Source organism: Coregonus clupeaformis, unplaced genomic scaffold (assembly GCF_020615455.1).
Source record: "Coregonus clupeaformis isolate EN_2021a unplaced genomic scaffold, ASM2061545v1 scaf0604, whole genome shotgun sequence".
NCBI lineage: Eukaryota > Metazoa > Chordata > Actinopteri > Salmoniformes > Salmonidae > Coregonus > Coregonus clupeaformis.
Window position 1 is genome coordinate 115,180 of NW_025534059.1, and position 144,179 is coordinate 259,358.

The 144,179-nt window shown below is 43.3% G+C and overlaps 2 protein-coding genes and 1 pseudogene across 3 annotated transcripts; all 3 read right to left on the reverse strand.

Annotated features, from left to right (window-relative positions):
- Nucleotides 1–24,671: 24,671 nt before the first annotated feature.
- Nucleotides 24,672–33,181, reverse strand: LOC121561232 (zinc finger protein 3-like). 2 transcript variants are annotated; one of them, XR_006658917.1, is made up of 3 exons: nucleotides 33,166–33,181; nucleotides 32,784–32,960; nucleotides 24,672–27,020 (listed from the first exon to the last, which is right to left on the reverse strand). XR_006658917.1 is itself a non-coding variant. In XM_045216088.1 (2 exons), exons 1-2 carry the CDS (start codon nucleotides 33,172–33,174, stop codon nucleotides 31,845–31,847), a joined length of 1,125 nt encoding a protein of 374 aa, XP_045072023.1. In that variant the 5' UTR covers nucleotide 33,175; the 3' UTR covers nucleotides 31,454–31,844. The 2 variants fall into 2 exon arrangements, 1 of the variants encoding a protein (XP_045072023.1); XM_045216088.1 differs by lacking the exon at nucleotides 24,672–27,020 and having other exon boundaries at nucleotides 31,454–32,960; nucleotides 33,166–33,175.
- A 13,236-nt stretch (nucleotides 33,182–46,417) lies between these two features.
- On the reverse strand, nucleotides 46,418–49,194 carry LOC123481125 (annotated as a pseudogene).
- A 15,672-nt stretch (nucleotides 49,195–64,866) lies between these two features.
- Nucleotides 64,867–70,672, reverse strand: LOC123485182 (zinc finger protein 583-like). Its single transcript, XM_045216090.1, has 2 exons — nucleotides 69,975–70,672; nucleotides 64,867–65,555 (listed from the first exon to the last, which is right to left on the reverse strand). Exons 1-2 carry the CDS (start codon nucleotides 70,589–70,591, stop codon nucleotides 65,318–65,320), a joined length of 855 nt encoding a protein of 284 aa, XP_045072025.1. The 5' UTR covers nucleotides 70,592–70,672; the 3' UTR covers nucleotides 64,867–65,317.
- Between the last annotated feature and the right edge of the window lie 73,507 nt (nucleotides 70,673–144,179).

Below are 144,179 nucleotides of genomic sequence, written 5' to 3' on the forward strand. Positions count from 1 at the left end.
TGATTCGTAGAGTCCAGTCCTGGTCTTCCCATGGCTACTGGGGTCGCCTACGACGATTCATCGGCTGGTACATCTTCGTCTGGGTTGTAGGGCACCTTCCTGCAGTGGCTGGTGTGAACCCGCGTAGACCTTTCTGCAACCTTCACCGCTGTCTGGGTTGTCAGGAGCACCTGGAATGGACCAGTACAGTGCTGTTGGTGCCAAGTCTTTCTGCGGAGGTCCTTGATGACCATCCAATCGCCTGGTTGAAGTTGGTGGAGTGGTCCTCCCTTTAGTTCAGGTAAAGCCGCTTTTACCCTGGGAAAATAGACTTCAGAGCATTGTTAAGTGCAGCACAGAGCATAGTAACTTACCATTCCAGCGGTGTACTTCACGGGTATTCGACCTGTCCTTAAGAAAAATGTGTTAAACAGTTCATAATTATGCAATCATTCATTCACAATCATTCTGCTATTGTGTGCATCCACTCATTAATTCACGGGGGTACACCTCCTTATTTGTTTAGTTCTTTAAACGGTATCTACATTTCTTAACAGCAGTCAACTCTTAGATCAATCAGTTAACTAATTCCAGGCCTATTTTAAATTAAATTTGGTTAACTTAAATTCAATTCCAAAGCCAAAATGTATGCTCTAGTGAGAGCAAACAATTCTGCAATTTGGGCTTACAGATGTGGTGGTAATTTAGCACTCTCTAGGGTAGTGGCAGCCGTAGTTACTGCATAAGCCACTAATGGTTCTCCTTGAGTCCCCTGGGCTCCACTGTATCTTGTCATTCATCGCCATCTTGTGGTCAGAGAGTGGCTGTACAACCTCAGCATAGTCTGGCAGCCAGGCTCAACAATAGCCTGCCATTCCTGTGAGTGTCAACATTGTTTTATAACCGGATGTGGTACAGATAGAATTACAGCCACACGCTCTAGACCAGGGGTGTCAAACGTCCGGCCCGCGGGAGGGATCAGGCCCGCAAACGGGTTTAATCCGGCCCGCGAGATGATTTTGTAAAGTATAAAAATGAGCTGCAATTTTTCAATAAAATAAACTGCTGTTCCAATTGTGTCCACTGGATGGCGCAATAGCAATTGTGTTAAGCAAGCAAACTGTTTATACCGGGGCAGAGCAAATAGGTCAAGCAAGTGCAGCCAGTCCGGATGAGCTACTTTGTTTTGCCCGCGATATTTATTACGGCTTCTACTTTTAACATTATGTGCTTTGGCACCCTCATTGCCCCAATATGTCTCTGTCAAAAAAGAGAAAAGTGGACGCAGAGTGCAGAGTGTTCCAAGAAAAATTGTCATCCTTCTATTTATTCACGGAATTGAATAGGAAAGCTGTATGTTTGGTGTGTTCACAGCATGTTGCAGTGCTGAAAGAATATAACCTTCGTCGCCACTATGTGAGTCTTCATGCCGACAAATATGACAACTTTCAAGGACAGCGGAGAAGAGAGAAGGTGAATGAACTGTTGGTGGGTCTGAAGAAACAGCAGTCTGTGTTTACTCACAGCCGAGACATCAGTGACGCTGCAGTGAAAGCTAGCTACCTCATTGCTAATGAAATCGCAGTGGCTTCAAAACCATTTAGTGAGGGTGAATTTGTAAAAACATGCATGATGAAGGCAGCAGAGATTGTGTGCCCTGAAAAGCACCAGGCTTTTGCAAATATCAGCCTGACAAGAAACACAGTTGCAGACAGGATTTCCGATCTTTCAGTGGATTTGGACAGCCAGTTGAAGCAAAAAGTAAAGTCATTTATTGCGTTTTCGGTTGCAATTGATGAAAGCACGGACATTACAGATGTTGCACAATTGGCCATTTTCATCCGCGGAGTTGATGACACATTGACCGTCACCGAGGAGTTCGTGGAGTTGGTGCCGATGACAGATACAGCGATAGCAGCTGATATTTTCACTGCACTCGTCGGCGCGCTGGACAGGGTCGGAGTGGACTGGTCCCGCGCTGTCAGCCTGGCTACAGATGGTGCGCCCTCAATTATCGGGAAAAAAGCAGGCGTTGTGACAAAGTTCAGAGAGAAAGTGCAATCTGCAAATGGAGGACGTGATTTTTGGACTTTTCACTGTATTTTGCACCAGGAGGCTTTGTGTTGCAAGTCATTAAAGATGGATAACGTCATGAAGGTGGTCATCCAAACTGTTAATTTCATCCGATCCAGAAGCCTGAATCACCGTCAGTTTGACAGCCTTCTCAGAGAGAAAGACCACATCTATGGCCTGCCATACCACACTGAGGTAAGATGGTTAAGCCGAGGTGCTGTGCTGAGGCGTTTCTTTGATTTACGAGAAGAAATTGAACAGTTCATGGAAGAAAAGGGCAAACCAGTGTTAGAATTTAATTCCGCAGAATGGATGCAGGACCTTGCATTTATGGTGGATGTTACAGAGCACCTGAATAACTTGAACAAACAGCTGCAAGGGCGCAACAAAGTTGCCACGCAGTATTATGACAGCATACGTTCTTTCAAGTTGAAGCTGTCATTGTGGGAGACGCAACTTCGCCGGTGGTGATGCAGCTCACTTCCCCTGTCTGAAAAATGTGTGCGCGACCCAACATGTGGCAGACATGAAGCGGTTCAAAGATAAAATAACGGGACTGTTAAGGGAGTTTGAGCAACGCTTTCAGATTTTTGGTGAACTGGAGAAAGACTTCAACGTTTTTTGTTCGCCATTCACCGTGAATCCCTCTGATCTGCCCGTCAGCATCCAACTTGAAATAATAGACTTGCAGTGTGACTCGGATTTGAAGGGCAAATTTGCCGCAGCTGGCTTGGACACATTTTATCAGAATCTCTTGCCAGGTTACCCCAACTTGACAGCCCTCGCTGCAAAACTGTTGTGCATGTTTGGAACCACATATCTTTGTGAGCAAGTTCTCTGTAATGAGCATAAATAAAACAAAGCTGCGCTCAAGGCTCACGCACAAGCACTTGAATCACATCCTGAAGTTGGCTGCCACTCAGGATGTGACGCCTGATATTGATGCGCTGGTGAAAGCTAAAGATGCCAGGTATCAGGAGTCAAATAAACTATGCAACCCCACTTAAAGTGCTGCATGAGACACCCTGATATAGTTCTGTGATCTGTGATATACTTCTGTGAATCACTGAGGCATTGTGTGTTTGTGTGTTGTTTGTCCTCAGAATTTCAAATAACTTGAGGTGTTTTATGATTAATAGTGATGTTGTGCTTTTGGACACACTGTCCTCAGGCTCCAGCTTTATGTTTATATGTTTTTATGTTGATGTGCTATTGTTTTTAATAGATTTTATTTTATTTGTATATTTAACCTATTCTTGACTCTGTGGTTCTTGCACTTGTTTGGGGAACAGGATTTCATTATTTGTATCTACATTTCTGCCTGAGAAATGACACCCTGATATAGTTCTGTGATCTGTGAAACAGTTATGTGAATCACTGAGGCATTGTGTGTTCTTTTTCTTTAGAATTTTCAAATAAACTTCAGGTGTTTTATGATTAATAGTGATGTTGTGCTTGTACTATTTTGGACACACTGTCCTTAGGCTCCAGCTTTATGTTTTATGTTGATAGTATTAAAACAAAAAAAACAATCTGAAGTTGTTGTTTTTAAGTTATATATACCATGATTTTACCGGTCCGGCCCACTTGGGAATAGATTTTCCTCCATGTGGCCCCTGAGCTAAAATGAGTTTGACACCCCTGACGTAGAGAGACAGGAAAAGAGATTTCCACTCTTAAATTTAGAGCAACTGGCTCGCAACAGATACTAGTTTTAGTGGTGAATCAATTGCCGTTACGTGGAGATAATGCTGGTTTTGCCAGTGTGCTAGATGATAATAGCTCAATGGGGCTGTTTTTGTCTCTCTTTGAGTACACCATGCGCAAAGATCCTGAACTGACACGGATTACAAAAACAATCCCACAGAATGCACGCTATACCAGCCCACAGATACAAAACGAGATTCTCGACATGATGAGCAAACTCGTGACAGAGGAGATAGTGAGACATGTCGGCGATAGCTGGTATTTAATTAAAGTGGATGCCACACGGGATCCTTTAAGCCAAGAAAACATATCTGTAGTTGTGCGTTTTGTTGACAAAAACTATGGTCTGTGTGAGCGCCTCTTGGTAATACCACATCTGAGAAAAGTGATGCAGAGGCTCTGACAGGTGTCATCATTGATGAGCTCACCAGCGCCGGACTCAGCACGGACAAAATCCTGAGTCAAGTTTATGATGGCGCATCACTCATGTCTGGCAGGCATGGTGGTGTGCAGAAATTGCTCCAAAACAAGCTGGATCGTAACATACCATATATTCACTGCTTTAATCACCAACTTCATCTGGTTGTGATTCATGCCATGTCCAGTGAAGCAGCTGTCGATGATTATTTTGGAGTATGCAACATGCTGTACAACTTCATCAGGGAAGCCAACCGTGGCTATTCTGTACAAAGGCGATACCCTGAAACGTCTCTTGAACCAGAGATGGACTGGCCACTTGGCAACGGTCAAAGTTGTGGTGAAGAGTTTTCACGACATGTCCACATTACTGACCGAGGTGGAAAACACACGAGGCCTTGGAGCGGAGGTGCGCGTCGAGGCTACGGGGCTGCTTCGTGCCATTACGCAGCGCAGTTTTCTTTTCATTGCGCACCTTGTTATGAAACTGTTGTCACTTTTCGAGCCGCCTAACAGACTACTACAGGCCGAAGATATGGACTTGTTCACTGCGGTGACACTTGTGAACAGCGCTTCTGACTGCGTGAAGACAATGCGCGCAGAAAACGAGTTTTCTGCACTGTGGGATCTCTGCGCTCCTCCAGCATCGGCCACCGAGGCTGTGCCGGTGACCGACCCTGGTCCAAGCAAGAGAAGACGCACAATTAATAAGAACCTCCGCGGATTTGCAGTTGAAGAAACAGTTGGTCAGCCACAAAGTGACGTAGATGAAAAGACTGAGTTCATGAGATTGTTTTACAGTGTTGTCGATGCTGTGCAAGGAGAGATGAATGCGCGTTTTGGAGAGCGCAGTAGCGAGCTCATTGGCGCACTGGCTGCTTTGAACCCAGAGGCCGAGGATAATTTCCTGGACCCATCAAAGGTAACCCCTCTCCTGGTATTAGCTGGAACTGATGTGGTTGAATCTGAATATACTGTGGCTCATTAGTGCCTGGTGAAGAAAATAACTGACACCCCGGTTCCCCCCGAAGATGGAAAATGGACAATAGCCAACATCCTCAGCACATTCAACTGTTGACTCCAGGCTATGTCGACTGTTTTCACAGCCTACACACTTGCCCTAACCTTAGGAGCTTCCACAGCAATGTGTGAAAACTCATTTTCCACGCTCAAAAGCGTCTTCTCAGCGCATCCGCGCAGTATGCTGCACAGACGCAAGGCCCAGCTGATTCAGCTTGCTTTTGAAAAGGACCTCACTCACAAGTTTAAGTCCGAGTGGAAGGATACTTTGATGAGGAGGTTCTGCTCGGAGAAACGCCGCCTCCCGCTGTACTGACAGGAGGGACTGGAGAGAGGACAGCGCTGCCTCCACTCAAAAACGAGTTTTCTGCACTGTGGGATCTCTGCGCTCCTCCAGCATCGGCCACCGAGGCTGTGCCGGTGACCGACCCTGGTCCAAGCAAGAGAAGACGCACAATTAATAAGAACCTCCGCGGATTTGCAGTTGAAGAAACAGTTGGTCAGCCACAAAGTGACGTAGATGAAAAGACTGAGTTCATGAGATTGTTTTACAGTGTTGTCGATGCTGTGCAAGGAGAGATGAATGCGCGTTTTGGAGAGCGCAGTAGCGAGCTCATTGGCGCACTGGCTGCTTTGAACCCAGAGGCCGAGGATAATTTCCTGGACCCATCAAAGGTAACCCCTCTCCTGGTATTAGCTGGAACTGATGTGGTTGAATCTGAATATACTGTGGCTCATTAGTGCCTGGTGAAGAAAATAACTGACACCCCGGTTCCCCCCGAAGATGGAAAATGGACAATAGCCAACATCCTCAGCACATTCAACTGTTGACTCCAGGCTATGTCGACTGTTTTCACAGCCTACACACTTGCCCTAACCTTAGGAGCTTCCACAGCAATGTGTGAAAACTCATTTTCCACGCTCAAAAGCGTCTTCTCAGCGCATCCGCGCAGTATGCTGCACAGACGCAAGGCCCAGCTGATTCAGCTTGCTTTTGAAAAGGACCTCACTCACAAGTTTAAGTCCGAGTGGAAGGATACTTTGATGAGGAGGTTCTGCTCGGAGAAACGCCGCCTCCCGCTGTACTGACAGGAGGGACTGGAGAGAGGACAGCGCTGCCTCCACTCAAAGTACCGGTAGGTTCAAAGTCTCTGTGTGTGTGTGTGTATATGTGTGTGTGTGTGTGTGTGTCTCATGGCAATGCATATCCCTCTGTTGACTGCTTTAAAATGCAATGTTTGAGAGATGCTTCTGGTGTTACATCTAATATGTTGTATAGTCAAGTGTTTTATGGATATTCATAACATTGCTTCTATGTAATGTGGTGTAGGCTATAGGCTACCTGGTCATATTGCTTTTGGTTATGTTTAATGTGATGATTAGGTGTTGCGCAAATAGAGTATACGATTATTATAAATATATGTACTGTAGGCTAATAATAATTGTGCCCTGCCCTCTCATGCATTTCATATGCCCCCCTTAAAACTGAGGTCTGGCGACGGGTCTGAAGAGGAGCCCTGACACGCACAACAAGATAACACAACAACCACATTTTCAATTGACAATCATTGATTTAAATGGATGTGGTCAATAGATTTGTATAGGCATATATACTCATTTAATTTAACTTGTAAGCCAAGGTTGGATTAGTAGGTCTATGTAACATGCACCTGGATAACCGCGTCATGAATCGGAACGGGCTCCAACGTCCTCATATACACATTATGACAAAATAAAGAGCTTAATCTTTCACGAAATAAAGACATAGAAGAAAACAGGTTCTAGAAACTCAATTTCTCCATGGCAATAGAATGTAAACATGTATGTTGCGCCAAACATAACCAAATATCGCCTACAACTCAATTCTCAGTGCAGCATATTGGACGACTCCACAGGCATTGATCATTCGCGACTTTAAGTAATTCCTGTTATCTCTAGAGCATCCCGTATATTTATAGCGCTGCATTTCGTCCCCCTCTGACCATGGATAGGGTTGGGAGCATTCCTGAGTTCACTTATGGTCCCACTAAGGTAATCTTAGGAGATATTCCTTTTGGCATACTGTAAATGCCTGTGCATAATGGTCATAGTGGTCCTCTGTAGCTCAGCTGGTAGAGCACGGCGCTTGTAACGCCAAGGTAGTGGGTTCGATCCCCGGGACCACCCATATACAAAAATGTATGCACGCATGACTGTAAGTCGCTTTGGATAAAAGCGTCTGCTAAATGGCATATTATTATTATTATTATAATGTACCTAATAAAGCATAATTATTTTAATTATCTTCAAAGGAATTCTGTAGAAGCAGCCTTTATTTTCAGACTCTGCAGGCCTGCTGGGAGGAAGCATATTACAATAAACAGGTAAGATTCATCCCACAAAAACAGTAACCACAGAAAAAAAAGAGATAGATTTAATCCCAAAACAAGAGTTTTATTTCAAGACAGTTTAGAGAAGATGGTCATAAGAGTTCTTAATATGACTTGCAAATTGTGAGACATGAGCAGTTGTGAAATGTTGCGAGAGGCCCTTATGAAAGCACATTATATGGTCTTTAGTGGCACGGTCTCACACCTTACCTCATCTTGCAGAAGAAGCTCATGGTCCACTATCTGCTGCTCCAGAGTCGAGGCCAGGTCTCGCCCCATGTCATCATGGAGCACATGAGCGACTGGCTGGTGTCTCAGGGCAAAAAATCCCTTAGGGAGAGGTGAGTACCACATCAGCTCTCACCTTCACTGCCATTCTCTGTCACCAGCAGCACTCCAGGAGGTGTGGGTAAAATAAACAACAGATAAATAGGAAGCCAGGAAAGTTGAAATGCTTTGTGTTTTATTTGAAGGGTGTGGAAGGAAACCCTGGAGGAGGGCAACGAACTCGCTCGGCTGGTAAGAGAATGAGAGTTAGAGACTTAGACTATCAGTCAGTGAGCTCCTTTCTAGCCTTTCAACAACTATTTAGTACAGCAGAATATATCTGTTGTGAAATTACACTAATGGGACTTCCTGTTTCCTACGGCAGACCTGGGAAGTAAACACCTGCCTAAAAATGATTGACATGGAGCACAAGGCTGTCTGCAAGCTCCGCCGCTCTATGCACACCACCTCTCCAGCTGGCGCTGACATGTGAGTTCCATGTACTGCCCCGCATACGGCTTGCTCCATTCATCTACACATCTGGAGCTGTGCAGAAAAAAACTAGGGCAGTGTTCTCTGTGTGAACATTGCACATCGTTTATCTTTCTCTGCTGCTTTTTGTTGATTTCAGCGACCCCAAGGTCCACATCATCGTGGAGAGAGCTGTGAAGAGCATTTTGGACAAGCTGTCCAATAAGCCCTGTAGCAACCTGCTCAGCCCATCCCAGGTGGTGGTGGAGCTGGTGCCCAGGATCCTCCTGGCCCTGTGGCTTCAGCCAGAGGAAGGCCATTCAGATCACCCCATCCTCCTAAGCGGGATGGCTGTGAGTATGGTGGTGGCCGTAGGGGAGAAGCTCTCCAGCATGTTGAAGGCCTCTTCTCCTCACACCCCTTTCTCCCGGGCTGCTGCTTTTGACTCTGTGAGGTCGATCCTCGGGAGAATCAGCCAGTCCTTCTCCCTGGATGACCTCAAGACTCCTTTTTTTATGAGCTCTGTCTGTGCCTTTGTGGCGGACGAGGTGAAAAGCTACTTCCAGCCTACTGCAGACACCCTGCCAGTTCCCCCTGTCCTAGTGGTGGCCTTCTCCGCCATACTACCAGCTGATATCCAAGCAGGTGAGTAGCACTCATAGAAAGCACTCTGACAGATGCCTTTTGTCATGACATCCTGGTGCCTTGTTGTAGTAGAGCCAATCAGGATTTTAATTGTCAACCCTAACACAGATGCAGACCAGGCTTCTTCCCACCTGGAGGTTGTGGAAATCCCCCATAACACAGAGGCAGACCCAGCTTCTTCCCACCCGGAGGTTGTGGACATCACCCCTAACACAGAGAAAGACCCGGCTTCTGCCCACCTGGAGGTTGAGGGATTCACCCCTAACACAGAGATTGACCAAGCTTCTCCCCACCTAGAGGTTGTTGTTATCACCCGTAGCAGAGAGGCAGACCCGGCTTCTTCCCACATAGTGGTTTTGGACATCACCCCTAACACAGAGGCAGACCTGGCTTCTTCCCACCTGGAGGTTGCTGACAAAACCCGTAGCACAGAGGCAGACCCGGTATCTTCCCTCCTGGAGGATGAGGACATCACCCCTAACACAGAGGCAGACCCGGCTTCTTCTCACCTGGAGGTTGTCGACATCACCCCTAACAAAGAGGCACACCTTGCTTCTTCCCACCTGGAGGTTGTGGACATCACCCCTAACAAAGAGGCACACCTGGCTTCTTCCCACCAGGGGCTTGTGGACATCACCCCTAACACAGAGTCTGAGACGGCTTATTCCCACCTGGAGGTTGTGGACATCATCACTAACACAGAGAAAGACCTGGCTTCTTCCCAGCTGGAGCTTGAGGACATGTCCCCTATCACAGAGTCAGACCTTGCTTCTTCCCACCGTATGGTTGTTGACATCACCCATAACTCAGAGGCAGACCCAGCATCTTCCCACCTGGAGGTTTTGGACATCACCCCTAACACAGAGGCAGACCCGGCTTCTTCTCACCTGGAGGTTGTGGACATCACCCCTAACAAAGAGGCACACCTTGCTTCTTCCCACCTGGAGGTTGTGGACATCACCCCTAACAAAGAGGCACACCTGGCTTCTTCCCACCAGGAGCTTGTGGACATCACCCCTAACACAGAGGCTGAGACGGCTTCTACCCACCTGAAGTTTGTGGTCATCACCCCTAACACAGAGTTAGACCCGGCTTCTTCCTATCAGGAGGTTGTGGAAACCACCCCAAACACAGAGGCAGACCCGGCTTCTTCCCACCTAGAGATTGCGGACATCAATTCTAACAAAGAGGCACACCTGGCTTCTTCCTACCTGGAGGTTGTGGACATTATCCCTAACACAGAGGCAGACCCATCTTCTTCCCACCAGGAGGTTATGGAAATCATCCCTAACACAGAGGCAGACCTGGCTTCTTTCCACTTGGAGCTTGTGGACATCACCCCTAACACAGAGGCTGAGAAGGCTTCTACCCACCTGAAGTTTGTGGTCATCACCCCTAACACAGAGTTAGACACGGCTTCTTCCTATCAGGAGGTTGTGGAAACCACCCCTAACACAGAGGCAGACCCGGCTTCTTCCAACCTAGAGGTTGTGGACATCACCCCAAACACAGAAGCAGATCCTTCTTCTTCCCACCTGGAGCTTGTGGACATCACCCCTAACACAGAGGCAGACCCGGCTTATTCCCAGCTGGAGGTTGTGGACATCACCCCAAACACAGAAGCAGATCCTTCTTCTTCCCACCTGGAGCTTGTGGACATCACCCCTAACAAAGAGGCAGAACCCGTCTCTTCCCACTTGGAGATTGTGTTCGTCACACCTAACACAGAGGCAGAACCCGTCTCTTCCCACTTGGAAGTTGTGGACATCACCCCTAACACAGAGGCAGATCCGGCTTGTTCTCAGCTGGAGGTTTTGGACCTCACCCCTAACACAGATGCATACCCTGCTTCTTCACTCTTGGAGGTTGTGGACGTCACACCTGAAGAAAAGCCTCTCATGGTGGCCGTCTACGCCACTCTGCCATATGACATCCAAGCAGGTGAGTAAGACTTATAGAAAGCACACTGACAGGTGCCGTTCATCATGATAACATGTAAAGTGTTGGTCCCATGTTTCATGAGCTGAAATAAAAGATCCCATTCAACTGGCCAGTGTTTAGAACCTACGGTTTGCATTTATTTACATTCTGTCCCGCTTTTGTCCCTTTCCAGAGGATGTTGCTGTGGTCACCCTGGACGTCACCCCCACACGTCACCAAGGACGTGACCCTGGATGTTCCATGCAGGGGCGAGGAAAAGGGGCAGTCCAGCGTTTTTTTGCAGGCTTTGGAGGGCAGTGTGCTGCTGCGCTTGCCACAAGGAAGAGGAGGAACAATATTAATTATTCATTAGACCAGAAACAGGATTGAACCATAGACCATTAAATTCTTTGCATTATAGTTGCCTTCAATTCTGATTTTCTTCTGTTTAATTCTTAATTAATTTCAGAACATTTCTCTAAACTTTGTGGAGTAGGTTGTATAAATAAGTGGGAAACATCCCAATCCCAATTTTAATGCTTTTAATAATTAACTTATTACATTTTTTTTAGATGTATTATTTGACAAAAAAGTGGAGGGCGCAACAAAAAAACTTTAATCATCATAGAAAACTCTTGCTCACTATTAAAAATGCATTGTTTTATTTAAGCAAGGTTAAAAGATTAACGTTTCGGCCTAGTCTATGACGATATGCAAGTTGTGTTTGCCCAGTTAAAGGGGGGACCCAGACTCACCCTGGTTCTTGAGGGTTGCAGACACTGAATAATTATCATTTGAAATAAATGGCACTTTTCAAGTCTTGACTAAAAATCTTTAATGAATATGAATTTAAATACAATTGACTTGAGGATCAGAGCAGGCAGGCTGACTGGCTTGCCCTGAAGGCCCTCTGCCTCTACCTCTGTGTGGTTAATCTCAGCCAAGAGGTTGTATGGGTTGTCTGTCTCTCTCTGGGTGTGAATCACTATCACTATGACCTCTCGCTCCGCCTGCCCGTTGGCCTGATTAGAAGGCTTCCCCTCTCATTCCTTGTTCACAGGAGCAGGGGTGATGGCATCCGGGGTAACCTCCTCCTCTCCTGTATCTAACCCATCTTTCTGGCTGTGAGTTCGACTGAGGTCACTCGTTCTCTCTCCCAGGGTGTTGGATAGTTTCTCCTCCTCTGTGTCTTGTGTATTTTCTACATTGTAGAATAATAGTGAAGACATCAAAACTATTAAATAACACATATGGCATCATGTAGTAACCAAAAACGTGTTACACATATCAAAATATATTTCAGATTTGAGATTCTTCAAAGTAGCCACCCTTTGCCTTGATCACAGCTTTGTACATACAGAATAATACGAAATGTTCTGAGACCAGGTTGCGCTTTCACCTCCCCGGTAAGAGGGGAATAAGGCAACCTCAGAGTTACATTCAAGGATACTTTATTGACACACACGGATGAAATGGACATGGAAAGGTAGTGGAATGATAGTGGTCCTGTAATGGACAGATAACAGGGGTAATGAATATGCACAATAACTGATAGCACAAGTAGAGCAACAACGCTATTAACAAAGGAAGGGCTGTATTAATGGCATAATGCTACCTGCGGAGTATTACACAACACAGTAAAACACAGAGAGGCAACTTACAATAGGCAATGGTAGTAAATATAAAGAACAACAAGTAAGAATGATATACATGTTACAAACTCACTTTGTGCACGTACACTATCCCACGGTATCTCTGTGCATTCAAATTGTCATCGATAAAATGCAATTGTGTTCATTGTCCGTAGCTTATGCCTGCCCATACCATAACCCCACTGCCACCATGGAGCATTCACAACATTGACATCAGCCAACAGCTCGCCCATACACTGCTTTACAAGTGGTCTGAAGTCGTGAGGCCAGTTAGAAGTACTGCCAAATTCTCTAAAGCCGCCATGGCTTATGGTTGAGAAATTAACATAAACGTATCTGTTAACAGCTCTGGTGGACATTCCTGCAGTCCGTAAGCCAATTGCACGCTGCCTCAAAACTTGAAACATCTGTGCATTGTGTTGTGTGACAAAACTGCACATTTTAGAGTGGCATTTTATTGTCCTCAGCACAAGGTGCACCTGTGTAATTATCATGCTGTTTAATCAGCTTCTTGATATGCCATATTTGTCAGGTGGATGGATTATCTTGGCAAAGGAGAAATGCTCGCTTACAGGGATGTAAACAAATTTGTGTACACAATTTGAGAGAAATAAGCTTTTTGTGCGAATGGAACATTTCTGGGATTTTTATTTCAGCTCATGAAACATGGGACCAACACTTTACATGTTGCGTTTATATTTTTGTTCAGTGTAGTTATTAGGTTGGGAGATTGGGATCCTATCTGGGCTAGCTAAAGCCATCTTCATGGTTAGTAGTATGACAGAGAAAATATAACAAGACAAATTTAAACATCACAAATCTGAGGGGGCAAGTGACCCTGTGCCCCCTTTGGGCATGACGTCTCTGCTATCAACCACATCATTCTGTCTCCGTGAATATTCAAAACAGACACATTCATTCAGGTCTGGTACTGGTCCTACCATATAGATCAGGGATGGACAATTCCAGTCCTTGGGGGTCGGAGGGGTGTCACACTTTTTCCCCATCCCTAGCAAACACAGATGATTCAACTAATTGCATTCTAAACTGAAACCCATGAGTACTTGATTATTAGAGTCAAACGTGTTAGCTGGGGCTGGGGAAAAAGTGTAACACCAATCAGGTCCCGAGGACTGGAGTTGCCCATCCCTAATATAGATGCTCTGTTTGCACGCATCGAGGGATGTGGTGAGTGACAGTGGAGACAAGGGAGCACACAGAAACAGCTTTGTCCTTTTAGAAAGTCATCATAATCATTAAATAAATATGATATGTATGCAAGAAATGCAGAGCCACTTCCAAAAACATATTGACAGAGTCTAGTATCTAGTAATCTAATCAATTAGTTTTCAACCCCTTTGTTATGGCAAGCCTAAATAAGCTCAGGAGTAAAAATGTGCTTAACAAGTCACATAATCAGTTAGATGGACTCACTATGTGTGCAATAATAGTGATTTTTGAACGACTACATAATCTCTGTACCCCACACATGCAATTATCTATCAGGTCCCTCAGTCGAGCAGTGAATTTCAAACATAGATTCAACCATAGAGACCAGGGAGGTTTTCCAATGCCTCGCAAAGAAGGGCACCTTTTGGTAGATGGGTACAAAAAAAGCAGACATTGAATATTCCTTTGAGCATGGTGAAGGTATTAATTACGCTTTGGATGGTGTATCAATACACCCAGTCACCACAAAAATACAGGTGTCCATCCTAACTCAGCTGCCAGAGAGGAAGGAAAACGCTCAGGGATTTCACCATGAGGCCAATGGTGACTTTAAAACAGCTGCTTTGATATATTATTATTATTATAGGAGAAAACTGAGGATGAATCATCAACATTGTAGTTACTCCACAATACTAACCTAATTGACAGAGTATGCACTCACTAACTGTAAGTCGCTCTGGATAAGAGCGTCTGCTAAATGACTAAAATGTAAATGTAAAAGAAGGAAACCTGTACATGCATTGTGTTTGCAATCAGGCACTAAAGTAAAACTGCAAATAATGTGGCAAAGAAATGAACTTTATGCCCTGAATACAAAGCGTCATGTTTGGGGCAAATCCAACACAACACATCACTGAGTACCACTCTTCATATTTCCAAGCATGGTGGTGGCTGCATCATGTTATGGGTATGCATGTCATTGGCAAGGACTAGATACATTTTTAGGATAAAAATAAACGGCATAGAGCTAAGTACAGGCAGATTCCTAGAGGAAAACCTGGTTCAGTCTGCTTTCCAACAGACACTGGGAGACAAATTCCCTCTTCAGCAGGACAATAACCTAAAACACAAGGCCAAATATTCACTGGAGTTGCTTACCAAGACGACATTGAATGTTTCTGAGTGGCTTAGTTACAGTTTTGACTTAATTCGGCTTGAAAACTTATGGCAAAAAAAAAAAAATGGCTGTCTATATAATGTATATTGCATATATTTTACAATCCAGTTGTGCAAAGCTCTTGGAGATTTACCCAGAAAGACACAGCTTTAATCGACTCAGGGGTGGGAATACTTATGTAAATGAGATATTTCTGTATGTAATTTCCAATACATTTGCAAAAATTTCAAAAGCGTGTTTTCACTTTGTCATTATGGGGTATTGTGTGTAGCTGCGTGAGAGAAAATATTATAATTGAATCCATTTTGAATTCAGGCTGTAAGAAAACAACATGTGGAATAAGTTAAGGGGTATGAATACTTTCTGAATGCACTGTATATCTGCAAGAAAGTGATAAATAAGTGACTGTTTGAAAGGGGGTCATATAAACATTGCCTTATTTATATTTTTACATATAACATAAAGTTAATTCTGTCTGAAATAGTCATGCTATAATGGGCGTCGTTTCTCAGACCAAATTTCCATTCTGGCTCAAACAAAGCAATCTGATCATGCTCCAGTCAAAAACAGCTATAGGGAATGCCTATACATTGTCCAATCTCCTTCCACACATTGATTTATTCTTTATTCAGAAAGAAACAAACTTGAAATTAAGTGTTGTTTCAGTGTCTTGTTGCAGGTTGTGCAATGTTCAAAAGTGTGTGAGAGAAAAAGCATTAACTTGTGTGTGTGGTGTCAAGTGTGGATGGTCCTATGTATGCAAATAGCCGAGATTGGATATTTCAGCACCATGGACAGCAGCGACATTGGGATAGCGAGATCTGTAATTCAGCAACACATGACACTGGATAGTGGCTGTCTCAGGTGAAGTTGGCATTGGGAAAATCCCATCTAATGGGAAACGAGGCATAGGAGGCAAAAAGACTGAAGGAGAAGACTCCCACAGGAACTCTTGGCTTAACTGTTCTGCCACATTCATTTCAAATGTTACATTTTTCGATTTGTAAATAAAAGGGAACACATCTGCAAATAATGTAAACTGACTTTTCTAACTACACTGTACAGCTTTAGTGTGTCTGTGCGTCATAGGTACAACTGCAAGCAATTCGCTTCTCAAATCCTTCTCAAATGTCTGTTTAATGTGAGAAATAAAATGAAAAACAACTGTTAGACTATTACAATGCGTACTGTCATGAATTATTACTATTCCCAACAAGACAACGAAGTGATGGTCTTTACCCGCCATGGAGACTTATAAAGGCTACTTCCCCCCCACCAAAAGTTCCCACGCTGAGCGATATTGTTTCTACATCATTATGCATATAATTCAAGTCATACCTTTATTGTCATTCATGCTCTTATTTTTAACCGAGTAGCTTTGCAAAAGTGTAACCTGCGTCAATTCAGAGCTAGGAAATATTGAAATAACGTGCTTAAGAGGACCACACCCGTCGCACCCCCCACTTGAGGCACAGATCTCTTAAAAAGTGAGGTGGAACTTTCTGAGGTGGAAGTTGGGAGAGTTATATTTCAGTGAAACGTAAGTGAAGGAGGCCCCGCTCTCTCGCTTTCCCAGATGTTTAGTTCATTTCATTCCGATCTCCTTTGCATTATTGTAGCCATTTTCTGTAGCCTGTCAACTATGTGTCTGTCTATCCCTGTTCTCTCCTCTCTGCACAGGCTATACAAACGCCTCACACCGCGTGGCTGCTGCCACTCTAACCTGGTGGTCCCTGCGCGCACGACCCACGTAGAGTTCCAGGTCTCCGGCAGCATCTGGAACTGCCGTTCTGCGGCCAACAAGGCAGAGTTCATCTCAGCCTATGCTACCCTCCAGTCCCTCGACTTCTTGGCGCTGACGGAAACATGGATTACCACTGAAAACACTGCTACTCCTACTGCTCTCTCCTCGTCTGACCATGTGTTCTTGCATACCCCGAGAGCATCTGGTCAGCGGGGTGGTGGCACAGGAATCCTCATCTCTGCCAAGTGGACATTCTCTCTTTTTCCCCTGACCCCTCTGTCTATCTCCTCATTTGAATTCCATGCTGTCATAGTCACTAGCCCATTCAAGCTTAACATCCTTATCATTTATCGCCTTCCAGGTTCCCTTGGAGAGTTCATCAATGAGCTTGACGCCTTGATAAGTTCCTTTCCTGAGGATGGCTCACCCCTCACAGTTCTGGGTGACTTTAACCTCCCTGCGTCAACCTTTGACGCATTTCTCTCTGCCTCCTTCTTTCCACTCCTCTCCTCTTTTGACCTCACCCTCTCACCGTCCCCCCCTACTCACAAGGCAGGCAATACGCTTGACCTCATCTTTACTAGATGCTGTTATTCTACTAATCTCACTGCAACTCCCCTCCATGTCTCCGACCACTACTTTGTATCCTTTTTTCTCTCGCTCTCCTCCAACACTACTCACTCTGCCCCTACTCAGATGGTAATGCGCCGTCGCAACCTTCGCTCTCTCTCTTCCGCTACTCTCTCCTCCTCCATCCTATCATCTCTTCCCTCTGCTCAATCCTTCTCCCTCCAATCTCCTGATTCTGCCTCCTCAACCCTCCTCTCCTCCCTTTCTGCATCCTTTGACTCTCTATGTCCCCTATCCTCCCGGCCGGCTCGGTCCTCCCCTCCAGCTCCGTGGCTTGATGACTCATTGCGAGCTCACAGAACAGAGCTCCGGGCAGCTGAGCGGAAATGGAGGAAAACTAGACTCCCTGCGGACCTGGCATCTTTTCACTCCCTCCTCTCTACATTTTCTTCATCTGTTTCTGCTGCTAAGGCCACTTTCTACCACTCTAAATTCCAAGCATCTGCCTCTAACCCTAGGAAGCTCTTTGCCACATTCTCCTCCCTGCTGAATCCCCCCCTCCTCCCTCTCTGTGGATGACTTCGTCAACCATTTCGAAAAGAAGGTTGACGACATCCGATCCTCGTTTGTTAAGTCAAATGACACTGCTGGTCCTGCTCACACTGCCCTACCCTATGCTTTGACTTCTTTCTCCCCTCTCTCTCCAGATGAAATCTTGCGACTTGTGACGTCCAGCCGCCCAACAACCTGCCCGCTTGACCCTATCCCCTCCTCTCTTCTCCACACCATTTCCGGAGACGTTCTCCCTTACCTCACCTCGCTCATCAACTCATCCTTGACCGCTGGCTATGTCCCTTCCGTCTTCAAGAGAGCGAGAGTTGCACCCCTTCTCAAAAAACCAACACTCGATCCCTCCGATGTCAACAACTACAGACCAGTATCCCTTCTTTCTTTTCTCTCCAAAACTCTTGAGCGTGCCGTCTTTAGCCAACTCTCGTGCTATCTCTCTCAGAATGACCTTCTTGATCCAAACCAGTCAGGTTTCAAGACTGGTCATTCAACTGAGACTGCTCTTCTCTGTGTCACGGAGGCTCTCCGCACTGCCAAAGCTAACTCTCTCTCCTCTGCTCTTGTCCTTCTAGACCTGTCTGCTGCCTTTGATACTGTGAACCATCAGATCCTCCTCTCCACCCTCTCCGAGTTGGAAATCTCCGGCGCGGCTCACTCTTGGATTGCGTCCTACCTGACAGGTCGCTCCTACCAAGTGGCGTGGCGAGAATCTGTCTCCGCACCACGTGCTCTCACCACTGGTGTCCCCCATGGCTCAGTTCTAGGCCCTCTTCTATTCTCGCTATGCACCAAGTCACTTGGCTCTGTCATATCCTCACATGGCCTCTCCTATCATTGCTACGCAGACGACACAAAACCAATCTTCTCCTTTCCCCCTTCTGATAACCAGGTTGCGAATCGCATCTCTGCATGTCTGGCAGACATATCAGTGTGGATGACGGATCACCACCTCAAGCTGAACCTCCCGGGGAAGGACTGCCTGTTCCATGATCTCGCCATCACGGTTGACAACTCCGTTGTGTCCTCCTCCCAGAGTGCAAAAAGCCTTGGCGTGACCCTGGACAACACCCTGTCGTTCTCCGCTAACATCAAGGCGGTGACCAGATCCTGTAGGTTCATGCTCTACTACATTCGGAGAGTACGACCCTGCCTTACACAGGAAGCGGCACAGGTCCTAATCCAGGCACTTGTCATCTCTCGTCTGGATTACTGCAACTCGCTGTTGGCTGGGCTCCCTGCCTGTGCCATTAAACCCCTACAACTCATCCAGAATGCCGCAGCCCATCTGGTGTTCAACCTTCCCAAGTTCTCTCACGTCACCCCGCTCCTCCGCACACTCCACTGGCTTCCAGTTGAAGCTCGCATCTGCTACAAGACCATGGTGCTTGCCTACGGAGCTGTGAGGGGAACGGCAACTCTGTCCCTTCAGGCTCTGATCAGTCCCTACACCCAAACGAGGGCATTGCGTTCATCCACCTCTGGCCTGCTGGCTCCCCTACCTCTGCGGAAGCATAGTTCCCGCTCAGCCCAGTCAAAACTGTCCGCTGCTCTGGCACCCCAATGGTGGAACAAGCTCCCTCACGACGCCAGGACGGCGGAGTCACTCACCACCTTCCGGAGATACTTGAAACCCCACCTCTTTAAGGAATACCTGGGATAGGATAAAGTAATCCTTCTACCCCCCCTTACCTCACCCCACAAAAAAAATAAAAAATGTGTTGTAAAGTGGTTATCCCACTGGCTGTAAGGTGAATGCACCAATTTTGTAAGTCGCTCTGGATAAGAGCGTCTGCTAAATGACGTAAATGTAAATGTAAAAAAAAAAATATATATATATATATACACTGCTCAAAAAAATAAAGGGAACACTTAAACAACACATCCTAGATCTGAATGAATGAAATAATCTTATTAAATACTTTTTTCATTACATAGTTGAATGTGCTGACAACAAAATCACACAAATATTATCAATGGAAATCAAATTTATCAACCCATGGAGGTCTGGATTTGGAGTCACCCTCAAAATGAAAGTGGAAAACCACACTACAGGCTGATCCAACTTTGATGTAATGTCCTTAAAACAAGTCAAAATGAGGCTCAGTAGTGTGTGTGGCCTCCACGTGCCTCTATGACCTCCCTACAACGCCTGGGCATGCTCCTGATGAGGTGGCGGATGGTCTCCTGAGGGATCTCCTCCCAGATCTGGACTAAAGCATCCGCCAACTCCTGGACAGTCTGTGGTGCAACGTGGCGTTGGTGGATGGAGCGAGACATGTTGTCCCAGATGTGCTCAATTGGATTCAGGTCTGGGGAACGGGCGGGTCAGTCCATAGCATCAATGCCTTTCTCTTGCAGGAACTGCTGACACACTCCAGCCACATGAGGTCTAGCATTGTCTTGCATTAGGAGGAACCCAGGGCCAACCGCACCAGCATATGGTCTCACAAGGGGTCTGAGGATCTCATCTCGGTACCTAATGGCAGTCAGGCTACCTCTGGCGAGCACATGGAGGGCTGTGCGGCCCCCCAAAGAAATGCCACCCCACATCATGACTGACCCACCGCCAAACCGGTCATGCTGGAGGATGTTGCAGGCAGCAGAACGTTCTCCACGGCGTCTCCAGACTCTGTCACGTCTGTCACATGTGCTCAGTGTGAACCTGCTTTCATCTGTGAAGAGCACAGGGCGCCAGTGGCGAATTTGCCAATCTTGGTGTTCTCTGGCAAATGCCAAACGTCCTGCACGGTGTTGGGCTGTAAGCACAACACCCACCTGTGGACGTCGGGCCCTCATACCACCCTCATGGAGTCTGTTTCTGACTGTTTGAGCAGACACATGCACATTTGTGGCCTGCTGGAGGTCATTTTGCAGGGCTCTGGCAGTGCTCCTCCTGCTCCTCCTTGCACAAAGGCGGAGGTAGCGGTCCTGCTGCTGGGTTGTTGCCCTCCTACGGCCTCCTCCACATCTCCTGATGTACTGGCCTGTCTCCTGGTAGCGCCTCCATGCTCTGGACACTATGCTGACAGACACAGCAAACCTTCTTGCCACAGCTCGCATTGATGTGCCATCCTGGATGAGCTGCACTACCTGAGCCACTTGTGTGGGTTGTAGACTCCGTCTCATGCTACCACTAGAGTGAAAGCACCGCCAGCATTCAAAAGTGACCAAAACATCAACCAGGAAGCATGGGAACTGAGAAGTGGTCTGTGGTCACAACCTGCAGAACCACTTCTTTATTGGGGGTGTCTTGCTAATTGCCTATAATTTCCACCTGTTGTCTATTCCATTTGCACAACAGCATGTGAAATGTATTGTCAATCAGTGTTGCTTCCTAAGTGGACAGTTTGATTTCACAGAAGTGTGACTTGGAGTTACATTGTGTGACTTGGAGTTACATTGTGTTGTTTAAGTGTTCCCTTTATTTTTTTGAGCAGTGTATATTATAATAGTTGCTAATTTTGTGTTGCATTAATGTTGCATTCTTTATCATTAAAACATTAAAAATATAAAGAAACAATGGTGTGATTTTGTTTGATTGATGGGAATTTACACTGCAACAGCCTATCACGGCCTTAATAAAAAGAAAGTTAGGCTACGTACGTGACGTATCCTACGTCAGTGTAGCCGCTCAACAGTTACCTCGCATTTTTTAAAGCTGGATGAGTTTTCGCCGGCTTACTCGCTTCAGTTCGTCATATATATCCGTAAGTGGTTGAAAAGCCCACCAACAGTCTCCTCTGCCAAATTGGATACGACACCGACGCCTCCTGATGTTGTAGTTGGAGAAGGAGACCCTGGATGACAGTCTGAGCCTGATGCTAGTAGCTCCGTGGAGTCCGGGGCAGCATTTGGGCCACAACTGCCTGTTGAATCAGTGGGTATGAGTGACCTCGGCATATACAAACCCAAACAGGTTGTGTTGAGGAAATATTCAGTCAAAATGTTTGGTTAAAAAAAACGATCATTTTCCTCTAGCTGGTATTTGAACAGGGACTGGCTTGAGTACTCGGTGGAAAAGGACTCCGCATTTTGTTATGCGTGCAGGAAATTCAAATCTGTATCATCGGACGCGAACTTCTCCATTAAGGGATTTAATGATTGGAAGCATGCAATTGGAACAGGCAAGGGCTTAAATAAGCATGCAGCTTCAAAAGAACATTTAGCCTGTGAAGCAATGTGGAGAGATTCAGAAAAACGTAGAGCAGGGGTGTCAAACGTCCGGCCCGCGGGCCGGATCAGGCCCGCAAACGGGTTTAATCCGGCCCGCGAGATGATTTTGTAAAGTATAAAAATGAGCTGCAATTTTCAATAAAATAAACTGCTGTTCCAATTGTGTCCACTGGATGGCGCAATAGCAATTGTGTTAAGCAAGCAAACTGTTTATACCGGGGCAGAGCAAATAGGTCAAGCAAGTGCAGCCAGTCCGGATGAGCTACTTTGTTTTTCCCGCGATATTTATTACGGCTTCTACTTTTAACATTATGTGCTTTGGCACCCTCATTGCCCCAATATGTCTCTGTCAAAAAAGAGAAAAGTGGACGCAGAGTGCAGAGTGTTCCAAGAAAAATTGTCATCCTTCTATTTATTCACGGAATTGAATGGGAAAGCTGTATGTTTGGTGTGTTCACAGCATGTTGCAGTGCTGAAAGAATATAACCTTCGTCGCCACTATGTGAGTCTTCATGCCGACAAATATGACAACTTTCAAGGACAGCGGAGAAGAGAGAAGGTGAATGAACTGTTGGTGGGTCTGAAGAAACAGCAGTCTGTGTTTACTCACAGCCGAGAAATCAGTGACGCTGCAGTGAAAGCTAGCTACCTCATTGCTAATGAAATCGCAGTGGCTTCAAAACCATTTGGTGAGGGTGAATTTGTAAAAACATGCATGATGAAGGCAGCAGAGATTGTGTGCCCTGAAAAGCACCAGGCTTTTGCAAATATCAGCCTGACAAGAAACACAGTTGCAGACAGGATTTCCGATCTTTCAGTGGATTTGGACAGCCAGTTGAAGCAAAAAGTAAAGTCATTTATTGCGTTTTCGGTTGCAATTGATGAAAGCACGGACATTACAGATGTTGCACAACTGGCCATTTTCATCCGCGGAGTTGATGACACATTGACCGTCACAGAGGAGTTCGTGGAGTTGGTGCCGATGACAGATACAACGACAGCAGCTGATATTTTCACTGCACTCGTCGGCGCGCTGGACAGGGTCGGAGTGGACTGGTCCCGCGCTGTCAGCCTGGCTACAGATGGTGCGCCCTCAATTATCGGGAAAAAAGCAGGCGTTGTGACAAAGTTCAGAGAGAAAGTGCAATCTGCAAATGGAGGACGTGATTTTTGGACTTTTCACTGTATTTTGCACCAGGAGTCTTTGTGTTGCAAGTCATTAAAGATGGATAACGTCATGAAGGTGGTCATCCAAACTGTTAATTTCATCCGATCCAGAAGCCTGAATCACCGTCAGTTTGACAGCCTTCTCAGAGAGAAAGACCACATCTATGGCCTGCCATACCACACTGAGGTCAGATGGTTAAGCCGAGGTGCTGTGCTGAGGCGTTTCTTTGATTTACGAGAAGAAATTGAACAGTTCATGGAAGAAAAGGGCAAACCAGTGTTAGAATTTAATTCCGCAGAATGGATGCAGGACCTTGCATTTATGGTGGATGTTACAGAGCACCTGAATAACTTTAACAAACAGCTGCAAGGGCGCAACAAAGTTGCCACGCAGTATTATGACAGCATACGTTCTTTCAAGTTGAAGCTGTCATTGTGGGAGACGCAACTCGCCGGTGGTGATGCAGCTCACTTCCCCTGTCTGAAAAATGTGTGCGCGAACCCAACATGTGGCAGACATGAAGCGGTTCAAAGATAAAATAACGGGACTGTTAAGGGAGTTTGAGCAACGCTTTCAGATTTTTGGTGAACTGGAGAAAGACTTCAACGTTTTTTGTTCGCCATTCACCGTGAATCCCTTTGATCTGCCCGTCAGCATCCAACTTGAAATAATAGACTTGCAGTGTGACTCGGATTTGAAGGGCAAATTTGCCGCAGCTGGCTTGGACACATTTTATCAGAATCTCTTGCCAGGTTACCCCAACTTGACAGCCCTCGCTGCAAAACTGTTGTGCATGTTTGGAACCACATATCTTTGTGAGCAAGTTCTCTGTAATGAGCATAAATAAAACAAAGCTGCGCTCAAGGCTCACGCACAAGCACTTGAATCACATCCTGAAGTTGGCTGCCACTCAGGATGTGACGCCTGATATTGATGCGCTGGTGAAAGCTAAAAGATGCCAGGTATCAGGAGTCAAATAAACTATGCAACCCCACTTAAAGTGCTGCATGAGACACCCTGATATAGTTCTGTGATCTGTGATATACTTCTGTGAATCACTGAGGCATTGTGTGTTTGTGTGTTGTTTGTCCTCAGAATTTCAAATAACTTGAGGTGTTTTATGATTAATAGTGATGTTGTGCTTTTGGACACACTGTCCTCAGGCTCCATCTTTATGTTTATATGTTTTTATGTTGATGTGATATTGTTTTTAATTGATTTTATTTTATTTGTATATTTAACCTATTCTTGACTCTGTGGTTCTTGCACTTGTTTGGGGAACAGGATTTCACTATTTGTATCTTCATTTCTGCCTTAGAAATGACACCCTGATATAATTCTGTGATCTGTGAAACAGTTATGTGAATCACTGAGGCATTGTGTGTTTGTGTGTTCTTTTTCTTTAGAATTTTCAAATAAACTTCAGGTGTTTTATGATTAATAGTGATGTTGTGCTTGTACTATTTTGGACACACTGTCCTCAGGCTCCAGCTTTATGTTTTATGTTGATAGTATTAAAACAAAGAAAACAATCTGAAGTTGTTGTTTTTAAGTTATATATACCATGATTTTACCGGTCCGGCCCACTTGGGAATAGATCTTCCTCCATGTGGCCCCTGAGCTAAAATGAGTTTGACACCCCTGCTCTAGACCCAATTTCCTACCATTTGGTGTAATATCATGTCCTAGATACTTGACGGATTGAGACACAAGCTGCAGCTTTTTTTCTTAGAAACCTTTTCAGCAAGGAACACTAACAGAGCTCTGGTGTCGATTTTGCATGCTTGTTGGGTTTCAGAACACAGTAACAGGTCGTCGACATACTGTATTAACTGTAAGATCTTGAACAAAACGCCAATCACCCGAGGCTTTCCGGACAGGAAGAATGGGGGTGTTGCAGGGAGAGTCTGAACAAGGCACAATTGCTCCTCTCTCTACCAATAAAGCATGAACAGGGGTAATCCCCTGCACTGCCTCCTGACTCAGGATACTGGGCCTGGCTGGGTCTGTGTGCTCTTAGGTGTGACGTAAGCGGTTTCACCCCCCTCATTCGCCCAGTGTCACACTAATCTTCAGCCCACAGAGAGTCTGGGAGACCAGCCAGCAATGGTGACTCAGTCTCCACGGAAACCATCTGCTTAGTTGGTTTGGTGCTATCAAGGCCATTGTACGCCTGGTTGAACTGCAGCCCACACCAAGTATGTGTGCGGGGGAGAATTTAGACCCATCCGCTCTAAGTTCCCAGTCAGTGACCTGCAAGACAGACTTCAAACCAAACATCAGTATCCTCCCAGGCAACAATTTTTTTTTACATCTTAATACTAAGCACAAAACAAAACTGAGGCCCACTATAATCTGAACGTCGTGAGTATCACTGCATAGTAAGCTCTCTTGGGGTGTGGTTCCTATCAGCCAGTTCTGTTCATAATATAAATCTCTCAAAGTGTAAATCTCTCAGTGTAAATCTCTCGTCAATGGTGAGAAATTGGCGGTGCAATGTAGGTCTGTCTGTGGCATAAAACTGTCTTTCTTTTTCCAACAGCTACGGGCCGTTGAGAAAATCTCTTCAATTGGGTCACAATTTGATCTGTCAATGTCCTGTATGTTCCATGCATAGTACCAATCACACGTTTGGATAAAATAACATTAATTCCCAACTTCCTGCCAAATTTACAGGGCAACATGCAGAGGCAATAAATTGAAATGTGTCCTGCACATATCATCAATTTTAACCGGCAGGGGCATCGTGAGTAACTCTTTTCATAATTACTCCCGAGGCCCCCACAGTGCTGACTGATTCATTTGACATGGGAGGATTGGACATAGTTTTAGAATTTATCACAGACATTGCAGCGCCAGTATCTACTAGAAATTCTATTGACTCCCCATTGACGAAGAGATGAAACATTGGCTCTTCACGGGTGCTTGAAAAAATCTTTAAATGCTGTCCAAGGGTGTCAACTGTCTCAACCTCGTGTCAATCTGTATGTGGGTTGTAAAGGGTCGTTTTCGGTGGCGGTCCTGTTCTGCAGTTACCTCCCCCTCGCCCTGCCCCACCCGATCCGTTATTGCAGTCTTTTGCAAAATGTCCACTCTTTCCACAATTATAGCAGGCAAAGTTCCTACCCTGTGGTTGCTGTCGTCCGGCCCGTCCGTCAGCACTGTCTCCCCCTCCTCCTCTCCCTCTACCTCTTCCTTTTCCTCTCTGTCCATCGTTTTGAGGCCCTCCCTGAGCCTGCCGCTGCTGGCCCTGTCCTTGAGAATGCCAGCTGTGCATTCCTCCTTTTCCATTCTCTGTTTCATCTTATCTTCTTGAGACAGTTGCTGCCTCTCAGCGTGTTTACAGTGTTCAATGACCGCCTGTTGCTGGTCTGATGCCACTGTGTTTGCGGAAACAGTTCTCCAATCTATGCCTGTAGTCCTACAGTGAAACGGGAGTCGTTGTAGGCGGTGTGTAGAACTGGTTCCTACTGCTCTGGGGCTGCCTCTGAGGGGTCTGACGGTCCTGCAGTCTTATCAGGTCTTGTTAGGAGTAGAGCTGCGGCGGCTGAGCGGGCTGCTGTTGGACAACCAGGGTGGGTGCTGGTGCAGTGGATACAGGGGTATAATAGGGAGGTGGAAAGTCATTGTTTTTCCTTCTCATTCACCATTATTCCTTTAATTTTCTTGTCTGCCCTTCTCTGCTTCTCCTTCCCACTTCCTAAAATCATCCCAGTCTATTCTACTTGCCTATCTCTCGAAGTCCTGTAACTTCTTTCTACATTCTGCTAACAAAACCTCACTTAATGTGCCTTTCAAGGGAAAATCTGCTACCTTGTGTCAGAGCGGTACCTGTTCCAGAATGTTCCTGCCCCACTTCTCCACCATTACCTTCACCGGTCCAGTCAGAGGGTCAGGCAGACAGGGTTCACCCATTGTGAAACTCCATCTATACACACACTCAGAGACAAACAAAAACAAACATACAAAACAAACAGTATTTAGTTAGGAACGTCTTCCTTTCTTAAAATGAATTATGGGTTAACTCAAAAACAAATTGATCAATTATGGGTTAACTCAAAAGGGAGTGTTTCTTCGCCATCAAAATATGTTTTAATTTCTTTATGTAATTTAGAATTATGTACCCATACAGTATTTCCCCCTATACAAAATGTTGTATGTGTTTTATGCACGTAACCAATTATTTCCTAAGTATATCCATTGGGCAAATTGCGGCCTTCTAAAATAATGTGCTAACCTGCAGGAATATGTTCTTACTTTATCTCAGGACCCTGTCCTGGAATCACATAGCTCATGCATTTACATCTGACATTTGCAAACCATGGCATATCAATTTAATATTAATGAAGTACTTTGCCAAATAATGCGCATTTACCCGGGAATGCCTCTGTTATAAAACAGGGTTTTCTCCACACAGTAGAGCCCTCCTTGTCACTAAGACAAGGTCTTCTTCACACACAGTGAAAACGTACCTGTGTCTGACCAGGTTATCCCTGCTCCTACAAAGATCCTAGTCAGAGATGTTCCTGCTCCAACAGGGCAACTCGTCCCAGAATTTCTCCTTTAATTAAAGATATCTCTGTTCCAACAGAGTTCCTAATTCAAGATTCTAGGACTTCCCCTATCAGAAATAACTCTGCTACAACAAAGTTTCTAACTAGGGGTGTCTTTGCTTCAACAAAGACCTAATGTGCACGACCTGTTCCCAGAACAGGATTTTCTATGATGTTTGAAAGATATCAGTCTCCCCCTTAATTTATTTTGTCTGTTCGGGATGATGTATCCGTCCACTGACGCTCCCTGCCGGGTCCGAGGCGGGTCCCTTTCTGCTCCTCTTAGTCGGAGTGTGGGCTCCCCGAGCCACGTCTACTGTAGACCCTGTGCACGGTTATCCTTGGTCTCCCCGGGAACGATGAGCAAGCGGAGTTAGCCATCCCATCCTTGTCGCCAAGAATTGTAGTGGAAATTCCAACCAGAAAGGAAGAGACTGCAAACAACAACTTTTTATTATAAGATTTGCAAATCTGGAGCTGGTTAATAATCCTCTCAACAACAGTGCAGAGTTAAGAGCCCAACAAACAAGAGTTGGGACTCAGCCTTTATAGGAAAATACAACCTCTGTCTACGTGGCAGTTTAGCAGGTGTGTGAGATCATGGTGGGAACATAGCGCACAAACAATTGATAACGGCAGTTTTGTTACTCCTTTCTGCTGATAGAATTGTCGCTGCTGCTCAAGCTAGCCTCTGTTCTCTTCATATCTCCACACAGCTGTGCCCTTGAAAGATACGAAAATAACAGGATGGACCAAAAACTGTGGTCACTCTCAGAGGCTCTTTGTCTTTGGCCGCATGACCAAGTTGCTCAGAAACAAGAGAGGAAAAACACTGGCTTCTTCCTACATGAGAGAAACAGACAGTGGAAATGTACAGGTTTAAGGCTTATACAGCACATGTACAGTGCCTTGCAAAAGTATTCATCCCCCTTGGCGTTTTTTCCTATTTTGTTGCATTACAACCTGTAATTTAAATGGATTTTTATTTGGATTTCATGTAATGGACATACACAAAATAGTCCAAATTGGTGAAGTGAAAAAAAAAAAACTTATTTCAAAAAATTCTAAGAAATCAATAACGGAAAAGTGGTGCGTGCATATGTATTCACCCCCTTTTCTATGAAGCCCCTAAATAAGATCTGAAGGTAATTGGTTTCACCAGAAGTCACATAATTAGTTAAATAAAGTCCACCTTTGTGCAATCTAAGTGTCACATGATCTCAGTATATATACACCTGTTCTGAAAGGCCCCAGAGTCTGCAACACCACTAAGCAAGAGGCACCACCAAGCAAGCGGCACCATGAAGACCAAGGAGCTCTCCAAACAAGTCAGGGACAAAGTTGTGGAGAAGTACAGATCAGGGTTGGGTTATAAAAAAATATCAGAAACTTTGAACATCCCACGGAGCACCATTAGATCCATTATTAAAAAATGGAAAGAATATGGCACCACAACAAACCTGCCAAGAGCGGGCCGCCCACCAAATCTCACAGACCAGGCAAGGAGGGCATTAATCAGAGAGGCAACAAAGAGACCAAAGATAACCCTGAAGGAGCTGCAAAGCTCCACAGCGGAAATTGGAGTATCTGTCCATAGGACCACTTTAAGCCATACACTCCACAGAGCTGGGCTTTATGGAAGAGTGGCCAGAAAAAAGCCATTGCTTACAGAAAAAAATAAGCAAACACATTTGGTGTTCGCCAAAAGCCATGTGGGAGATTCCCCAAACATATGGAAGAAGGTACTCTGGTCAGATGAGACTAAAATTGAGCTTTTTGGCCATCAAGGAAAACGCTATGTCTAGCGCAAACCCAACACCTCTCATCACCCCGAGAACACCATCCCCACAGTGAAGCATGGTGGTGGCAGCATCATGCTGTGGGGATGTTTTTCATCGACAGGGACTGGGAAACTGGTCAGAATTGAAGGAATGTTGAATGGCGCTAAATACAGGGAAATTCTTGAGGGAAACCTGTTTCAGTGTTCCAGAGATTTGAGACTGGGACGGAGGTTCACCTTCCAGCAGGACAATGACCCTAAGCATACTGCTAAAGCAACACTTGAGTGGTTTAAGGGGAAACATTTAAATGTCTTGGAATGGCCCAGACCTCAATCCAATTGAGAATATGTGGTATGACTTAAAGATTGCTGTACACCTGTGGAACCCATCCAACTTGAAGGAGCTGGAGCAGTTTTGCCTTGAAGAATGGGCAAAAATCCCAGTGGCTAGATGTGCCAAGCTTATAGAGATATACCCCAAGAGACTTGCAGCTGTAATTGCTGCAAAAGGTGGCTCTACAAAGTATTGACTTTGGGGGGGTGAATAGTTATGCACGCTCAAGTTCTGTTTTTTAGTCTTATTTCTTGTTTATTTCACACCCAAAAATATTTTGCATCTTCAAAGTGGTAGGCATGTTGTGTAAATCAAATGATACAGACCCATTTTAATTCCAGGTTGTAAGGCAACAAAATAGGAAAAATGCCAAGGGGGGTGAATACTTTCGCAAGCCACTGTATAACAGAGTTTGTAATTTTTCCACGATAGGTGTCAATGGAAAGCCCTTCAAACTGCCAAAGACTCCAGCCACCCTAGTCATAGTTCTCTTTGCTACCACACAGCAAGCAGTACCGGAGCGCCAAGTCTAGGTCCAAAAGGCTTCTTAACAGCCATAAGACTGCTGAACAGCTAATCAAATGGCTACCTGGACTATTTGCACTGACCCCCCCCCCCATAGTCACTTTACCCCTACCTACATGTACCTCAATTACCTCGACTAACCTGTACCCCCGCACAATGACTCAGTACCTCCGGTATATAGCCTCGTTATTGTCATTTTATTGTTGCTCTTGAATTTTTTTTTTTTTTTACTTTAGTTCATTTAGTAAATATTTTCTTAACTCTTATTTTTCTTAACTGCATTGTTGGTTAAGGGCTTGTAAGTAAGCATTTCAGGCACATGTGACAAATACAATTTAATTTGGGGGGGAAATTAAAGTAGTTGAATGGAAGTAATGAAATAGGCATTTGTGAACATTATATAGCTAGCTACACTGTACAAACACAATATATCACTTTATAGAAATTAAGTAGTGCCTTCAGAAAGTATTCACACCCCTTTACTTTTTCCACATTTAGTTGTGTTACAAAGTGGGATTCAAATTGATTTAATTGTAATTTTTTGTCAATGATCTACACAAAATACTCTCTAACGTTTGTAAAAAATAAAATAAAACACTAATATCTTGATTAGATAAGTATTCAACCCCTGAGTCAATACATGTTAGAATCAAACACATTACGTAAGACTTTTTAGGCTTATATATGCCCCATACACTGAGTGTACAAAACATTGACACCTTCCTATTATTGAGTTGCGCACCCCCCCCTTTGCCCTCACAACAGCCTCAATTTGTTGGGGTATGGACTCTACAAGGTGTCGAAAGTGTTCCACAGGGATGCTGGCCCATGTTGACTCCAGTGCTTCCTACAAGTTGGCTGGATGTCCTTTGGGTGGTGCACTATTCTTGATACACACGGAAAACTGTTGAGCGTGAAAAATCCAGCAGCGTTGCAGTTCTTGACACAAATTGGTGCACCTGACAACTACTACCATACCCCTTTCAAAGGCACTTAAACATTTTGTCTTGCCCATTCACCCTCTGAATGGCACACATACACAATCCATGTCTCAATTGTCTCAAGGCTTAATAATCCTTCTTTAACCTGTCTCTCCTCCCCTTCATCTACACTGATTGAAGTGGATTTAACAAGTGACATCAATAAGGGATCATAGTTTTCACCTGGATTCCCCTGGTCAGTCTATGTCTTGGAAAGAGCAGGTGTTCCTAATGTTTTGTACACTCAGTGTATATCACACAATGTCTGGAAGCAATATGCTACCCAGGAATATTACTCTCGTTATTCCACATGATATTTTCTGCTGACAATAATGAAAATTAATCTTTGTCTTTAATGCAGTGTTTGATCTAAACGTCAGAGGCTATTGAGGGGAATTGGTTACTTTCTATGTGATAGAGTGGAATGGTTTTTCTGCTGGTGTATTCTGAGGTAGCTCCTCTCTGACAACCTCTTCCAGCAGTGCGTACAGGTGAACGGCCTTTCGCCCGTGTGGCCCTTCAGGTGCATCTTCAGCTGGTGCTGGCAGGAGAATCTCTTCGCACAATGGGGTCAGCTGTATTATTTCTGCCCTGTATGGACCCTCTGGTGTCTCTTCAGGTGACCAGCCTGGGCGAAGCGCATGTGACACTGGGTACAGCCGAAGGGTTTCTCCCCTGTGTGGACCCTCTGGTGCTTCTTCAGGTTACCAGCCTCAGCGAAGCGCATATGACACTGGGTACAGCCGAAGGGTTTCTCCCCTGTGTGGACCCTCTGGTGGATCTCCACCTTCTGGAGGCAGCTGAAGCCTTTGTTACAGAACATGCATAGGAACCGTTTCTCTTTACTTTTGCCTGATGTCGCTCCTCTACCCCGTGCCTGGGCCCTTTGGCCCTTTGAGTTCAATACCTGATCGAAAAGGACGCAGTCCTGTGAATCGGAAGGTCCCATCGACATGGACACTGGCTCGCGATCCTTGAGTGCGTGTAATGGGGAGTGGGTCGTGACATTTGGATTTGTCTCTAAGCTTTCCCTGTAATCTAAGAAATCTCTGCCTTGTGAGTGTCCTTCTCCTAAGTGAGTCTTGTCTGCATTCCATGTCAGAGGAACGTCTCCATCCACTTTCACAGTCACATCATCTACGACTATAACCTCCCCTTTCTTATCTAGGCACCCTTCAGAGTATACACTACTACTGTACCGGTTCCAGTCCTCTCTAGACAGATCAGTCTGTGTCTCTAAACCCAAGGGCATGATGCCAGGGTCCATCTCTGTAGTGTAAGAACATGACAGATCATTGCCAGTCTCTAATGCATCACCTGAGTCCCGATGAGAATGAACAGTCCTCGGGTTACCGTAAAGTAAATACTCTGAGCCGGAAGCAGGACAGCCCAGTCTCCCCAGCCCCAGTCTCTCAGGGTCTGATCTGTGGTCAGATCCTGTGTGTAAGAGCCTGTGTGTTACAGTTAAAGTATCCGTGTCTGTCTCTGACTTGAGGACGGCGTTCTGCGTTCCACTGACCTCCGTGATTCTGCGTCGGGTGCTGGGCGGCGCTGGGGCGATGGTGGTGGGGTCCTTTGTGGCTACATGGGGCTCTACAGCCGCTTGAGTCTGGGTGTCTCTGCTGTGCCGTGGGTCCTCCTCTCCTTCAGACCTCTCCTGCTTGACCCCAGGACCTGCAGCCTCTGCATCTGCAGACTGACACAGGAAGAGAGTTTATTACCGGTATATGAGTTGAATTGGATAACAATGTCGTAGGGAAGTCTCACAAGCTCCCCTATGGCAGATAAATAAGGATGTACATGTAAACAAGTGAATACCTGAGGGGAGCCTTACTGAAATAAACGGCCACATTTGACTTACAAAGTAACTGTAATATTTTATGCAACACTATTACACTAACCTCTATCATGATAACGTGCTGGGTTGAGGTTCCACTCCCCTCATCAACAGTGATTGGTTGGTCATCTCTCCATGTATTGCATCCCGCTGGCTTCACAAAGCTCCTGTGGCCTCCAGTGAGATGTCCTTCACCTGAGAGAGTGATTGGGGGAAAAGAGGTGTTTAGGTTAGCTACTTTCAATGCTTAATGGTATATTATACACTATTGACATGGTCTAGAAACGGGTCAACATTGAGCACATCTATCTCCTAAATGTTTTGGCATTCAGGTCCAAAAGTTACTTTCTGACCACTTCTACCATCAGAAAATATTAATAGAAAGTTTCGTTCAAATCAAAAGGGGTGTGGTCAAAAAGTGATTTAAATCAAATTGAACTACCCAATATCATATTCTAAACAGATTATTGATTTACTGCATTATCTATTATTTGCTCACTTAAAACAATGTGATGCATGGAACATAATCAATCGAGCTATAAATAGAAATGTTTCCGTTAAGCTCATTTGGGGGAAAAAAGACGTGGAACGACCCTATTGTGTATTTCTACAAGATAGCTAAGTAATCAGGTGAATTATTGCGTAGTATCCAAAAACTGACCAAGAAGCAATTCTGGTTAAGCATATGTGGTTAACACATCTAAAGACACACATGCACATTGGAACGGTGCGACAGCCCCCTCGGCCTTGCAAAATGTACCTCTTTCCATTCCTTTGTATTGGTCGAGGATGTTGACACTACTGGGACGACTGGCGAGGACGCGATCTCGCGTTGTCCTCTCTGCGCGCTCCCGTGCCTGCTTCAGTTCCAATAGCTGTAGTTTCCTCCGCAATCCACTGTTTTCTTTCTGGCTTTGAGTTATTTCCAAACGAAACACTGCATAGTCGTCGTCTACGAGTTTACAGATATTTGCAACGGCTTCATTCGCTAGCACCTCCATAATGGAGGCTATTTGAGTGTGAAAAACTACACAGTCAGCCATTGTTAGCTAACGATTGCAGCTAGCTTTACCTAGACAACATCAACCAAGTCCTGTCTCCAACGCGAATGAAAGACTACCTGGGGCAAGTATGTGATGCTGTGCAGTTAAATTAGCAATATTGTGAGTTCCATGGTGGTAATAAATGTCTAAATTACAACAATAAAAACGCTAACGTGAAAATTGTAAATGGTCAACGCTTACTTCCGTTTACTTCTTCGGTAAGATTTTGTGGCGAATTTCACGCCAAAGGTGTATTGCCGCCACCAACTGGACGGGGTGAAAGAATGCACAAAAATCCCATTATGGGGAAGGGGAAATAACATCAAATCAAATCACATTTTATTGGTCACATGCGCCGAATACAACAGGTGCAGACATTACAGTGAAATGCTTACTTACAGCCCTTAACCAACAGTGCATTTATTTTAAACAAAAAGTAAGAATAAAACAACAACAAAAAAAGTGTTGAGAAAAAAAGAGCAGAAGTGAAATAAAGTGACAGTAGGGGAGGCTATATATACAGTAAAATAAAGTGACAGTAGGGGAGGCTATATATACAGCTATATATACAGGGGGGGTACCGTTGCATAGTCAATGTGCGGGGGCACCGGCTAGTTGAGGTAGTTGAGGTAATATGTACATGTGGGTAGAGTTAAAGTGACTATGCATAAATACTTAACAGAGTAGCAGCAGCGTAAAAAGGATGGGGTGGGGGGCAGTGCAAATAGTCCGGGTAGCCATGATTAGCTGTTCAGGAGTCTTATGGCTTGGGGTAGAAGCTGTTGAGAAGTCTTTTGGACCTAGACTTGGCACTCCGGTACCGCTTGCCGTGCGGTAGCAGAGAGAACAGTCTATGACTAGGGTGGCTGGAGTCTTTGACAATTTTGAGGGCCTTCCTCTGACACCGCCTGGTATAGAGGTCTTGGATGGCAGGGAGCTTTGCCCCAGTGATGTACTGGGCCGTACGCACTACCCTCTGTAGTGCCTTGCGGTCAGAGGCCAAGCAGTTGCCATACCAGGCGGTGATGCAACCAGTCAGGATGCTCTCGATGGTGCAGCTGTAGAATTTTTTGAGGATCTGAGGACCCATGCCAAATTTTTTTAGTCTCCTGAGGGGGAATAGGCTTTGTCGTGCCCTCTTCACGACTGTCTTGGTGTGTTTGGACCATGATAGTTCGTTGGTGATGTGGACACCAAGGAACTTGAAGCTCTCAACCTGTTCCACTACAGCCCCGTCGATGAGAATGGGGGCGTGCTCAGTCCTCTTTTTTTTCCTGTAGTCCACAATCATCTCCTTTGTCTTGGTCACGTTGAGGGAGAGGTTGTTGTCCTGGCACCACACGGCCAGATCTCTGACCTCCTCCCTATAGGCTGTCTCATCGTTGTCGGTGATCAGGCCTACCACTGTTGTGTCGTCGGCAAACTTAATGATGGTGTTGGAGTCGTGCCTGGCCATGCAGTCATGGGTGAACAGAGAGTACAGGAGGGGACTGAGCACGCACCCCTGAGGGGGCCCCCGTGTTGAGGATCAGTGTGGCAGATGTGTTGTTACCTACCCTTACCACCTGGGGGCGGCCCGTCAGGAAGTCCAGGATCCAGTTGCAGAGGGAGGTGTTTAGTCCCAGGATCCTTAGCTTAGTGATGAGCTTAGAGGGCACTATGGTGTTGAATGCTGAGCTGTAGTCAATGAATAGCATTCTCACGTAGGTGTTCCTCTTGTCCAGGTGGGAAAGGGCAGTGTGGAGTGCGATAGAGATTGCATCATCTGTGGATCTGTTGGGGCGGTATGCAAATTGGAGTGGGTCTAGGGTTTCTGGGATTATGCTGTTGATGTGAGCCATGACCAGTCTTTCAAAGCACTTCATGGCTACAGACGTCAGTGCTACGGGTCGGTAGTCATTTAGGCAGGTTATCTTAGAGTTCTTGGGCACGGGGACTATGGTGGTCTGCTTGAAACATGTTGGTATTACAGACTCAGTCAGGGACATGTTGAAAATGTCAGTGAAGACACTTGCCAGTTGGTCAGCACATGCTCGGAGTACACGTCCTGGTAATCCGTCTGGCCCTGCGGCCTTGTGAATGTTGACCTGCTTAAAAGTCTTACTCACATCGGCTACGGAGAGCGTGATCACATAGTCGTCCGGAACAGCTGGTGCTCTCATGCATGCTTCAGTGTTGCTTGCCTCGAAGCGAGCATAGAAGTGGTTTAGCTCGTCTGGTAGGCTTGTGTCACTGGGCAGCTCGCGGCTGTGCTTCCCTTTGTAGTCTGTAATAGTTTTCAAGCCCTGCCACATCCGACGAGCGTCAGAGCCAGTGTAGTATGATTCAATCTTAGACCTGTATTGACTCTTTGCCTGTTTGATGGTTCGTCGGAGGTCATAGCGGGATTTCTTATAAGCGTCCGGGTTAGAGTCCCGTTCCTTGAAAGCGGCAGCTCTACCCTTTAGCTCAGTGCGGATGTTTCCTGTAATCCATGGCTTCTGGTTGGGGTATGTACGTACGGTCACTGTGGGGACGACATCATCGATGCACTTATTGATGAAGCCAGTGACTGATGTGGTGTACTCCTCAATGCTGTCTGAAGAATCCCGGAACATGTTCCAGTCTGTGCTAGCAAAACAGTCCTGTAGCTTAGCATCTGCGTCATCTGACCACTTTTTTATTAGCCGAATCACTGGTGCTTCCTGCTTCAGTTTTTGCTTATAAGCAGGAATCAGGAGGATAGAGTTATGGTCAGATTTGCCAAATGGAGGGCGAGGGAGAGCTTTGTATGCGTCTCTGTGTGTGGAGTAAAGGTGGTCTAGAGTTTTTTCCCCTCTGGTTGCACATTTAACATGCTGGTAGAAATGAGGTAGAACGGATTTAAGTTTCCCTGCATTAAAGTCCCCGGCTACTAGGAGCGCTGCATCTGGATGAGCGTTTTCCTGTTGATTAATGGCCTTGTACAACTCATTCAGTGCAATCTTAATGCCAGCATTGGTTTGTGGTGGTAAATAGACAGCTATGAAAAATATAGATGAAAACTCTCTTGGTAAATAGTGTGGTCTACAGCTTATCATAAGATACTCTACCTCAGGCGAGCAAAACCTTGAGACTTCCTTAGTATTTGATTTTGTGCACCAGCTGTTGTTTACAAATATACACAGACCGCCACCCCTTGTCTTACCAGAGTCTGCAGTTCTGTCCTGTCGATGTAGTGTATAGCCCGCTAGCTGAATGTTGTCATTGTTGTCGTTCAGCCACGACTCCGTGAAACATAAGATATTACAGTTTTTAATGTCCCGTTGGTAGGATAACCGTAATCTTAAATCGTCAATTTTATTCTCAAAAGATTGAACGTTGGCTAATAGGATTGATGGGAGAGGCAGTTTACTCGTTCGCCGTCGGATCCTTACAAGGCACCCGGATCTGCGTCCACGATATCTCCGTCTCTTCCTCACGCGAATGACGGGGATCTGGGCCTTGTCGGGTGTCTGTATGATATCCTTCGCGAACGCCTCGTTGAAGAAAAAGTCTTCGTCCAATTCGAGGTGAGTAATCGCTGTCCTGATATCCAGAAGCTCTCTTTGGTTATAAGAGACGATGGCAGAAACATTATGTACAAAATAAATTACAAATAACGCGGAAAAACACACATAATAGTACAATTGGTTAGAGGGCTGTAAAACGGCAGCCATCTTCTTCCGGGGCTGTTCTACATTATTCCACACAAACTACAAAACATTTACAAAAACAAAAAAATCCCACTCCTTCAGTCATTCAAAAACTCAGAGACCCTGCTAAGGCTCTGGGGCATGAGAGGGTGAGACTGCATGAGACAGTACTCCATCTGTCATTATGTTGTCTTATAATGGTCATATTCTGGTCACGATGTCATACGACCAAAAAATGACTAGTTTAAGACATCTTTTTCTGAGATAAAAATATTGGATTTAAGCTGATTGGCCACTCTTTAAAGAGATTATCCGGTACTTTTGTATAATTTTTAGCCAGTAGTTCTGAGACCAGTAGTTTTGGCACTCACACGCCAAAAGTGGTCCCCGAAAATTGGGTACTACGTCACATATGTCCAGATATGTGCACCACGTCACTGCACTCGCTCTGCTGTGTCCACTGAGCCGTTGGGCCCACCCTGCAACCTCATTGGATAATGCTGCGAGGGGCTGAAGTACATTGGCTAGAACTTGAATTGCTAGGGGGGCTGGCCCCAGGTGGGGGGAAATTTAGGGAAAATGGCTTGGCAAAACTTCAAGAAAACAGTCGCTTCAAAACTGAAACAGTAATTCTGCTCATAGATTATGCATGTATGAACTACACATTGACACATCCAGCCAAAAGCAGGAGTTAAAAAAAATACACTACATGGCCACAAGTATGGCCCTTCAAATTAGTGGATTCGGCTATTTCAGCCACACCCGTTGCTGACAAGTGTATAAAATCGAGCACACAGCCATGCAATCTCCATAGACAAACATTGGCAGTAGAATGGCTCCTACTGAAGAGTTCAGTGACTTTCAACGTGGCACCGTCATAGGATGCCACCTTTCTAACAAGTTAGTTCGTCAAAATTCTGCCCTGCTAGAGTTGACCGGTCAACTGTAAGTGCTGTTATTGTGAAGTGGAAACGTCTAGGAGCAACAACGGCTCAGCCACAAAGTGGTAGGCCACACAAGCACACAGAATGGGACTTCCAAGTGCTGAAGCACGTAGCGCGTAAAAATAGTCTGTCCTCGGTTGCATCACACTACCGAGTTCCAAACTACCTCTGGAAGCAACGTCAGCACAATAAAAGTTAGTCGGAAGCTTCATGAAAATGGTTTCCATGGCCGAGCAGCCGCACACCAGCCTAAGATCACTATGGAGTGGTGTAAAGGTCGCTGCCATTGGACTCTGGAACAGTGAAAACGTGTTCTCTGGAGTGATGAATCACGCTTCATCATCTGGCAGTCCGTTGGACGAATCTGGGTTTGGCGGATGCCAGGAAAACGCTACCTGCCCGAATGCATAGTGCCAACTGTAAAGTTTGGTGGAGGAGGAATAATGGTCTGGGGCTGTTTTACATGGTTCGAGCTAAGCCCCTTAGTTCCAGTGAAGGGAAATCTTAACTCTACAGCATTGCTGCCCAACCCTCTTCCTGGAGATCTACTGTCCTCTAGGTTTTCAGTCCAACCCTCATTTAGCGTATCTGATTCAGCTAGTTAAGGTCTTGTTGAGCAGCTAATAAGTAGAATCAGGTGTGTTAAATTAGGGTTGGACTGAAAACCCACAGGACGATAGATCTCCAGGAAGAGGGTTGGACAGCCCTGCTCTACAGCATACAATGATGACATTCTAGACGATTCTGTGCTTCCAACTTTGTGGCAACTGTTTGGGGAAAGCCCTTTCCTGTTTCAGCATGACAAAGCAAGGTCCATACAGAAATGGTTTGTCGAGACCGGTGTGGAAGAACTTGACTGGCCTGCACAGAGCCCTGACCTCAACCCCTTGAATACCTTTGGGATGAATTGGAATACCGACTGAGAGCCAGGCCTAATCGCCCAACCTCACTAATGCTCGTGGCTGAATGGAAGCAAGTCCCCACAGCAATGTTCCAACATCTAGTGGAAAGCCTTCTCAGAAGAGTGGAGGCTGTTATAGCAGCAAAGGGGGGACCAACTCCATATTAATGCCCATGATTTTGGAATGAGATGTTCAACGAGCATGTGTTGACATACTTTTGGACATGTAGTGTACTTTCTTAGTAGCCAAAGTACTGCCGCATGTCTTTAAGGGCTGCAAAATGAGCAGGGATGTACCCAGAAGATCCAACACGTTTGCTTAAAGCTGCACTAGGGTCAGATAACATTCCTGTGTAGATTAAGACACCGCGGAGCCGGCGGGAGATATGGCTCGGAAAATTTACCTCAATCCAGGGATTAGAAATGCGTTGTACTCCGAATTGTCCCATTATCCCAACTGTTACACAGAGAAGATTGAACGACTGCTAGCAGTAGCCACAGCAGCCATTATGGATGAATCCCGGAACATATTCCAGTCTGTGCTAGCAAAACAGTCCTGTAGTTTAGCATCCGCTTCATCTGACCACTTCCATATTGAGTGCGTCACTGGTACTTCCTGTTTGAGTTTTTGCTTGTAAGCAGGAATCAGGAGGATTAAGTTATGGTCCGATTTGCAAAATGGAGGGTGGGGGGAGAGCTTTGTATGCGTCTCTGGAGTGATCTAGAGTTTTTATCCCTCTAGTTGCACAGGTGACATGCTGGTAGAAATGAGGTAAAACATATCAGTTTTCCTGCATTAAACTCACCGGCCATTGGGGGCCGCCTCTGGATGAGCATTTTCTTCTTTGCTTATGGCCCTATACAGCTCGTTGAGTGCGGTCTTAGTGCCAGCATCGGTTTGTGGTGGTAAATAGACAGCTACGAAAAATACAGATCAACTCTCTTGGTAAATAGTAGGGTTTACATGATGAGGTATTCTAACTCAGGCGAGCAGAACCTCGAGACTTCCTTAATATTAGAGACACACCGCTACCCCTGTTCTTACCGTACTCTGCCATTCTGTCCTGCCGATGCATAGAAAAACCAGCTAGATTTATATTATCCATATCCTTGTTCAGCCATGACACTGAGAAGCATAGTATATTACAGTTCTTAATGTCCCGTTGATAGGATCGTCTCGAATGGAGCTCGTCCAGTTTATTTTTCAGCGATTGCTCATTTGCCAATAGAACAGAGGGGAGATGCGATTTATTCATTTGCCGCCGTAGTCTCGCCAGGGTGCCTGCGCGGCGGCCTCTATAATGCCTTCTATGAGTGTCTGGGATTAGGGCCTGGTCCGGGATAATCAATATGTCTTTAGCTTCCGACTCACTGAAGTAGAAGTTCATATCCAAATCGAGGTTAGTGAGAGCTGTTCTTATGTCCAGAAGCTCTTTACGGTCATAGGAAACGATGGCGGAAACATTATGTACCAAAAAAAGACACAAAATAGCACTATTGGTCAGGAGCCCGTAAAACTGACGCCATTCCCTCCGGCGCCATTCAATAATTCGTAACATCTTGTAGGAATTGTAATTCGTAACATATCAGACAAATTCTAATTTGTAACATATCATACGAAATGGATGATGGACTTCCACAAATTAATACCTACCATACGAAACGTAACATATCATAACGTTTACTCTGGTCCAACGTTAAATCAACTCGGAAGTTCAAAGACACTGAGTTCTTCCATAGAAGCCGCTTCTCCATAGGTATAATTCTGTGGGCCTAATTCAGATAATGCATGTCATAAGAAGATGCCCAGCGCTTCAAGGCAAGCTTCCTCCATCCTCTCTCTCCTCACCCGCAAAATGTCAATTGCATCTCGCACCCTACACTGTGACTGGCAGGACAGCGTGTGTGTTTGTCTTTCATTATTATTAAACCATGCTGTTACGGCAAAATACAATTTGCTCTTAACGACTTTCCTATGCAGATTAAATCGCTTACCTGCTCCATAGCAAGCTGCTCTATCTGCACTGGGAAGTAATTTAATGTTGAGCTAAATGTAAAGAACATTTTGATTTCAGAGGTTTATAAAGGAACAGAAAGGAACAATATAAACCGTAACTTTTTTTTTTGTTCGAACCCCCTGCTGAAAAGTAGTAAGTAGTAGAACATTTGAGAAAGTTGTCAATGATGAGATTCGAACACGCAACCTTTGGGTTGCTAGACATTCACATTATAAACCCACCCATCCACCCCGACCAACCACCTTCCTTGCGTTTTTGCCTTAAGTAACCTTCTGTCTTATGTAACCATACCAAATGTAACATGTCATACTAATGTGAGTGTCCCGGATTTACATTTACTATGTTACGTCTAGTCTATGAGACCAGGCTGGAACGCTTCACATCCCTAGCTTATGAAACACATTCCAGACACTGGCTCTTGCTATTTTACTATAACTGATTTGACAGAGAAATATCAGCTAGACAGGATAGTCAGCTGCAGCTATCACCAAGCTAAGCTAGGCCCCGTTTACACTGAAGAGAAAGGATCTTATTGGTTGGTGTCATATAGTTAAAATGGTGTGGTTAAATGAAAAAGGTATGCGCTGTTCTTTCAAATACGGTACTGCTTATTACATTACACATCCAATCTCCTATGACCAACATCTTTCAAGCTGAGAGCAGACTTTTTTAGAAAGAACAGTGTGTTAGCAAGAATATAGTAGAAAATAATAATTAAACTATTCCATTTACATCACCTCAGTAAGGTAAATATTCAACTGCCCTTGTTCTAGCCTAGGTTTACTGTCTCTCTAAAAAACGGTATCTACACCAGCCTGTTAATTACCCTCTTACCCCAAGACACTTGACATGTTAACTGTAATACAGTGGGTATCATAAATATTCACCCCCCTTGGAATTTTTCACATTTTGTTGCGTTACAAAGTGGGATTGAAATAGATTTAGTGATTTTTTTTGTCATTGATCTAACAAAATACTCCATAATGTCAAAGTGAAAAGAAAATTCTACAAATGTTTACAAATTAATACAATTGTAATAACTAAAATATAGCATAAGTATTCAGCCCCTTTGTTCAGACAAGCCTAAATTAGTTCAGGAGTAAAGTTTGGCTTAACAAATCACATAATAAGTTACATGGATTCACTGTGTGAAATAGGGATTGACCTGATCTTTGAATGACTACCCCTTCCTCTGTCCCCCATACATACAGTGCCATATTTTGCTACGTTAGAGCCTTATACTAAAATTGATTAAATACACATTTTCCCTAATCAATCTACACACAATACCCCATTATTACAAAGCGAAAACAGATAATAAAAAACAGAAATACCTTATTTACAGAAGTATTCAGACCCTTTGCTATGAGACTCGAAATTGAGCTCAGGTGCATCCTGTTTCCATTGATCATCCTTGAGCTGTTTCTACAACTTCATTGGAGTCCACCTGTGGTAAATTGAATTGATTGAACATGATTTGGAAAGGCACACACCTGTCATTATATGGTACCACAGTTGACAGTGCATGTCAGAGAAAGAAACTAAGCCATGAGGTTGAAGGAATTGTCCGTAGAGCTCCGAGACAGGATTGTGTCGAGGCATAGATCTGGGGAAGGGTACCAAAACATTTCTGCAGCATTGAAGGTTCCCAAGAACACAGTGGCCTCCATCATTCTTAAATGGAAGAAGTTTGGAACCACTAAGACTCTTCCTAGAGCTGGCCGCCTGGCCAAACTGATCAATCGGGGGAGAAGGGCCTTGGTCAGGGAGGTGACCAAGAACCCGATGGTCACATTAGAAATACATCAAAACACAATCATGTTGAAGTAAAGAGCCCTGCCAACTAATAGAAACACTTATATTTCATTTTGGATAACTGTTTCTGTACATTTAAGAAACATTGCCTTGTGCCTTGTAATTCCATTAACAAAGACCCACATCTTTTAAGATATTTTCTAAAATCTCTCCCTCATGAGGGAGGATAATGAAAGTTTACAGAAGTTACAAGTGAAGGTAGACTTACCAATTAGTTATAGTGTTTTTACTGATATCAAGTTTGTTTATTAATTATTAAGGGATTAAGACTTATAATTCTGTTACCAAATCGGTAATGGAATTACTGGAATTAAATTGGCTACCATGGGAAATCATAGTAATCACAAACCACAGTTGGGTCACCTGCTACTGTCCTTCCTTCCGCTAGCATACTATTATGTTCAGCTCCTAACTGTTTTCTTTCTCTTTCTGTCATCTGGTGGACAAAGCAAGACTGTGAAAACAGTCTGGACAAACCCACACTCTCACTCACTCACCCACTCTCTCTCCTCTCCAGTTAATGTCTCCTCTCCCGTCTCCTACCACCTACCCTCTTTCCATTTACTGTAACAAGCATCCTCACCCACTGAGCACCAAGGGAAACCGGACGTCCATGGATGTTGAAAAGTAGTTGAACTTTGGTCAGTCCACCGTGGGCTGACCAATTCTGAACCAATCATAGATGTCTGTGTTTCACAAGTTTGGAAAGTACAGTAGAGTTCAGTACAGTCAAGTAGATTATAATGTACCGTACTGAACATATCTACTTTACTGTACTGTACTGTGCTGTCCAAACTTGTGAAACATAGTCGTATATGATTGGTTCAGATTTGGTCTGGTCCAGACCACTTAATTGTGGTCTTGTTTGGGGGCAGAGCTCATTAGAATAATAGCCAGTGCGTAGAATAATACACAAATATGCAAAGGAGGATATTGCATATTTCTACCTTTGTGTACCTATTCAGGATACATCACCACGAAGAGAACGATATTCATATCCTAATTTTGCATTTCTGTATAGTACAGATCAGGGACCCATGATGTAATTCCGTTACCGGATGTAAATCCACTTCACTTACTGTAGTTCAATAACCAAAATATATTTTTTCAAACTCAAGGTGTCATGTCATAGCTGACACCCCATTCTTTCTGCAGAAATTTTTGAATCTTAATTCAGAGCAGATATTTAACAGTTTTTGGAAAACGTGGTCACATAAAAATACATGTTTTTTGTTTGGTAACATTTTAAAGTGAAAAATCTGAGTCTCAGCGTAAATCCGTTATTGTGGAATTGCCCAAATTGAACAGAAATGCATAAAGGTTTATATAAGGAACTCTTTGCTGTACACACAGAAACATGACATTATAAAATGTTAACCACAGTCAAGCCCTTCTCTAACACTGTGATTCAAGTACCTAACAATATGGAGCCATTGGAGTTTATCAAAAAAAAGGTTGATATGTGTTGATTTAAGTATAATATTTTGGTTCGACTGAGATAAAGGAACCTCAGTCGCTGCAATGATACAAAAATAACCAAGTCAGTCAGCCCAGAGTCAATTTTGTATTTAATTTCAGCAACACTCACATAACGTGAAGTACAGTACTTTTATTGCACAAAACGATACGTGGCAAGTAGAATAACTGTTCTCACTATGGTAACACTTAACATTTTCTGTAAATCTGGTACCATCGCTTTGATAAAATAAATTTTTAAATACTTTCGAAAAGGTTCAACATTACATTACACGGATCTTATCTAATTTGTCAAGTGAATTAAGGCACTATCATTATCTCACTATAAAAACACCAATATCAACCTAAAGGGACATACAGTGCCTTGCAAAAGTATTCATCCCCCTTGGCTTTTTTCCTATTTTGTTGCATTACAACCTGTAATTTAAATCGATTTTGTATTTGGATTTCATGTAATGGACATACACAAAATAGTCCAAATTGGTGAAGTGAAAAATGCTAAAAAATAAATAACGGAAAAGTGGTGCGTGCATATGTATTCACCCCCTTTGCTATGAAGCCCCTGAATAAGATCTGGTGCAACCAATTACCTTCAGAAGTCACATAATTAGTTAAATAAAGTCCACCTGTGTGCAATCTAAGTGTCACATGATCTCAGTATATATACACCTGTTCTGAAAGGCCCAAGAGTCTGCAACACCACCAAGCAAGCGGCACCATGAAGATCAAGGAGCTCTCCAAACAGGTCAGGGACAAAGTTGTGGATAAGTACAGATCAGGGTTGGGTTATAAGAAAATATCTGGTCAGATGAGACTAAAATTGAGCTTTTTGGCCATCAAGGAAAACGCTATGTCTGGCGCAAACCCAACACCTCTCATCACCCCGGGAATACCATCCCCACAGTGAAGCATGGTTGTGGCAGCATCATGCTGTGGGGATGTTTTTCATCGGCAGGGACTGGGAAACTGGTCAGAATTGAAGGAATGATGGATGGTGCTAAATACAGGGACATTCTTGAGGGAAACCTGTTTCAGTCTTCCAGAGATTTGAGCCTGGGACGGAGGTTCACCTTCCAGCAGGACAATGACCCTAAGCATACTGCTAAAGCAACACTCGAGTGGTTTAAGGGGAAACATTTAAATGTCTTGGAATGGCCTAGTCAAAGCCCAGACCTCAATCCAATTGAGAATTTGTGGTATGACTTAAAGATTGCTGTACACCAGCGGAACCCATCCAACTTGAAGGAGCTGGAGCAGTTTTGCCTTGAAGAATGGGCAAAAATCCCAGTGGCTAGATGTGCCAAGAGACACACCCCAAGAGACTTGCAGCTGTAATTGCTGCAAAGGGTGGCTCTACAAAGTATTGACTTTGGAGGGGTGAATAGTTACGCACGCTCAAGTTGTCTGTTTTGTTGCATCTTCAAAGTGGTAGGCATGTTGTGTAAATCAAATGATACAAACCCCCATTTTAATTCCAGGTTGTAAGGCAACAAAATAGGAAAAATGCCAAGGGGGGTGAATACTTTCGCATGCTACTGTTGTTGTCACTCTTAATCAGTGAAGCATTTTTACAGACCCCATCACACCAACCATCACCATATCTACTCTGCCTCATCATACTAATTCTTTCCTCAGTTCACCTCATCCAGTTGAAGTTCCCTATATATCCAAAACCAAAATAATTGACTACAAACTAACTAGTAATATATTACGTCACTATACTCTATACATGGCCAGTGTGCATTTTCTGCTGGTGTATCCTGAGGTAGCTTCTCTCTGAGAACCTCTTCCCGCAGTGCGTACAGGCGAACGGCCTCTCTCCCGTGTGGATCTTCAGGTGCATCTTCAACTGGTGCTGGTGGGAGAACCTCTTCTCACACTGGGGACAGCTGTAGGGTTTCTCCCCTGTGTGGACCCTCTGGTGCCTCTTCAGGCTGGATGAGTGGGAGAAATTGGCCCGGCACAGGTGGCAGCCGAATGGTTTCTCCCCTGTGTGCATCCTCTGGTGGATCTCCACCTGTTTGGGGAAACTGAAGGCTTTCCCACAGAACGAACACGGGAAGCGCTTCTCTTTGGCGCTGCCACCCTTACTGATTCCGTCTCTACTACTGTCATTTGTCAATTGGCTTGTGTAGCCATTTAGTGTTGAGGCACTGGCATTGTCTGAGGTCTGGTTTAACATTAGGAGAGTGTGAGGAGGACGAAGGCCAGGGAGTGTCTGTATTGTTGCAGGGTCCATGTTCCAGTTGATAGATCCTATAGAAGGCAGGCTGAAGGCAGCACCTGTTAGGGGGTTAACCTGAGGCACCATCAGCCCCTCTGAATCACAACTATAGGAGCAGGATGGAGCATCGCTAGCCGAGTCTGTGTCTGTTCTCTCCCGCCGCATACGGACACCTCCCCGTCCCTGCAGACCAAGTCTACGCCTCGCCCTGGTCTCAACCAGTCTGTTGTCATGGAGACTACGTTCGGTTGTTTTTTATGTTCGTCTCTCTGGTTAACAGTGTTGTTCCCCAGCCCAGAGTTGAGGACGCTGTCCCATCCACTGTCCTCCACTATATCACCTCTGGTCCTGGCCTGCTCAGTGATGTCATCCCCCAGGCCCTTGGCTGCACCCGTCTGGGTCTGGGAATCCAAGATGGCCGCCCAGTCTCCTCTGTTAGCCTCCAGCCAATCACCTGCAGGAAGAGGTTACAAAATAGACTTTACAAACATGGCAGAGAAAACTCTACATATGGAGGTTTTTTTGGTCAATTACCTATTCAAGTTCATACATTGTAATGTGTGTTTTTGTATGTAAACATAAATTGCATTGATTTCTTCTTATGGAATGAAGAAAAAATGAAAGAATAAGGGTTGTTCCACGAAATGAGTGCCTTTTACATCACTTTCATATTTTAGCTAGAAATTATGCACCAATATTGCATTTTAAAATGAAGGGCCCTTTAATATAGACCACATGAAGAATTTAATAAATCAGATATTTTATATGAATAACATTTCTAGTCTGTATCAAAATTCAGCATTTTGACATTTCCCCTTTGTGCATCTACTGTGACTCGTAGGAAGATTTTAACCCACTTAACCCCAACATTTCTCTACGTTTTCACCATCATTAAGTAATTTTTTTGCTTTGGCAAAGTAATTACTGAAGATTATATCCACAGAGTAGTGTTATCAACCTGACCTTCAGTATGCTGATCTGTATATCATTTGTATTTCCGGTTTTTATTTTCAATACTGATGCAATTTGCACGTGACAAACACTTGCACAATATGGCTGAGCCTAACCGAACGGCAAACACTACCAGCAGATTGTGAGAAAACGTGCTTCGGTCGACTACATTCGGTTACATTCGGCTATTGTTTACATATTGTGAAATGCGTTAACTGATTGAAAATACAAGTGACAGAACCTACCAGCGCCGCAAAAAGTTGGGTAAACAACACTTTCCTGTATATACCTTATCTCCACCTCCAACCACCAAAAGGACCAACAGCATGAACAACCGGTAAAGTAAGTGTAAATATAATTGTATTCAACATTTTGGCTTGTAGAGACTATTTATTTAAGACTGATAGCCACGGAGTAACCATGGTAACAGTCTGATGTTTAGGCAACCATTCCCCCTGTCACAAGGGGATTTATGGCTGATTTAAGATGAATTTGTCAACCCTGTTACGGTCAACCCTGTTACTTTATTTGGCACTTAATAGTCTTTTTTTTTGGAGATAGGAAAAAGTGTTTTTTTATTCAATTGAATATGTGCTCTTTATTTTTTACACAAAGTTACACTACTCAAAAGCCACCAAATTGGTGGAATGACCCAATAGCCAGGTGCATCACTATTCCCATTGAAGATCTATTACTGTATGTAGGCTATATGTATTTCTACCTTACCTTGCTCCCCCATCTTTAGTCCACTCAGCAGGTCAATGCTCTCTGGTCCGTCTTCTACTGTCTCCTCTTTGACTAGTAGCAGATCAGGCTTCCCATCCTCCATGTCTACTGACTGTAAGAGATACAGAGATACAGTGAGAAAATCTGATATGAGCACCCTGCGATGGAGTATCTTCTGATTGTGCAATGAGGGATTGCTATGAGTACTATGCAAACGTATTAGTTGTTTTATTGTTTGACACTCTTTAATGGTTTCATAATTCAAAAGACATGGTCCCACACTTAAGACAGAATGTATCAGAGTAGTGCTGATCTAGGATCTTTACATATAACCTTATTCATTATGATCTAAAAGGCAAAACTGATCCTAGATCAGCACTTCTACTCTGAGAGGCTTTGTGGATACGGGCCCTGACCTAATACCATTCAGACAGTAGTTCACAGTGGGCTCACCTCAGTGAGACTGTGTGTGGTCCTGTGCTGCTCAGCTGGTTCCTCTGTGGGTTCAGGAGGAGGTGTAGTCTGGTTGTCCTCCATGACCATGGTCCCCTCAGGGTTCTCCAGACCCTCCTCACATCCCTCCTCCTTCACCAGCACCATCTCTGGACCCTCCTCCTGGAAGAGACAGGTGATACCATCAGTGTACGTACACACCGGACATTTGACTGGAAGCATTTTCATTTATGTGACATTTGAGAAATTTACCGGACCCATATGCATTGGGTGCATGACCTGATTAGGCCGTCCACCCACAGTGCTCAGAATGACAGAAATCACCTTTTAGATTATGGTAATTAATCTTACCAGAACATGTAATGGCGTGGATCATTCTTACCGAATTCCCATGCGCACTTTACTTTTCCTCAGCCAACAAGACGAGTAACGAACAGCAAAATCACTAGCCTATGTCAATCTACCATCCCCCATAGTAGAAAAGTGTACCTATTATATTGGTCAGCTTGTCGTTCTGTGCGAGAAAGAAGTAGCCTATTCCAAACAGACTCTGGGACAGTTGTGGGACGATAGATCCCAAATTCATCCAACCAGTAGAACTAGGCTACATCAAAAAAACGTTAAAAAGCAATGAGGTTGCCTCCCGAGTGGCGCAGCGGTCTAAGGCACTGCATCACAGTGCTTGAGGTGTCACTACAGACCCGGGTTCAATCCCAGGTTGTGTCGCAGCCAGCCTTCGACCGGGAGACCCATGAGGCGGCGCACAATTGGCCCAGCCTTGTCCGGGTTAGGGGAGGGTTTGGACAGCTGGGATGTCCTTGTCCCATCGCACTCTAGCGAATCCTTGTGGCGAGCCGGGCGCATGCTTGCTGACTTCGGTCGCCAGTTGTACGCCGTTTCCTCCGACACATTGGTGCGGCTGGCTTCCGGGTTAAGCGAGCAGTGTGTCAAGAAGCAGTGCGGCTTGGCAGGGTCGTGTTTCGGAGGATGCATGGCTCTCGACCTTCGCCTCTCCCGAGACCGTATGGGAGTTGCAGCGATGGGACAAGACTGTAACTACCAATTTGGAAATCACGAAATTGGGGAGAAAAAAAAAAGCTATGAGGCTGATTCAACAGATCAGAACGTTTACCTTAAAATGTTGATAAACTATTTTTTCACATTTTTGTGCGAATATTCATTCCATAATGCAATTAGCGGGAAAACGGTCGTTAAAAGCGCACCCCACATGCGAGTGTTAAAACAGTTTTGAAGCCACTATTAAAAAAGAGCTTCTGTTTTTAATTCTCAACTGGTAATTGAAGCATGCTTCCCATTCGCCCTTCAAGTGCATAGGCAACTGTAGGCAATGTGAGTAGGAGGCAGTATGCATTTTGAAAACATTTACTTCATTGTTTGAAACAACGTTTTACTTCACATTATGTGGCATGTCTTACCTTGCTTCAAAGCAGCCTAGCCAAAATCCCACCATAAAAAAACGAGACAATTTCTCAAATGCTCTGTAAATTAAAATGCTGCTGGTCAAATGTCCAGTGCCACATTTTCCTAATGGAAACCCTGGTAGGTATATTTAGTAAGTGTATATTGGTTATAAAGCGCTGTTGGGTGTATGCAGAATAGGGTGAGATCAGATGTGATGTATACTAAAGAGAGTCTCAATTAAAGTCTTAGAATGTAAAGTCCCATTTTGTGTTTATTACACATAAACAAGTGTTAAATACACCATATGAAAACCACAAAAAATCTGCATGAACTTCATGAATTGCATTCATTTTCTTAGGAAAATGTTTTAGTTGAATGGAAGTAATGAAATAGGCATTTGTGAACATGATATAGCCTACACAGTACAAACACAATATGTAACAGACTTTTAAGGCTTTATATACAGTATCACACAATGTCTGGATGCAATATTCTACCCAGGAATATTCAACACTCTTAGTCTTACTCACATTATTCCAAATGCATCTGTGGATCTTTTATGCTGACAACAATGACAATTCATCTTTGTCTTTAATGCAGGATTTGATCTAAATGTCAGAAGACCTTTCTCCCGTGTGGACCTTCAGGTGCATCTTCAGGTTACCAGCCTGGGCGAAGCGCATGTGACACTGGGTACAGCTGTAGGGTTTCTCCCCCGTGTGGACCCTCTGGTGCCTCTTCAGGGTGCAAGCCTGGGCAAAGCGCATGTGACACTGGGTACAGCTGTAGGGTTTCTCCCCTGTGTGGACCCTCTGGTGAATCTCCACCTTCTGGGGGCAGCTGAAGCCTTTGTTACAGAACATGCAGAGGAACCGTTTCTCTTTACTATTGCCTGATGTGGCTCCCCCTCCCTGAGCCTTGGCTCTAGCCCTTTTGTTTGAGTTCAATACCTGATCGAAAAGGATGCGACCGTGTGAATCGGAAGGTGCCATCGATGTGGACACTGGGTTGCAGTCCCTGAACGTGAGTAAAGGGAGGTGAGTCACAACATTTTGATTGTTTTCTAAGCTTTCCCTGTAGTCTAAGAAGTCACTGGTGTTGCCCTGCGAGTGTCCTTCTCCTAAGTGAGTCTTGTCTACATTCCATGTCAGAGGAGTGTCACCCTCCACTTTCACAGTCACCTCATCTACGAGCAGACCCTCTCCTTTCTTATCTAGGCACCCTTCAGAGTATACACTACTACTGTACCTGTTCATTTCCCCTCTCATTGGATTAGTATGTGTATCTAAGCCCACAGGCATGTCACCAGGTATCATCTCTGTCTTTGTAGCGTATGAACAGGACGGATCATTGCCAGTCTGTAACGCGTCACCTGAGTCCTGATGGGACAGAACCGGGCTCGAGTTACCATAAAGTAAATACTCTGAGCGGGGAGCAGGAGGACAGCCCAGTCGCCCCAGCCCCATTAAAGTCTCGGTGTCTGTCTCTGACTTGAGGGCGGCGTTCGGGCGTTCCACTGACCTCCGTGATGCTGCATCGGGTCCTGGTCTGCACTGGGGCAGTGGTGGGGTCCTCCGTGGCTACAGCTGGTGCCACTCCAGCCGCTGCTCCAGTCTGGATGTCAGTGCTGTGTCGTGGGTCCTCCTCTCCTTCAGTCCTCTCCTGCTTGACCCCAGGACCTGCAGCCTCTGCATCTGCAGACTAACACAAGTACGTTTTTTTTAATGGGCTTCCAGCTTATATCATCAAATTCATGAAAACGCGGTCAAATAAGATATCCAGTGCCTTCAGAAAGTATTCATACCCCTTGACTTATTCCAAATTTTGTTGTGTTACAGCCTGAATTCAACATTTATTAAATCAATTGTTTTTCTCACCCATCTATACACAATATCCCATAATGACAAAGTGAAAACATGTTTTTAGAATTTTTTTCAAATTTATTGAAAATGAAATACAGAAATATCCCATTTACATAAGTATTCACATCACTTTTGCCAGCGATTACAGCTGTGAGTTTTTCTAGGTAAGTCTCTAAGAGCTTTGCACACCTGGATTATACAATATTTGTACATTATTCTTTTTAAATTCTTCAAGCTGTCAAGTTGGTTGTTGATCATTGCTAGACAGCCCTTTTCAGGTCTTGCCATAGATTTTCAAGCCGATTGAAGTCAAAACTGTAATTAGGCCACTAAGGAACATTCAATGTCATCTTGGTGTTTTAGGTTATTGTCCTGCTGAAAGCTGAATTTGTCTCCCAGTGTCTGTTGGAAAGCAGACTGAACCAAGTTTTCCTCTAGGATTTTGCCTGTGCTTAGCTCTATTCCTTTACTTTTTATCTTAAACTCCCTAGTCCTTGCCGATGACAAGCATACCCATAACAGGATGCAGCCACCACCATGCTTGAAAATATCAAGAATGGTACTCAGTGATGTGGTGTGTTCGACTTTCCCCAAACAACGCTTTGTATTCAGGACATGAAGTGAATTTCTTTGCCACATTCTTTGCAGATTTACGTTAGTGCCTTATTGCAAACAGGATGCATGTTTTGGAATATTTGTATTCTTTACAGGCTTCCTTCTTTTCGTTAGAATTGTGGAGTAACTGAAATGTTGTTGATCCATCCTCAGATTTCTCCTATCACAGCCATTACACTCTAACTGTTTTAAAAATCACCATTGGCCTCATGGTGAAATCCCGAGCAGTTTCCTTCCTCTCCAGCAAATGAGTTAGGAAGGACGCCTGTATCTTTGTAGTGACTGGGTGTATTGATACACTATTCAAAGCCTAATTAATTACTTCACCATGCTCAAAGGTGCCCTTCTTTGCGAGACATGGAAAAAACCTCTTTGTGGTTGAATCTGTGCTTGAAATTCACTGCTCGATTGAGGGACCTTACAGATAATTGTATGTGTGGGGTACAGAGATTGGCAAGTTATTCAAAAATCATGTTAACCACTATTATTGAACACTGAATGAGCCCATGCAACTTATGCAATTTGTTAAGCACATTTTTACTCCTGAACTTATTTAGGCTTGCCAAACCAAAGGGGTTGAAAACTCATTGACTCAAGACATTTCAGCTATTAATTTCTAAAAATGTCTACAAACAAAATTCCACAATTACCTCGGAAACACGTATACATTTTTATATATATACAGTACCAGTCAAACGTTTGGACACACCTACTCATTCCAGGGTTTTCTTTATTTTTACTATTTTCTACATTGTAGAATAATAGTGAAGACATCAAAACTATGAAATAACACATATATAGTAACCACTTTTTTTTTTACAAATCAAAATATATTTTATATTTGAGATTCTTCAAAGTAGCCACCCTTTGCCTTGATGACAGCTTTGCACACTCTTGGCATTCTCTCAACCAGCTTCACCTGGATGTATATCAATGTATATTTTAAGCAAATTCTTAACCTACAAAACGAGGAACCACAAAGTATCACTTTCATGGCATACTGGATAACAATGTCGTAGGGAAGTCTCTCAAGCTCCCCTAAGGCAGATAGCTCAAGTGAATAGCTGAAGGGAGCCTTTCTGAAACAAACGGGCCACATTTGATTTACAAAGTGACTGTAATTTCTTATGCACCACTATTACACTAACCTCTATTACGATAACGTGCTGGGTTGAGGTTCCACTCCCCTCATCAACAGTGATTGGTTGGTCATCTCTCCATTTATCGTGTCCCGCTGGCTTCACAAAGCTCCTGTGGCTTCCAATGAGATGTCCGCCACCTGAATGAGTGATTGGGGAAAAGAGGTGGTTAAGTTACCTACTGTCAATGCTCAACAGTATACATTAATGGTCAAAAGTTTTGAGAATGACACAAGTATTGGTCTTCACAAAGTTCGCTGCTTCAGTGTTATGAGATATTTCTGTCAGATGTTACTATGGTATACTGAAGTATAATTACAAGCATTCCATAAGTGTAAAAGGCTTTCATTAACAATTACATTAAGTTTAGGCTTTCATTAACAATTACATTAAGTTTATGCAAAGAGTCAATATTTGCAGTGTTGACCCTTCTTTTTCAAGACCTCTGCAATCCGCCCTGGCATGCTGTCAATTAACTTCTGGGCCACATCCTGACTGATGCCAGCCCATTCTTGCATAATCAATGCTTGGAGTTTGTCAGAATTTGTGGGGGTTTTGTTTGTCCACCCGCCTCTTGAGGATCGACCACAAGTTCTCAATGGGATTAAGGTCTGGGGAGTTTCCTGGCCATGGACCCAAAATGTCGATGTTTTGTTCTTCCAGCCACTTAGTTATCACTTTTGCCTTATGGCAAGGTGCTCCATCATGCTGGAAAAGGCATTGGTCGTCACCAAACTGTTCTTGGATGGTTGGGAGAAGTTGCTGTCGGAGGATGTGTTGGTACCATTCTTTATTCATGGCTGTGTTCTTAGGCAAAAATGTGAGTGAGCCCACTCCATTGGCTGAGAAGCAACCCCACACATGAATGGTCTCAGGATACTTTACTGTTGGCATGACACAGGACTGATGGTAGCGCTCACCTTGTCTTCTCCGGACAAGGTGTTTTCCGGATGCCCCAAACAATCGGAAAGGGGATTCATCAGAGAAAATGACTTTACCCCAGTCCTCAGCAGTCCAATCCCTGTACCTTTTGCAGAATATCAGTCTGTCCCTGATGTTTTTCCTGGAGAGAAGTGGCTTCTTTGCTGCCCTTCTTTGACACCAGGCCATCCTCCAAAAGTATTTGCCTCACTGTGCGTGCAGATGCACTCACAGCTGCCTGCTGCCATTCCTGAGCAAGCTCTGCACTGGTGGTGCCCCGTTCCCCGCAGCTGAATCAACTTTAGGAGACGATCCTGGCGCTTGCTGGACTTTCTTGGGCGCCCTGACGCCTTCTTCACAACAATTGAACCTCTCTTCTTGAAGTTCTTGATGATCCAATAAATGGTTGATTTAGGTGCAATCTTACTAGCAGCAATATCCTTGCCTGTGAAGCCCTTTTTGTGCAAAGCAATGATGACGGCACGTGTTTCCTTGCAGGTAACCATGGTTAACAGAGGAAGAACAATGATTTCAAGCACCACCCTCCTTTTAAAGCTTCCAGTCTGTTATTCTAACTCAATCAGCATGTCAGAGTGATCTCCAGCCTTGTCCTCTGATGAGAGAAATAATGAGAGAATCACTGACATGATGGCAGCTGGTCCTTTTGTGGCAGGGCTGAAATGCAGTGGAAATGTTTTTGGGGGATTAAGCTCATTTTCATGGCAAAGAGGGATTTTTCAATTAATTGCGTTTAATCTGATCACTCTTCATGACATTCTGGAGTATATGCAAATTGCCATCATCAAAACTGAGGCAGTAGACTTTGTGAAAATTAGTATGTGTCATTCTCAAAACTTTTGACCACGACTGTATTCACACTATTGACAGTTTTGACACTGTCTAGAATTGCCAAGGATGTAAGGTAACACTTCTCATAACTTCTTGATATACTTCTTTATTGATTGATGTATTATATTCCATGCATCACATCGTTTTCATTGAGTAAATAATAGGAAATGCAGTAAATCAAGAATCTGGTTAGAATATGATAGTGTCTTTGCGCAAGATAGCCAAGTAATCTGGGGAAATATTGCGTACTATCCTAAATCTGACCAAGACCTTATTCTAGGTAACACATCTGAACACATGTGCAGAGGGGAATGGGTACTGAGCTACAGTAGATATGAACCGCGACAGGCCGCGCAGCCTCGGCCTTCCTACCTCTTTGCCATTCCTCTGTATTGGTTGAGGATCTTGACACTACTTGGACGACTGGCGAGGACGCGCTCTCGCATTGTCCTGTCTGCGCGCTCCCGTGTCACCTTCAATTCCTGTAGCTGTAGTTTCCTCCGCAATGCCCTGTTTTCTTTCTGGCTTTGAGAAATTTCCAAACGAAGCACAGCATAGTCGTCGTCTACGAGTTTACAGATCTCTGCCACGGCTGCATTTGCTAGCACCTCCATGATGGAGGCTATTTGAGTGTGAAAAACCATACAGTTAGCCATTGTTAGCAGCTAGCTAGCGTTACCTAGATAACATATATCAACCAAGTCCTGTCTCCAACGCGAATTAAAGACTACATGGCGTAAGTATGTGATGCTGTGCACTTAAAATAATCATATTTTGAGCTCCATGGCGTTAATAAACGTCTAAATAATAACGATAACGTGGAAATTGTTCTCGGTCACTGTTCACTTCTGTTTACAGTGAAGAGAAACGTTATTGGTGTGCGTCACATCACAAGGGGTGTGGCTAAATGAAAAGCGTATGCGCGCTGTTCTTTGAAATACGGTAGTGCTTATTACATTTTATAAACTGGGTGGTTCGATCCCTGAATGCTGATTGGTTGACAGCCGTGGTATATCAGAGTATACCACGAGTATGACAAAACAATTAGAGCAGTAAAAATAAATATGTTGGTAACCAGTTTATAATAGCACCCCCTTGTGCCTTATTGCTTAAACATTACACATCAAGGGCTCTATTTTAACAAACCTAACGCAATGGTAAATCTTACCGCTGGCGGTAGGGCTATAGGTTCAGGGGTGTGTCAGATATGTTTGCTATTTTCACAACCATAATTATAAGCGCAGTAGCTGGCGGTGGCGCAAAAGGGCTGGGTTTTGATGAATAAACAAGTTCAAGGTGTGTCAAGGCTTGACCCCTCACTGGCCAATCAGAACGTGCTCCATGGCTAAATATGTGGTTGCTTCAAGTTGTTTATTAAAGGTCTTTCATATACAGTGCATTCAGAAAGTATTCAGACCCCTTGACTTTTTCCACATTTTGTTACGTTACAGCCTTATTCTAAAATGGATGAAATTGTCCCCCCAAATCTACACACAATACCCCCATAATGACAAAGCAAAAACATATTTTTTATAGATTTATTAAAAATAAAAAACTGAATATACATTTACATAAGTATTCAGACCCTTTACTCAGTACTTTGTTGAAGCACCTTTGGCAGTGATTACAGCCTGGAGTCTTCTTGAGTATGACGCTACAAGCGTGGCACACCTGTATTTGGGGAGTTTCTCCCATTCTTCTCTGCAGATCCTCTCAAGCGCTGCACAGCTATTTTCAGGTCTCTCCAGAAATGTTAGATCGGGTTCAAGTCCGGGCTCTGGCTGGGCCACTCAAGAACATTCAGAGACTTGTCCAGAAGCCACTCCTGCATTGTCTTGGCTGTGTGCTTAGGGTCGTTGTCCTGTTGGAAGGTGAACCTTCGCCCCAGTCTGAGGTTCTGAGTGCTCTGGAGCAGAGTTTTCATTAAGGATCGCTCTGTACTTTGCTCCGCTCATCTTTCCCTCGATCCTGACTAGTCTCCCAATCCCTGCCAGTGAAAAACATCCCCACAACATGATGCTGCCACCACCATGCTTCACCGTAGGGATGGTGCCAGGTTTCCTCCAGACATGATGCTAGGCATTCAGGCCAAAAAGTTAAATCTTGGTTTCATCAGACCAGAGAATCTTGATTCTCATGGTGTGAGAGTCCTTTAGGTGCCTTTTGGCAAACTCCAAGGGGGCTGTCATGTGTCTTTTACTGTGGAGTGGTTTCCGTCTGGCCACCCTACCATAAAGGCCTGATTGGTGGAGTGCTGCAGAGATGGTTGTCCTTCTGGAAGGTTCTCCCATCTCCAAAGATGAACTCTGGAGCTCTGTCAGAGTGACCATTGGGTTCTTGGTCACCTCCTGACCAAGAAGAGCATGTGACACTGGGTACAGAGACAGACACTGAGACTGTAACTGTAACAGACAGGCTCTTACACACAGGATCTGACCACAGATCAGACCCAGAGAGACTGCAGCTGGGACCACTGGGCAGACAGGCTCTTACACACAGGAAACCCGCAGACACTCGGCCCTCCGTGGAATGAGTTTGACGTGCTCTAGACAGATCAGCCTGTGTCTCTAAACCCAAGGGCATGTTGCCAGGGTCCATCTCTGTAGTGTAAGCTTAGCCGCGGAAAGTTGCGGGCTGAGGGTGCTGCAGCACCCCCTGAAAAATAAATACATATTAATTAATTAAAAAAGATAAATACACTACCGGTCAAAAGTTTTATAACACCTACTCATTCAAGGGTTTTTCTTTATTTTGACTATTTTCTACATTGTAGAATAATAGTGAAGACATCAAAACTATGAAATAACACATATGGAATCATGTAGTAACCAAAAAAGTGTTAAACTAATCAAAAATATATTTTCTTCAAATAGCCACCCTTTGCCTTGATGACAGCTTTGTACACTCTTGGCATTCTCACAACCAGCTTCATGAGGTAGTCACCTGGAATGCATTTCAATTAACAGGTGTGCCTTGTTAAAAGTTAATTTGTGGAATTTGTGGAATTTCTTTCCTTCGTAATGCGTTTGAGCCAATCAGTTGTGTTGTGACAAGGTAGGGGGGTATACAGAAGATAGCCCTATTTGGTAAAAGACCAAGTCCATATTATGGCAAGAACAGCTCAAATAAGCAAAGAGAAACGACAGTCCATCATTACTTTAAGACATGAAGGTCAGTCAATACGGAACATTTCAAGAACTTTTAACATTTCTTCAAGTGCAGTACCAAAAAAATCAAGCGCTATGATGAAACTGGCTCTCATGAGGACCACAACCGGAATGGAAGACCCAGAGTTACCTCTGCTGCAGAGGATAAGTTCATTAGAGTTACCAGCCTCAGAAATTGCAGCCCAAATAAATGCTTCACAGAGTTCAAGTAACAGACACATCTCAACATCAACTGTTCAGAGGAGACTGTGTGAATCAGGCCTTCATGGTCGAATTGCTGCAAAGAAACCACTACTAAAGGACACCAATAATAAGAAGAGACTTACTTGGGCCAAGAAACATGAGCAATGTCAATACGGAAATAATTTTGATGTCTTCACTATTATTCTACAATGTAGAAAATAGTAAAAATAAAGAAAAACCCTTGAATGAGTAGGTGTTCTCAAACTATTGACCAGTAGTGTGTAACAAAGTGAAAATGTAGTTTCCATCAACCTCGCGCGCAATGTAGACATCAAAGAACGCCACAGTTCGCGGTAGAGTAGTGGGTGAAACCATTCACTTCAGGAAAAGGGGTGATATAAATAAAGTTTCCTTTAATTTTGTGTTACTGAATTCATAAAAATATTTGCTGCCATTGTAGTAAAGTTGGTAATATGAGAGGTCTTCCGACTTACCATTTTTTGTACTATTTTCTTTTGAAAGAAAAGCTAGTGAGTTTTGAGTGCTTCTCCCCTATTTGGGAAGTTGGTCTGCTTGCTCTTCAGTCTGAGAGAGATATTCTGAGAGCAGTTTAGTGTCTCCTTCCTCTGTATATAAAAAACTGTTTAAAACTGTATTTTTTATTTTATTTTTATTTCACCTTTATTTAACCAGGTAAGCCAGTTGAGAACAGGTTCTCATTTACAACTGCGACCTGGCCAAGATAAAGCAAAGTAGTGCAATAAAAACAACACAGAGTTACATATGGGGTAAAAAAAAACATAAAGTCAGAAATACAACAGAAAATATATATACAGTGTGTGCAAATGTAGCAAGTTATGGAGGTAAGGCAATAAATAGGCTATAGTGCAGAAGTATAACATAAGTGTTTTTGGAAAACGGGTTTATATATCCTAAAGTCAATAGCAAATGTGGCTATGTATATATTTATTTTGCCGTTAATGTATTGAAGACCTATTTCAGCAAGTTAACCAAGTTTTTTGCTGGCTTAGCTAGCCATGTTAATGATGAGCTAACTAGCACCGTTGGTCACTGCACTACAACGTCACGCTAGCTATTGCCAGCAGGTGATTTGCTAGCAGGTGACTTATTGAAATTAAGTGAATGTTTATTTTCTTACTACCTTCAAAGGTTTATATAAAAGGGTTGTACTTGTGCTCTGTATTTATGGATTAATATTACTTCACATTGAGGGTATGTATCACTACTGTTGCTCCTATCTAAAATATATATTGTGTTCTACCTAACCAGTGAATGTGTGGCTGTGACCGTCCTGTCAATGCCTGTCTCACTGTTTGATATCTTTTACTGCAGGTATGCTTTTCTGTATTTTTGTTATTTTCTAAACACAACCCATGTATACTATACGATCACTTTGTGGATTCAGTCTGAGAGAGATATTGTGAGAGCAGTGAACGTGTGGCTGTGACTGTCCTGTCAATGCCTGTCATCACTGTTTGATTTATTTTACTGCAGATAAAAACCGAGTCAACCTGAAGTGTGGGTGTCTGTGTGCCTTTCTTCTGGGGGGATATGTGAAGTTGGTTACATGTGTATATATATTTTTTATTTCACAAAAGTAGTGCACTGGGCCTTTACTAGTCCTGTATTAGTGGACCGGTATAGCCGGTTTGGCCCCAAACATCTTCCCGCAGCTAGGAGTGTAAGAACAAGACGGATCATTGCCAGTCTCTAATGTGTCACCTGAGTCCCGATGGGAATTGTCCGTCCTCTGGCTCCGATTACCGTAAAGTAAATACTCTGAGCCGGGAGCAGGACGACAGCCCAGTGGTCCCAGCTGCAGTCTCTCTGGGTCTGATCTGTGGTGTGTAAGAGCCTGTCTGTTACAGTTACGGTCTCAGTGTCTGTCTCTGACTTGAGGACGGCGTCCAGCCTTCCACTAACCTCTGTGATGCTGCGTCAGGTCCTTGGCTGCGAAGGGATGGTGGTGGGGTCCTCCGTGACTACAGGGAGCGCTCCAACTACTCCAGTCTGGATTTCTCTGCTGTGCCGTGTGTCCTCCTCTCCTTCAGACCTCTCCCAGCTTGACCCCAGACTGACAAGAAGAGAGGAGGTTATTATCGGAACATGAGTTAAATTGGATAACTATTTCATAGGGAAGTCTCACAATCTCCCCTATGGCAGATAAATAAGGATGTACATGTAAGCAAGTGAATAGCTGAGGGGAGCTTTTCTGAAAAAAACGGTCAAATTTGATTTACAAAGTAACTGTAATTTTAATGTAACACAATTACACTAACCTCTATCACAATAACGTGCTGGGTTGAAGTTCCAATCCCCTCATCAACAGTGAATGGTTGGTCATCTCCATGTATTGTGTCCCCTGGCATCACAAAGCTCCTGTGGCCTCCAGTGAGATGTCCTTCACCTGAGAGTGATTGGGGAAAAGAGGCGGTTAGGTTAGGAACTGTCAATGCTCAATGGTATATTGTACACTATTGACAGTTTTGACACCGTCTAGAATTAGCCAGGATGAAAGGTAACACTTTGCATAACTTCTTGATATACTTTTTATAGATCGATTGATTCATGCATCATATTGTTTTCAATGAGTAAATAATAGGAAATGCAGTAAATCGAGAATCTGGTTTGAATATGATATGTCTTTGCGCAAGATAGCTTAGTAATTGCGGGAATTATTGCATAGTATCCAAAAACTGACCAAGAATCACCGCAGCCTCGGTCTTCTGCAAAATGTACAGTACCTCTTGCCATTCCTCTGTGTGGGTCGACGATCTTGACACTACTGAGACTGGCGAGGACGCGCTCCCGTGCCACTTTCAGTTCCTGTAGCTGTAGTTTCCTCCGCAATGCTCTGTTTTCTTTCTGGCTTTGAGTTATTTCCAAACAAAACACTGCATAGTCGTCATCTATGAGTTTACAGATCTCTGCCACGGCTGCATTGCTAGCACCTCTATAATGGAGGCTATTTGAGTGTGAAAAACCATAGCCATTGTCAGTTAACGTTAGATGTAAATGTAAAATGTTAGCAGCTACAGGTAACTGCTAAAATAAAGGAAACACCAACAAAGTGTCTTAATAGGGCGTTGGGCCACCACAAACCAGTTGATGGTGGTGGAAAACGCTGTCTCAGGCGCTGCTCCAGAATGCCCGAAAAGTGTTCAATTGGGTTGAGGTCTGGTGACTGAGACACACACACACCTTTTAAACTCCCAATGCTCCTTTGAGACCCGTCTTTCAAAGTCACTGAAATCTCTTCTTCTATAATAATATAATATAATATGCCATTTAGCAGACGCTTTTATCCAAAGCGACTTACAGTCATGCGTGCATACATTATTATTTTTTTGTGTATGGGTGGTCCCGGGGATCGAACCCACTACCTTGGCGTTACAAGCGCCGTGCTCTTCCAGCTGAGCTACAGAGGACCACCTTTATCATGGTAGCCAAAATAATGGGCAACATGACGCCTTAAGCATGAAGGGATGTTAATTGCTTAATTAACTCAGGAACCTGTGTGGAAACCTTCCTTTCAATATACTTTGTATCCCTCATTTACTTAAGTGTTTCCCTTTATTTTGGCATTTACCTGTAGCTAGCTAGTGTTACCTAGATAACATCTGTTAAAGTCCTGTCTCCAACGGGAATTAAAGACTAATGTTACCTGGGGTAAGTATGTGATGCTGTGCAGTTAAATTAGTCATATTTTGAGTTCCATGGTGTTAATAAACGTCTACTTAACAAACAAAAAAAAGCAATAACGTGAAAATTGTTGTTGGTCACTGTTCACTTAACGTCACAATGAAGAGAAAGGATCTTATTGGTTGGCTTCATAGCTCAAAGGGGTGGTTAAATGGAAAAGGTATGGGCGCTGTTCTTTGAAAACCTCCAATGATCAGTATCTTTCAAGATGAGCGCAGACTTGTTTAGAAAGAATAGTTTGTTCGCAAGAATAGAGTAGAAACAAATAGAATAAATTACTTTATTCCATCTACATCACCTCAGTAAGCTAAATATTCAACTATACTTGTTCTAGCCTAGGTTTACGGTCTCTCTAAACACAGGTATTTACACAAGCCTGTTTCAAATTAAAAGTTAACAAAGGGTTAATGAGGGGTATGTGGTTAATTACCCTCTTACCCGAAGACACTTCACATGATAACTATAATATGTCAGCTAAAGAATGGTTCCCAGATATCCCCTGTGTACATCTCAAGCCACACTGCTACGATTTCTCCCCATTGTGGACACTCCTATGTCTGATAAGGCTACTCAGGAAGGAGAAGCTCTTGTGACATAATTTGCACTTGAAGCTGTCCTTGGTGTGAACAGTCTGGTGCTGCTTCACATACCTAGCCTCAGCAAAGTGCTTCCCACACGTGGGGCAGGCATACGGCTTGTCTGCGTCCGTCCTAACGCTCGGCCTCCCACATTGTGACCCAATGACACCAGAGGAGGTAGAAGCAAGAGTCTTTGAGCTCCCTCCTTGACCTCTAGCCATTGTTTGGGTGTTGTTGGGATTGTGTGCTGTGTTATAGGCTAGGTACCTCTTGTGGTGAACGCCCATCCTGACCCTGTCTGTATTGGTGGGGTAACCATGAGGTAACTGAGGAAGGCTAGACCCAGGCTTCCTATGAACCCATTCACCAGGCATTAGACGAGGCCCTGAAGGAGAAGACAAACTTCCTGATAGACAACCACCAGGGGGTCTCCCACCACTCTCTCTGAAGGTTGAAGCCCAGGGTGACCTGCTCTGTTCATCATGGATACTGTGGTGTTTTGTATCATAGGAACAGGAGGGTCCATCTCTATCAGCCCCAGGCCCTGCTTCATCCCTGCGCTGAGACTGTGAAGAGAAGGGTCTGGGGGCTGCAGACTGGATCCCCTGACTGGAGCCTCTGTCTCTCTGATGACCACCAGGACTGAGGTTGTTCAGTCCTCCTGTCCACTGGTTGTGTTCTGTGTGGTGGTTGTGGGGGAGTCTCTGTCCCTTGTGGTTCGGTCCAGGTTCCGACTCGGGAAGGAAGAGCGACGGCTCCTGATCCAGGGTTCTGATCCGGACCCAGGGTTTTTGACCAGTCGCTGCAGAGGTCCAGTCTCTCCTGTCACCAACACCGGACATCAGCAGGTCCTCATGGACTGCAGACTGTAAACACAAAATGTAACAGAAACGTTTATATAAGAAACACTTTGTGTACACACAGAAACATGACATTAAAATGTTAACCATAGTCAAGTACCTAACCATATGGAGCCATTGGAGTTTATTATTTAAAAAAAAAGGTCCATATGTGTTGATTCAAGAATGAAGTATAATGTTTTGGTTCGACTGAGACAAGGGAAACTAAGTCTCTGCAATGATACAAAAATAACCAAGTCAGTCAGCACAGTTTTTATTTAATTTCAACAAAATGGTCATACAGTCACATAACATGAAGTACAGTACTTTTATTGCACAAAACGATACGTGACAAGTAGAATAACCTTTCTCACTATGGTAACCTTTTCTGTAAATCTGGTACCCTTACTTTGATCAAATTAATGTTAGAATACTTTGGCAAAGGTTCAACATTACATTACACAGCTTCACTACTTTATGTCAAGTAAACATGAATTAAGGCACTATAATTCTCATTATAAAACACCAGCATCAAACAACAGGTCAGGGTTGTCACTTAATCAGTGAAGCATTTTTACAGACACCACCCATCACCATATCATCTACTCTGCCTCATCATACTCATTCTTTCCTCAATTCGCCTCATCCAGTTCCCTACTACATCAAAAACCAACAGAATTAACTATAAACTAACTAGTACTACATTACATGTCACTATACATGGGCCGTGTGCATTTTCTGCTGGTGTATCCTGAGGTAGAACCTCTTGCCACAGTGCGTACAGGCAAACGGCCTCTTGCCCGTGTGGACCTTTAGGTACGTCTTCAGCTGGTGCTGGTGGGAGAACCTCTTCTCACACTGGGGACAGCTGTAGGATTTCTCCCATGTGTGGACCCTCTGGTGTCTCTTCAGGTGACCAGCCTGGGCGAAGCACATGTGACACTGGGTGCAGCTGGAACGGGAAGCGGGATGCCGTCTGTACTACTCTCATTTGTCAGTGGGCTTCAATTGGCTTGTGTAGCCATTTAGTAGTGTTGAGGCACTGGCATTGTTTGAGGTCTGGTTTAACATTAGGAGAGTGTGAGGAGGACGAAGGCCAGGGAGTGTCTGTGTTGTCACAGGGTCCATGTTCCAGTTGATAGATCCTATAGAAGGCAGGCTGAAGGCAGCACCTGTTAGGGGGTTAACCTGAGGCCCCATCAGTCTCTCTGAATCACAACTATAGGAGCAGGACGGAGCATCTTTAGCCAAGTCTGTGTCTGTTCTCTCCTGTCGCATACAAACTTGGCTTCCAGTCCCCGCAGACCGAATCTACACCTCGCCCTGTTCTCAGCCAGTGTGTTGTCATGGAGACTAAGTTTGGTTGTTGTTTTGTGTTCAACTGTCTGTTTCTGGTTTTGGTTAACAGTGTTGTTACCCAGCCCAGAGTTGAGGACGCTGTCCCATCCACTGACCTCCACTATGTCGCCTCTGGTCCTGGTCTGCTCAGTGATGTTATCCCCTGGGCCCTTAGCTGCACCGGTCAGGGTCTGGAAATCCAAGATGGCCGCCCAGTCTCCTCTGTTAGCCTCCAGCCAACCACCTGCAGAAGGAGGTTAGAAAATGTATATTTTTTTAAAATTACCTGCTGAAGTTCATACATTAAGACGGGTGTTTTTGTATGCAAACATAAGTTGCTGTATGCTATATATATTTCTCCCTTACCTTGCTCCCCCATCTTTAGTCCACTCAACAGGTCAATGCTTTCTGGTCCGTCCTCTATTGTCTCCTCTTTGACCAGCAGCAGATCAGGCTTCCCATCCTCCATGTCTACTGACTGTAAGAGATACAGAGTGGGAGGATGTTGGAATTAAGAAGGCTGATAGCACCCTGCTATGGAGCATCTTCTGATTGGGCAATGAGGGATTGCTATGAGTATTATGTAAACATGTAAGTTGATTTGATACTATGAAAACTTTGATTTAATTACTTGACACTCTTTAATGGTTTGATCATTCAAACTCATGGTCCCACACTTAAGACAAAATTCATCAAGACCTCGGCCCGTATCCACAAAGAGTCCGAGTAGAAGTTCTGATCGAGGATCAGGTCCCCACCTGTCTATATAGTCTCATTCATTATGATCTAAAAGGCAAAACTGATCTTAGATCAGCACTCCTACTCTGAGAGGCTTTGTGGATACGGGCCCTGACCTAATACCATTCAGCCAGTAGTTGACAGTGGACTCACCTCAGTGAGACTGTGTGTGGTCCTGTGCTGCTCAGCTGGTTCCTCTGTGGGTTCAGGTGTAGTCTGGTTGTCCTCCATAACCATGGTCCCCTCAGGGTTCCCCAGACCCTCCTCACACCCCTCCACCTTCACCAGCAGCACCTCTGGACCCTCCTCCTCCTGGAAGAGACAGGTGATACAGATTACACAGACATACACTCCCTCAGGTATGTACAGTGGGGGAAAAAAAGTATTTAGTCAGCCACCAATTGTGCAAGTTCTCCCACTTAAAAAGATGAGAGAGGCCTGTAATTTTCATCATAGGTACACGTCAACTATGACAGACAAAATGAGAAGAAAAAAAATCCAGAAAATCACATTGTAGGATTTTTAATGAATTTATTAGCAAATGATGGTGGAAAATAAGTATTTGGTCAATAACAAAAATTTCTCAATACTTTGTTATATACCCTTTGTTGGCAATGACACAGGTCAAACGTTTTCTGTAAGTCTTCACAAGGTTTTCACACACTGTTGCTGGTATTTTGGCCCATTCCTCCATGCAGATCTCCTCTAGAGCAGTGATGTTTTGGGGCTGTCGCTGGGCAACACGGACTTTCAACTCCCTCCAAAGATTTTCTATGGGGTTGAGATCTGGAGACTGGCTAGGCCACTCCAGGACCTTGAAATGCTTCTTACGAAGCCACTCCTTCGTTGCCCGGGCGGTGTGTTTGGGATCATTGTCATGCTGAAAGACCCAGCCACGTTTCATCTTCAATGCCCTTGCTGATGGAAGGAGGTTTTCACTCAAAATCTCACGATACATGGCCCCATTCATTCTTTCCTTTACACGGATCAGTCGTCCTGGTCCCTTTGCAGAAAAAACAGCCCCAAAGCATGATGTTTCCACCCCCATGCTTCACAGTAGGTATGGTGTTCTTTGGATGCAACTCAGCATTCTTTGTCCTCCAAACACAACGAGTTGAGTTTTTTACCAAAAAAAGTTCTATTTTGGTTTCATCTGACCATATGACATTCTCCCAATCCTCTTCTGGATCATCCAAATGCACTCTAGCAAACTTCAGAACGGGCCTGGACATGTAGCTGGCTTAAGCAGGGGGACACGTCTTGCACTGCAGGATTTGAGTCCCTGGCGGCGTAGTGTGTTACCGATGGTAGGCTTTGTTACTTTGGTCCCAGCTCTCTGCAGGTCATTCACTAGGTCCCCCCGGTGGTTCTGGGATTTTTGTTCACCGTTCTTGTGATCATTTTGACCCCACAGGGTGAGATCTTGCGTGGAGCCCCAGATCGAGGGAGATTATCAGTGGTCTTGTATGTCTTCCATTTCCTAATAATTGCTCCCACAGTTGATTTCTTCAAACCAAGCTGCTTACCTATTGCAGATTCAGTCTTCCCAGCCTGGTGCAAGTCTACAATTTTGTTTCTGGTGTCCTTTGACAGCTCTTTGGTCTTGGCCATAGTGGAGTTTGGAGTGTGACTGTTTGAGGATGTGGACAGGTGTCTTTTATACTGATAACAAGTTCAAACAGGTGCCATTAATACAGGTAACGAGTGGAGGACAGAGGAGCCTCTTAAAGAAGAAGTTACAGGTCTGTGAGAGCCAGAAATCTTGCTTGTTTGTAGGTGACCAAATACTTATTTTCCACCATAATTTGCAAATAAATTCATTAAAAATCCTACAATGTGATTTTCTGGATTTTTTTTCTCAATTTGTCTGTCATAGTTGACGTGTACTTATGATTAAAATTACAGGCCCTCTCATCTTTTTAAGTGGGAGAACTTGCACAATTGGTGGCTGACTAAATACTTTTTTCCCCCACTGTACACATAGATAATAAACACACTTTCAACATGGAGTGTTTACCCATCCCCACTATGTTTGAGTCCTATACTGTAGTTACAGACTGACTTCATTGTTGTTAAACCCATCATGGTGGACATAAATATGATGTTGTGGGTAAATATGAGACATCATCAGACAAACCCGACAGTGTAATAAAATAAAAAAATAAAAAAGATACATTTTTAATAAAAAATTAAGGATAAAAAATAAGTCAGCTATGATAAGTCAAAAGTCAGACAAACCTGACTAAACTATTTTGACGTGTACAGTAGGTGTTGGTTAGTGTGTGGGTACATTTATTTATATTTAAGTGTATATTGGTTATAAAGCGCCAGAGGTGGGACAAAGTCATTGTTATGCAAGTCACAAGTAAGTCTCAAGTCTTTGCCCTCGAGTCCCGAGTCAAGTCGAGTCAAAGATGAGGCAAGTCCCAAGTCGAGTCAAAAGTCAAAGCCATCAAGTCTCAAGTCGAGTCCAAAGTCCTACATTTTAGTTTTGAGTCATTTCAAGTCCTCTTAGCAAGCCTTTGCAAGTCATTACAAGTCCTCGTAGCAAGTCTTCTCGAGTCATAAGGCGCAAGTCCAAGTCAAGTCACGAGTCATTGATGTTAAAGTCCAAGTCGAGTTGCGAAGTCTTTGTACATTTTGTCGAGTCGAGTCTGAAGTCATCAAATTCATGACTCAGTCTGACTCAAGTCCAAGTCACATGACTCGAGTCCACACCTCTGTAAAGCGCTGCTGGGTGTATGCAGAATAGGGTGAGATCAGATGTGATGTATCCTAAAGAGTCTCAATGAAAGTCTTAGAATAAAAAGTCCCATTTTGTGTTTATTAAACAAGTATTAAATACACCATATGAAAACCACATACAGGTCTCAACAAAAATTGATAACTTGCATACATTTTCTCATTGAAAGTGTCTTGGGAAAAACATTTTGTAGTTGAATGGAAGTAATGAAATAGGCATTTGTGAACATCAAATATCCTACACAGTACAAACACAATATGTAAAATACTTTTTAGGCTTATGTCTGGATGCAATATTCTACCCAGGAATATTCAACACTGAAATCTGTTACTCTTGTTATTCCAAATGCATCTGTGGATCTTTTCTGCTGACAACCGTGAAAATATATATATTTTCCTGTTATAGAGTAGAATGGTTTTTCTGCTGGTGTATCCTGAGGTAGCTCCTCTCTGAGAACCTCTTCCCGCAGTGAGTACAGGCGAACGGCCTCTCTCCCGTGTGGACCTATGGTGCCTCTTCAGCTGGTCCTGGCGGGAGAACCGCTTCTCACACTGGGGGCAGCTGTAGGGTTTCTCCCCTGAGTGGACCCTCTGGTGCCTCTTCAGGTCACCAGCCTGGGCGAAGCACACGTGACACTGGGTACAGCTGAAGGGTTTCTCCCCAGTGTGGACCCTCTTGTGGATCTCCACCTTCTGCGGGCAGCTGAAGCCTTTGTTACAGAACATGCAGAGGAACTGTTTCTCTTTACTATTGCCTGATGTGGTTCCCCCTCCCTGAGCCTGGGCTCTAGCCCTGTCGTTTGAGTTCAATACCTGATCGAAAAGGATGTGGCCGTGTGAATCGGAAGGTGCCATCGACGTGGACACTGGGTCGCGATCCCTGAACGCGTGTAAAAGGGAGTGGGTGGCGACATTTTGATTTGTCTCTAAGCTTTCCCTGTAATCTAAGAAATCTCTGCCCTGTGAGTGTCTGTCTTCTAGGTGACTATCTGTATTCCATGTGGGAGGAACGTTGCCCTCCACTTTCACAGTCACTTCATCTACGACCAGACCCTCCCCTTTCTTATCTAGGCACCTTTCAGAGTACACACTACTACTGTACCGGTTCCAGTCCTCTCTAGACAGATCAGTCTGTGTCTCTAAACCCAAGGGCATGTTGCCAGGGTCCATCTCTGTATCATAAGAACAAGATGGATCATCAACACCAGTGTCTAATGCGTCACCATCTCCACAGGAATGAACCGTCCTCTGGCTCTGGTGAAATACGTTAAATACTCTGAGCCAGGAGCAGGAGGACAGCCCAGTATCCCCTGCCCCAGTCTCTCTGGGTCTGATATGTGGTCAGATCCTGTGTGTAAGAGCCTGTGTGTTACAGTTACAGTCTTGGTGTCTGTCTCTGACTTGAGGACGGCGTTCGGCGTTCCACTGACCTCCATGATGCTGCGTCGGGTCCTGGCCTGGGGCACGGTGGCGAGGTCCTCCGTGGCTACAGGGGGCGCCACTCCAGCTGCTGCTTCAGTCTGGATGTCTCTGCTGTGTCTTGTGTCCTCCCCTTCAGACCGCTCCTGCTTGACCCCAGGACCTGCAGCCTCTGCATCTGCAGACTGACACAAGAAGAGTGGGGTTATTATCAGTACATGAGTTGAATTGGATAACAATGTCTTAGGGAAGTATCACAAAGTCCTCTATTGCAGATAAATGAATAGCTGAGGGGAGCATTTCTGAAATAAACGGGCCACATTTGATGTACTGTTATTTTAATGTTACATTATGACACTAACCTCTATCACGATAACGTGCTGGGTTGAGGTTCCACTCCCTCATCAACAGTGATTGGTTGGTTATCTCTCAATGTGTTGTGTCCCGCTGGCTTTACAAAGCTTCTGTGGCCTCCAGTGAGATGTCCTTCCCCTAAGAGAGTGATTTGGGGAAAGGGGTGGTTAAGTTAGGTACTGTCAATGCTCCACGCTATATTGTACACTTGACACAAGTGGCAAGGATGTCACTTCTCATAACTTCTTGACATACTATTTATTGGTTGATTATGTTCCATGCATCACATTCTTTTGAGTATGAGAATAGGGAAATTCAGTAAATCAAGACTCTGGTTAGAATATGATAATGTGAATTGTTTAATATTGTGTCTTTGTGTAAGAAGAATGTTCGAATTGACCTGCCTGGTAAAATAGCTAAGTAATCAGGGGAAGTAGTGCATCAGGGCAGGCTCAAGGCATAAGTGACATAAGCAGTCGCCTGGGGCCCCATCTACTAGGACCCCCCAAAGAAATGTATGTATAGAGTGCCTTGAGAAAGTATTGACACCCCTTGACTTTTCCACATTTTGTTGTGTTACAGCCTGAATTAAAAATGGACAACCATCTTTTTGGGTCACTGGCCTACAAACAATACCCCATAATGTCAAAGTGGAATTATGTTTTTCCTTTTTTTAACAAATGAAATTAAAAAGAAATGCTGAAATGTCTTGAGTCAATAAGTATTCAACCCCTTTGTTGTGGCAAGCCTAAAAATGTGCTTAACAAGTCACATAATAAGTTGCATGGACTCACTCTGTGTGCAATAATAGTGTTTAACGTGATTTTTGAGTGACTACCTCATCTCTGTACCCCACACATACAGATAATTGTAAGGTATCTCAGTCGAGCAGTGAATTTAAAACACAGATTCAACCACAAAGACCAGGGAGGTTTTCCAATACCTCGCAAAGAAGGGCACCTATTGGTAGATGGGGAAAAAACCAAAGCAGGCATTGAATAGCCCTTTGAGTATGGTGAAGTTATTAATTACACTTTGAATGGTGTATCAATACACCCAGTCACTTCAAAGATACAGGTGTCCTTCCTAACTCAGTTGCCAGAGAGGAAGGAAACCCCTCAGGGATTTCACCATGAGGCCAATGGTGACCTTAAAACGGTTACAGAGTTTAATGGCTGTGAAACTGAGGATGGATCAACAACATTGTAGTTACTTCACAATACTAACCTAATTGACAGTGAAAAGAAGGAAGCCTGTACAGAATAAAAAATATTCCAAAACATGCAACAAAGCAATTAACTTTTTGTCCTGAATATAAAGTATTATGTTTGGGGCAAATCCAATATAAAACACATTACTGAGTACCACTCTCCATATTTTCAAGCATAGTGGTGTCTGAATCATGTTATGGGAATTATTGTAATCATTAAGGACAAAAAAAGAAACGTAATGGAGCAAAGCACAGGCAAAATCCTAGAGGAAAACCTGGTTCGGTCTGCTTTCCAACAGTCATAGGAGACGAATTCACCTTTCAGCAGGACAATAACCTAAAACACAAGGCCAAATCTACACTGGAGTTGCTTACCAAGAATACAGTGAATGTTCCTGAGCGGCTGAGTTAAATTTACTTGAAAATCTATGGCAAGAAGAACTGAAAATGGTTGTCTAGCAACAACAACCTATTTGACAGAGCTCGAAGAATTTTGAAAAGAATAATGGGCAAATGTTGCACAATCCAGGTGTGGAAAGCTTTTAGAGACTTACCCAGAAAGACTCACAGCTGTCATCGCTGCCAAAGGTAAGTCTACAAAGTATTGACTCAGGGGTGTGAATACTTATGTAAATTAGATATTTTAGTATTTCATTTTCAATACATTTGCTAACATTTCTAAAAACATGTTTTCACTTTGTCATTACAGGGTATTGTGTGTAGATTCAGGCTGTAACACAACAAAATGTGTAATAAGCCAAGGGGTATGAATACTTTCTGAAGGCACTCACCGGCCAGTTTATTAGGTATACCACTCCGTTCACGAAAATGTGACAACGGAAGGCAGGCTTCATCAGCGCCGCATACACCACTTTGCAATCTGGAGGCAGTATGCATTTTGAAAACATTTTCTCTGTGCCCCATGGCAAAATGTGTAGAATTGCAGGAAATTAACTCTAAAAATTTTTTTATCTGCCTTCAAACTTTTGCTTAGGGCCCCCAAAAGGCTAGGGCCAGCCGGAAAACGTGTGGCGAGACAACATTTGCCACAGTACTTTTCAATCTTTCAAAGCAGCAGCAACAAATGCGTTTACCAGACATATTCATTAGTTCATGTCATAGAAAAATGTTTTGCAACGGAAAAGAAAGCAGGTGTTTCTTATTGGACAAGTTTACATAGTACCTCCCCCAATTTCAGCCTGTTTTCCTCAGTTTTGTCTAGTGACGCGGTAGCCCCCACGCTTGCTGTGACAGGTGGATTCACTTGTCAGTCACAGAGGTCTCCTAGCTACAGCCTACAGAGCCTCATCAACCACGCCTCTCAACAACTAGTTTGGTTGCACCAGCACCTCGTCAAAGACAGTACAGTATGAAGATAGGCAGAAACTGCTTCTCCAATAGAAATCCCCGATCACGCTTGTAGGCGATGTCATTGCAACGTTGTCTAGCTATACTCATGCGCAGAAACATGTCATCGGGTCTAACGGTCGTCTCGCTCTCGAACTGCGCATGTGCAGACCGTTTAATCAAAGACACTACTTCGATCTAAAGTTGTTTTTGTTCTCTCATCGACCTCTCAAACCTCAAACCCCGGCCTGGTCTGTTTGGTCTGCTTCGCAAGCGTTCCCGGAAGTCTCGCAATGTTGCGCCTCTGGGTTTAGAAACTCTGTGACCTCGTTGTTTGACTGTCCTTGCTATCAGGGATCCTTGGGACGTCCCTACCCCATTGAAGTTGAAAGTTAAAATGGTTAGGTCTTTAGGATAGGGATGTCCGCAAAGGATTTCGGATAGCACTAAACATTGTTTGACTCGCACTTTACCGCTTTCTTCGCTCACGTTCCGTTCTGTGGAATCTGACTTTGTGGCTGTGTTATCTAGTGTAAACAGTCCTCTCCTGCCTGCCTCATGAGAGAGCAAACACACATTTTAATGGAAAACAGGGCATGTGTTAATAAAAGCAGTTAATAAAAGCAGTTTAGTCGTCTAAAACTAGGTAGAACGATTAAATCTATAGCTACTAACGCTAGACTAGACTAGCTAGATAACATTAGCTAGATATGTTGATGCAGCCAGCAGCTAACGTTAATATGAATTTAGACCAGGGGTGCAACTTTGGTTTTAGAAGTGGGGGGGATTTTCCAATCGTTTCATTCTGAACAGAACCATTCTTTTTTTTTATTCCGTTCCGACCAGCAAAATACATTTCTGAACCGGTTCGAACCAAAGAAAAGTACTGGATTATATAGCTCCTTTCTGTTCCTTTTTAAACCTATGAAATATAATTTCGTTATTTTCCGGTTTTCGGTTCTGTTCCCTGAACGGGTTCCAACCTACTGATATGAACTGGTAATTCAGGTTTGGTTAGAATAGAGTGCAATGGAATGAGTGATATTCAATTAAATATCCTTCATGAAAAGTGGGATATTATTTTCAATGAGACTTTAGAATGTAGTTGATTTAATGATTGAATATATGGATTTTACAGACAATCAGTACCTACAGTGAGCGCCAGGAAACCAACCTCTGGTGGGACAGATGGAGACCAGGACAACAACACAAGGTTAGTGGTTTTATGACTTACACATAAAAAACTGTTACAAAGTCTACTGTGTATAGTGTTAAATGTAACCCTGCCTTACATAAAGATTACAAAATGAATAATTGCAGAAGAGCACTGTAATCAGATGAACAAATAGGTTTTATGACATTAAATTAAGACTTTTCAACATTCAAACCTGCATTTATTTTTATTTGTCAAAGTCCACTGTTTAACATTGTGTGTATAGAGTGAAATGAATATTTAAAGACATTGTAACCATTCTTTGCATAACGCTCAGCCCTGCTATAGTAGTTCACTAAACTACAGAGCATGTTGTCCATTGAAGTTGTCATCTCTGGCTCTTTTGATATTTGATTCAGAATGAATAATAACAAGGTTTGTGGTAGTTTGAAAGGGTTTGATCCACCTTAGGCCAGAAGTGTTTCCAATTCACATGACCCGACAAAAAAAATCCCATCCCTATGGTCATAACACAGATGAAAAGGGAAGCTATCTATAACAATATTTTGTCACAGCCTATGAATAGGACCCAGAGTTTTACCTAAACAGAAAATCTAAACAACCAAGCATTCTATTGCATACCATCTAAAAACTGACCAAGTCACAATTCTGGGTAACATCTGAACACATGCGCAGAGGGGGAACGGGACGACTTCTGAAAAATGTACCTCTTGCCATTCCTCTGTATCGGTCGAGGATCTTGACACTACTGGGACGACTGGCGAGGACGCGCTCTCTAACTGTCCTCTCTGCGCGCTCCCGTGCCACCTTCAATTCCAGTAGCTGTAGTTTCCGCCGCAATCCCCTGTTTTCTTTCTGGCTTTGAGAAATTTCCAAACGGAACACTGCATAGTCGTCATCTACGAGTTTACAGATCTCTGCCACGGCTGCATTCGCTAGCACCTCATGATGGAGGCTATTTGAGTGTGAAAACCACACAGTTAGCCATTGTTGTTAGCGGCTACCTAGCTAGCTAAATAACATCAATCAACCAAGTCCTCTCTCCAACGCGAATTAAAGACTATCTGAGGTAAGTATGTAATGCTGTGCAGTTAAATTAGTCATATTGAGTTCCAGGGTCTTAATAAACGTCTAAATAACAACAATACAAACGCTAACGTGGAAATGGTTCTTGGTCACTGTTTACTTCCTTTTACACTGACGAGAAATGATCATATTTGTTGACGTCATAGCTCAAAGGGTGTGGTTAAATGAAAAAGGTATGCGCGCTGTTCTTTGAATTACGGTACAGCTATTACATTACCAGCGCTTCAGACTAAGGTTCTTTCTGCAATTTTTGTCAAAATTAAGTTGACGTATAGCCTTGTTCTGTTCAATGTTCTCCAACTATATAGTACTCTAAATACCCCCAATTCATGATATTCCGTTCAAAAGAAAACAAGAAAAAAATGGTTGACACCATTCAAACCAATGAGGATTCAGAACTTTAAAGCCAATTATCTCAGAATCATATTTTTTGAAGTTAAAGGCCCATTGCAGTCAAAAACGTGATTTTCCTGTGTTTTATATACATTTCCACACTGAGGTTAGAATAATACTGTGTAATTGTGAACATGATGATAATGCCCTTTTGGTGTAAGAGCTGTTTGAAATTTCAGCCTGATTTGGTGGGATGGAGTTGTGGCCTTCCATTATGACATCACCATGCTGTAAATTAGTTAATAGATATTTTTCAATTAAACGTCACAATATGTTTGATTTGGCTGCTGGGGGGGCACATGTCAAACGGCACATGTCAATAGTTTTAGTGGAGCTGGGGGTCTCCTTGCCCCCCCCCTCCCCCTCCCCCTCCTGAAAGTTAGCTTGCTAACTAGCCATTTTGACGTGATGTTATTTTCTAGCTAGCCAATTTGATGTGGTCCATCAATCAGTGTAGCCTATATCATGTATGTTAGCAGCAATCGTAATTGAACACTCTTATAAACAATGTTGAAAAGGGGATCATGTAAGCTAACTTCCCTAGGTAGGCCTTCATTGGTTGGGTCTACTTAGGTCTACTTACCACTATATGTTTAGCCAACTGTACAAAGTTTTACATGGAATAATCATAAATGTGTAGGTCTGACTATGCTCTTCAAGAGGTGATGATATTACAACCAAATAGTTAACATTTATTTAACAATCCCTTAAACGGCACGCAGTTGTCACTGGTTTTAGTGGAGCTGTGGGTCTCCTTGCCCCCCAGCAGGCAAATCGAACACTCTACACCTTAATGAGGTTTAATTGAAAACGAGCTATAGACCAAGAAAGAGAGTTTTAAACCTCTCTGCCAATAACAGCTAATTTTCTGTTTTCCCCTCCCCACTCAGACCACTCCCAGACAGTCCTAGCAAAATTGAGAAATTGCTCTTTGCTAAGAAGCTATTTTTGTTTATTTTTGACAGTTTTAATTGAAAACAACCACAGTAAGGTACCTAATTGTTACCCAGAAATGATTTGATATTGAAAAAATTCTACATTGGACCTTTAAAAGAATGTACACTCCCAGTTTGTAGAGACCTACAGTCAGTCTGGAATATCAAGTACAGGTTCACATTCTTCATGTTTGATATTTCAACCCAGTCATCACAAGACCTGAATGAAGCCTTCAGGCCATTTACTGAAAAACAGCTTGAGGTCAAGGACTGTTTGTAAAGATCTCATACCACAAATTATAGATCTAGATAAGCTTGTGAGCCCTGTAAAAACAAAAAAAAAAAAAACAGTTAAGAGGGACTTGATTTGAGCATGTTTTGGTCATTGTTGCAGGTAGCCTAGAGGTTAAGTGCGTTGGACCAGTAACCGAAAGGAATCCCCGAGCGAGACTAGGTGAATAAATCTGTCGGACGTGCCCTTGATCAAGGCACTTAACCCTAATTGCGCCAGTGAGCTAAATCAGTGGTTCCCAAACTGTGGGGCGTGAGGGGTCGGAACTCAGTCCCGCTTTCAACTCACTTTTGAAAGTTGTAATAGTAGAATGCACAAGGTGAAATTTCGAAATTGGGTAGTGCATCATCACTATTCCTCGTCATGTCAGTCATTGCATACCTTAGAGAGCTATTTATAACTTGTCAGAAATGTCCAGATCAACTAGGCCAGCTAACGTTTTTTAGCCCATAGATTTTGCAGTAATGTTGGAGTCACTCAAATATCACACGAATACACATTAGACATGGCATAATGTATAGAATTGCAAGAAAATTTGCTTTAAAACTGCAAAATGTTCTCTGCACCCCATGACAAAATGTGTAGAATTGCAGGAAATAAGCTTTAAACCTGCAAAATGTTATCTCCGCCAACAAGAGGGGGTGTGAACAGTTTCTGTCATGAACAGTGTTTGTTGAACCCCCTGTGCTAAATTACTTAAATGTAAAACGGTCAGCTTCCAGGAATTGTGTACAGATCCTTGCGGCATGGGGCCATGCATTATCATGCTGAAACATGAGGTGATGGCAGCGGATGAATGGCACGAAAATGGGCCTCAGGATCTCGTCACTGTATCTCTATGCATTCAAATTGACATCGATAAAATGCACTTGTGTTCATTGTCCGTAGCTTATGCCTGTCCATACCATAACCCCACCACCACGGAGCACTCTGTTCACAACGTCGACATCAGCAAACCGCTCACCCACACAAAGCCATACACGCTGTCTACCATCTGCCTGGTACAGTTGAAACCAGGATTCATCCATGAAGACCAGACTTCTCCAGCGTGCCAGTGAGCATTTGCCCACTGAAGTCAGTTATTACGCCGAACTGCAGTCAGGTCAAGACCCTGGTGAAGACGACAAGCACGCAGATGAGCTTCCCTGAGATGGTTTCTGACAGTTTGTGCAGAAATTCTTGGGTTGTGCAAACCCAGTTTCATCGGCTGGTGCTCTTCCTCCCGGGAGGCCTGCCGGTCCATCACGGTTGAACACTCCACCGTGTCCCCCTCCCACAGTGCAAAGAACCTTGGCGTGACCCTAGACAACACCCTGTCATTCTCTGCAAACATCAAAGCAGTGACTCGCTCGCAGGTTCATGCTCTACAACATCCGTAGAGTACGACCCTTCCTCACACAGGAAGCAGTGCAGGTCCTAATCCAGGCTCTTGTCATCTCCAGTCTAGACTACTGCAACTCTCTGTTGGCTGGGCTCCCTGCTTGTGCCATCAAACCCCTGCAACTTATCCAGAACACTGCAGCCCGCCCTGGTGTTCAACCCTCCCAAGTCACCCCGCTGCTCCGCACACTCAACTGGCTTCCAGTCAAAGCTCGCATCCACTACAAGACCATGGTGCTTGCCTTCAGAGCAGCAAGGGGAACTGCCCTCTCTGCCTTCATGCTATGCTCAAACCCTACACCCCCTACCCGAGCACTCCGTGCTGCCACCTCTGGTATCTTGGCCCTCCCACCCTTCCCATTCAGCCCAGACAAAGCTCTTCCCTGTCCTTGCACAGCAATGGTGGAACCAACTTCCTTCCCCGAGTCCCTGCCAGTCTTTGGAAAAAAATCTGAAACCTGACCTTTTCAAAGAGTATCTTATCTTAAATGAATCTCACGGTGCCTCCTACCCACCCATACAACAAAAAACGAAAAAAGCACTGACTTTGCTGATAACTAATTTGATGGAAAATGTACTTGCTACGACTGTGTGGTTGTCTCATCCAGCTTTCTTAATGCACTAATAGTAAGACGGTCTGGATAAGAGCGCCTGCTAAATGACAAAAATGTCAATGTAAAATGTAAAGTCTCAACAAAAAAATCTGCATGAACTGCATTCGTTATCTCATAAATGTATTGGGTGAAAAATGGAGTAGTTCAATGAAAGTAATGAAAGAGGCATTTGTGAACATCATTTAGCCTACACAGTACAAACACTATGTAACAGCCGTTTAGGCTTATATATGCCTTATATATCACACAATGTCTGAATGCAATATTCTACCCAGGAATATTCAACACAGATCTGTTACACTCGTTATTCCAGATGCATCTGTGGATCTTTTCTGCTGACAACAATGAAAATTAATCTGTCTTTAATGCAGGGTTAGATCTAAAACGTCAGAAGCTATCGAGTGGAATGGTTACTTTCTATGTTATAGAGTGGAATGGTGTTTCTGCTGGTGTATCCTGAGGTAGCTCCTCTCTGAGAACCTCTTCTCGCAGTGCGTACAGGCAAACTGCCTTTCTCCCGTGTGAACCTTCAGGTGCATCTTCAGCTGGTTCTGGTGGGAGAAGCTTTTCTCACACTGGGGGCAGCTGTAGGATTCTCTTGGCTGAAAGAAAAAGAAAGAGGGTTTCTCCCTGTGTGGACCCTCTGGTGCCTCTTCAGACTGCCAGCCTCGGGGCGCATACCACACTGGGCACAGCTGAAGGGTTTCTCCCCCTGTGTGGACCCTCTGATGGATTTCCACCTTCTGGGGGCAGCTGAAGCCTTTGTTACAGAACATGCAGAGGAACCGTTTCTCTACTTGCCTGATGTGGCTCCTCCCTGAGCCTGGGCCAGCCCTGTCGTTGGGTCAATACCTGATCGAAGAGGACCCGGCTGTGTGAATCGGAAGGCCCCATTGAAGTGGACACTGGGTCGTGATCCCTGAACGCAGGTAAAGGGGAGTGGGTCTTTACATTTGGATTTGTCTCTAAGCTCTCCGTGTAATCTAAGAAATCTCTGCCTTGTGAGTGTTCTTCTAAGTGAGTCTCGTCTGCATTCCATGTCAGAGGAGCGTTGTCCTCCACTTTCACAGTCATCTCATCTACGACTATAACCTCCCCTTTCTTATCTAGGCACCCTTCAGAGTATACACTACTACTGCACCGGTTCCAGTCCCCTCTAGACAGATCAGTCTGTGTCTCTAAACCCAAGGATATGTTGCCAGGGTCCATCTCTGTAGTGTAAGAACAAGATGAATCATCACCACCAGTGTCCTAACGCATCACCATCACCATCTCCATGGGAATTAACCATCCTCTGGCTCTGGTAAAATACAGGTAAATACCTCTGAGCCAGGAGCAGGAGGACAGCCCAGTCTCCCCAGCCCCACTGGGTCTGATCTGTGGTCAGATCCTGTGTGTAAGAGCCTGTGTGTTACAGTTAAAGTCTCTGTGTCTGTCTCTGACTTGAGGACGGCGTTCGCCGTTCCACTGACCTCCGTGATGCTGCATCGGGTCCTGGGCGGCGCTGGGGCGGTGGTGGGGGTCCTCTGTGGCTACAGGGGGCGCTCCAGTCTGGATGTCTTTGCTTTGCCGTTGGTCCTCCTCTCCTTCAGATCTCTCCTGCTTGACCCCAGGACCTGCAGCCTCTGCATCTGCAGACTGACACAAGAAGAAAGGAGGTTGTTACTGGTACATGAGTTGAATTGGATAACAATGTCATACGGAAGTCTCAAAAGCTCCCCTATGGCAGACAAATTAGTCCATGTGAGCAAGTGAATAGCTGAAATAAATGCTCCACATTTGCTATACAAAGTAACTAATTTTTAATGCAACATTACTACACTAACCTCTATCACGATAAGGTGCTGGGTTGAGGTTCCACTCCCTCATCAACAGTGATTGGTTGGTCATCTCTCCATGTATTGTGTCCCGCTGGCTTCACAAAGCTCCTGTGGCCTCCAGTGAGATGTCCTTCACCTGGAGAGAGTGATTGGGGGGAAAAGAGGTGTTAAGTTAGCTACTGTCAATGCTCAATGGTATGTATTGTCCACTATTGACAGTTTCGACACTGTATAGAATTGGAAAGGATTGTAAGGTAACACTTTGTATAACTTCTTGATATACTATTGTTTTCAATGAGTAAATAATAGAAAATGCAGTAAATCAAGAATCTGTTAGAATATGAGTGTCTTTGTGCTAGACAGACAGACAGATATATACATTTAAGTCATTTAGAAGACGCTCTTATCCAGAGCGACTTACAAATTGGTGCATTCAATTTAGGATAGCCAGTGGGACAACCACATCTTGATCACAGTAAGTACACTTCTTCAAACAAGCAGCTGTGAGCAAAGTCAGTGCAAAAGGAACAACTACATCTCAATCACAATAAGTACATTTCTTTAAACAAGTCAGTGCTAGCAGGTGAAATAAGTCAGGTGTTAGTTTAGACAAAAGACAGTGGTAGTAAAGGGGGGTAGAAGGATTACTATTATACTATTCCAGGTATTCCTTAAAGAGGTAGGGTTTCAAGTGTCTCCGGAAGGTGGTCAGTGACTCCGCTGTCCTGGCGTCGTGGGGTGTCCTAGGCGTCGTGGGGGAGCTTGTTCCACCATTGGGGTGCCAGAGAAGCGAATAGCTTTGACTGGGCTGAGCGGGAACTGTGCTTCCGTAGAGGTAGGGGTGGATGAACGTAGTGCCCTCGTTTGGGTGTAGGGTCTGATCAGAGCCTGAAGGTAAGGAGGTGCCGTTCCCCTCACAGCTCCGCAGGGCAAGCACCATGGTTTTGTAGTAGATGCGAAGCTTCAACTGGAAGCCAGTGGGAGTGTGCTGAGGAGCGGGGTGACGTGAGAGAACTTGGGAAGGTTGAACACCAGACGGGCTGCAGCGTTCTGGATAAGTTGCAGGGGTTTAATGGCACAGGCAGGGAGCCCAGCCAACAGCGAGTTGCAGTAATCCAGACGGGGAGATGACAAGTGCCTGGATTACGACCTGTGCCGCTTTCTGTGTAAGGTAGGGTCGTACTCTGCGAATGTTGTAGAGCATGAACCTGCAGGATCGGGCACCGCTTTGATGTTAGCAGAGAACGACAGGGTGTTGTCCAGGGTCACGCGCAAGGTTCTTTGCACTCTGGGAGGAGGACACAATGGAGTTGTCAACCGTGATGGCGAGATCATGGAGCGGGCAGTCCTTACCCGGGAGGAAGAGCAGCTCCGTCTAGATAGATAGATATATGCACTCACTAACTGTATGCACTCACTTTGCTCTGGATAAGAGCGTCTGCTAAATAACTAAAACGTAAAAATGTATAGATAGATAGATAGATAGATAGCAGGGCAATTAATGCATAGTATCCAAAAACTGACCAAGACCCAATTCTGGTTAACCATATGTGGGTAACACATCTAGTAACACATGCGCAAAGTGGAACCGGGCGACAGGCCCTCAGCAAAATGTACCTCTCGCCATTCCTCTGTGTCCGTCGAGAATCTTGACACTACTGGGAGGACTGGCGAGGACGCGCTCTCGCATTGTCCTCTCTGCGCGCTCCCGTGCCATCTTCAGTTCCAGTAGCTGAAGTTTCCTCCGCAATGCCCCGTTTTCCTTCTGACTTTGAGAAATTTCCAAACGAAACACTGCATAGTCGTCGTCTACGAGTTTATATCTGCCACGGCTGCATTCGCTAGCACCTCTATAATGGAGGCTATTTGAGTGTGAAAAACCACACAGTTAGCCATTGTTGGCTGATGTTAACTGCTAGCTAGCGTTAAGTTACCTGGATAACATCTATCAACTAAAATGATATCGCCAACGCCAATTAATGACTCCCCGGAGCAGGTATGTGATGCTATGAAGTTAAATTAGTCATATTTTGAGTTCCGTGATGTTAATATGTAAATGAAAACGCTAACGTGGAAATTGTTATTCGTCACTGTTTACGTCCGTTTACTTCTTCTTTAAATTTCTATTGGCGGATCGCAACCAACTGAAAGGTGCATATACCGCCACCTACTGCTGGAGTGTGTGGACGGTCACGGCCTCCTTACTACTATTCTATAACTGAATTTCTAATAAAATAATTCCCAACAATCCTCACTGCTCCCATCCCCACCACCCAAAATGCAACCCAATCCCCATCCCCGTCCTACCTCTCTAACCCTATCAAATAAACTCCTTCCTACATCATTTCACAATAATAATACATGTTCAACCATTTCCTCTACCTTACACCCATCACACATTCCAGGACCATGTTTCCATATCAATTTCAAAGAAGGATTCAATCCCGTATGCCCTAATCTCATCCTATACAACATAACTTCCTCCCCTTCTGTTCCCATTACATTATCTTCTTTCTTTTCTTTCAAAGACACGTGTTGTCTCAGACCAACTTTCGCTATCTCTCTCAGAACAATCTTCTTGACCCTAACCAGTCAGTCTTCAAGACGGGTCACTCAACCGAGACTGCTCTCCTCTGTGTCATGGAGGCTCTCAGCACTGCCAAAGCTGACTCTCTCTCCTCTGTTCTCATCCTCCTAGATCGATCCTCTGCATTTGACACTGAACCATCAGATCCTCCTCTCCACCCCTCTAAGGACTGGGCGTCTCAGGCTCTGCACACTCTTGGATTGCATCCTACCTGGCAGGCCACCCCCTACCAGGTGACGTGGAGATGATCTGTCTGCACCACATACTGTCACTACTGGTGTCCTCCAGGACTCGGTTCTAGGCCCTCTCCTCTTCTCTCTATACACCAAATCACTCGGCTCCGTCATATCCTCACATGGTCTCTCCTATCATTGCTATCGCGGATGACACTCAACTACTTTTCTCCTTCCGCCCCTTCTGACACCCAGGTGGCGGCACGCATCTCTGCTTGCCTAGCAGATATCTCCAGCTTGGATGTTGGCCCACCACCCTCAAGCTCAACCTTGACAAGACAGAGCTGCTCTTCCTCCCGGGAAGGCCTGCCCGCTCCAAGTCCTCTCCATCACGGTTGACAACTCCACAGTGTCTCCCTCCCAGAGTGCAAAAGAACCCTGTCGTTCTCTGCAAACATCTGTAGAGTATGACCCTTCCTCACACAGGAAGCGGGCGCAGGTCCTAATCCTGGCACTTGTCATCTCCCCGTCTGGACTACCGCAACTCGCTGTTGGCTGGGCTCCCCGTTTGTGCCATCAAATCCCTGCAACTTATCCAGAACGTAGCAGCCCGCCTGGTGCTCAACCTTCCCAAGTTCTCCCATGTCACCCCACTCCTCAGCACACTCCACTGACCTCCAGTCGAAGCTCGCATCCACTACAAGACCATGGTACTTGCCTACGGAGCAGCAAGAGGAAATGCCATTCCTTACCATCAGGCTATGCTCAAAGCCTACACCCCCAACCTATGGGGAAATTAATGTTTTTTTGTAGGGTTTGGACAAACGCAGAACCATGAGGTAATCAAGGGGTCGTTCCATTTGATTTCAATCACTCTTTGACCCACCCTGTATTCAAGAGCATGCTGTGTGTCAACCAATGGCGGGCACAACACAAACACCTCAGATTATGTAAACATATGCAGGGGGGAAAAAATATTTGATAAAGAAATTATTAAATAGTTTGCCAAGCCTGTTTGTACGATTTTAAATGATAATATAATTTAAAAGCGATATTATCAAACTCAACAGTTCATACCTTCCAGTGATGAAGACATGGATGTCTCTATGTATGGTGGAGTATTCAAAATGGGTTCAATTTGAGGACCTCTATCTTCTGAATGTTTTGGCATTCAGGTCCAAAAAGTCACTTTCTGACCACTTCTACCATGGGCAAATACACTACATTACCAAATGTATGTGGACACCTGCTCGTCGAACATCTCATTCCAAAATCATGGGCATTAATATGGAGTTGGCCCCCTTTACTGCTATAACAGCCTCCACTCTTCTGGGAAGGCTTTCCACTAGATCTTGGAACATTGCTGCGGGGACTTGCTTCCATTCAGCCACAAGAGCATTAATGAGGTCGGGCACTGATGTTGGGTGATTAGGCCTGGCTCGCAGTCATTATTCCAATTCATCCCAAAGGTGTTCGATGGGGTTGAGGTCAGGGGTTCTGTGCAGGCCAGTCAAGTTCTTCTACACCGATCTCGACAAGCCATTTCTGTATGGACCTCACTTTTGTGCATGGGGGCATTGTCATGCTGAAACAGGAAAGGGCCTTCCCCAAACTGTTGCCACAAAGATAGAAGCACAGAATTGTCTAGAATGTCACTGTATGCTGTAGCGTTAAGATTTCCCTTCACTGGAACTAAGGGGCCTAGCCCGAACCATAAAAACAGCCCCCAGACCATTATTCCTCCTCCACCAAACTTTACAGTTGGCACTATACATTGGGGCAGGTAGCGTTCTCCTGGCATCCGCCAAACCCAGATTTGTCCGTCGGACTGCCAGATGGTGAAGCATGATTCATCACTCCAGAGAATGTGTTCCACTGCTCCAGAGTCCAATGCAGCGGCTGGCATTGCGCATGGTGATCTTAGGCTTGTGTGCAGCTGCTCGGCCATGGAAACCCATTTCATGAAGCTCCCGATGAACAGTTATTGTGCTGACGTTGCTTCCAGAGGCAGTTTGGAACTCGGTAGTGAGTATTGCAACCGAGGACAGATGATTTTTACCGGCTTCAGCACTCGGCGCGGTCCCGTTCTGTGAGCTTGTGTGGCCTACCACTTCGCAGCTGAGCCGTTGTTGTTCCTAGACGTTTGCACTTCACAATAACAGCACTTACAGTTGACCGTGGTAGCTCTAGCAGGGCAGAAAGTTGATCGAACTGACTTATTGGAAAGATGGCATCCTATGACTGTGCCACGTTGAAAGTCACTGAGCTCTTTAGTAAGGTCATTCTACTACCAATGTTTGTCTATGGAGATTGCATGACTGTGTGCTTGATTTTATATACCTATCAGCAACGGGTGTGGCTGAAATAGCCGTATCCACTAATTTGAAGAGGTGTCCACATTCTTTTGGCACATAGTGTATTTTATTATGTGGTCTAAAAAGGAAGGAAAAACACAATCACGAGGATCCACTTTTATAGACAATATACCGACGCACACTGCTTCCTTCCAAACCACTCATTGTTGAATTTGCGATTTCCGACCTGCTGTGTCATGTTTATGTCCAATGGCCGATGAGCACCCGAGACGTTTTTATCTGTAATTTCTTTTCATATGACAAGGATTGTAAAGGATTTGCCAGTAGAAGTGATTTCATGATGATGACTGCTTATCTAACTAACTAGCTAAGATTTTGAAAGTATGATGATGTTGACATGATCAGTCCAATCAAAGCTACAGGAGATATGTGATTTGACGTCATGTTATCTGTGGACAATGACCTTGAGCCTTCTTGGACGGGCACTTATACTGTAAATCTATAGTAGCACCCCAGGGGGGCTTCCTTGAATCACTGAGGTATAATAAGAACTGAACTGCCTAGCTCTCCCTGTAGATTATGTAGTGACGTAATGTCCACGAGTGACAGAACCCTGAGCCAATCACGGCGCAACCAGAGAAGATGAACAATGCCTATGCTCTTGTGCTTTCGTGGCTGCCCCTCCACCACAGAAAGCACTGAGCTAGGCTGAAACAGCTGCATTTTGGAGCTGCCTTACTCAAGAAAGACACCAAGTTTGTTTGTATGCTGCTTTATTAACGCAAGGATTATTATTATTAAAAAAAAACATTTTTACGAATTAATGCCAGAATTACATGCAAAACAGGCCAACTTAAAAATATATATAATTAGGTGGGGGTCAAAACAGGTGAAGCTCTGACTCACCTGCCCTGAATGACGGGTCGCCACTGTGTAGTTCTATTTTTTTTACATTATGTAAAGCTGTAAAAATGATTCATTTTCGTATCATACACATTGCGTTTTAACGTAGACGTTTATTTTGAAGGTAAAATCGAAAAAAAACAGAAGTCTTAATGTTGCTGCCGGGACGCTAATCTAAATAACAACAATAAAAACGCTAACGTGAAAATTGTTCTTGGTCATGTTTACTTCCGTTTACAATGAAAATAAAGGATCTTATTGGTTGAAGTCATAGCTCAAAGGATGTGTAGTTACATGAAAAGGTTTGTGCGCTGTTCTTTGAAATACGGTACTGCTTATTACATTACATCAAATCTCCTATGATCAGTATCCTTCAAGCTGAGCGCAAACTTGTTAATTGTCTGATTAATCAGGCTGTAATACACCATTCAATTGATATATACAGCCTGGAAACTAATGACAGTAACATTGTGCAAACGTTCCTTACAAGCCAGAATATGGAATAAAATTACATTTGAACTTACTCTACTGGTTATCTGTGCGGTTTGTCCTTCAGTTGATGGAAATTGACACAAAATTATCCACAGGAAAGTATTGTTAACCCGACTTTTTAGAGCACCAATACTGCCATTGAAATTATCACCTGGAACGTGCACAACACCATGTAAACACCTGCAGACTTCAATTTCATGAATGCGTCGCGTGTGCATGTACTTCCATCTTGTGCACGTGCAAACAAATCTTGATTGCCACACACACAGATCTGCGTTTGAAGTCGGGTTAATAACACTGTCCTGTTGATATTTTTGTCTCAAATTTCTACTAACAGAAAGACCAACACCATGGACAATTGGAGTAAGTTCAAATTAAGTTTATTAAACATTCTGACTTGTAAAGGGACGGTTTGGCATTATTGAATGCGTGGCGTTTACATAATTTGAACGCCTCGCCATGTTTCGTGACTAACTTGTTTAGAAAGAACAGTGTAGAAAATAATATAATTACTTTATTCCATCTGCATCACTTCAGTAAGGTAAATATTCAACGCCTTGTTCTAGCCCTAGGTTTACGGTCTCTCTAAAAACAGGTATTTACACAAGCCTGTTTCAAACGACAAGTTAATGAGGGATATGTGGTTAATTGCCCTGTTACCCAAAGACACTTCACATGATAACTATAATATGTCAGCCAAAGAATGGTTCCCAGATATCCCTTCTGTGTTCATCTCAAGCCACACTGCTACGACTTCTCCCCATTGTGAACACTCCTGATGTCTGATAAGGTTACTCAGGAAAGAGAAACTCTTGTAACATAGTTTGCACTGAAGGGCTTCTCCTTGGTGTGAACGGGTCTGGTGCTTCTTCACATAGTCGCCTCAGCAAGCGCTTCCCACAGTGGGGCAGGCATACGGCTTGTCGGCGTCCGTGAATGCTCGCCTCCCATGTTGTGACCCAATGACACCAGAGGAGGTAGAAGCAGGAGCCACCACCCTCAGGTTGTTAGTCTTTGAGCTCCCTCCTTGACCTCTAGCCATTGTTTGGGTGTTGTTGGGGATTGTGTGCTGTGTTATAGGCTAGGTACCTCTTGTGGTGAACGCCCATCCTGACCCTGTCTGTATTCGTGGAGTAACCATGGGTTAGCTGAGGAAGGCTAGATCCAGGCCCAGGCTTCCTATGAACCCATTCACCAGGCATTGAGACAAGATCCTGAAGGAGAAGACAGACTACCACCAGGGGGGCCCCACCACTCTCTGTGAAAGGCTGAAGCCCAGGTGACCTGCTCTGTTAATCTCGTGGATACTGTGGTGTTTGTATCATAGGAACAGGAGGGTCCCTATCTCTATCTGCCCCAGGCACTTCTCCATCCCTAAACTGAGATTGTGAAGAGAAGGGTCTGGGCTGCAGACTGGATCCCTGACTGGAGCCTCTGTCTCTCTGATGACCACCAGGACTGAGGTTGTTCAGTCCACCTGTCCACTGGTTGTGTTCTGTGTGGTGGTGGTGGAGTCTCTGCCTCGGTAGTTTGGTCCTGGTTCCGACTCGGGAAGGAAGAGCAACGGCTCCTGATCCAGGGTCCTGATCCGGGGCCATGGTTTGTGACCAGCCGCCTCAGAGGTCCAGTCTCTCCCATCAGTAACACTGGATATCATCAGGTCTTCATGGACTGCAGACTGTAAAACACATATTGAACAGAAAAGCGTAAAGGTTTATATAAGAAAACGCTTTGCTGTGCACACAGAAACATGAAACATTTACAGTACCAGTCAAAAGTTTGACACGCCTACTCATTCAAGGGTTTTTCTTTATTTTTACTATTTTTACATTGTAGAATAATAGTGATCGACATCAAAACTATTAAATAACACAATGGAATCATGTAGTAACCAAAAAAAGTGTTAAATCAAAAATATTTTTATGATTTGAGGTTCTTGAAAGTAGCCACCCTTTGCCTTGATGACAGCATTGCACACTCTTAGCATTCTCTCAACCAGCTTCATGAGGTAGTCACCTGGAATGCGTTTAAATTAACAGGTGTGCCTTGTTAAAAGTTAATTTGTGGAATTTATTTCATTAATGCGTTTTGAGCCAATCAGTTGTGTTGTGACAAGGTGGGGGGTATTCCAAAGATAGCCCTATTTGGTAAAAGACCAAGTCCATATTATGGCAAGAACAGCTCAAATAAGCAAAGAGAAACGACAGTCCATTACTTTCAAGACATGAAGGTCAGTCCAAACAGAACATTTTAGAACTTTGAAAGTTTCTTCAAGTGCAGTCTTAAAAACCATCAAGTGCTATGATGAAACTGGCTCTCATGGAGGACCGCCACAGAAAGGAAGAACCAGAGTTACCTTTGCTGCAGAGGATTACGTTTTTAGTTACCAGCCTCAGAAATTGCAGCCTAAATAAATGCTTTTACAGAGTTCAAGTAACAGACACATCTCAACATCAACTGTTCAGAGGAGACTGTGGTGAATGAAGCCTTCATGGCTTAAAGAAACCACTACTAAAGGACACCAAAAAAGAAGAAGAGACTTACTAAGAAGTATGAGTAATGGACATTAGACCGGTGGAAATTTGTCCCTTGATCTGATGAGTCCAAATTTGAGATTTTTGGTTCAACCGCCGTATTCGTGAGGAGAGAGGAAAGATCCGCAGGTAGTTCTACCATGGAAGCATGGAGGAGGAGGTGTGATGGTGTGGGGGGGGTGACTGGGATTTATTTTAGAATCTTTAAGGCACACTTAATCAGCATGGCTACCAAAGCATTCTTCTGCAGCGATATGCCATCCATCTGGTTGGGCATAGTGGGATTATCATTTTGGTTTTTCAAGAGGACAATGACCCAACACACACCTCCAGGCTGTGTACGAAGCTATTGGACCAAGAAGGAGAGTGAGGAGTGTGCATAGATGACCTGTCCTCCACAATCACCCGACCTCAACCCACTTTAGATGGTTTGGGATGAGTTGGACTCGGCAGAGTGAAGGAAAAGCAGCCAACAAGTGCTCAGCATATGTGGGAATCCTTCACGACTGTTGGAAAAGCATTCAGGGAAGGGCTGAGAGAATGCCAAGAGGTGCAAAGTGTATAAGAAAAGGTGGTACATTTGAAGAATTAAAATATTTTGATGTTAATACTTTTTTTGAAATTCGAATGTGTTATTTCATAGTTTTGATGTTTAGATAATGTAAATGTAGAAAATAGTAAAAATAAAGAAAACCTTGAATGAGTAGGGTGTCAAATGTTTGACTCTGGCACTGTATATAGATTCCCATGCCCTTATTGCTATTATAAACTGGTAAAATTTATTAGAATAAAGATACCATAGTATAGTTGATAGAATTACAGCTTTAGAATCAGCATTAGTGAACCACTAGTAAAAAACACTTATATGTGATTAAGTATTTCAGCAATATGGAGCCACTGGAGTTTATTATTTTAAAAAATCTATACGTGTTGATTAAGGATGAAGTATAACGCTTTGGTTTGACTGGAGATGAGGAAATCTCCTGCAATGATGCAAAAATAAATTCAAGTAGTAGCAATAAGAGTAATTTTTGATTGAATTTAAAAAATGGTTTAGACTAATCAATGTTAAGTGTTACGGTACTTTTTTATTGAAATAAAAGGACAATAATGAACAAAAATAAGCGCAACATGTAAAGTGTTGGTCCGCGTTCATGAGCTGGAAATAAGATCCTAGAAATTTTTATAGTACAAAGATTCTATTTTGTGCAATAAATTTGTTTTTACATCCCTGTTTGGGAGCATTTTCCTTGCCAAGATAATCATTGACTTGACAGGTGTGGGCAAAGCAAGAAGTTGATTGAACGAAATTACAAGTGACCTGGTGGGGACAAAAAAGCACTCAAATGTGCAGTTTTGTCACATGACCCAATGCCACAGAAGGAGGGAGCGGTAATGATATGCTTGACTGCAGGAATGTCTACTAGAGCTGTTGCCAGAATGTGTTGTTCATTTCTTTCATAAGCCGCCACGTCAGTTTTAGAGAATTTGGCAGTACGTCCAACTGGTCTCACAAATGCAGACCACGTGAAATCACGCCAGCTCAGGACCTACACATCCGGCTTATTACTCATGGGGATCATCTGGAGAGCAGCCACCGGACAGCTGATTAAACTGTGGGGTTTGATTGAATCGAAGAATTTCTGCACAAATGTAGAAACGTCTCAGGGGAAGCCCTTCTATCTGCGTGTTTGTATCCTCACCAGGGTTTTGACTGAATGAGTTTGGGCAAACTCAACTGTTGTGGGCAAATTGCTCACCTTTTGATGGCCACTGGCACACTGGAGAAGTGGATGGAGACAGAGCGGGTGGGGATGGGGGAGGCATATAGGACAATGAACACAATGCATTATTATGGAATGGAATGCACAGAGATAAGTGACGAGATCCCTGATGCCCATTGTCATGCCATTCATCCGCCTGCCATTACCTCATGTTTCAGCATGATAATGTACTCTGGCCCATGTAGCAAGGTTGATTATAGCATAATTCCTGGAAGTTGAAAATTCATGGCCTGCATACTCACTAGACATGTCACAAACATGAGATAGGGATGCTTGATCGAATAAAAATGTTAGTTCCGCCAATATTCAGCAACTTCACACTGCCATTCAAGAGGAGTGGGACAACATTCCACAGGCCACAATCAACAGCCTGATCAACTCCCATGCGAAGGAGAGTGTTGCGCTGTATTAGGCAAATGGTAGTCACACCAGATAGTGACTGGTTCTGGTCCACACTCCTACTTAAAAAAAAAAAAAAAGGTGTAGTTAGCATGGCTGTTCGAGACCACATTTTGAGGTCTAGCTCTTACATTTTACATTTTAAATTAGCAGGACGCTTTAGCCAGAGATAATAAGGAATTAAAGGATGAACCCACAACTCCTGGCGTTGCAAACATCATGTCTACCAACTGAGCTACACAGGTGTGTGGATAAAGTTGACTCGGTTCAGAGCAGTGAAGCCGAATTTTCCAGAGACCAGCCGAGACTCAGTGGAGCAAAAATATGAATTATACTTCATTCAGTAAGCGTATAAGACCTTTCAGCAAATATATACCTTTGAAACATTAATACGCAGTTTTATTATTATAGACATGTTTGCGCAGGGAAACCTATTGGACCAAGGGTTTAGTGGAAATTATTGGACCAAGGCCTTTAGTGGCAAACTATTGGACCAAGGCCTTCAGTGTGTGACAGGTTGTGATGATGAAAGGACAGCAATGGTAATACCTGCGCACTCATGCACTTTTTGTAAAACGGAGTGGTATACGCAGGTATACGCTTGTATACCACTTTTGTATGGGATTTCGTATACTCACTTCTTAATCCCTACTGGACGAATCAAAGTAGTGTAGTGAAGTTATAGATTTATCAGTTATGAAGTACAATAGAGAAATCATGCACAAAGTAGCTCAAGACAATCGCAAAGCTATCGAAATATATTCACATGCGCGACGACACAGCCTAGTTTAGCAGAATATCATCTGCAGGTAGCAAGAGTGCACCGCCTCAACTGGTTTTGGCATGGGAGCAGCTCGCAGAAGAATGACATGGTAGCCGGTAGGGTAGCTATAGGAAATACTTTATAACTTATATCTACAAGTAAATGGGTATACAAACCAGGTATTGGAAATGTATACCATACTTCTCCAGGCACTACTACACCACTGCATAGTGCAGATGGAAAGACAGCAGTCACACAGCATGATTAAAGATAAGCAGTCATTCACACGTGACAAAACAAGCCAGTAGGTTTAATCATATAAGAATAAAAAAACACAACTATTAGGCTAAGCATTTCCTAATAGAAATGTATAACTATTATTTCATTGGCAAAAAAAAATACATTTAGCACACAAAGTAAATCAGTGACCTAAAGTTTAAATGCAACAATGTTTAATAAAATTGGTAAGAAAAGCAAAGTAAGTTCGAAAAACAGTTCACTCACCAGATGATGATCATTTTGAAAACTTCACTTCTTGTTGAAAGTTATTCTTGAAAAGGGAGAAGCTAACAAATTAGCAAAAACATCTTTTTGAAAACAACTGCTGCAGCCACTGCAAACTAGCCTACAACAAAAGATACCTAGCTGAGACCACTTGAGAAAACTATGCTCGATATTGTGTAGTGATTCTGTTGGCCTTGAAAGGCAGATATTTTGGTAAAAACAATCCCACCCATTACAAATCAAAATGTGATTGGTTGATTCCACTTGTCACGCCCAAAATGTTGTCCTAATACAGTTGAATGGCAGATGCCTTGTGTCTAGCCTCTGATGGCCTAGCCAATGGCTTACTTAGCTGGGCTAGATTTATTCCCAGAGTATCACCAAAGAAAAATCCGATTTTGATATTTTTTCCATTACAACCCTTTCCTTTCTCAACAAAAATCTAATAGCTTAAATCATGAAACATCATTGAAAAGAATGTAATTATAATTATTTTATAAATTACTCTCTGAAGGGAGAAGGCCTCAAGTGAGTGGGCTAGTAATAATTTGTAGAGTGGCTGTATTTTCCTCAGCATTGCACTTTTTCACCATTCTGAATGTCTAGATAATCATATGTTTTTGAAATAGGAACACAGAAATACGGGACATTTTGAACTCTTAAAATGGCAGGCGATTTGACAAAATTACAATCATGGTCTTGAATTGATCAATTTTTTCTGGTCTCGGTCTTTCTGACTTTGTCCAACCCTTCGTCTTGGTCTTGACTCTCGGTCTCGCTTTTTTAGTTTAGGTGGTTAAAAACACGATTTGGTATGTGAAATAAGATTAGGGATAATGAATGTATTTATATTAACTGAAATATTAAATAACTCAGTAAATTGGAAATATGTGATTTTGTTAGTAGAATAACCTTTCGTAAATCTGGTACACTCGCTTTGATAAAATAATTTTTGAGTACTTTGGAAAAGTTAACATTAATAAATCTTCACTACTTATTAATGTAAACATGAATTAAGTGCACTATCATTTCTTTATTATAAAACACATTATAATCTAAAGGGACAAAGTGTACATAGGTGAAGCATTTTAAGAACATCACACCAACCATCACCATATCATCTACTCTGCCTCATCATACTTATTCTTTCTCAGTTTACCTCATCCAGTTCCCTAACATCCAAAACCTACAGAATTAACTACAAACTAAATTAACTAGTACTACATATCACTTTACTCTCTATACATGAGCCATGTGCATTTTCTGCTGGTGTATCTGGAGAGAGCCTGAGAACCTCTTCCCGCGTGAAAGTGAGGGAATCTCGGTGGACATCTGGGTGCATCTTCAGATGGAAGGGGAGAACTTTTAAGGAGCTGTAGGGTTTCTCTCCCTGTGGGGACCTTCTGGTGCAGCTTCAGCTGATGCTGGTGGGAGAACCTACACAGTAAGCTCCGTGTGGACTCCTCTGGTGCCTCTTCAGGTGGCCAGCCTGGGAAAAGCGCATGTGACACGGCTACAAAGCCAAACGGTTTCTCCCTCTCGTGTGTATCCTCTGGTGATCTCCACCTGTTTGGGGAAACTGGAAGGCTTTCCTACAGAACGAACACGGAAGGCTTTGCAACCGGATTTACTGATGGCAAGATAAATGTATTTGTAATGGTCGGTGTAGTTATTTAGTGTTGGAGGAATGGGCATTGTTGAGGTTGGTTTAACATTAGGAGAGGGGGTGAAGCCAGAGGTGTGTAAGTCATGTTTAGCTGATAGATAGAGAAGGCAGGCTGGAAGTGGCAGCACCTGTTAGGGTGTTAACCTGAGGCGCCATCATGGTTCTCTGAATCATAACAGGAGAGAAGACAGCAAGTGTTCCTCCACATAGGAACCTCCCCGTCCAAAGACCAAATTAAACACTTTGGTTAGCCAGTTGTTGCCATGCGGAGACTAAATTCAGTTGTTGTGTGTTGAATATCTGTTTCTGGTTCTGGTTAACAAGTTGTTCCCAGCCCAGAGTTGAGTGACGCTGTCCCATCCACTGACTTCCGCCTCTGGTCCTGGCCTTCTCAGTGATGTTGTCCCATGGGCCCTTGGCTGCACTCTGTCCGGGTCTGGGAATCCAAGATGGCCACCCAGTCTCCTCATTTAGCCTCCATCCAATCACCTGCAGGAAGATAAAGGTTAGAAAATAGACTTTTACAAACATGGAAGAGAACTCTATATATGGAATTATTGGTTGTAATTTTCATCATAGGTACATGTCAACTATGACAGACAAAATGAGAATTTTTTCCAGAAAAATCACATTGTAGGGATTTTTAATGAATTTATTTGCAAATTATGGTGAAAATAAGTATTTGGTTAATAACAAAAGTTTTCAATACTTTGTTATATAAATTTTTGTTGGCAATGACACAGGTAAACGCTTTCTGTAAGTCTTCACAAGGTTTTCAGCACACTGTTGCTGGTATTTTGGCCCATCTTTCCATGCAGATTAGAGCAGTGATGTTTTGGGGCTGTCACAAAGTAACACTGACTTTCAACCCCTCCAAAGATTTTCTATGGTTGAGATCTGGAGACTGGGCTAGCCACTCCAGGACCTTGAAATGCTTCTCAATGGGTTACCTTCGTTGCCCGGGCGGTGTGTTTGGGATCATTGTCATGCTGAAAGATCCAGCCACGGTTTCATCTTCAATGCCCTTGCTGATGGGAAGGAGGTTCACCAAATCTACGTAATGGCCCATTCATTCTTTCCTTACACGGATAGTGTGTCCTTTGCAGAAAAAACAGCCCAAAGCATGATGTTTCACCCATGCTTCAGCAGTAGGGGGAAATTTTTGATGCAACAACATGTTTCAAACACGATGAGTTGAGTTTTTACCAAAAAAGTTATATTTTGCTCTATTCTGACCATAAGGACATATCCCAATCCCTTCTGGACTATCCAAATGCACTCTAGCAAACTTCAGACGGGCCTGGACATGTACTGGCTTAAGTAGGAAGGCACTGCAGGATTGAGTCGGGGCGTAGGTGTATGATGGTAGAGTTACTGGTCCAGCTCTCTGCAGGTATTACTAGGTCCCTCGTGTGGTTCTGGGATTTTAAGCCACCGCTCTTGTGATCGTTTCTGTGACTCCACGGGTGACAGCAAGCAGATGAAGCTTACATCCTCCAGCGTCTACTGACTGTAAGAGATACAGAGGGAGAGGATGTTGGATCAAGAAATCTGCAACACTTACTGGACACTCAGCATCATAACCACAGCTGGACATGAATTTGTCATAATACTGTTTAGGTGACATGATATACTTAGATCTCCTCTTGTGACATATTGGCATTATTTTATGGCTGGTTATGACACTCTACATAAGTGTGTCAAAACCTTACAACCTATTTGCAGTAGAACATTTTTCTTTCGAAATTAACTATATTAAATTATTGTAATTGGAACACACATTGATGTCAGACATGCACTCACCCCAATGCTCTGTTGCTGATGAATGCAAGAGCAGATTTCAGGAGCAGGACAAGACACCCTCTTTTTTGACTAATGCCTGACATAAGGCCATGTATGTGATAGGCTCATCTGGCTTATATGATGGTCATAATGCTTTTGGACAGTGTATAAAGTATATTTTTTAGTCCAAGTAAAGTGGACACAGTATGGTATAATGCTTCATGAGTGTCAAATTGTATTTGCACCCTGTTATGGAGCATCTTCTGATTGGGCAATGAGGGATTGCTACTTATACTATGCAAACATGTTAGTTGACTTGATTACTTGACATTTTTTAATGGTTTGATAATTTAAAGGCATGGTCCACACTTAAAACAAAATTAATCAAGACCTGGGCCCAGAATCACAAAGAGTTCAGAGTAGAAGTGCTGATCGGCTACATAGTATTCATTATGATCTAAAAGGCAAAACTGATCCTAGATCAGCACTCCCACTCTGAGAGGCTTTGTGGATACGGACCCTGACCTAATACCATTCAGCCAGTAGTTCACAGTGGGCTCACCTCAGTGAGACTGTGTGTGGTCCTGTGCTGCTCAGCTGGTTCCTCTGTGGGTTCAGGAGGAGGTGTGAAATGTGCTGTCATCTATGACCATGGTCCCAGTTCTCAGACCCTCCTCACACCCCCCCCTCCTTCACCAGCAGCACCTCGGACCCCCCCCCCCCTCCTGGAATAGACAGCTTATACTTATTACACAGACATACACTCCCTCAGGTACGTATTAACACAGATAATAAACACACTTTCAACATGGAGGTTTACCCATCCCCACCTTATGTTTGAGTCCTTTACTGTAGTTACAACATGGTTAAACCCATCATGGTGGAATAAATATGTTGTCAAGTATCATCAGACAAACCTGACTAAACTATGCTGAGCAGTAGGTGTTTGTTAGGGTAGGTATATTAGTAAGAGTATAATGGTTATAAAGCACTGTCAGGTGTATGCAGAATAGAGTGAGATCAGATGTGATGTAGACTAAAGAGAGTCAACGAAAGTTTAGAATGAAAATCCATTTTTGTGTTTATTAAACATAAACAAGTTTTAAATACACTATATGAAAACCACACATACACATGTCTCAACTAAAAATCTGCATGAACTTGATAAACTACAACATTAAGAACACCTGCTCTTTCCATGACAGACTGACCAGGTGAATCCAGGTAAAAGTTATGATCCCTTATTGATGTCACTTGTTAAATCCACTTCAATCAGTGTAGATGAAGGGGAGGAGACAGGTTAAAAATCACGGATGAAGGAGAGGAGACAGGTTAAAGAAGGAATTTTAAGTTTTGAGAGTGTGCATTCAGAGGGTGAATGAGCAAGACAAAAGATTTAAGTGCCTTTGAACGCAGAATAGAAGAGGTGCTAGTGCACCAGTTCATGCTGCCAAGAACTGCAACGCTGTTGGGTTTTTAACATCTCGTGGTGTATCATGGTCCACCACCCAAAGGACATCCAGCCAACTTGACACAATAACTGTGGGGAAGCACATTGGAGTCAACATGGGCAGCATCACGTGAATGCTTTCAACACCTTGTAATCATGCCCCATTTAAACTGAGGCTTTTGAGGGCAAAAGAGGGGGGGTGACTCAATATTAGGAAGGTGTTTTAATGTTTGGTATACTCAGTGTAGATGTTATATATATCACACAATGGCTGGATGCAATATTCTACCCAGGAATATTCAACACTGAAATACAGTGGGGGAAAAAAGTATTTAGGGGTCAAAGCCACCACTTGTGCAAGTTCTCCCACTCTAAAAAGATGAGAGAGGGCCTGTAATCATCATAGGTATATGTCAACTATGACAGACAAAATGAGAATTTTTTTCCAGAAAATCACATTGTAGGATTTTTAATGAAATTTATTTGCAAATTATGGTGGAAAATAAATATTTGGTCAATAACAAAAGTTTCTCAATACTTTGTTATATACCCTTTTGTTGGCAATTTCTATTAATAGGCTAAACTGCTGTAAGTTTCACAAGGTTTTCACACACTGTTGCTGGTATTTTGGCCCATTCTTCCATGCAGATCTCTAGAGCAGTGATGTTTTATGTATTGGGCAACACGGACTTCAACTCCTCCAAAGATTTTCTATGGGGTTGAGATCTGGAGAATACATTAGCTTACCCAGGACCTTGAAATGTTTAGACTCCCTTCGCTATGGGAGTGTTTGGGATCATTTGTCATGCTGAAAGAACTCAACAAGCTTATCTTCAATGCCCTTGCTGATGGAAGGAGGTTTTACTCAAAATCTCACGATAATGGCCCCATTCATTTCTTTTCCTTTACACGGATCAGTCGCCCGGTCCCTTTGCAGAAAAACAGCCCCAAAGCATGATGTTTCCATCCCCATGCTTCACAGTAGGTATGGTGTTGTTGGATGCAACTCAGCATTCTTTGTCCTCCAAACACGATGAGTTGAGTTTTTACCAAAATTATATTTGGTTTATCTGACCATATGACATTCCTCCTAATCCCCTTCTGGACTCATCCAAATGCACTCTAGCAAACTTCAGATCGGGTGGACATGTACTGGCTTAAGCAGGGGGGACACGCCCAGTACTGCAGGATTTGAGTCCCTGGTGGCGTAGTGTGTTACTGATGGTAGGCTTTCTTATGCCACTTTGGTCCCAGCTCTCTGCAGGTATTCACCAGGTCCCCCGGGTTGGGATTTTTGCTCACCGCTCTTGTGATCACTTTGAAACCACGGATTGAGCCCTGTGGATCGAGGGAGATTATCAGTGGTCTTGTATGTCTTCCATTTCCTAATAATTGCTCCCCAGTTGATTTTTTTAAACCAAGCTGTTTTTACCTATTGCAGATTCAGTCTTCCTAGCCTGGGGTAGGTCTGCTAATTTTGTTTCCTGGTGTCCTTTGACAGCTCTTTGGTCTTGGCCATAGGGAGTTTGGAGTGTGACTGTTTGAGGTTGTGGACAGGTGTTTTTATACTGATAACAAGTTCAAACAGGTGCCATTAATACAGGTGACGAGTGAGGACAGAGAACCCCTCTTAAAGAAGAAGTTACAGGTCTGTGAGAGCCAGAAATCTTGCTTGTTTGTAGGTGACCAAATACTTATTTTCACCAATTTGCAAATATATTAATCCTACAATGTGATTTTTGGATTTTTTTAATTGTCTGTCATAGTTGACGTGTACCTATGATGAAAATTACAGGCCTCTTCATCTTTTTAAGTGGAGAACATGACAATTGGTGGTGACTAAATACTCTTTTCCCCACTGTACATCTATTCCAAATACACATCTGTGTAGATCTTTTCTGTTGACAACAATTAAAATTCATCTTTGTCTTTAATGCAGGGTTTAAACTATCTACTTTCTATGTTATAGAGTGAAATAGTTCTCCTCGGGGAGAACCTCTTCCAAAGAGGTGTACAGAAGTAACATCCTCTCTACTGTGGGGACCTTCTGGTGCATCATTCAGGCTGGTGCAGATGGGAGAACCTCTTCACACTGGTGGGCAGACGAACGACCCGCTCAGGGAACCCTCTGCCTCAGGCCTCACCACAGCAAAGGTGGGTACATGACACTGGGCACAGCTGAAGGGGTTCCATCCCTGTGTGGGACTCTCTGGTGGATCTCTCCACTGTCTGGAGGTAATTAAAGCTTTTGTTAGAGAAACATGCAGAGAATGTTCTTTTTACTATTGCCTGATGTGGCTCCTCTCCCCGAGGCTGGGCGTTAGCTCTGTTAACAAGAGTCTGAGTATTAAAGGGTGTCTTCTACTTGAATCGGGGGCCTTACTCAAAATGGACACTGGGTCACAATTCCTGAGCGAGTGTAAGTGTGGGTGTGTGGACTTCTGGATTTGTCTTCACGCTTTCCTGTAATCTAAGGAAATCTCTTATCTTTATTTGTAATGCAAAAATTATATTATTTTATAACATGCGCTTCTCCGCGTTGATAGGGTGTGCTGTCCGCGGTTCTGAAACACATCAGTGGCGCTTCGTTGAATTGGCTGCTTTTCCTAGACCATGTTGCTATGTGCATAATAGCAAAGTTAACCAGCACATCGGGTGTTGGAGAACAATGCAAGTGGAGGCAGCAGCGGAGTTAGGAGACTCCAGAAAACAGCCCTTGACCCATTGTCTAAGAAAAGTGGAGGAGAGAGGAAACCAACGCGATTAAGTCTATAATCAATAGCCTAACTTTTAAATGTGCCTGGCTTGATAAATCATCCATATATCTAAGAGACAGAACTTGCTTGTTTCTGTTTGAGTGTTTGTTTAATAGCCTACCTGATTCCGTTGAGACTTCAAGCCTCACGCAACAATTTCCCAAATGTGGCTGTTTTTAATCTTTGCTGTGCTGTAATAAAGGCTTTACACTTTGTTTTCGTTAGAACAGCCTCTCTGGTATCATTTATAATTTATTTAGTGTGTTTTACACTGTTCGTCTGAAAAATTAATAATAATAATAACCCTCTTTTTTTCTTGATCTCCTTGTTATTATTATAATGATGATCATAATAATAAGTAATGTCATTATCATTAGTAGGGCTTAGTATAGCAGCCTTTCTATAACCACGGAACAAGCTGTAGGCCTAAGACGCATCCTGTTTAGGCTTAATACTGTAACTTTCCTTAGGCCTATATTTCAATACTTATATAGGCACTGTCAATCAATCATTTATTTGTTCATGTCATCACACTGCATTCATGATGGCTGAGATGCAATCAAGCATTTGCTTAAATAAAATACCAAAGCGAACCTTTGGGATAATTGGTGTAAACAATAAAAAGGCCTAAACCGTTCCATTTTGGAGATTGCATTCGAATGCAACTGTTTTTAGTCTTTGCTTAAAGGTTTATTTTATTTATTTATATAATAGCAACAGACTTTCTGGTAACCTTATCATCTATTTAGTGTTTACATTGTTACAAACGGTCAGAGAAATTATATTGTAATCCTAACAGCACCTGTTGGTACACATAGGCCTAATATCCACGCAGCGCTGTAACACTTCCATACCTTATTTTCTTGAGCTACAGTATTTTCCACAACTAGTCAAATGTGATTCCCACATCCCGACTTCCCACTTTCCCTGCGCAACTAGTAAACATTCCCCCATTTTTGAGTTTGTCACGTCCTCTGCATCCATTTTGCTAGAAGGTCACGCAGAGTTACGGCATTCAGAGTTCTATAACCAATTTATTGATGTGATTATGATATGCTATAGGTCAGGCCATAATGGTCACGGCATGATGCATACATGTGTCACGAAGACAGCAAGGGTTGAGGGGAATACGAATGTTTTTCCCTAAACAAATTAGATTTTTGGTAACAAACTTTCAACAGAAATGGCAGTAATTAGGCTGTATTTGCCCAACTTCAGCAACACAGACAGCTTCCGCCACACACTGGATGTTCCTGTGGTGGTCACTGCAGCAGGGAGGAGAGCCAGTACTAGTCGGGTACTAGTACACAGTCGCACTACTGGTCTTTTTAAAAAACAAAAGCGCCCAGCAAGTCCTGAGCCAGGTGGCACAATCAAATCAATTGCGGTCGGACTCCCTCTAGTCATTTGTGTGTCTTAATTATTTCATCAAACAGTTCGCTTGAAGCATCGGGGACAAGCTCAGTGCATATATTTGATTTGATTGTAAAACACATAATCGATTAATAAAGAAAAGACAACTCTGTCAGACCAAGATTTTATTTTAGTTGGTGCGCCTAGTGTGTAAGAGCCTTTTGTTACAGTTAAAGTCTCTTGTCGGTCTCTGACTTGAGGACGGCGTAACACTGACCTCAGTGATGCTTCGTCTGGTCCTGGGCTGGGGGTGCGGTGGATAGGTCCTCCCGAGGCTAAAGGGGAGTTCCACTCCCAGCCGCTGCTCCAGTCTGGATGTCTCTGCTGTCGTGGGTCCTCCTCGCTTAGTCCTCTCCTGCTTGACTAGAGACAATCCTCCAGGATCTTGCAGCCTCTGCATCTTCGTGAGACTGACACAAGGAAGAAAAGGAGGTTATTAACGGTTAGGGAGAACATTTAAAGGAAATTGGGATTGTTAACGTTTAGGAAAATCACAAAACTACCACTAACAAAGGTCACCCATCATCATAAAGGGAACCACTTAAATTATGGTGTAACGGAATTACAGCTTACAAGATTTTTCACTTTAAAATGTATGCCAAACAAAAAACCATTGATTTCAAAAGTTTAACAAACCATACAACTTCTGCACAAGTACTACTTTTGAATAATTTATACAAACATTTCACAAAAACACATTTACCGGAAGAACTGTGAAAATGCAAAAAGTTTTGGTTACAGAATCTCCCTCAGTTTTTTATGCGACCATGTTTTTCCAAAAACTCTTAAATAACTGCTCTGAATTAAGTTCAAAGAAGTCTACAGAAATAATGGGGTGTTAGCTATGACATGACACCTTGAGTTTGAAGAAATGTATTTTGGGTTATTGAACTACAGTAGGTGAAGTGGATTTACATCCATGAACAGAATACATCATGGGTCCCTGATCTGCTTACAGAAAGGGCATTATGTATATGAATATCATTCTCTTCATAATGATGTATCCTGAATAGGTACCTTGGAAATAGTAATATCTGTATATTGAGGCCCATATTTGGGTTTTTTATTCTACACACTGGCTATTATTCTAATGAGCTCCACCAAAACAAGACCACATTTGGTTGATCGGGACCAGAGCGAAATGTAAAACCACTAAGGACATCTATGTTTTCACAAGTTTGGACATCAAGCAGTACAGCACAGAAAGTACAGTACAGTAGAGTACAGCATTATGTGTTCAGTACAGTACATTATAACTGTACTCTACTCTAGTGTGTTCTACTGTAGTTTTCCCCGCTGCAGTCATTTCGCGGTGGCGCGTGCTCCACGGCAAAACCATTGTTGTCCACGGCAAAACAAATCCGAATGCACATAAAACAATATTTATCCCGAGGCGCACTTCTTTGAAGATGATAAAACAGTTCACATTTACTTTTCCTCTGCAAACTAAACGAGTAATGATGAGTAAAACCAGAAACCCCCATAGAATAGTTTGATCATTTAATAGTTGGCTTGTTGTTGTGTGACTATTCGAGAAATCATCTTCTATTAACAGGGGATTGGGCGTTATATTGGGAAAGATTCCTCTTCTACATATCGCCACTTCAAATATCCATATCGTTTTATTTAAGATTTTAGTCACATTCTAGTCACATTTCAGTCACAATCTGAAGTTGGAAAAATAATTAGAATTAAACTTGATATTCAACATATTAATACAGCCTAACTGATAAAACTACAACAGTTTTGATTTGTCAAGTTCAAATAGATTACAGATTTGCAAATAATTATATATTGGTACGTTCACTTCACGATATACAATGTCAAATATCACAATATTCAATTAATCATATAATCGGCCCAACCACGCGCTCTGACAAGCAGTCAATGCACAACATCATAATGCAATCACGCGAGGAAAACTATTTTATGGTTTCTTGAAAAGAGAAGGATCCCAGCTTTCCATTCCCCTACTTTATTTATTGCTTCCAACTCCCTAAATAACGCGAACTGCAAACCATTTTTTTAAAACCCAGAGTTTTTGAAGCGGTGACATAGATAAGGACGTTACTGCTCATGCAATTTGCAATGAGTCCACTTAGGGGAGAGAGGCACGGGACGCGGCCGACTGGACGACGACACCACTGGCTTGGTGCGAAGCTATGGCCGGACTGGCGACGCGCACCACAGACTTGGTGCGGAATGCAGGAACGGGCCGCCGGATGGGCTGTCGACGCACACCGTAGGTCGGTGCGGGAGCAGGAATAGACCGGACCGTACTGGGGATACACACCACTGGCTCTACACCGGGATCTGAACGGGCCGGACCGGACTGGCAACACACGCCAGTACCTCGCCGTGCCTCTACACCCTCCATCCCCCCTTCTACCAGTGGGCCCCGTGAATCCTGGCGGCCTCCTGCAACTCCGCTCAGGCCCTCCTGTTGCCTCGACGCCGTGAGCCCCCCAATTTTGGGGGGTTCCTTCCCGTGGGCCAGGCCCCCATCATTCTCGCCAGACTCTCACCCCACTGCGCCAAACTCCAACCTCCCCCCTCTTCTCTTAATTTGGCCCAGCCGAGACTCCTACACAACTGCTCCCAAGTCCATCCTCTCTCTTCTTCATGCTGCTTAATCCTGTTATGGTGGCCTCTTCTGTCACGATCGTTGGTTAGAGATGAGGACCAAGGCGAGCGTTGAAGGTGAACATATTTATTATGATCACACGATCAAAACAAACGATAACGTGACGCCTACAGTTTAATACAAACCGAAATGAACAAGAAACCACAAACACAAAGTGAAAGACAGACAGACCATGGCTCCCAATCAGAGACACCCAGCTGACACTCAAGGGTTATCTGATTGGGAGTACTCAGCCCAACATAGAAAATCAAACATAGAATTACACACCCTGGCTCAACATAACATAGTCCCTAGAGCTAGGTGACAATAGAGACATTATTTGTTGAGCAAGAGTAGTGGCAAACCAGGGAAAGTGTTGGGGGAAGAAATGGTGACATGAAGTGGTTTATGTGAGAAGTACAGGCAATGGGGGTGATTACCCCGGTGGCATTTTACCCCAAGTTACCTAACAGGTAGGCCTTTTACATTAGTGGTGGCACTGATTAGCTGTGATAAAGTGAACATCTGAGGCCGCGACCCAACCCTAACCCGCAAATATAGAAAATGCGCTGTAGAGTTCACTTTTTTATCTTGAACATTTATTGAACAATTATGTTTTTCTTCAACATTTAGGCTATTCATTTATTGAATATTTAGGCCTTTTTGAACAGTATGTGATGATTAGCTCTCTCATCACATCGAACCACCGTTCTCCATTCCCCACGTACGTCAAGTAGCCTTATTTCTCTCAAAATGTTGTGCACAAATGTGTTTACATCCCTGTTAGGGAGCATTTCTTTGCCAAGATAATCCATCCACCTGACAGGTGTGGCATATCAAGAATCTCATTAAACAGCATGATCATTACACAGGTCCACCTTGTTCTGGGGAAAATAAAAAGGCCACTCTAAAATGTGCAGTTTTGTCACACAACACAATGCCACAGATGTCTCGAAGTTTTGAGGGGAGCGTGCAATTGGCATGCTGACTGCAGGAATGTCCACCAGATTGCCGGAGCAGTTGCCAGAGAATCAAATGCCAATTTCTCCACCATAAGCCACCTCCAATGTCGTTTTAGAGAATTTGGCAGTATGTCCAACGACGTCACAACCGCGAGACCCCGTATAACCACACCAGCCCAGGACCTCCACATCCGGCTTCTTCACCTGCGGGATCGTCTGAGACCAGCCACCCAGACAGCTGATGGAACTGTGGGTTTGCACAACTCAAGAATTTCTGCACAAACTGCCAGAAACCGTCTCAGGGTAAACTAACATGCGTGCTCGTCGTCCTCACCAGGTTTTGACCTGACTGCAGTTCGGCGTCGTAACCGACTTCAGTGGGCAAATGCTCACTTCCGATGGTCACTGGCACGCTGGAGAAGTGTGCTCTTCACAGATTAATCCGGTTTCAACTGTACTGGGCAGATGGCAGACAGTGTATGGCGCCGTGTGGGCAAACCGTTTGCTGATGTCAACATTGTGAACAGAGTGCCCCATGGTGGCAGTGGGATTAATGTTATGGGCAGGCATAAGCATGGACAATGAACACAATTGCATTTTATCAATGGCAATTTGAATACACAGAGATACCGTGACAAGCACCTGAGGCCCATTGTCGTGCCATTCTTCCGCCCTCATCACTTCATGTTTCAGCATGATAAGGTACTGCCCCATGCTCGCATGGATCTGTACACAATTCCTGGAAGCTGAAAATGTCCCAGTTCTTCCATGCCCTGATAACTCACCAGGCATGTTTGGGATGCTCTGGATCGACATGTACAACAGTGTGTTCCAGTTCCCGCCAATATCCAGCAACTAACCCCTCGCACAGCCATTGAAGAGGAGTGGGACAACATTCCACAGGTCACAATCAACAGTCTGATCGGCTCTATGCAAAGGGGGAGATGTGTTGTGCTGCATGAGGCAAATGGTGGTAACACCAGATACTGACTCGCTTTATGATCCACGCCCCTGCCTTTTTTTGAAGGTATCTGCTGACCAACAGATGCATATCTGTATATCATATGATGCAAAAATGCATCATACGGAGATGATTTCTGTATTTTGAAAGTTACATATCTTGAAAACTTGAGTGCTGACAAGCAAAATATTTCGGGACTATGTCAACAATGGACGAATGAAACAAATACCAAAATATTGTTTTTTGGTGGAGTTTTCCCTTTGAAGTCACCATTGGCCTCATGGTGAAATCCTGAACGGTTTCCTTCCTCTGGCAACTGAGTTAGGAAGGACGCCTGTATCTTCGTAGTGACTGGTTGTATTGATACACCATCCAAAGTATAATTAATAACATGTTCAAAGGGATATTCATGTCTGCTTTATTTTTACCCATCTACCAATAGTTGGCCCTTCTTTCTGAGGCTTTGGAAAACCTCCTGGTCTTTGTGTTTGAATCTGTGTTTTAAAATTCACTGCTCATTTGAGATGGAAGGGAGTTCCATGTGAGTTCCATGTGATCATGGCTCTATATACATATTTTTTTTTTTTGAGGGCAGTGAAATGCCTTTATTGCAAGCTCCAAACCCAACAACGCAGTAATCAACATCAATATAGCACAAAAAAGTATATAAAGGTAGAACAAAGACACACAAGAAATAAAAATAAGAAGAACAAAATAAAGTAAGAAGCTATATACAGGGTCAGTTCCAATTACATATTTCAATGTGCCAGGTATACTGGAGTGATAGAGGTAGATACTGTATGTATAGGGGTAAGGTGACTAGGCATCAGATAAATGATAAACAGACTAGCAGCAGTGTAAATGAGGATTGTTATGTGAGTGTGTGTGTTTGTAGAGTCAGAAAAAAATGTTTGTATGTTATGTGTGTATTGGAGTGTCAGTGTGCGTGAGTGTGTAAAGTCCAGTGAGTGTGCGAGAGACTGTGCCAAAAATAAAATACAATGGTCAACTCAGATAGTCCATGTACCCATTGTGTTAGCGTATTTAGCAGTCTTATGGCTTGGGGATAGAAGCTGTTCAGGAGCCTGTTGGTGTCGGAAGACTTGATGCACCGTACCGCTTGCGTGAGGAAGTATAGAAAACATTCTATGGGTGGTTGGAGTCTAATCGATTTTCCGGGCCTTCCTTCACACCACCTGGTGTAGAGGTCCTGGATGGCAGGGGAGCTCGGCCCAGTGATGTACTGGGCTGTCTGCACTATGTGATCGAAGGTGGTGCTATTGCCATACCAGGTAGCGTGCAGCCAGTCAAGATGCTCTCAAAGGTGCAGCTGTATAATTTTTTTGAGGATTTGTGGGCCCATACCAAACCTTTTCAACTTCCTGAAGGGGAAGGGAGGCGCTATTGCGTCTTCTTCACAACTTTGCGCATGTGAGTGGACCATTTTAAGTCCTTAGTGATTTGGCACCGAGCAACTTGAAGCTCTTGACCCGCTCCACTGCAGCCCGTCAAGTGGATTGTGGCAGGGCTGAAATGTAGTGGAAATGTTTTTTTGGGGATTAAGTTCATTTTCATGGCAAAGAGGGACTTTGCAATTAATTGCAACATCTGATCACTCTTCATAACATTCTGGAGTATATGCAAATTGCCATCATAAAAACTGAGGCAGCAGACTTTGTGGAAAATTAATATGTGTGTCATTCTCAAAACTTTTTACCACAACTGAAGGGCAAAACGTGCTGCTCTGTCCTGGGCCAGCGTGCAGCTTTTCTAGGTCCTTTTTTTGCAGCACTTTACCATATCACTGGCAATACGGTCAAGATTAGATAAAACTAGAGCCTGCAGGACTTGTTTGGTCGACTGTTACGTAAAAAATGCTGAGCATTTCTTTATCACAGACAGACCTCTCCCCATCTTTACAACAATTGAATCAATATGCCTTGACTATGACAATTTACAGTCTAAGGCAGGGTAGCTCTCCAGGAACAGGGTTGGAGAGCCCTGGTCTAAGGTGACACCAAGAAGTTTAGTCTCCTCAACTTGCTCATCAGCCACATCATTGATTACCAGATTCAGCTGAGGTCTACACCTTAGGGAATTATTTGTACCAAATACAATGCTTTTAGTTTTACATATGTTTATTCCTAGCCACCTATTTCGAAACTGACTGCAACTCTTTGTTTAGGGTTGAGTGATTTCACTAGCTGTGGTTGTGATGTATATAATGTTGAATCATCAGCGTACATAGACACACAGGCTTTGTTGAATGCTAGTGGAAGATCGATAGTCAAAATAGAGAACAGTAAAGGGCCAAGAGCGCTTGTTTCAGACTCTTATGTATAGCTATGCTGCTATCAGTTGGGCTACAGGTGATGAATGCTTATGGCTAATACCTAATAATACGGACCATGCATAGGCTATATGCATGGTCAAATATTAATAATTTTAACAATTATTTCTAGCAACTATGTTATTGGGCTCATTTCTGGAGGTGGAAATTATATTTTAGATGGTGTCAGCATAATTGGATTTTTCATTCATTTTGGGAGTAGAATATCCTTTTAAAAAGACACCAGAACTGGAACTTCTCAGTCCCGCTACATACAAATTCCTGTCTCCTTTTCCTCCACTGCTACAAATGTTCCCAGAGAAAAACACTGCTATACTGTACTGAATTCTACTCTACTGCTACAGCACTCTAGTTTTCTTTACTGCTCTGTACTGTTCTCTACTGTAATGTACTGTGCTGTCCAAACTTGTGTTACATACAGTGGGGGAAAAAAGTATTTAGTCAGCCACCAATGTGCAAGTTCTCCCACTTAAAAAAGATGAGAGAGGCCTGTAATTTTCATCATAGGTACATGTCAACTTTATGACAGACAAAATGAGAAAAACAAATTCCAGAAAATCACATTGTAGGATTTTTATGAATTTATTTGCAAATTATGGTGGAAAATAAGTATTTGGTCAATAACAAAAGTTTCTCAATACTTTGTTATATACCCTTTGTTGGCAATGACTACAGGTCAAACATTTTCTGTAAGTCTTCACAAGGTTTTCACACACTGTTGCTGGTATTTTGGCCCATTCTTCCATGCAGATCTCCTCTAGAGAAGTGACGTTTTGGGGCTGTCGCTGGGCAACACGGACTTTCAACTCCCCTCCAAAGATTTTCTATGGGGTTGAGATCTGGAGACTGGCTAGGCCACCCAGGACCTTGAAATGCTTCTTACGAAGGCACTCCTTCGTTGCCCGGGCGGTGTGTTTGGGATCATTGTCATACTGAAAGACCCAGCCACGTTTCATCTTCAATGCCCTTGCTGATGGAAGGAGGTTTTCACTCAAAATCTCACGATACATGGCCCATTCTTTCCTTTACACGGATCAGTCGTCCTGGTCCCTTTGCAGAAAAAAACAGCCCCAAAGCATGATGTTTCCACCCCCATGCTTCACAGTAGGTATGGTGTTCTTTGGATGCAACTCAGCATTCTTTGTCCTCCAAACACGACGAGTTGAGTTTTTACCAAAAAGTTATATTTTGGTTTCATCTGACCATATGACATTCTCCCAATCCTCTTCTGGATAATCAAAATGCACTCTAGCAAACTTCAGACGGGCCTGGACATGTACTGGCTTAAGCAGGGGACACGTCCCGGCACTGCAGGATTTGAGTCCCTGGCGGCGTAGGTGTTACTGATGGTAGGCTTTGTTACTTTGGTCCCAGCTCTCTGAAGGTCATTCACTAGGTCCCCCCCCGTGTGGTTCTGGGATTTTTGCTCACCTTTCTTGTGATCATTTTGACCCCACAGGGTGAGATCTTGCGTGGAGCCCCAGATCGAGGGAGATTATCAGTGGTCTTGTATGTCTTCCATTTCCTAATAATTGCTCCCACAGTTGATTTCTTCAAACCAAGCTGCTTACCTATTGCAGATTCAGTCTTCCCAGCCTGGTGCAGGTCTACAATTTTGTTTCTGGTGTCCTTTGACAGCTCTTTGGTCTTGGCCATAGTGGAGTTTGGAGTGTGACTGTTTGAGGTTGTGGACAGGTGTCTTTTATACTGATAACAAGTTCAAACAGGTGCCATTAATACAGGTAACGAGTGGAGGACAGAGGAGCCTCTTAAAAAGAAGAAGTTACAGGTCTGTGAGAGCCAGAAATCTTGCTTGTTTGTAGGTGACCAAATACTTATTTTCCACCATAATTTGCAAATAAATTCATAAAGAATCCTACAATGTGATTTTCTGGATTTTTTTCTCTCAATTTGTCTGTCATAGTTGACGTGTACCTATGATGAACATTTCAGGCCTCTCATCTTTTTTAAGTGGGAGAACTTGCACAATTGGTGGTTGACTAAATACTTTTTTTTCCCCACTGTAGCTGTCTATGATTGGTTCCAATTTGGTCCGGCCAAGACGGAGGCAAACTTTTAACTACTTTTCAGGGTCCGTGGACGTCCGTGTTGGTTTGTGCTCAGTTAGCGAGGATGCTTGTTACACTAAATGGAAAGAGGGTTGGTGGTAGGTGTCATGGAAGGTGTCAGTAAGAGCCGGGAGACAGTAACTGGAGAGAGGGAGACAGAGTGGCAGAGCGAGAGAAAGAGGGAGCATGAGAGGGAGGGGTTGTCCAGAATGTTTTCACAGACGCTACAAGCTTGGCAAACCTGTATTTGGGGAGTTTCTCCCATTCTTCCTCTGCAGATCCTCTCAAGCTCTGTCAGGTTGGATGGGGAGCGTCGCTGCACAGCTATTTTCAGGAACCTCCAGAGATGTTTGATCGCGTTCAAGTCTGTGCTCTGGCTGGGCCACTCAAGGACATTCAGAGACTTGTCCCGAAGCCACCCTGCGTTGTCTTGGCTGTGTGTTTAGGGTCGCTGTCCTGTTGGAAGGTGAACCTTCGCCCCAGTCTGAGGTCCCGAGCGCTGGAGCAGGGTTTCATCAAGGATCTCTCTGTTATTTTCTCTCCTTTCATCTTTCCTCGATCCTGACTAGTCTCCCAGTCCCTGCTGCTGAAAAACATCCCCACAGCATGATGCTGCCACCACCATGCTTCAACGTAGGGATGGTGCCAGGTTTCCTCCAGACGTGACACTTGGCATTCATTCCAAAGAGTTCAATCTTGGTTTAATCAGACCAGAGAATCTTGTTTCTCATGGTCTGAGAGTCCTTTAGGTGCCTTTTGGCAATCTCCAAGTGGCTGTCATGTGCCTTTTATTGAGGAGTGGCTTCTGTCTGGCCACTCTACCATAAAGGCCTGATTGGTGGAGTACTGCAGAGATGGTTGTCTTTCTGGAAAGTGATCCTATCTCCACAGAGGAACTCTGGAGCTCTGTCAGAGTGACCATCGGGTTCTTGGTCACCTCCCTGACCAAGGCCCTTCTCCCGATTGCTCAGTTTGGCGGGCTGCCAGCTCTAAGAAGAGTCTTGGTGGTTCCAGATTTCTTCCATCTAAGAATGATGGGGGCCACTGTGTTCTTGGGGACCATCAATGCTGCAGAAATGTTTTGGTACCCTTCCCCAGATCTGTGCCTTGACACAATCCTGTCTCTGAGCTTTATGGACAATTTCTTTCAACTCATGGCTTGGTTTTTGCTCTGACATGCACTGTCAACTGCAGGACCTCATGTAGAAAGGTGTGTGCCTTTCCAAATCATGTCTAATCAATTAAATTTACCACAGGTGGACTCCAATCAAGTTGTAGAAACATCAAGGATGATCAATGGAAACAGGATGCACCTGAGCTCAATTTCGAGTCTCATAGCAAAGGGTCTGAATAATTATGCAAATAAGGTATTTCTGTTTGCAAACATTTCTAAACTGTTTTTGCTTTGTCATTATGGGGTAGTGTAGCTTGAGGATTTAAAAAATCCATTTTAGAATAAGGCTGTAACGTAACAATGTGGAAAAAGTAAAGTGGTCTGAATACTTTCTGAATGCACTGTATGCCTTAATTTCCATATGGAAATGTCCAATGCATCTTTCATATTATTTGCCACAGATTTGAAGCACTTCGCACATCGTCGTTAAGTTGAGAGTAAGACAGGGAAGCGACAGCAGCGAAGTCCTCTATGGCAATACTTTGAGAAGTTAAATGAGAAAGGGGTGAAATGCAAACTTTGTGGGATGGAATTGAGCTACGGTGGCAGTACAGGTGCAATGCTTAACCATCTGAAACGGAGGCACGTGAGACCCAAATAGTTGCTGGCATTAGCGCAGGCCCCAACAACAGCATTAGTCAGGCTCTTCACACGAAATTAGTGTGATAAGGGACGGAGTGAGATAATCACAGCGCTGATTACAGAAATTATTGCAGTTGATATGCAGCCATCGTCAATGGTAGAGGATGTCGGCTTCAATGCCCTGATGGCATATCTAGAAACAGACTACAAGATGCCATGACGAAACACTGTGACGAAACCGGATGGAGAAATTGTACACTGATTGCTCTGCAAGTACAAAGCGCAAGCTCTGGAACACCCCCATACATGGTGTTAACAACAGATTGTTGGACGTCTATGAACACGCTCTCATACATCACCGCAACGAGCCATCACATTGATGAACAGTGGGACATGAAGTCCCATGGACTGACCACTGAGAACATGGAGGAGAGGCACACAGCAGAGAACCTAAAAATGGCATTAACTACTGTCGTTGCTGACTGGGTGGGGGACAGCAGATTAGAGTAGATTGAACTGCAATGCCCTAGCGGTCATACCGCAGGACCATATCTGCATTTGACATTTATGACTTTTGTTTAAATGTTTTTGTTTTACATTTGTCACATCCCTATCACCGGTACATGAGTTGAATTGGATAACAATGTCGTTGGGAAGTCTCACAAGCTCCCCTATGGCAGATCAATGAGGATGTACATACATTTATAAGCAAGTGAATAGCGAGATAAACAGAGCCACATTTGATTTACAAAGTAACTGTAATTTTTTATGCAAACACTATTACACTAACCTCTATCATGATAACGTGCTGGATTGAGGTTACACTCCCTCATCAACAGTGATTGGTTGGTCATCTCTCCATGTATTGTGTCCCGCTGGCTTCCACAAAGCTTCTGTAGCCTCCAGTGAGATGTCCTTCACCTGAGGGAGTGAATGGGGGAAAGAGGTGGTTAGGATTAACTACTGTCAATGCTCAACGCTATATTGTACACTATTGACAGTCTAGAATTGGCCAGGGTTTTAAGGTAACACTTTTCATAACTTCTTGACATACTATTTATTGATTAATGTATTATGTTCCATGCATCACATTAATTTTCATTGAGTAAATAATAGGAAATAAAGTAAATAAATAATATGGTTAGAATATGATATTATGTGTTTGTGCAAGATAGTTTAGTAATCAGGGGAATTATTGTATACTATCCAAAAACTGACCAAGACCCAATTCTGGTTAACCATATCTGTGGTAAAAACATCTTAAGTCACACATGCGCAGAGGGGAACGGGCCTACCTCTTGCCATTCCTCTGTATCTGTCAGAGGATCTTGACACTTCTGGGACGACTGACGAGGACGCGCTCCCGTGACACCTTCAGTTCCAGTTGCTGTAGTTTCCTCCGCAATGCCCTGTTTTCTTTCTGGCTTTGAGTTATTTCCAAACGGAACACTGCATAGTCGTCGTCTACGAGTTTACAGATGTCTTCCACGGCTGCATTCGCTAAGCACCTCCATGATGGAGGCTATTTGAGTGTGAAAAACCATACATTTATCCATTGTTCGCTGGCTAACGTTAGCAGCTACCTAGCGTTACCTAGATAACATCTATCAACTAAGTCCTGTCTCCAACGTGAATTAAACACTACCTGGGGTAAGTATATGATGTTGTGCAGTTAAATGAGTCATATTTTGTGTTGCAGGATGTCAATAAACGTCTAAATAACAACAAAAACGCTCATGTGGAAATTGTTCTTGGTCACTGTTCACTTCCGTTTACACTGAAGAGACAGGATCTTATTGGTTGGCATTATAGCTGAAAGGGTGTGGTTAAATAAAAAGGTATGCGCGCTGTTCTTTGAATTACGGTACTGCGTTTTACAAATCAAATCCACTATGATCAGTATATTTCAAGTTCAGCGCAGACTTGTTTAGAAAGAACTGTGTTAGCAAGAATATAATGACTTTTCCATCTATATCACCTCAATCAGGTAAATATTCAACTCTCCTTGTTCTAGCCTAAGTTTACTGTCTCTCTAAAAACAGGTATTTACACAAGCCTGTTTCAAATAACAAGTTAATAAGGGGTGTGTGGTTAATTACCCTCTTACCCAAAGACACTTCACATGATAACTATAATATGTCAGCTAAAGAATGGTTCCCAGATATCCCCTGTGTACATCTCAAGCCACACTGCTACGATTTCTCCCCATTGTGGACACCTATGCCTGATAAGATTAAATCAGGAAGAAGGTCTTGTATCATAGTTTGCACTTGAAGGGCCTCTCCTTGGTGTGAACGGTCTGGTGCTCCTTCTATAGTTTGCCTTACCAAAGCGCTTTGCCACACGTGTACGGCTTGTCAGCGTCCATCCAAATGCTTGGCCTCCCACGTTGTGACCCAATGACATCAGAGAGGAGGTAGAAGCAGGAGCCACCACCCTCAGGTGGTTAGTCTTTGAGCTCCCTCCTTGACCTCTAGCCATTGTTTGGGTCTTGTTGGGATTGTGTGCTGTGTTATAGGCTATGCACCTCTTGTGGTGAACGCCCATCCTGACCCGGTCTGTATTGGTGGGGTAACCATGAGGTAGCAGAGGAAGGCTAGACGAGATCATGAAGGGGAGGAAAGACTTCCTCTTAGACTCCCACCAGGGGGCTCTCCCACCACTCTCTGTGAAGGCTGAAGCACAGGGTAACCTGCTCTGTTCATCATAGATACTGTGGTGTTTGTATCATAGGAACAGGAAGGTCTATCTCTATCAGCCCCAGGCTCTGCTTCATCCCTGCACTGGAGACTGTGAAGAGAAGGGTCTGGGCTGCAGACTGGATCCCTGACTGGAGCCTATGTCTCTCTGATGACCACCAGGACTGAAGTTGTTCAGTCCACCTGTGCACTGTGTGTGTTCTCTGTGGTGGTGGAGTCTCTGTCCCTCGCGGTTCGGGCCTGGTTCCGACTCGAGAAGGAAGAGCGACGGCTCCTGATCCAGGGTCCTGATCCGGGGGCCAGTGTTTCAGAGGTCCAGTCTCTCTCCGCCATCAACACCGGATATCAGCAGGTCCTCATGGACTGCAGACTGTAAACACAAATTGAACAGAAAAGCATAAAGCTTTATATAAGAAACTCTTTGCTGTACACACAGAAACATGACATGATATTATAAAATATTAAACACAGTCAAGCCCATCTCTAACACTGTGATTCAAGTACCTAACAATATGGAGCCATTGGTGTTTATTATTTTAAAAAGTGTCTGTGTTGATTCAATAATTAAGTATAATGTTTTGGTTCGACTGAGATGAGAAACTCAGTCCCCTGCAATGATACAAAAATAACCAAGTCAATTTTGTATTTAATTACAACAAAATGGTCATACTCGCATAACGTTAAGTATAATACTTTATTACGCAAAACAATACTTTTATTTATTTATTTCACCTTTATTTAACCAGGTAGGCCAGTTGAGAACAGGTTCTCATTTACAACTGCGACCTGGCCAAGATAAAGCAAAGCAGTGCGATTAAAAACAACAACAACACAGAGTTACACATGGGATACACAAACATACAGTCAATAACACAATAGAAAATCTATATACAGTGTGTGCAAATGTAGTAAGTTATGGAGGTAAGGCAATAAATAGGCCATAGTGCAAAATAATTACAATTTAGTATTAACACTGGAGTGATCGAGTGTGCAGAAGATGATGTGCAAATAGAGATACTGGGGTGCAAATGAGCAAAATAAAGAACAATATGGGAATGAGGTAGTTGGGTGGGCTAATTACAGATGGGCTGTGTACAGGTGCAGTGATCGGTAAGCTGCTCTGACAACTGATGCTTAAAGTTAGTGAGGGAGATGAGTCTCCAGCTTCAGAGATTTTTGCAGTTCGTTCCAGTCATTAGCAGCAGAGAACTAGAAGGAATGGCGGCCAGGAGGTGTTGGCTTTGGGGATGACCAGTGAGATATACCTGCTGGAACGCATACTACGGGTGGGTGTTGCTATGGTGACCAATGAGCTAAGTTAAGGCAGGGATTTGCCTAGGAGATTTATAGATGACCTGGAGCCAGTGGGTTTGGCGACGATTATGTAGTGAGGGCCAGCCAACGAGAGCGTACAGGTCACAATGGTGGGTAGTATATGGGGCTTTGGTGACAAAACGGATGGCACTGTGATAAACTACATCCAATTTGCTGAGTAGAGTGTTGAGGCTATTTTGTAAATGACAGATGTCCTGGCCTCCACAATCCCCCGACCTCAACCCAACTCGAGATAGTTTGGGATGAGTCGGACTGCAGAGTGAAGGAAAAGCAGCCAACAAGTGCTCAGCATATATGGGAACTTCTTCAAGACTGTTGGAAAAGCATTCCAGGTGAAGCTAGTTCAGAGAATGCCAAGAGTGTGCAAAGCTGTCATCAAGGCAAAGGGTGGCTATTTTAAGACTTGTTGTTACATGATTCCATATGTGTTATTTCATAGTTTTGATGTCTTCACTATTATTCTACAATGTAAAAATCTAAGAGAAACCCTTGAATGAGTAGATGTGTCCAAACTTTTGAATGGTACTGTATAGATATACTACATGACCAAAAGTATGTGGACACAAGTTCTTCCACACCGATCTCGATAAACCATTTCTGTATGGACCTCGCTTGTGCCACAGAGGCATTGTCATGCTGAAAACAGGAAAGGGCCTCCCCAAACTGCCGCCACAAAGTTGGAAGCACAGAATCGTCTAGCATAATGCCGTAGTGTTAAGAATTCCCTTCACTGGAACTAAGGCCTAGCCCGAAACATGAAAAACAGCCCCAGACCATTATTCCTCCTCCACCAAACTTTTACAGTTGGCACTATGTATTCGGGCAGGTAGCATTCCCTGGCATCCGCCAAACCTAGATTCATCCGTCGAACTACCAGATGGTGAAGCGTAATTCATCACTCCAGAGAATGCGTTTCCACTGCATCCAATGGCGGAACACGAAGCTTTACACCACCCCAGCCGACGCTTGCATTGTGCATGGTGTTCTTAGGTTTGTGTGCAGCTGCCCGGCCATGGAAACCCATTTCATGACTCTCCAGACGAACAGTTCTTGTTCTGACGTTGCTTCCAGAGGCAGTTTGGAACTCGGTAGTGAGTGTGGCAACCGAGAACATTAGTCTTACGCGCTACCCGCTTCAGCACGGCGGTCCCGTTCTGTGAGCTTGTGCGGCCACCACTTTGCGGCTGAGTCGTTGTTGCTCCTAGACATTTCCACTTCACAATAACAGCAATTACAGTTGACCGCAGCTCTAGCAGGGGCAGAAATTTGACGAACTGACTTGTTAGAAAGGTGGCATCCTATGATGGTGCTACGTATGAAAGTCACTGAGCTCTTCCAGTAAGGCCATTCTACTGCCAATGTTTGTCTATGGAGATTGCATGGCGGTGTCCTCGATGTTAAACACCAGTCGGCAACGGGTGTGGCTGAAATAGCTGAATCCAATAATTTGAAGGGGTGTCCACATACTTTTAGTGAGAGAGTGTGTGTGTGTGTAAACAGTGGGGGAAAAGTATTTAGTCAGCCACCAATTGTGCAAGTTCTCCCACTTAAAAAGATGAGAGGCCTGTAATTTTCATCAGGTACACGTCAACTATGACAGACAAATTGAGGGGAAAATCAGAAAATCACATTGTAGGATTTTTCTAATTAATTAATTTGCAAATTATGGTGGAAAATAATATTTGGTCACCTACAAACAAGCAAGATTTCTGGCTCTCACAGACCTGTAACTTCTTCTTTAAGAGGCTCCTCGTCCTCCACCCGTTACCTGTATTAATGGCACCTGTTTGAACTTGTTATCAGTATAAAGACACTTGTCCACAACCCTCAAACAGTCACACTCCAAACTCCACTATGGCCAAGACCAAAGAGCTGTCAAAGGACACCAGAAACAAAATTGTAGACCTGCACCAGGCTGGGAAGACTGAATCTGCAATAGGTAAGCAGCTTGGTTTGAAAGAAATCAACTGTGGGAGCAATTATTAGAAATGGAAGACATACAAGACCACTGATAATCTCCTCGATCTGGGGCTCCACGCAAGATCTCACCCCGTGGGGTCAAAATTATCACAAGAACGGTGAGCAAAAATCCCAGAACCACACGGGTGGAACTAGTGAATGACCTGCAGAGAGCTGGGACCAAAGTAACAAAGCCTACCATCAGTAACACACTACGCCGCCAGGGACTCAAATCCTGCAGTGCAGACGTGTCCCCCTGCTTAAGCCAGTACATGTCCAGGCCCGTCGAAGTTTCATAGAGTGCATTTGGATGATCCAGAAGAGGATTGGGAGAATGTCATATGGTCAGATGAAACCAAAATAGAACTTTTGGTAAAAACTCAACTCGTCGTGTTTGGAGGACAAAGAATGCTGAGTTGCATCCAAAGAACACATTGCTCTACTATGAAGCATGGGGGGTGGAAACATCATGCTTTGGGGCTGTTCTTTCTGCAAAGGGACCAGGACGACTGATCCGTGTAAAGGAAAGAATGAATGGGGCCATGTATCGTGAGATTTTGAGTGAAAACCTCCTTCCATCAGCAAGGGCATTGAAGATGAAACGTGGCTGGGTCTTTCAGCATGACAATGATCCCAAACACACCGCCCGGGAAACGAAGGAGTGGCTTCGTAAGAAGCATTTCCAAGGTCCTGGAGTGGCCTAGCCAGTCTCCAGATCTCAACCCCATAGAAAATCTTTGGAGGGAGTTGAAAGTCTGTGTTGCCCAGCGACAGCCCCAAAACATCACTGCTCTAGGAGGGAGATCTGCATGGAGGAATGGGCCAAAATACCAGCAACAGTGTGTGAAAACCTTGTGAAGACTTACAGAAAACGTTTGACCTGTGTCATTGCCAACAAAGGGTATATAACAAAGTATTGAGAAACTTTTGTTATTGACCAAATACTTATTTTCCACCATAATTTGCAAATAAATTCATTAAAAATCCTACAATGTGATTTTCTGGAATTTATTTTTTTCTCATTTTGCTGTCATAGTTGACGTGGTACCTATGATGAAATTACAGGCCTCTCTCATCTTTTTAAGTGGAGAACTTGCACAATTGGTGGCTGACTAAATACTTTTTTCCCCCATGTATGTATATGTTTTTTTTGCAGAAAAAACCCTGTCATCAGACAAACCCGACTAAACTATATTTGACGTGTACAGTAGGTGATTGTTAGTATGTGTAGGTATATTTAGTAAGTGGTGTATGCAGAATAGGGTGAGATCAGGTGTGATGTATATTAAAGGGAGCCTCAATCAAAGTCTTAGGTCTTAAAATGAAAAGTCCCATTTTGTGTTTATTAAACATAAACAAGTTTAAATACACCATATGAAAAGCACACGTCTCAACAAAAAATCTGCATAAACTTCAAACTGCATTTTCTCATTAAAAGTGTCTTGTGGTCCTCTGTAGCTCAGCTGGTAGAGCACGGTGCTTGTAACCCCAAGGTATTGGGTTCGATCCGGGACCACCCATACATAAAAATGTATGCACACATGACTAAGTTGCTTTGGATAAAAGCGTCTGCTAAATGGCATATTATTATTATTATTGTGGAAAAATTAAGTAGTTGAATGGAAGTAATGAAATAGGCATTTTCCCCGAACATCACTATACAGTGCCTTCCAGAAAGTATTTTATACCCCTTGACTTATTCCACATTTTTTGTTCTATAGCCTTGGTATTCAAAATGGATTAAATATATATTTTTCGACACACAAAGGGTTAGAGAGGCTGGTTGGGATTTGGATGGTGTAGTGTGGGGAGGAAGTAGTGTCTAGGGCTGACACTCAGTAACAGTAGGTGGCAGTGTATGCACCTTAAAAAAGTTGGACCGTGATCCACCAACCCAATCTCAATGAAGAAGAAGTGTATGTCAGAGCATAAACTATAACATTGAAGTCCAACGAACTGTCCGTAGAGCTCAGAGTTAGAACTGCGATGAGGCATATATCTGGGGAAGGGTATAAAACAATTTCTAGAGTGTTGAAAGTTTCCAAGAGCATAGTGGTCTCCCATCATTGGGAAAATGAAAAAAATATGGAACTACCCAGACTCTGCCTAGAGCGGCTGTCCGACCAAACTGGCAAGAAGCACCTTGGTCAGGGAGGTGACCAAGAATCCAATGACCACTCTGACAGAACTACACTGCTCAAAAAAGAAAGGGAACACTTAAACAACACAATGTAACTCCAAGTCAATCACACTTCTGTGAAATCAAACTGTCCACTAGGAAGCAACACTGATTGACAATACATTTCACATGCTGTTGTGCAAATAGAATAGACAACAGGTGGAAATTATAGGCAATTAGTAAGTCACCCCCAATAAAGGACTGGTTTTGCAGGTGGTGACCACAGACCACTTCTTAGTTCCTATGCTTCCTGGCTGATGTTTTGGTCACTTGAATGCTGGCGGTGCTTTCACTCTAGTGGTAGCATGAGACGGAGTCTACAACCCACACAAGTGGCTCAGGTAGTGCAGCTCATCCAGGATGGCACATCAATGCGAGTTGTGGCAAGAAGGTTTGCTGTGTCTGTCAGCGTAGTGTCCAGAGCATGGAGGCACTACCAGGAGACAGGCCAGTACATCAGGAGACTCGTGGAGGATCGGCCGGAGGAGGGCAACAACCCAGCAGTAGGACTGCTACCTCCGCCTTTGTGCAAGGGGAGGAGCAGGAGGAGCACTGCCAGAGCCCTGCAAAATGACCTCCAGCAGGCCACAAATGTGCATGTGTGCTGAAACGGTCAGAAACAGACTCCATGAGGGTGGTATGAGGGCCCGACATCCACAGGTGGGGGGTTGTGCTTACAGCCCAACACCGTGCAGGACGTTGGCATTTGCCAGAGAACACCAAGATTGGCAAATTCGCCACTGGCACCCGTGCTCTTCACAGATGAAAGCAGGTTCACACTGAGCACAGCGTGACAGACGTGACAGAGTCTGGAGACGCCGTGGAGAATGTTCTGCTGCCTGCAACATCCTCCAGCATGACCGGGTTTGGCGGTGGGTCAGTCATGGTGTGGGGTGGCATTTCTTTGGGGGCCGATAGCCCTCCATGTGTCGCCAGAGGTAGCCTGACTGCCTTAGGTACCGAGATGAGATCCTCAGACCCCTTGTGAGACCATATGCTGGTGCGGTTGGCCTGGGTTCCTCCCTAATGCAAGACAATGCTAGACCTCATGTGGCTGGAGTGTGTCAGCAGTTCCTGCAAGAGGAAGCCATTGATGCTATGGACTGGCCCGCCCGTCCCCAGACCTGAATCCCAATTAAGCACATCTGAGACATCATGTCTCGCTCCATCCCACCAACACCACGTTGCACCACAGACTGTCCAGGAGTTGGTGGATGCTTTAGTCCAGGTCTGGGAGGGAGATCCCTCAGGAGACCATCCGCCACCTCATCAGGAGCATGCCCAGGCGTTGTAGGGAGGTCATACAGGCACGTGGAGGCCACACACACTACGGAGCCTCATTTTGACTTGTTTTAAGGACATTACATCAAAGCTGGATCAGCCTGTAGTGTGGTTTTCCACTTTAATTTTGAGGGTGACTCCAAATCCAGACCTCCATGGGTTGCAGATAAATTTGATTTCCATTGATAATTTTTGTGTGATTTTGTTGTCAGCACATTCAACTATGTAAAGAAAAAGTATTTAATAAGATTATTTCATTCATTCAGATCTAGGATGTGTTATTTTAGTGTTCCCTTTAGTTTTTTGAGCATGTGTACGTAGTTCCTTGGCTGAGATCGGGAGAACCTGTCAGAAGGACAACAATCTCTACAGCACTTAACCAATACTTGGCTTTATGGGAGAGTGGCCAGACGGGGAAGCCACTCCTGAGAACAAGGCACATGACAGACAGCAAGCCTGGAGTTTGCAAAAGGCACGTGAAAGACTCCAACCATAAGGAAAAAGATTCTGTGGTCTGATGAGACAAACATTTTACTATTTTGCCTGAATGCAAAGCGCTATGTCTGGAGAAAACCATACCTACTGTGAAGCATTGTGGTGGTAGCATCATGCTATGGGGATGCTTTTTAGTGGCAGGGACTGAGACAGGTAAGGACAGAGGCAACAATGAATGGAGCCAACAAAGGCTTCAGAGAGAAAACAACCTTAGACTGGGGCAAAGATGTATGTTCCAACAGGACAGTGACCAAGCATACAGCCAAACCAACTCTGGAATGGCTTCAGAACAAGAATGTGAAAGTTCTTGAGTGGCCCAGCCAAAGCCCAGACTTGAATCCCATTGAAAATCTGTGAAAGACCAAGATTGCTGTTCACCGCTCGCTTCCCATCTAACTTAACAGAGCGTGAGAAGGAAATGTGCAAAGCTGATAGACATACCCAAGACAACTCAAAGCTGTAATTGCCACATAAGGTTGCTTCTACAAAAGTATTGACTCAGGGTGTGAATACTTATGTAAATTCGATATTTCCGTATTTCATTTTCAATCAATTTGAAAAAAAATGTCAAAATATGTTTTCACTTTGTGCACATTATGGGGTATTGTGTGTAGGTGGGTGGGAGAAAAAAAATGTTTAATCCATTTTGAATTCAGGCTGTAAACACAACAAAATGTGGAATAAATCAAGGGGTATGAATACTTTCTGAAGGCACTGTAGCCTACACAGTACAAACACACTATTTAAGACTTTTTAAGCTTCATATGCCTTATACACTGAGTATACAAAACATTAAGAACATCTGCTCTTTCCATGACAGACTGACCAGGTGAAAGTTATGATCCCTTATAGATGTCACTCTGTTAAATCCACTTCAATCAGTGTAGATGAAGGAGAGGAGACAGGTTAAATAAGTATTTTTAAGCCTTTAGACAATTGAGACATGGATTGTATATGTGTGCCATTCAGATGGTGAATGGGCAAAATATTCAAGTGTCGTGCCAGGCGCACCGGTTTATGTCAAGAACTGCAAAGCTGCTGGGTTTTCCACGCTGGGCAACAGTTTGCTGTGTATCAAGAGGGTCCACCAACCAAAAAGACGTCCAGCCAACTTGACACAACTGTGTGAAGCATTGGAGTCAACATGGAGTCAGCATCCTGTCGAATACTCAGTGTATATTTCACACAATGCCTGGATGCAATATTCTACCCAGGAACTCTGAAATCTGTTACTCTCGTTATTCCAAATGCATCTTTGGATCTTTTCTGCCTCATAACAATGAAAATCAATATTTGTCTTTAATGCAGGGTTTGATCTAAATGTCAAACTATCGAGTGGAATTGGTTATTTTTCTTTAACCTTTTTCATGTGGAGTAACAATTTCAATGTATCTTACCATTTCTACCGGTCATTGCGTGCGTTATGATTTTCATATGCACATTTTTCGTGGAACAGTTTAATTTCAAATATAATAACATCTTAAAATCATTGTCATGTGGTTAATCTAAATTATATCTAAATTGAAATTAAAATGATACAAATCTAAAAGTTAAAATGAATCTAACGCAAGAGCGCCTGCCTCTGGCAAATGGACACATTGTATGATACATGTGGGTATTGACAGCTAAAGAACTTAGCCCTGCGGAATGCAGAGATAGGCCTATATACACCAATGCAAGTAACTTCTAATGATAACTATGTTAAAAATAGCCTACATAAAGCCAACAAATAAAAACATTGCAGGTAGAATATATCCTGATAAAAATAAGTATCCTATAAATCACATTGGCTACGGATGGATAGCAGTTTGTTCATGTTCTTTCAATCGCATTAACTCTACTCCGACCTGTCTGCAATGATCTTGAAACATTGATCAACTATCAACTGGGTCCGGCCCGATCACTTGCAAACTTGCAGCATTGTATCAACTATTCTGGGCCCTCGAGTTTCTCCGCACAGTGAGTTCGGAACAGAGCCAGCTGTATTTAAGTAAAGGGATAAGAAGTAATCAGTTATTTGATGACATTGTCACTGGATCAGAGCATGACATTTTTTCACTTTCACGCATATGCTCGGTGGTTATCGAAAGGGAGAGCGCTGGAAAGACTTTTCAAATACATTAGCTAGGTTTCCATCCAATTGGTGACAGATTTTCATTTGAATATTCTAAAATCTGCATAAAACAATATGCAAATTTTTCCACCAGAGGGGAGTTACCAGTTTCCAGTTTTAATGCTCACGTGCACAAGTACAGTTAAATGCCTCTTGTTGCAGATAAAAGGCTGTGTGTGATGAGGGTAGTGCACATAAAAATAACTTTTAGTTAAATTCCCATGTGCCGATAAATTGGTTTCCATCGCATTTTCAACTCTACTAATTGTTTTGCGTTAACAATGTTGCGTATATAGCGAATGTGCCCACTCTGGTCTTGGCACGTAGGCTCCAGCCAACAACTCGCAGATACAGTGCGGGTGTATAATCTACGTGATAAGATTATTATGGACAAAAGAGCAAGATTATTTGTATCTGTTAAACGGCAGCCAAGCATTGATCATTATGTCACCAGAATAAGACCCTCAATATTTATTGAAAAGGAGCTTCAAGCTCATCACCTGAACTTTCACCACCCTGTGAAGTTCATCATAACTTATTTTAATCTGTAGCCTAATAAAACTGCATGCTTTCCCGAGTTGTAGGGCGGGAGGACCACACAACATATCATTGCGTGACTCCAAGTTTACTTCAATATGATGATTATTATATCAATAGTTGCGCATAAAAAGCGTTTCCACTGCCATTTCTCTCATTATTAATTTTACTGACACAAAGATCCCACCTTGTTTAGCGTATTTGGTTTTGTCGACATTTGGAAAGTCTACCGACAAAATTGCTGTTTCCATCAGGCCTGTGGTGAAAATATTGATCCGTCATAATAATAATAATAGCCATTTAGCAGACGCTTTATCCAAAGCGACTTAATCAGTGTGCATACATTTTTACGTATGGGTGGTCCCGGGGGATCGAACACACTTACCCTGGCGTTACAAGCGCCATGCTCTACCAATTGAGCTACAGAGGACCAAGTGTACTTTACTCACATAAAAAGGTTGGATGGTTATTGAGGAACTACTGTCATTCTCAATGGATGTAAAAACAGACTTTGTTTAGGCTACTTGCTGTTTGAGGTGAAACATTTTTTTTGTTGAGAAGCTCCACAGCTCATTAGTGGTGGTGAGTTAAGACAATCAGAAATAGTATCAGACATCCCCAAATCGGCACATTTATACATTTCGCAGGCCAGGTAGCCCTAGGCCTACTTCTACGTGTAATCAGGTGAGCGTCCACTCAACATTGACAGAAGCGCTCCAAACAAAACACAATTAATAAATAGCCATTAGTGGAAAACCAATGCAATTTCACTGATTTCCTCCACTTTTATCAAATTGCTTGACGTTCTTACCTTGCCAATGCCTGGTCTATGTTATAGAGTGGAATGTTTTTTCTGCTGGTGTATCCTGAGGTAGCTCCTCTCTGAGAACCTCTGCGTACAAACAAACTGCCTTTCTCCATTGTGGAACCTTCAGATGCATCTTTAGCTGGTGCTGGTGGGAAAAGCTTCTTCTCACACTGGGGGCAGCTGTAGGATTTCTCCCTGTGTGGACCCTCTGGTGCCTCTTCAGGCTGGATGAGTGGGAGAAAGCGCATGTGACACTGGGTACAGCTGAAGGGGTTTCACCCCTGTGTGGACCCTCTGGTGCCTCTTCAGGTTGCAAGCCTGGGCAAAGCGCATGTGACACTGGGTACAGCTAAGAGGTTTCACCCCCTGTGTGGACCCTCTGGTGGATCTCCACCTTCTGGGGGCAGCTGAAGCCTTTGTTACAGAACATACAGAGAACCGTTTCTCTTTACCTAATTCCTGATGTGGCTCCCGTCCCTGAGCCTGGGCTCCTAGCCCGGGGTCGTTTGAGTTCAATACTTGATTGAAAAGGATGCAGCCGTGTGAATCGGAAGGCCCCATCGAGCGTGGACACTGCGTACGATCCCTGAGTGTGTGTGTGTAAAAGGGGAGTGGGTCGCGATATTTGGATTTGTCTCTGCTTTTCCTGTAATCTAAGAAATTCTGCCTTGTGAGTGTCCTTCTCCTAAGTGAGTCTCGTCTACATTCCATGTCTGAGGAGCACGCGCTCCACTTTCACAGTCACCTCATCTACGACCATAACCTCCCCTTTCTTAGCTAGGTAAGCCAGAGTATACACTACTACTGTACCGGTTCCAGTCCCCTCCAGATAGATCAGTCTGTGTCTCTAAACCCAAAGGCATGTTGCCAGGTCCTTCTCTGTAGTGTAAGAACAAGACGGATTATTGCCAGTTTCTAACGCATCACCTGAGTCCCGATTGGAAATGAACCGCCCTCGGGCTTAGGTTACCGTAAAGTAAATACCTGATCCGGGAGCAGGACAGACCAGTGGCCCCAGCTCCAGTCTCTCTGGGTCTGGCCTGTGGTCAGATCCTGTAATGTGTAAGAGCCCTTTGTGTTTTCTGCTGACTGTCTCTGACTTGAGGACGGCATCCGGCTTTCCACTGACCTCCGTGATGCTACATCGGGTCCTGACTGGAGCGTGGCACCAGTGGCGAGGTCTTCCATGGATACAGGGGGCACCACTCCAGCCGCTGCTCCAGTCTGGATGTCTAAAGTAAAAAAGTCGTGGGTCCTCTACTTCAGTCTTCTCCTGCTTGACTCCAGACCTGCAGCCTCTGCATCTGCAGACTGACAGCAAGAAGAGGGGACATTCCCGGAACATGAGTTGAATTGGATAACAATGTTGTAGGGAAGTCTCACAATCTCCCCTATGGCAGATAATGTAAGCAAATAAATAGGTGAGGAGAGTCTTTTCTGAAATAAACAGGCCACATTTCACGTAGGTTTGATGTAATACTATTACACTTGCCTCTATCATCGATAACATGCTGGGTTGAGGTTCCACTCCCCTCATCAACAGTGATTGGTTGGTCATCTCTCCATGTATTGTGTTCCACGCTAGCTTCTACAAGGCTCAAGTGGCCTCCAGTGAGATGTCCTTCACCTGAGAGAGTGATTGGGGAAAAGAGGTAGTTAGGTTTGGTACTGTCAATGCTCAACGGTATATTGTACACTACTTTACAGTCAGGAAATGCAGTAAATCAAGAAATTGGTTAGAATATAATGCGTCTTAGTAATCAGGTGAATTATTGCATACTATAGAAAAACTGATTGAGACCGAATTCTGGGTAACACATCTGAACACATGTGCAAGAGGGAACGGGAAATGTACCTCTTGCCATTCCTCTGTATCGGTCGAGGATCTTGACACTACTGGGCCAGACTGGCGAGGACGCGCTCCCGTGCCACCTTCAGTTCCAGTAGCTGTAGTTTCCTCCGCAATGCCCTGTTTTCTTTCTGGCTTTTGAGTTATTTCCAAACGAAACACTGCATAGTCGTCGTCTACGAGTTTACAGATCTCTGCCACGGCCGCATTCGCTAGCACCTCCATGATGGAGGCTATTTGAGGTGAAAACCATACGGTTAGCCATTGTTAGCTTTACCTAAATAACATCCCCTATCAACAAAGTCCTGTCTCCAACGCGAATTAAAGTCTACATGGGGTAAGTAAGTGATGCTGTGCAGTTAAATTAGTCATATTTTGAGTTCCATGGTGTTAATGAATGTCTAAATAAAAAGGCTAACGTGAAAATTGTTCTTCTTGGTCATTGTTGTACTTCCGTTTACACTGAAGAGAAAGGATGTTATTGGTAGGCGTCATTGTTGGGTGTGGCTAAATGAAACGTTATGGTGCGCTGCGCGCTGTTCTTTGAAGTACGGTACTGCTTTTACGTTACACATCAAACCTATTCATGATCAGTATCTTGAAGTGAGTGTCACTAACTCCCACAGTCATAATTATGGCAAATCCCGCCTATTTAAATAATAAAAAAATTTAAAAATGTATCTTCTAACTCCGTTGTCGGTTGGCCAAGTGAACCAACTTTATTTAAAGGAAAGGTTCACCCATTTCGGAATGTTATATTGTTTTTGTGCATCTCTGAGTGATGTTCTAGCGATTCGCTGGGCCATTTCATGTTTTCGTGTGAATCTGAGTTATTGGCGTTCAAGCAGGCAGAAATCCGGACGGTATGAAGTAGCACCGTGTGTAAAATCTCTCAATACACTGGAAGTTAATATCGAATACGACTTTAGATCGCGAAAACGTCTATCATATAGTGTCAGATTTCAATACTGTGAGGATGTTTTCCCTCGAATGAGCAATTGATCTATATTTTTTGCGATATTCCACCTCGAGAAATTTGTAATTTAATGGAGAGGTCTATCACATTGTTTCCTATTTGTCTGCCTCTGTAGTCCAGGTGCCATTGCATGAGTGCAGTTGCCAGAGACATTATAGAAAGGAGATCGGAATCCAATGAATGAATGAAGGAACGTATAACGCCCCACCCAGCAGACAGAATGCACCGCATGGCCCATTGACATAGCATAGGGGAACGTTTCCCATCTCCTCATAAGTATGTCTGCTATTGCGAATGTTAGACTCCACTCTGTGAGGCACATCGATCTGCAGGTTGAACATGGTGAGATTGTAGACTCGTAAATTGATAGTGCAATTTGTTTAGGCGATTTTACAGCTATCTAGCTACTTTACATATTGATATTGTCTTCGGTATTATTGTGTGTAGCCCTATATTTTTCTAGCTAGCTAGCCAGCCCATATAAAGAACGTTGCATTGTGGATTTTGTAGTCGATTTGAGCTGCAACAGATTTCCACAACGACTCTTCCATGTTGCTACCAACCTTATTATAAAGCCAAAATGAAACATTTGTTCACAAAAATATTGTTCTCACATACTAGTGTTATTTAACACTGTAAATTGAAGGAATGAGTGGTTTTGGGTGGATCTTTCCTTTAACATTTGATTTTAAACCTAACTTTAACCACATGCCTATCCTTAACCTTAAATTAAGACCAAAAGCAACTTTTTTACGATATAGCCAATTTTGACTTTGTGGCTGTGGAATCTAGGTGAAACCCTTTTTCAAGCTCAGAGCAGATTTGTTTAGAAAGATTACCGTAAATTACCTAAAATATTCCATTGGTGGCATGGACAGAAACATATTAGGTGGTGGGCCGAAGCCGAAAAACCTGAAGTTGATCGATCCCCGTATATGACAGTAAAACATTCTTATAATGACGATAACATTTTGTTGGGTGCTTTCAGATTCTTGCACATTTTCTCATAAAAGTATATTTCAACACTGTCTGCTCGCACACAAATTTGTCGAACTGCAAAACTTGGAACCAGTCGAGAACTCCCATATATACCCTCGTGATGAAGGTAGCCAATTGCCGGCTTCTCCATCTAAGATGTAAACAGCCTCCCGTGAAAACTCGAGCGCTGCTCCCAGTCTCCCAAAAACTGAAATATAAATATCTGTTTTTGAGTGCACTTGAAATATCAGCATGCAATACGAATTGCCTTGATTGTATTAAACGGTAACTCAGTTGACGATTTAGCCAATTAATTGAAAGCTAACCAATGTTGACAGTTTGACTAGCCTAGCCAGCTACTGTTTACATTTTTACGATTTTTAGTAGACGTTGCAAACGCCATGCTCTACCAACTTAATTTAAAAAAAATGTAATTAAAATGTTTTGGGATGATTATGTCTCATTTCAAGTAACTAGCTGCAGGCTTAAAGAAACATTCAATCATATAGAATGGAGGTTTAAAAACTACAGCTGCATATGCATATTAGCCAACACAGCATATCCTACACATACTGTATAGCATACCTTGCAATACAATCTTCTCAAAAAACAGCTGGGCAAAATGTATACAATGTGCTCTAGAATAAGATGACCAGAGATTGATTTCTAAACCAGATGAGTCCCTCAAATGTCAAAAAGCTGCCCCAATGCCATGGTGGGCATGCTAAAATGTTGGATGCATTGGAATATACCGTATGGAGAATGATAGTCTGCAGGGTTATAGAAAAAGCAGTTGGGAAATTAATGTTTGGAGTTTTCTAACTAAATGTTCAGTTAATGTGAATATATTTAGGTGGTTAAATAATTAGCCTTAACTTTCCTACTAACCTTTTAAAGTTGACGTGCCAAATTCTTGCCAATCCATATTCTACTACTAACTATGATTGAGTGTGAGGAATGTTTTTCCCATAATGTACATTTCATGCATATACATTCAAATAAAGAAACACTATCACATTTACTGTTTCACCATTGTATTAAGTACGAAGACAAATATGCAAAAGTCTCAGGCAGTATTTGAAGTTATCTAAATATAGTGTAACCTACCAATCAATGTATATATAGAGAGAAGTGAGACCGATCTTACAATGTTGCAGACAGAAATGAGAGCTTCACCATCTGTCAAAATCCTGAGCTTCTGATGGAGACTGTAGAACTGTAATCATCGCATGCTTCAGTATTCCCCCTCTCTCTAGGAGCATTTGTGTACCCAGGCCCCATAGGTATATCAAAGGATCCCAACCTAGTCACTAATGTAGCCAACCGATGTAGAGCGAATGAGAGTGCCTTAGCCGAATACAATCTTAAGATCGCGTTGTCCAGCAACGAACTCTACCATCTATAGCAAAAGCCTGGGCTCGTGATCGGGGACAATATAATTCTTATCACTGCATGTTAAGCAATAGTGTAACATAATCTGTCACCACGTCAAACTGATTCTATATTGAATTTAGTCTTTGAGATGCTCTAACAAGCATGTGTATCTGTAATTGGTGCTCTTCAACTCTAAAATGCACAACAGGCAAAATGCATAGTGTGGTCTCCAATGTCTAATAGTGATGGCAGGGCTAGTGCAAACTGCAGTAGGATGGTTCTCCTCACAGGTGAGTGAATCAGCTGAGCCCACGCTATGAATAGCACTTGGTTTATTTCTGGGGAGCAGGTACATGGGAGAGGAGCTGAATAGATCATGAGAGACAACTGAGATAAGAATGAATCAAATAAATCATCACAGCAAAGGATTGTAGTTTATGAGCTAGAAATGAACATCCTGACAGTCAAAAAAATTACAACTAGATAAGGACAGAGGCAGGGTACTCTGCATCTTACTCAACTTAGCTACAGATTGTACACCAGATAATGTGATATAACCAAAGATTTTTGGTATCCCATTACTGGATGTTACAGGTTTGCCCTATACAAAAAACACAGCCATAGATTTCTTCAACTAACCTGGTTGTTGGCGTACTCTCTTTGTTTTTCGATTCTGGAAAACGGTTATCTTATAAATGTCAGTGTCCAGTTGCAGGTGGTTCTACAAACACCAGAGAAAACTCAAAGATGGTAAATCCATGTTTTGTACATGCGAGGAGGTTCCTCGCCCATCATATGCCGCACATCTAGAATTTCCCAGCATCTTTGCTGGAACTAATCGTTTCTATGCGACGCAGCCGCGGTACTTTCAGAAGTAGATGACAGCGGCGTCACAGTGCTACCAAAATAAAGATCTACACACACATGCAGAGGCATCTCACTCTATATATTTTTAAAATATAAGATAACTTTTTCAGAATCAAGAACAAAGAGAGTATCGCCAATACCAGGTTAGTTGAATAATCTATAACGGTGTTTTTTAATATAGTATAGTGATAATTTTCCACATCAGTTGACAAAACGGTTTATCACTCTGTCATACAGGCTAGGCTACTTGGCTAAAATGCTTGCTCTGCTAGCCTAACTTCCATTCATAGGCAACGCTAGTTAACACTAGCCTTCTACATTTAGCTACATAATGAACTTCCATCTTCTCAGGCCAGGGCACAACAATGTGGCGAATTAATGGTTGGATCAGAATCGCCGTTATAATCATTGGCCAGTATGGAGAATTAAGTAAAACAAGAAGTCCAAATCTCTATTTCCATCCATGGCTAATTTAGGAAAGTGACAACAACACAACGGATGCAACAATTCAAGTGTTTCTGTCAAGGACATATGCTCTCAATGGGGATTTGATAGGAGGGACGCCTAAATCCAAAGCTGGCTTCACTTGACACTTTTATTTGGAGCACCAGGACCATTCACAGTTGAGCTCGCCGTTTAGCACCAAGGCTGATTGGCAAATGTTATACTTTTTTTTTTTTATCAAGGGAGGCCAGTGCCGCTACTTCCCTTGCCTTCAATGCTACCGGTGGCAACAATGTCATAATCGTTTAGACCAGACAGCATCAGACAGATGACCTACACGTAGAGAGACAGAGGGGTGCTGTTTCGCTTGCTCGGCCATGCTTTCTCCTGTGAGATACATTCAAAGGCGTCTTGCGAGTTGAAGGACATTTTTGAAACAGAGAGACATACATTTATTGAAAAAAAAAAAGTAAAGTATTGGTAAAAAAATTTTGGGAAGCCTGGCTTCCCTTGGCATCCATTAATACACACCACTGTTTGTTAGTATGAATGAAATTAGTGAGTCCTGCCTTGATGACATTATTAGCTTCACAACACTTGTCCTATAGATTTTTGAGTATTGTAAACTATTACTTGAATAATGATAGCTAAAGCTCCATGTCCCAGATGACATGCTAGTGATAAAGCTATCTGCTCAGGTCTACTTGTTGGAGCTAGCTAGCTTCATTTCTAAGGTTGCTGTGCTCTAAGTAAGTTGGGGTAGTTATTTTTAAGCTTGCATTGATGGTATCATGTTTCTTAACTGAGCAAGGCTAAATATACGTAATATTTTACCCCAGGACACTTCACATGATAACTTATAATATTTCAGCTAAAGAATGGTTCCCAGATATCCCCCGTGTACATCTCAGGCCACACTGCTATGATTTCTCCCATTGTGGACATTCTTAGGTCTCATGAGGTTACTCAGGAAGGAGAAGCTCTTGTAACATAAGCCACGTTTTATACCTGGTTCTAACTTGGTCCTTTGTCCTGATCTTGTCCACATTCTGATTGTTCCACATTTTTAGATAGGTGTAGCCATAACTAACCATGCGTTCATATAATCATACTGGAGACATCAGTGATACAGGGTCCCATTGGTAAATAGGCAGGTACTAAAGTAAACAATCCCAGAAGTCCTTTCACTTGTAATCTTATGGTCTGGACCTGTTCCATTGATATGGCTTGTTTTTTTGTACTTTCTGTCCCTGGGACATCAACTAGTCAAAATATGAAACCTGTTGTTTAACAAATCTGCCAGGCCTGCAAAAAATAGGTGCCGGTTTATCAGCACTTTTTCCCCACAACCCTTGTACTAAAAACATTTATTTGAATCTTTTACTTCAATTTTGGACAGTTCCATGGACTGGAAACAGATTACTTTTATATGAAATTACCTTTTTACTTAAATCACTGATGTTGTTCAAACTATCGGATCGAGAAATAATAATTGGAAATCGTCATGTCAGATTGACAAAAACTTATCCTATTCAATTATTTAAAACAGAACACTTTTCACATATCAACATGGCTGCTTTCCCATCTTGTTTCCCTACCCAAAACTCCAACCATTCGCCTTGGCTGGCCGTTCTTGTCCCACCACTCTTTCTACATTTTAGCACGTGTTTAAGAATCTTTAATTTAACCTTGCGTAATACCCTAGATGCAGTAGCACCCCTAAAACAAAAACATTTGTCACAAGAAACTAGCTCCTTGGCATACAGAAAATACCAGAGCCCTGAAGCAAGCTTCCAGAAAACTGGAATGGGCAATGGCGCTCCACCAAACTGGAAGTCTTCCTACTAGCGTGAAAGAAAGTACAGTGCAATATCGAAGAGCCTCACTGCTGCTCGATAGTCCTATTTTTTCCAACCTAATTGAAGAGAATAAGAACAATCCAAAATGTATATTTGATACTGCCGCAAAGATAACTAAAAGCAGCATTCCCCAAGAGAGGATGCATTTCACTTCAGCAGTGATCAATTTCATTAACCTCTTACGAAAAGGAATCATGATCAGGTTAGAAAGCAAATGATGGACTCCTCTCCAAAAGCTCAGCTGTCCTGAGTCTGCACAAAACTGCCAGGACCTAGGATCAATGAGACACTCAAGTTTTTTAATCCTATATCTCTTGACACATTCACCTGAAAATTGTCATGGCCTCTAAACCTTCAAGCTGCATACTGGACCCTATTCCAACTAAACTACTGAAAGAGCTACTTCCCTGTGCTTGGCCCTCCCCTATGTTGAACACGTTAATACATGGCTCCCTATACACTGGATGTGTACCAAACTCACTAAAGTGGCAGTAATAAAGCCTCTCTTCAAAAAGCCATACTTTGACCCAGAAAATGTAAACTATCGGCCTATATCCAATCTCCCATTCCTCTCAAAATGTTTAGAAAAAAAGCTGTTTTGCAGCAACTCACTGCCTTCCTGACAACAAAAAAATTATACAAACGCTTCCCAGTCTGGTTTTAGACCCCATCATAGCACTGAGACTGCACTCGTGAAGGTGGTAAATGACCTTTTAATGGCTTCAGACCAAGGCTCTGCATCTGTCCTCGTGCTCCTAGACCTTAGTGCTGCTTTTGACACCACCGATCATCACATTATTTTAGGGAGATGGAAACCTTAATTCCGGTCTACACGGACAAGTTCTTGCCTGGTTTAGATCTTATCTGTCGGAAAGATATCAGTTAATCTCTGTGGATGGTTTGTTCTGAACCAAATCAATTAAGTTTCGGGGTTCCCTCAAGGTTCCATTTTAGGACCACTTTGTTTTACTATATTTGACCTCTTGGTGATGTCATTTGGAAACACAATGTTAACTTTCATTGCTATGCAGACGACACACAGCTGTACATTTCGATGAAACATGGTGAAGCCCCAAAATTGCCTACCCTGGAAGCCTGTGTTTCTCAGACATAAGGAAGTGGATGGCGGCAAATGTTTGTACTTTTAAACTCGGACAAAACAGAGATGCTAGTTCTAGATCCCAAGAAACAAAGAGATCTTCTGTTGGATCTCACAATTATAATAATATAATAATATGCCATTTAGCAGACACTTTATCCAAAAGCGACTTACAGTCATGCGTGCATACATTTATGTATGGGGTGATCCCGGGGATCGAAGCCACTACCTTGGCGTTACAAGCGCGCGTGCTCTAACAGCTGAGCTACAGAGAACCACAATTAATCTTGATGGTTGTACAGTCGTCCCCAAAAAAATAACAGTGAAGGACCCTCGGCGTTACTCTGGACCCTGATCTCTCTTTTGACGAACATATCATAATATTTGAAGGACATCATTCGTAACATTGGCAAAAATCAGAAACTTTTTGTCCAAAAATGATGCAGAAACGCTAATCCATGCTTTTGTCACTTCTAGATTAGACTACTGCAATGCTCTCTCTCACGGCTACCCGGATAAAGCACTAAATAAACTTCAGTTAGTGCTAAACACGGCTGCTAGAATCTTGACTAGAACCAAAAATGTGATCATATTACTCCAGTGCTAGCCTCTGGCTTCCTGTTAAGAAGCTAGGGGCTGATTTCAAGGTTTTACTGCTAACCTACAAAGCATTACATTTACATTTACATTTTAGTCATTTAGCAGACGCTCTTATCCAGGCGACTTACAGTTAGTGAATACATATATATTAATTTTTTATACTGGCCCGTGGGAATCGAACCCACAACCCTGAAGCCAAACGCCATGCTCGATCAACTGAGCTACATCCCTGCCGGCCATTCCCTCCCCTACCCTGGACGACGCTGGGCCAATTGTGCGCGCCCATGAGTCTCCCGGTCGCGGCGGCTGCGACGAGAGCCTGGATTCGAACCAGGATCTCTAGTGGCAGAGTTAGCACTGCGATGCAGTGCCTTAGACCACTGCGCCACTCAGGAGTACATTTTCTCCCTCTCCTTCTCCACACACCCACACTAACCCACCCTTCCACCACACACTATATCCTCTCTTTTCAAAACGTCAACCTCTTGTCAATTCAGTTAACCAAAACCTAAAAAAAAAAAAAAAAAAAAGCAAATGATGATTACATGGGCTTGCTCCCTCACCTCTCTCCGATTTGGTCCTGCCGTACATACCTATGCATCGCTTATGGTCACAATACACAGGCCTCCTTATTGTCCCCTAGAATTTCTAAGCGAACAGCTGGAGGCAGGGCTTTCTCCCAGAGCTCCATTTTTATGGAATGGTCTGCCTATCCATGTGAGAGACGCGACTCGGTCTCGAACTTTAAGTCTTTACTGAAGACTCATCTCATCTGTGAATGTCAGTGGTACATTAGAACTAGTAGATATATGGAGGCTTAAATATACTGATCTAGTGAGATATACATGGCGGAGACTGAATCAAGCTAGTCGTCTTGACTTCTTTCTTATCTCATTCTCAGTTGGCACCAAAAGTGAAAAAGTGTTGATAGGGGCAGAATGTCGGTCGGACCATCATATAATAGGCATATACATTACTCTTACTGAATTTCCACGTGGGCGAGGATACTGGAAATTTAATCAAAGCCTATTGGATGATAATTTATTTATAATTAGAACAAAGGAATTTATAACTGACTTTTCCAACATAACATAGGTACAGCGAATCCCCTTTGCTTGTAAGGGACACCTTTAAATGTGCCTTTAGAGGCCATGCAATTCAGTACTCATCTCGAAACAAAAGCAATTTAGGTCAAAAGAGTTTATACTAAGAAAGGAAATAGAAAGTCTAACAGAACAGATAGATGGCAATAAAAACTGTAACATAGAGGCTCAGAATAAATTAGAGGAAAAACTAAAAGAAATGGAGAAACTTATTCAAAAAAGATCAAGTGTAATATATTATGAAAATAAGGCCAAACTGGATGGAATATGGGGAAAATGCACAAAATTCTTTTTTAATCTTCAACATAGGAATGCTACCAAAAAGAACTTAATGAAACTGGTTACAATTGGACGGATCACCACGATTCACCAAATGATATTTTGAAGGAAGAAACAAAGTACTTTAAGCATATGTTTTCTTTTCAGTCGCCTCCATCTCCTCTAACTGAAGCTAATTGTAGAGATGTTTTTCTATTGATAATGTCAAATTAACAGCCACACAGAAAGACTCATATGAAGGTGAAATTACGGAGGAGGAACTTCTGGATGCAATTAAAGACTTTAAGTCTGGGAAAACTCCAGGGGTTGGATGGCATACCAGTCGAGGTATACCAAACCTTTTTTTGATATACTAAGAGGACCGTTATTAGCATAAGAACCACTCCTATGTAAATGGTAGATTATCTGACACTCAAGAAGAAGGTCTGATCTCATTATTACTGAAACAGGATACAAGTGGAAAATATAAAGATCCAGTCCATTTACAAAATTGGAGGCCCTACACTTCAGTGTTGTGATGCAAAATCCTAGCAAAATGTATAGCGCATAGAATTAAAAAAGGTATTGTCGGATATTATTCATTCTAATCAGACAGGTTTTTACATGGAAGATACATTGGAGATAATATAAGGCATAGGAAACAATAGAACACTATGGAAAATATGGGAAACCAGGCCTGCTATTCATAAGTAAGACTTCGAAAAAAGGCATTTGATAAAGTGTCGACCTGGTTTATATATAAATGCCTTTGAGCATTTCAATTTTTTGGAGAATCCTCTTATAAAATGGGTCAAAATCATGTATAGTAACCTGGTGTAAAATAGTAAATAATGGCTATTTCTCAGAAAGTTTTGAACTGTCAAGAGGAGTGAACAAGGTTGTCCACTATCGGCATATCTATTTATTGTGGCCATCGAGATGTTAGCTATTGTAAATCAGATCCAAATAATATCAGAGGATTGAAATACAGGGCTTAAAAACAAGGTGTCATTGTACGCTTGATTCATGTTTTCTTTTAAATCACAACTAGAATCCCTCCACAGCCTCAGAGGATCTAGATACATTTTCTAACCTCTCTGGATTACAACCAAATTATGACAAATGTACTATATTACGTATTGGATCACAAAATACAATTTTTACATTGTTACCTGTAGTTTACCAATAAAATGGTCTGATGGTGATGTGGATATATCTCGAATACATATCCCAAAGGAAATAAATGATCTCACTTCAATAAATTTTAATAGAAAGATTAGCAAAAATAGATAAGATCTTACTACCATGGAAAGGAAAATACCTGTCAATTTGTGGAAAAATCACCCGATTAACTCTTTAGTATTATCCCAGTTTACCTATTTGCTTATGGTCTTGCCTACGCCTAGCGAACAGTTTTAAATGATATGAGAAAAAATATTCAATTTTATTTGGCAAGGCAAGCCAGACAAAATTAAAGAGCATATTTATGCAATGAATTGATTCGGAGGGCAGAAATTATTAAATATTAAAGCATTAGACCTATCACTAAAAGTTTCAGTCATACAAATACTTAAATCCGAACTGGTTCTCAAGCAAATTAGTAGATTGTCTCACCCAATGTTCAAGAAAGGCCTTTTTCCCCTATTCAGATTACAACCTCTCACTTTCAGTTATATGAAAAGGAAATAATCTCCCAAATGTCACTATTTCTAAAACAAGTATAGAAAGTTGGTTGCAATTTCAATTTAATCCTCCAGAAACGACAGAACAAATTAATGCAACAAATATTGTGGTTAAATTCAAATATACTAATTGACAAAAAAACTAAATTTTTTTGACAGAATGTTTAAAAAGGTATAATCTTCGTAAATGATATCCATCGTGTAGGACTGGTGGAGTTATGTCGCACATGCAGCTAACAAAAACATATGGAAATGTCTGCTCTACCCAAAATTACACCAAATAATTGCAGCCTTACCGCGAAAGTGGAAGAGGAAAGTGGAAGGGGGAGAAAGTAAGGAACTTGTCTGTCGGCCTTGCATTAAAGAACATAATTGGTTAAGGAAAACTGTGATAAATAAAAGTATATCAGTTTCCTTAAGGACCAAAGGATTTGACAGCCGTCGCATATAGATTGCAAAATAGTTGGGGAAGAGATAATAATATAATAATAATATGCCATTTAGCAGACGCTTTTTTATCCAAAGCGACTTACAGTCATGCGTGCATACATTTTTGTGTATGGGTCTTTGACGTACCGATCCTATGGCATAGTGTTTATGAACTGACACTAAAGAACGACACCGGATTCAAAAATTTGAATCTTTCAATTTAAATTATTATATACAATTCTTGCTACCAATAGAATGTTATTTATATGGGGATACAATCTTCCCAGCTCTGCAGATTTTGCTGTGAAGAGAGACAGAATCATTAGATCATTTGTTTTGGTTCTGTCCATTTTGTAGCTTGTTTTTGGACACAGGTCCAGGAATGGCTAAAGGATTGCAATATTTACCTGGAACTAACCTTGCAGATAGCATTACTGGGTGATCTGAAAAGTCATAGTCAATCAATCAATAATATAATAATACTTTTAGCAAAAATGTTTTTTAAATTCACAATCTGTTAGAAGCAATGAGAATAGAAAGGTTCAGAACTTTTTGTAAAAACATCACAGTACGGTTGAAATGTATATGGCAAATAGAAATCCTATATGATGGTGTTAAGAGATAGATGGGAGGTATTGAATAGAGTTGAAGGATGGGACTAATAACAAATAACAACAAATAATAACAAAGATAGCTAATAATGTAAGCATACTGTGTCCATAATAAGTATATAGGTTGTATGTTGGGAGCTTCTGGGAAAGACACAGTTAGAAAGATATGGCATATAGAAGCAAACCGGATGGACATCATGAAAATGATCGGGAGGTTGAGAGTAGAAGAAGTTCAGGAGCAAAAAAAAAATATATATATATATATATATATAATATAATTATTGTAAAATTAACTCTGTCCATAAGGTGTAGATAGTAAGTATAGACCGGAAGTAGAGGCCTGGGCATTGTTGTTCACTAATTTACTCCAAGTAGGGGAAAGGATGGTGGGGTTGAAAAGTAATAAAGGGGAGTATATATTTTTTTAAAAACATTTTTAAAACATGGGGGACTGGAAGTGATGCAGACAATTACATTGATAGAAGATACAATCTATCTGCAATATTAAGCTGATCCATTCCCCCCAAAAGGAAAATTAAAATAAAAGAAACAAAAAAGATTACAAAGATTACAAAAAGATTAAAAAAATAAAAAAATAAAAAATAAAGACTCATCTCTTCAGTAGATCCTATGATTGAGTGTAGTCTGGCCCAGTGCAAGGTGAACGGAACCACCCTTACTGTCTGTGCCTGGTCGGTTCTTTCGTCTCTCCATTGGGATTCTCTGCCTCTGACCCAATTACGGTGCTTTTCATGCCTTCCCTGGGAGGGTCGTCACTTGAGTGGGTTGAGTCACTGGCTGTGATCTTCCTGTCGGTTTGTCGCTCCCCTCGGGCTCGTGCATTGAGGAGATCTTCATTTATATTTACAACCACTTTTTATGTGCCGGGGGGCTAGGGTTTCGGTCTGTTATATCTGGTGTTATTCTCCTGTCTTATCCGGTGTCCTGTGTGAATTTAAGTATGCTCCCTCTAATTCTCTCTTTCTCCATCTCAGTCCACCTGGTCGTGCTGCTGCTCCAGTTTCGACTCTTCTGCCTGCGGCTATGGAACCCCTGACCTGTTCACCGAACGTGCTACCTTGTCCCAGACCTTGCTGTTTTCAACTCTCTCTCTCTCTACCCACCTGCTATTTCAACCTCTAAATGCCCGGCTATGAAAAGCCAAGTGACATTTACTCCTGATGTACTGACCTGTTGCAACCTCTACAACCACTGAGATTTTTATTTGACCCTGCTGGTCATCTATGAACATTTGAACATCTTCGAGAATAATCTGGCCTTAATGGCCATGTACTGCCTTATAATCTCTTTGTCCCCGGCACACCAGAAGGGGCCACCCTCAGAGCCTGGTTCTCTCTAGGTTTCTTCCTAGGTTTCTGCCTTTCTAGAGGAGTTTTTCCTGCACCGCGCTTCTACATCTACATTGCTTGCTGTTTGGGGTTTTAGGCTGGGTTTCTGTATAGCACTTTATGACATCTGCTGATGTAAAAAAGGGCTTTATAAAACATTCATTGATTGATTGATTGTCTCGAGAATCGATCCAAATACAACAATACATTACCAAAGAGCCCCTTGCCCTTATCCTAAAGCGCTTTCTGCTTATTTGAAATAACTAAGTAACTGATTACTTCAGTTGAAAAACGAAGGCGTTAAGTTACTCTTTTACGACAAAAAAGTGAATTTGAGTACTCTACACAATCGAACGCTGCTGAGGAATCACTTCAACATTAGGCTACTGTCTTCACTATAAACTGCAGCACCATGCTCGCAACATGCACTGTTGCCTTCACCATAAATCATATGCACATGGTCAATCACACATTGCCAGCACATGCTTACCCATTTTTATCCTGCTTATGAAATAATCAGGACAGTGCATCATCTATGCGAGTTTCACCAAAAGGTCCTTCCCTCCTGCTCAGTTCATTAAAAAAATGAAAAGTGACCATATCTGTCATTTGGAGTTTCATCTTGCTGAGACTTTAATTTAATCCTTCACTTTAGCTACCGTGTTGTCAGATTGCAATACACTACACACCCCAAAAAGGTGAGCCAAGAGCTCTGTTGTGACATAAACATACAGAGAACAGACAGTCATGCAGCTGCGCAACCAGAAATGTATGAAGGAGACACACTTTTATCAATGCTTTTCACATTTACACCCAAACAAAGTTATCAGATTCACTTCATGTCTTTGCAATTTGTTGGGGTCACACACAGAGACAAACGTGGTCGTACTTTAACATTAACTTTACAGGTGAGGTGGTGCGACTATATCAAATTCAGTTATATTCTAAATTAATATGAAAGACTGCACTCACCTCTTTTTGTCCACGCGTGGCCTCCGGTGATGAGAAGCCCACCCTGCTTGCAGAAAGCGCCAGTATTGGGAAGTGAAAACTGGTCAAAGTTTGGAGAAATGCTAGATGTAAAATAACTTCTATATTTTAAAGGTCTAATAGACAAAGACAGACATATGGGAAGAACCAGACATGTTCCTCTAAGAGGTCAGCAGAAAATCTTCTTCCCCCTCCAGTGGGGAGGGCTTTGACCCTAAAATACTCTTGCCTTATCCGTTCGCTGTTTTAGCCTTCTATGCCCGGTGCCAAAGCTTCATTAATCCAAGGTGGAGATCTTGGGGTTGAATAGAATATACATTTGGGAAACATCTTAATCGCTTAAGGACACCCCATAGAGACGATTTTATAGCTCAGGGCCCAGATACCGGTTACTGAGACCTGCTTTACGGTGACCTCTGTGGCCTTACAGGTACCTAGAGGCCAAATTCTGTGTAACTCAGTTGGTAGAATGTCACGGCACTTGCAACGCCAGGGTTGTGGGTTCGATTGCAACGAGGGGACCAGTATGAAAGATGTAATATGTACTCACTAACTGTAAGTCGCTCTGGATAAGAGCGTCTGCTAAATGACTAAAATGTCCAATTCCAATCGGGAATA

What these genes read in the sequence shown, in the direction of transcription:
- LOC123485182 (XM_045216090.1), bottom strand. Translation starts at nt 70,591, where the DNA reads ATGGACCCTGGCAACATGCCCTTGGGTTTAGAGACACAGACTGATCTG. An exon ending in AAACCCTACAGCTGCCCCCA is followed by an intron (nt 65,556 to 69,974) that starts GTGTGAGAAGCG and finishes TTCCCGTTCCAG; the next exon opens with CTGCACCCAGTGTCACATGT.